This window comes from Triticum aestivum, chromosome 5A (assembly GCF_018294505.1).
Source record: "Triticum aestivum cultivar Chinese Spring chromosome 5A, IWGSC CS RefSeq v2.1, whole genome shotgun sequence".
In the NCBI taxonomy this organism is placed as follows: domain Eukaryota; kingdom Viridiplantae; phylum Streptophyta; class Magnoliopsida; order Poales; family Poaceae; genus Triticum; species Triticum aestivum.
The window spans coordinates 301,116,831-301,261,009 of NC_057806.1; positions in this window are offsets into that span (position 1 = coordinate 301,116,831).

The following is a 144,179-nucleotide window of genomic DNA, read 5'->3' on the forward strand; positions in this document are numbered from 1 at the left end:
AGAGACGCAACACAAGACAAGGGTTTAGACAGCTTCGGGCCCCGGGAAACATCATCCGGTAACAACCCTAAATGTTGTTTGTGGCTAGGTCTCATTATCAACACGAGAGAGTCACCGTAAACCGGCTCTCCTAGTTATGTCTAGCCTTAATATTATTTTTCCTCCCTCTTGGGGTGCCCTGCCCCTCCTTATATATGTTGAAGGGGTGGGTTACATGACTAGTCCTATTAGGATTAGGATTATTCTTATTACATGTGGAGTCCTAGTCTTGCTTCCTTTGTAGGAGAATATTCCTTATGCCTTTCCTCTTAATCCGGTCCATCATAACATGAGCCGGCCTTCTAGGCCTTGGGCCTTGTCATCCATCTGAAACACCCGTCGGGTCACCAATGAGTCTTCATGCTCGTGAGTCATCACACCAGTGAACTGCCAGACATGTGAGTCGCCAATCTTCTGGCGGGTTACCAATGAAACGCCAGGTCCGGCCGGGTCATACCCGGGGTATATCCCCGACATTAGCCCCCAGTTTAATTTGGATTTATCCATGTTTAAACTGATCCTGAACATCCTTAAGTCCTTGTCATTTCCTTCTTCTTGAAAATCCAGGTCAATAGACCAGCTTCATAATCAATTTGCTTGTAGAAGAAATATTGTAAATAAAGAATCTATTTGAGTCGGCCTTCAATGCTCTGACTTGACAAAAATATTGGTCTTCAAATATTCAACCGATATTCAGCCTGCTTTAAAATGTAGAACTTATTTGAGCTATGATCTCCAAAATTGCTGAGTTATAATAACTGATGATTTCGGGTCATGATTGTTGCAAACACCGAGTCAATCTGGTTTGCTTAAAACTGAGAATTTGAAGATATTTCTTCCTTATATCCATATTACCTGTAGCCCCCAAGTCTTGAGCAGAACAAAGTGATGACTTAAAACTTGCTTCAATATAAATACTATCATTTTAAAGAAATCCATGTTGTTCATCTCAGTCACTAGCAAAGACTGAATACTCCATATATATAGCCCCCAAGTGCTAGGTTGTCATGCTTGCAGCAACCTGGGACTTGTAATTATCTTATGCTCATAAAAACTTCAACCAGTGTAGTCCACATCATTGGGGCTTGAACCCACGTCCACAAGGTTAAGAGCCTTGTGCTTTACCAACTGAGTAGTGGACCCTTCAATATAACAGAATAAGGCTTGTGTGCCTTGAATTTTTAATAGGAGCAATTGGTAGCCCCCAAGGGCCGGCTCATTATGATGTGATGAGTCGGGTGTCGGTGTCAAAACTGGCGGATCTCAGGTAGGGGGTCCCGAACTGTGCGTCTAAGGCTAATGGTAACAGGAGGCAGGGGACACAATGTTTACCAAGGTTCAGGCCCTCTCGATGGAGGTAATACCCTACTTCCTGCTTGATTGATCTTGATGATATGAGTATTACAAGAGTTGATCTACCATGATATCGTAGAGGCTAAACCCTATAAGCTAGCCTATGATTATGATTGTTGTTATCCTATGGACCAAGCCCTCCAGTTTATATAGACACCGGAGGGGTCTAGGGTTACACAGAGTCGGTTACAAGGGAGGAGATCTACATATCCGAATTGCCAAGCTTGCCTTCCACGCAAAGGAGAGTCCCACCCGGACACGGGACGAAGTCTTCAATCTTGTATCTTCATAGTCCAACAGTCCGGACAAAGTATATAGTCCGGCTGTCCGAGGACCCCCTAATCCAAGACTCCCCCAGTAGCCCCTGAACCAGGCTTCAATGACGATGTGTCCGGCGCGCAGATTGTCTTCGGCATTGCAAGGCGGGTTCTTCTCCAAATCCCGAGTACCTGTCGTAACGAGTAGTGTCCGACTTCCCATGAATGTTGCACTCCTCGGCTTCTGTGCTTTAATAATGGCTATCTTCCACGTGTCGAGCGAATGGGAGAAGTCGGGGCATTTTTACATTTGCCACCCTAACCATGTAAGTAAATCGTCTATTTAAAGAGTCGGGGATCGTCAGATCCAGATCACACCATCCTCCCACAGCGAGTATCCATTGGAGCGCGCCCAAAAAAGTCCATCCCATCATGGCCGGCCATCGCAGCTCCTCCTCTCGCTCCCGTAGCACTAAGCCAGGCAATTGGGAGAAGTGTTCCGTCCCCCACAGCCAATTAGTAGAGTTGCAGACCCAGGGGTTTCTCCCTCCTGCGTATATGGTCCCCGTCCGAGCCAGACTAGCCACTTATAATGGCGGGGAGCAAGCGGAGAGCTTTCCCAACCCATCCAGGGGAGCGGGTATGCCTTGTCCCTTACTTATTGAGGGGACTCGGATTTCCAATCCATCCGTTCCTCCGCGGGCTCCTGGAGTTCTATGGCCTCCAGCTGCATAACTTTACTCCCGCCTCCATATTACACATCGCCGGCTACGTCGCCTTTTGCGAGCTGTTTCTGGGCTGCGAAGCTCATTTCGAGCTATGGAAGAGGCTATTCTGCCTCGTACCCCGTACACAGGAGGGGTCAATATATCAAGTGGGCGGAGCCGAAATATGGCGCATCGCCGGGACCGGATACCTGTCCGGTACTCCGAAGAAGACATCCGAAGACTGGCCTTCGGAGTGGTTTTATATGGAGGACGTCCCCCTTCCGGACCCTATTCGGATGGGCCTTCCTGAGTTTAATAATGCCCCTTTGAAGAAACGCCACAGCTGGCGCCCTCGGAGCCCCCAGGAGGAAGATAACAGAGAGGTCCTTTACCTGATGGGCAGGATAAAAACGCTGGCCAAATCAGGACTGACAATAGTCGAGGTTATGTCAATATGTATAATGCGGGGGGTGCAGCCACTTCAGTATCGGGGGAAACCCATGTGGCACTTCAATGGAGAAGACGATGCCACCCGCTGCGGTCGTAAAGGTCCGGACTCCGCCGCTGCTCTAGCGAAAATACTGTCCGATTTGTACAAAGGAGAGGAAGAGGAGTTCATCCGCATTAAGCCACGGGATGGATTCTCCATGTACAACCCCCCAAACTGGGTGAGCTGCTACCTTTTACTCCAGACCTTCCCGCATTCTTCATCATAAATATTTACCTTGCTATTTCATAGCAGGAACTGCGAAAAGCTGTGAGGGAGGTCCACAGCCCGTCTCCACAGCCAGAGGACCCTGACCGGGCCCTCGACCCCGGACTCGAAGAAGATCCGGACATATTTGTGGAGCTCGTCGACAGGACGTTCTATCAGTTAAGCTGCGACGTTGACTTGGTGGCCATCATAGGCGATTATCCTGGCCTGCTCCCTGCATCGCATGTAAGTAAAACCGGAGTCCCAACTTCTGAGAAGGATCCCTTCTTTGCACTTCACCCACCGCACACGTATTGCGTCTTACAGGGAAGGCCCTCGGGGCGCCATGCCGAACCCGCGGTGACTCATCAACAAGGGGCACCGAAGCCGGGTAGGCTTAAAAGGAAGGCGGTCAGGACTGAGACGCCGTCGCAGAGGTATGAAAAAAAACCCTGCTCCGTGGTTGTCGTCTTTAAAATATAATAACGTCCATGGTTCCTGGCAGAAAAAACGCTCGCCGGACCGTGTCCGGAGAGCCTGCCGGCCATGCCTCCACCAGCCGGCCTCCAGAGCCGGACTTAGGGGCAGATGCTAACGTGGGGACAACACCGGACGTTCCTCCTACAGAGGATGCAGATAGGTTGTTCGCTACGAATTCCGAAGTGGAGAGTGCCATGAATCACAGGCGTCGCCGGGCCATACTCCGCGACCCTGGTTTCTCTGAAGAGGCGTTCGATGCCTTCAACTCAGGAGACACGTACATCCGAGCTTCTCAAAATGGCCTTGCCAGAGCCACGGACCAGTATGTAAAGGATATACGGGTAAGAAAATCTGATAATTATGTATATCAGTAGCCCCTGAGACTTGAAACAGTTGGCACAACTGATTTAAGGATCATTATATGCGTAGGTTATTTTGGAGAAGAATACCCAGTTGTCCCAAGAGCTGGAGGAGTGCAAAGCCCAGCTACGGGCCGCAGTTGCCGGAATGGAGGAGTCCAAGAAGGCCCCATCTGGTAATACTTGTCCTGATCGAAAAGAATGAAATGACATGTACCAGTTAGTATTCGGCATGCATGCAAATCTAACAATAGATTCTGCAGATAATCCCGGAGTGAATCCGAAGATCGTGCGAGGGGATGAGCAACATGCTCAACGACAGCTAGAGGCTGGCGAGCGCGTGCTTACGCGGGTTAGGCGGGAGAAAAACGATCTCCAAGATGCCAATACCCGGCTGGGCGTTGAACTGAAAGATGTTCGGGCCCAGCTCGCTGACTCCGTAAAGGAGAATAAGAGGCTTCGACGCGGCATTTTTAGTAAGTGCTTGAACGAACTTTTATAGAGTTCGGCGAAGAAACCGGCTAACAGAGTTATATCTGTAGGTATGCTGACGGGTCGTCCCGAAGAGGAGATGCCCGGATCTGCGGGCGATCTTCTGCAAGAGCTCTCACAACTGCACGAACAAGTTCGGCAGGTGATGCAGGGCATTGCCCAGGCCTTGTGGCCATCCGCCTCCCTGCCAGGAGGCATGGGGGAGCTCGTAGAGATGCTCAAGGGAGCGCGGCGGCGCTTCTAATAATGGAAGATATCTGCCTGCCGACAAGGTGCAAGGGAAGCCTGGGCCATGGTGAAGACGCGATATACCAAGGCTGACCCGAACCACATGGCCGAGGTCGGACCTGTAGGGTCTGATGGGAAAGAGATCCCCGTTAGTCTGGTATATGACCAGGTAAAATTAGCCGCAAAGTATTCCCAACAGGATTGTAGGCTAGACAGCCTGTTGGATGGTATAGAAGAAGAATTTAGTCAGTCTAAGTGACTGTGTACTTCAAGTGACATATTTTGTCCCTAGCCGGATTGTAAATCATTTGTCATGGCGGACCTTTTCGCTTCGACCTCCGGACCCGACAGTCCGGAGTGTATCCGAATACCCGCTCAGTTATGTAAAAACCGGGGTACGCGTGGAAACCAGGCGTAGGGGTCATAAGTGCTTGAACAGACAAGTACCCAACTAGCTATGTTATATTACATGGATAGTAAGAAACATCTTCCAGGGAGAATAGTTCCGTTAAGGGTTCCTTTCCCTGGGTACGCATGCATTAATGTGCATGTCCGAACTGCGAAAAGAGACGCAGGATATAAACATCTGGGGGCATGTATTGCAATAAGTAAAAGTCATCTTTTGTTCACCGACCAAATTTTCCCTTAAGAATGCTAGCTTTCGGCTTCACCTAGTCTGGGGTACACATCCGGCTGACCCGACAGTAACAATCGCAGAGGTGCTCCCATTATGCCCTAGCCGAATTAACGGGAACGTAGGGCATAAACACAAGAGCCAGGCAACCCAGCTTGGCCAAAACTTAAGTCATATCGATGCATATAATGGCGAAGAAAAGGTACATGTGGAAAAGTAACACATGTGCAGGGGGCATAGAGCCCGGAACATAATTATATTAAGCTTCTGTATAAGAAGCCCCTAGGTATAATGAGCACGCATGGCGCGTCAAGACTGTGTAGTCAAGACACATTTTAACCTTTTAAGGCCATGAATAAAAATGGAATAAAGAAAGAAAGACAGACATATAGCGGATATATATAAAAAAGGCGGAGGTAGGGAGGCGAACACAGAGTCCGGCACTAGGCGTAGAACCTTCGGAGTCTGGCCGCGTTCCATGGGTTTGGCTCGAGTCGATTGTCCGATGCATCACGCAGACGGTACGCTCCACCGGTTAGAACTTTGTCGATGATGAAGGGACCTTCCCATTTGGGCTTGAGCTTGTCCTTTTTCTTCTCTGGTAGGCGTAGAACGAGTTCGCCAACGTTATAAGTTTTGGCCCATACTTCTCTGCTTTGATACCGTCGAGCCTGTTGCTGATAGAATGCGGAGCGGGCTTTTGCAACGTCACGCTCCTCCTCCAGGGCGTCTAAACTGTCCTGCCGATCAAGCTCGGCTTCTTTCTCTTCGTACATGCGCACTCGAGGTGAGTCATGAATGATGTCGCAGGGCAGTACCGCCTCTGCGCCGTACACCATAAAAAATGGTGTGTATCCGGTAGTGCGATTCGGCGTGGTCCGCAGCCCCCATAGTACGGAGTCGAGCTCCTCAACCCAGTGCGTATCTGATTCCTTCAAGGATCGCACTAATCTGGGTTTAATGCCGCTCATAATAAGACCATTTGCTCGTTCGACTTGACCGTTTGTTTGGGGGTGATAGACGGAGGCATAATCGAGCTTAATGCCCATGTTGCCGCACCAAGTTTTTACCTCGTCAGCTGTGAAGTTCGAGCCGTTATCGGTGATGATGCTGTGGGGGACACCATAACGGTGTACAACCCCGGATATGAAGTCTATCACTGGTCCGGACTCGGCCGTTTTAACTGGTTTGGCTTCTATCCATTTGGTGAATTTATCCACCATGACCAATAGGTACTTTTTCTTATGGCTTCCTCCTTTAAGGGGTCCGACCATATCAAGCCCCCAGACCGCAAAGGGCCAAGTAATGGGGATTGTTTGGAGAGCGGTAGGTGGCATATGGCTTTGGTTTGCAAAAAGCTGGCAACCGACGCAATGTTGGACGAGGTCCTGTGCGTCTGCTCGGGCTGTCGGCCAGTAGAAACCTGTACGGAAGGCCTTGCTTACAAGGGCCCGAGCTGCGGCGTGATGGCCGCCGAGTCCAGCATGAATTTCTGCCAAAAGTTGTCGTCCTTCCTCTTCGGAGATGCACCTTTGAAGTACTCCGGTAGCGCTTTTCTTATAAAGCTCTCCCTCGTGGACCTTGTAGGCTTTAGACCGCCGCACAATGCAACGTGCCTCGTTTGGGTCCTCAGGGAGTTCTTGCCTATTTAGGTAAGCCAAGAAGGGTTCTGTCCACGGGGCGATGACAGCCATAATCACGTGGGCCGAAGGTGTTATTTCGGTGGCGGAGCCTCCGATTACGTCAGAGTGTTCGGGATCTGGTGTTGTGGCCGGATCCGGACTGTTGTTGCCGGTCTCCCCTTCCCACACCACGGATGGCTTAAACAGCCTTTCCAAGAAGATATTAGGTGGGACAGGGTCGCGCTTAGCGCCGATGCGGGCGAGGATATCCGCCGCTTGATTGTTTTCTCGGACCACATGGTGGAATTCGAGCCCCTCGAACCGAGCTGACATTTTGAGGACGGCATTGCGGTAAGCCGCCATTTTTGGGTCCTTGGCGTCAAAGTCTCCATTTATTTGAGATATTGCGAGGTTCGAATCCCCACGCACCTCTAGGCGTTGAATGCCCATGGAGACTGCCATCCGGAGACCATGCAACAAGGCCTCATATTCTACTGCATTGTTGGAGTCTGTGTATAATATTTGGAGTACGTATTGGACTATATCTCCGGTGGGGGATGTCAGGACGACGCCTGCCCCCAGACCAGCTATCATATTAGAGTCATCAAAGTGCATGATCCAATTAGAGTACGCGTCGTACTCTTTAGGGAGTTCGGCTTTTGTCCATTCGGCGACGAAATCAGCCAGTACTTGCAACTTAATGGCTCGTCGTAGCTTGTATGTTATGTTGAATGGGAGGAGCTCAATAGCCCATTTAGCAATCCGTCCCGTGGCATCGCGGTTATTTATTATGTTGTTGAGTGGTACTTCAGAGGCCACCGTAATTGAACATTCTTGAAAGTAGTATCGTAGTTTCCAGGATGCCATGAAGACCGCGTATGCTATCTTTTGATAATGTGGGTACCGTGATTTGCATGGCGTGAGCACAGTGGATACGTAGTATACCGGCTTTTGAAGCGGGAACTTATGTCCGTCCGTCTCTCGTTCGACGATGAGCACTGCACTTACAACCTGGTGTGTTGCCGCTATATATAATAGCATTGGTTCACCGATATTTGGCGCGACCAAGATTGGGATGCTGGCCAAGAGGGCTTTTATTTCTTCCAATCCGGCCGTGGCCGCATCCGTCCACTCGAAGTGTTCTGTGCACCGAAGAAGACGATAAAGAGGTAATGCCTTTTCTCCCAATCGAGAGATAAAAGCGGCTTAAGGCAGCCACGCATCCAGTTAATTTCTGGATTTGCTTGAGGTCTGTTGGGATAGCCAACTGTGACAGAGCTCGGATTTTAGCCGGATTTGCTTCAATTCCTCTATTGGAAACGATGAAGCCCAAGAGATTTCCGACGGGCACACCGAAAACGCATTTTTCTGGATTGAGCTTGATGTCATATGTTCGAAGATTGTCGAACGTAAGCCTCAAGTCATCTATTAAAGATTCGACGTGTCTGGTTTTGATGACCACATCGTCTATGTATGCCTCCACTGTTTTGCCGATTTGTGTTTCCAGGCATGTCTGAATCATGCGTTGATAGGTTGCACCGGCGTTTTTGAGCCCGAAAGGCATGGTGTTAAAACAGAAGGGGCCGTATGGAGTGATGAATGCCGTTGCGGCTTGATCAGACTCCGCCATCTTGATTTGATGGTATCCGGAGTATGTGTCGAGGAAACACAATGAGTCGTGTCCTGCAGTAGCGTCGATAATTTGATCGACGCGGGGGAGGGGGAAGGGATCCTTGGGGCAAGCCTTGTTAAGGTCCTTGAATCGACACATAGGCGCCAGGATTTGTCCTTCTTTGGTACCATCACCAGGTTTGCTAGCCAGTCCGGATGTTTTATTTCTCTAATGAATCCGGCCTCGAGTAACTTGGCTAGCTCTTCTCCCATGGCTTGTCGCTTAGGCTCTGAGAAACGCCGAAGAGTCTGCTTGACCGGCTTGTATCCCTTTAGAATGTTTAGGCTATGCTCGGCCAGCCTGCGTGGGATTCCTGGCATGTCTGAAGGATGCCAGGCGAAGATGTCCCAATTCTCGCGCAAGAACTCCCGCAGTGCAGCGTCTGTTGTGGGGTTCAGCTGTGCCCCAATGGATGCTGTTTTTACAGGGTCCGTTAGGTGGACCTGGAATTTGACTATTTCGTCTGCTGGTTTAAAAGAGGTGGACTTGGGTCTTTTGTCAAGTATCACGTCGTCCATGTCCACTGTGGAGCGCAGCGCAGTTAGTTCTTCGGCTGCGAGGGCTTCGGATAACGCCTCGAGGGCCAGTGCGGCGGTTTTATTTTTGACGCGGAGTGCTATGTTCGGATCACTAGCTAGAGTGATGATTCCATTGGGCCTGGGCATCTTGACCTTCATGTACCCGTAATGGGGTATAGCTTGGAAGATCGTGAATGCCTCCCGCCCTAAAAGGGCGTGGTATCCGCTACTAAACGGGGCCACTTGGAATGTGATTTCTTCGGACCTATAATTCTCCGGCGTGCCGAATACCACATCTACTATGATTTTTCCCGCACATCGTGCCTCCCGACCAGGGATGATTCCTTTGAAGGTCGTGCTGCTTTGCTCAATGCGGCTCTTGTCTATTTCCATTTTGCTAAGAGTCTCCTCATAGATGAGGTTTAATCCACTGCCACCATCCATGAGCACTTTAGTAAGCCGGAAGCCGTCCACAATTGGACTAAGGACCAAAGCGGCTGGTGCTCGGGCTATCCGGAATTGAGGTTTGTCACTGGCATTGAAGGTTATGGCCGTATCGTTCCATGGATTTATTGCTGCAATGTGGTAGACTTCGGTGAGGCTGCGGAGTGCTCGCTTGCGCCTATTATTTGAGGTGAAAGTCTCGAATATTGTCAATACTGTATTGTTATTTTCCATGGGATGGTGCTCTGTGGTATTGTTGATGAGGAGATCCTCGCCGCTCTTGGCCACCTGCCGGAGTATCCAACATGCTCTAAGGTTGTGTGTTCGCATGGTATCCAGTGTACTGTGAATTTTGCATGGCCCATTGAGCCATCCCTCCAATACGGTTCCACGCCCTGTACTGGGCTTTGGTTTCTTTGTAATTGGATCGGGTGACTTACAAGAGTACACCCTTTTAGTTCGGATGGGGGGTTTAGTGAGAGCCGGAGGATTCCAGAATTTTGTTTGGGTTTTCCAGGTGCTTTCCATCGCACAGTAATTCTGTACTATGGCCGCCAAGTCGGCGAAGTGTGCTATGTCATGGCGACTTATGGCGTTGAGGATTCCCTTGTCCGTGCAATTTTTGCAAAAGAATGAAATTGCGTCTTCCTCACGACTGTCCTTGACCTAGCTCATTACAAGGAGGAATCTGGCCCAATAGTGATGTACTGTCTCTTGGGGCTCTTGTCTAATGTGGGAAAGATCACTTATGTCAGGGTGGGTGGGTAGATTTAGGTCCAAACCCTAACCCGATGTGAGACCCAGGGGCAGAGGAGTTTCCGAGCTTGGCAGTTCGGGCTCCGGGACGTTGCCCAATAGTTCTGGCCCGCTGTCCGATTCTAGGTTCGAAGCTTGGGCCATGTCTTCCCATAGACGGGTATCCATCTCGGAGAGCTCGGGAATCCGAACATAGTTTGCTCTCAAAATAGAGGAAGAATCGTTTCATTGCTCCTCCACCACTGCTATTTGATGGGTGACCGGCGGAGAGTTTATCTCCCTTTGGTCGGGTTTAAGCCCGATCCGATCATAGTTCGTAGCGACTCCCAAGGCAGCGATGCGATCCAAGAGCTCGTTCAAGGAAGAGAGCTCCATTGGATCCATCTGCTCGGTGAATCCCGAGCTGACGTGGAGGCTGTTTTTGATGACCCGAGAAGTCATCGTCGGCACGGCGGCCGAACAGGCGGTCATGATGAAGCCGCCTAGTAAGAGAGTTTGGACTACAGCCAGGGCTCCCCTAGAGGTAATGTTGTCCTTGACAACAAGGCGAGCCATCAAGCCTTATCGTGACGGCACAGTGGAACTCTCAATGAAAGCACCAATGTCGGTGTCAAAACCGGCGGATCTCGGGTTGGGGGTCCCGAACTATGCGTCTAAGGCTGATGGTAACAGGAGGCGGGGGACACAATGTTTACCCAGGTTCGGGCCCTCTCGATGGAGGTAATACCCTACTTCCTGCTGGATTGATCTTGATGATATGAGTATTACAAGAGTTGCTCTACCACGAGATCGTAGAGGCTAAACCATAGAAGCTAGCCTATCATTATGATTGTTGTTGTCCTACAGACTAAACCCTCCGGTTTATATAGACACCGGAGGGGTCTAGGGTTACTCAAAGTCGGTTACAAGGGACTAGATCTACATATCCTAATTGCCAAGCTTGCCTTCCACGCAAAGGAGAGTCCCACCCGGACACGGGACAAAGTCTTCAATCTTGTATCTTCATAGTCCAACAGTCCGGCCAAAGTATATAGTCCGGCTGTCCGAGGACCCCCTAATCCAGGACTCCCTCATCGGGCCTTCAATAAGGCCATTAAAAATGACTTTGCATTAGCCCCCAAGTGTCATGGTGCATGCTTGCAGCGACATGAAACTTGCATATTTCATGTAATCTCAACTTCAATAATGTAGCCCCCAAGTGTCGGGCCGTAAGCCTGCAGCGACTCGGGACTACTCATTCCATTGTAGAATAAATTATATCCATTGATAAAATAATAGCTATTGCGCTGAAGCGACTTTGAAAACCTCAATCATAATATTGGTTATTGATAACCGTAAAAATCAAGCCATGTTGGCTGTTAAAGATTTGAATAATATAACCACGTTTCAAAACCGGTTCCTCCACACCCAGAGATCATAAGTGCCCTGGCGGTTTACCGCAGGGAGGGTCATGATGCCCAATATAAGTCCACTAGTGACCATAGAAGTCCAAAACTAGGGTAGGGAGTAATATCCCAAATATGAAACATAATCAAGGCTGTTTGGCCCGGCTTGTTAAAAACCATATTGTAAGAAAAAAGGGATGATATAAAGCCAAAATCAAAAATCAAAAAAAATTGAGGCTTTTACAAGACGCTGTCGGATCATGGGTTCCGGCAAAACCCTCGAGGTTTGAACATCGGGGTGCATGCAAAGGTTTTCTCCCTATCGATCCACACCCTAGCTCGCTAAGATCTCGCGGATGAACCCCACGAACTTGCAACACAAAGACACAAGATTTATACTGGTTCGGGACACCGTTGTGGTGTAATACCCTACTCCAGTGTGGTGGTGGTGGATTGCCTCTTGGGCTGATGATGAACAGTACAAGGGGAAGAACAGCCTCCTGAGGTTGAGGTGTTCTTGTGCTTGGCGAACTTGTGTGGGTGAGATGCCTCTGAATGAGTTCTCCCCTCCTTTCTCTCTTGTTGTCGTCTTCTACTGTGGTGGCTAGTTCTACTTATATAGGCCCTGGTCCTCTCCCCAAATATTGAGCGGGAAGGGAGCCAACAACGGCCAATTTGAAAGGGGACAACTAGTACAACTTATCCTGACAAAAGTAGTCTTCGTCTGCAAAAGGCTCTGGTGGTGACGCCGTCTTGGGCTCCATGGTGACCTCCGTCTAGCCGTCCTGCTGGTCTTGGTCTCGTTGCACCGATATGGAAACCTTTGCGTGATGCCTCGGTACTCCGCGCCTGCGCTTGCCCCCTTAGCACCAAAGAGGAAGCAAGGACACTGTGCGCGCTGGCGCCCGCCTAGCACCCACGTGGTCTCGATCGTCATGGTTCACGTCATGAGGACCTCGCAAGGTTCACCTTGCCTTGATCTCTCCGCCCCTCATGAGCCTGCCTGGCGAGGCCGCTCCTGAGGAGGTCTTGCATCGTCTGCCTTGCGAGGCTTGGCCCCTCGCGAGGGTCTTGAATACCTCGTCAATGAAGATGGGCCGTACAGACCTGCTAGCTCAGCCACGACGTGGGCCGCAGGCAGGCAAGTCTGGGGACCCCCGTTCCCAGAACGCCGACAGTAGCCCCCGGGCCCAAGGCACGCTCGGGCTTGGCTTCGAGGCGAAGCCAAAGGTCAAGTGGGGAGCACCACGGGCCCCAAAAGCCTGCGGCCTCGGTTGATGCGTGGCGGTTGATTGGACGTGGGCATTTCCGCTTCCCCACGCTGCCTTGGAATACGCCTGGCTGTGCAACCCTCGCAACCTACACAGTTATTCTCTCGTCGCGCACGCCTTGCTTCCCCAGTCCCTCTGCTTCCTCGAGACTCTGCTCCTCCTCTCCAATCTGACCTGCACTCCGCATGCTTCACCGCCATGGCACCAAAACAAGCAGACAAGGGGAAGAAGCGTTTGTCTTCGCCAAGTGCGCCCCCAGCCGTCGAGCCTACAGTCGATCGATCCTTGGTGCTCAACGACGAGGTCATGGACAAGGTGCGTCCCATGTTCGCCACCAGTTTCAACGAGTGGGGGAGACGGTGGCTTGGCCTACCCAATCTTCATCGATGCCCTTCGTGCAGGCCTGATTCCCCCTTTCTCCGCCTTCTTTAATGCGGTGCTTGAACATTACCAGATCCATATGTTGCATCTCGACCCCCAATTCGTGACTCTCCTTTCCGTCTCCGCCATTTCTTCTCATTGCATCTGACTGATCCTCGACAAAGATCGGGGTGCGCGAGCTTCTAGGCCGTGGCTGCAACGGTGGGCGCAGGGATCGACTTTGAGCTTCCTCCCTCCACGAGCAAGTTTCGGACACAGTGGGTATTTGTCAACGCCGGTGTGCTCAGCGCTCTGCTCCATGCCCCGTCAGCGTCTGCCGTTTCCCACTCCGGCTGGGGCCACGAGAGGCTCGCGAGCCCCCGTCTTGTCACCGTCTGGCTCAGGCTAAGGGGGCTGAAGGACCGCGGTGTGACCGCGCCGATGGTGGTGAAGGAGTTCATCAAGCGTCGGTTCGCTCCGTTTCAGCGCCATTCTCGCCCGATGTGAACCTTTCTCAGTAGTCAGGACCATATGAGGTTTCAGGAGTCCGGGCTCCCCCTTGGGACGCAGCAAACGGTGCTCAAGGTCCTAACAGGTGTCCTTCGTCGGACGACTTGCCTAGGAAGAACTATCTACTGTACCGCTGCAAGAACAAGGTTGAATTCGGAGGGAGCATGCCTCCCTTTAACGAGTCGGGGCTGCATCCGGACGGCCTGGTGGGGTCCCGTGAGAACCCTCTTAGCGTGGTTCCCTTCTTCGTTGCTGGCGCCGAGCTCGTCCTGAATGTGGGTGCAGGGGGACGAGCGCCGCCAGAGGCTGGCGGCACGAGTGTTGATGTGCGGACGCCGCTTGGGGCTCCTGGGGCGTCGTCCTCAGGATCCCGTGATTCTGGGACGTCGGTCGCTGAGACGATGCAGCACGCGGCTGAAAGGATCGAGAAGAGGTTTCTAGAGGGGGGTGATTAGGCACTAAGTGCCAGAAGTTGCAGTTTTTAATATTCTTAAGTTTAAGTGGAGTTTAAGCACAAGTTTAACAAACACAATACATATTAAGCAAGCATGCAATGAGTATATGAGCAGCGGAAAGTAAAGCATGCAACTTGCAAGAATGTAAGGAGAAGGGTTTGGAGTATTCAAACGCAATTGGAGACACGGATGTTTTTGTCGTGGTTCCAATAGGTGGTGCTATCGTACATCCACGTTGATGGAGACTCCAACCCACGGAGGGTAATGGTTGCGCAAGTCCACGGAGGGCTCCACCCATGAAGGGTCCACGAAGAAGCAACCTTGTCTATTCCATCACGGCCGTCGCCCACGAAGGACTTGCCTCACTAGCGGTAGATCTTCATGAAGTAGGCGATCTCCTTGCCCTTACAAACTCCTTGGTTCAACTCCACAATCTTGTTGGAGGCTCCCAAGTGACACCTAGCCAATCTAGGAGACACCACTCTCCAAGAGGTAACAAATGGTGTGTTGATGATGAACCCCTTGCTCTTGTGCTTCAAATGATAGTCTCCCCAACACTCAACTCTCTCTCACAGGATTTGGATTTGGTGGAAAGAAGATTTGAGTGGAAAGCAACTTGGGAAAGGCTAGAGATCAAGATTCGTATGGTTGGAATGGAATATCTTGACCTCAACACAAGTGTAGGTGGTTCTCTCTCAGAAAATCTGTATTGGAAGTGTAGGTATGTTCTGATGGCTCTCTACGAATGAAGAGTGGGTGGAGGGGTATATATAGCCTCCACACAAAATCTAACCGTTACACACAATTTTCCAAACTCGGTGGGACCGAATGGTTAAACTTGGTCGGACCGATTCAGCAAACTTAGTGACCGTTAGGATTTTCGGTGGGACTCAGATGCAACTCGGTAGGACCGATATGGTTAGGGTTAGGGCATAACGTAATCTCGGTTTGACCGATTACACAAACTCGGTGGGACCGATTTTGGTAATAAGCTAACCAGAACTTGGTCAGGCAAACTCGGTGAGACCGATTACACAAACTCGGTGGGACCGATTTTGGTAATAAGCTAACCAAAGGGTTTGCATTGTAATATCGGTAGTACCGATTGCTCAAACTCGGTGAGACCGATTTTGGTAATGGACATACACAGAGAGATTACAATCCCATCTCGGTGAGACCGAGATCCCTATCGGTGAAACCGATTTGCTAGGGTTTGTGGCAGTGGCTATGACATATGAAACTCGGTGGCGCCGGATAGATAGAATCGGTGGGGCCGAGTTTGACTTTTGGTTTAGGTCATATGTGGATGTGGGAAGGTAGTTGAGGGTTTTGGAGCATATCACTAAGCACTTTGAGCAAGCAAGCCATTAAGCAACACCTCATCCCCTCTTGATAGTATTGGCTTTTCCTATAGACTCAATGTGATCTTGGATCACTAAAATAGAAAATGTAGAGTCTTGATCTTGAAGCTTGAGCCAATCCTTTGTCCTTAGCATCTTGAAGGGGTTCCACATCCTCTAGTCCATGCCACTCCATTGTTGAACTTATCTGAAACATACTAGGTAAAAGTGTTAGTCCAACAAGAGATATGTTGACATTAATTACCAAAACCACCCAGGGAGCACTTGTGCTTTCAATCTCCCCCTTTTTGGTAATTGATGACAACATACATCAAAGCTTTAGATAAAGATATAGAGAATAGCAAGTAAAGCTTTGGAAAGACATGTAACATGCATAGGCTCCCCCTACATGTATGCAATCATGTGAATATTGAATATAGGAGCATGTGAATGCGTAAACATGACAGAGTAAGCAATGTGTTACATGTATCTTGGCTATATGCATCAGAGCAAATGATGTGAATGTGAGAAATGTACCTTCATGCTCATGAGTCCTTCTTGCAAACAGTATGTACATCAGCAAGAACTTCTCATTCACATGACTGTGATGCATATACTTACCTTGTGGTCTTGAGTTGGCTTAGGATGGGATGAACCTGCGCAAACAAGGTTAAATAACACAGATACACCTACTGACCAGAGCAAGCAAGAGAAACCACAAGAGAACCAAGACTGGGATGACATGTAGAGTGAGTACTAAGTACCACATTGGATATAGACATGTCCCCAAAGGTAAAGATATGCAATAAAATCAGAGATTTCCTTCCCTTAGATGTCTTGCTCCCCCTGAATCTGCATGGGATATTGGGAGAAGATAGGGAACAGAAAATCAGAGCAACAAAAAAGGAAACAACAGAGCTTGAGCTAAAGCAAGCAACCAAACATGTCTTTCCCCTCTTAAAGACATGTGACATCTCTCCTCTTGAACACCAAGCATCTGGGGTCTTTGATGATATTACTTTCTCCTAGTTGAGAAACTCTCTCCCCCTGAGTATTCTCTCTTTCTCCCCCTATAGGAAGGATTAAGCTTTGATGTGATCTCTCTCTCCCCCTTTGACATCAATTTCCAAGAAGGGCTCTTCTGGACATGTGATACAAATGGGTTGGTCCTCGAGTCACAGAGCAAAGCAGCATGTCTAATATGATGCTGGTAGAGGACAAGAATCATTGAGTGGAGCTGGAGCAAACAGAAATCAGGAATAAGTGGCAAGTTGGTTTTCCTGTGGTGGAATCGGTGACTCCGAGTTGTGTGCTTCGGTTGCACCGAAAGATTTCGGTTGGGCCGAAGAGAACAAACCGGTGTGACCGAGTTCATTAGAGTGAAACCACTTGTCACCTCAGCTCACTAGACAAGTAAGATCTCACAAGGATATGCAAGGAATTTACTGAAAGATTTGCAATGAATTGGATGCAGAAAATGCAGAACAAAAAGGAAAGAAAAGAAACTAAAAGTTCTAGATGAAGTTTTTTTAAAAGGGGAAACAAATATGCAAGAGACAAAAGCACGAAGACACACACGAGAACTTCATCTAGAGATGGTCGGCGACAAAGTCACCTATGTTAGAGTATATTGACTTAGGAGTCAAGTGAGAGCACTTGATCATAGGTCATACTCATCGTTTAAGCTCAAAATGGGGTTACCATTTTTGTTTAAGCCTTTTGATGTATTCACATCTTGTCGAGTTGCTTTGACTCATGACTTGGAGTAAAGCTTCTCTAAGATGGAATAACATACCTTGGGTGGCGGTGTTGTAGTTGAACGTGTGTGGGTTGCTCAAGGTTGATGTAGTTCATCAAGGGTTGGGAGCACCACTTGGAGTTTGAGTTCATCTACCTACATGGGTTAGCTTTGCAAGGAAGAGCACTTGTGTATCCAAAATGACAATCATGAGACTCAACATAGAATTTGCCAAAGGATATGTTTGAATGGTTTCGTGCTTCCTTGTCTTCAACCACCATTGTGTAGAGACTTGGTGATGTAGAGATTGCTCAAGATGTGAGTGAGTTGCAATCTCATAGATTTAGATTCAACCAAGTACCTACATGGGTTAGATAACATGCAAGGTACAAATATATCCAAGACATATGAATAGCATCATAAGAGAAATATCGAGGATTAGTCATAGGCTCATGCCCCGCATGTATCAAATGGAGTTCCTACTCCAAGTTTGAAGCATCAATGATGTTCAATTCACCTCTCAACCTGCAAAACACTTTCTCATCAAGTGGTTTAGTGAATATATCCGCCAATTGCTTATCGGTGCGAACATGCTTAAGGTTAATGTCCCCTTTTGCAACATGATCTCGAATGAAATGATGACGAACTTCAATATGCTTAGTTCGAGAATGTTGCACGGGATTGTGAGCAATCTTAATAGCACTTTCATTGTCACATAGCAATGGAACATGTTTCACATATATCCCATAATCTTTAAGAGTTTGGGTCATCCAAAGTAATTGAGCACAACATGAACCAGCGGCAATGTATTCCGCTTCGGCGGTGGATAAGGATACCGAGTTTTGTTTCTTGGAAGACCAAGACACAAGAGATCTACCAAGGAATTGACAAGTACCCGAAGTGGATTTTCTATCAACCTTGTCTCCGGCATAGTCCGAATCGGAGTAGCCAACAAGATCAAAAGAGGACCTCTTAGGATACCAAATGCCAAAATTTGGTGTATGGATTAGGTATCTCACTATCCTTTTCACAGCCTTAAGATGACACTCTTTAGGAGCAGCTTGATATCGTGCACACATGCACACACTTAGCATAATATCGGGACGAGAGGCACATAGATATAACAATGAACCAATCATAGAGCGATAAACCTTTTGATCAACCGGTTCACCATCTTTGGTCAAATCAAGATGTCCACTAGTAGGCATGGGTGTAGTCATACCTTTGCATTCTTGCATATTGAACTTCTTGAATAAGTCCTTGGTGTACTTCGTTTGAGAGACAAAGGTACCTTCCTTAGTTTGCTTGATTTGCAAACCGAGAAAGAATTTGAGTTCACTCATCATAGACATCTCAAACTTCTCCGACATTAGCTTTCCAAACTTCTCACTAAAATGAGGGTTAGTTGAACCAAATATGATATCATCAACATAAATTTGGCACACAAATAGTTCTCCATTAACCCTTTTAGTAAAAAGAGTAGAATCAATTTTACCAATTTCAAAGCCTTTTTCAATAAGGAACTTGGTCAAGCATTTATACCATGCTCTAGGAGCTTGTTTAAGACCATAAAGGGCTTTGTGAAGTTTGTAAACATGATTAGGTTTCTTAGGATTGACGAAGCCGGGAGGTTGCTTAACATAAACTTCCTCCTCAATTTTGCCATTTAGAAAAGCACTTTTAATGTCCATTTGGTACAAGGTGATATCATGGTGATTAGCATAAGCAAGTAAGATGCGAATGGACTCAAGTCTAGCAACGGGAGCATATGTCTCACCATAGTCCATACCTTCAACTTGTGTGTAGCCTTGGGCGACGAGACGTGCTTTGTTGCGAACCACTTGTCCATCTTCATCTTGCTTGTTGCGAAACACCCATTTGGTACCAATGATGTTGTGGTTGTTGTCGGGCTTCTCGACCAATGTCCACACTTGATTTCTCTCAAAGTTGTGTAGCTCTTCATGCATAGCGTTTATCCAGTCCGGATCCTCCAATGCTTCTTCAACCTTCATAGGTTCAATGCTAGAGATGAATGAGTAATGTTCACAAAAGTTAGCTAAACGAGTTTTAGAGCGAGTGATTCTCCCGGTTTGGATATCATTGTAGATTTGCTCGACGGGATGATCCTTAGCAATTCTTGCTCGAACTCGTGAAAGCTTTTGCTTGGGTCGGGGTGGAACATCCTCTTCATCTTGTGCTTCTTCTTGGCCTTCTTCATTGTTGACGTTGTCGTTCTCTTGTCGTGGTGGAGAAGGAGGTTGTTGATGTTCATCTTGGTGCGCTTCCTCGTTTTCTTCATCTTGGCGTGTCCCACTTGTGGATGCTTCCGTATCAACTCTTGGTTCACCTTGTCGTGAGGTAGAAGCTTCCACTTGGACGGACGAGGTACTCTCCTTCACTTCCGTTGGACGAATCTTGCCAATGGACAAGTCTTGAATTGCTTCCGAAGGGTCTTTGTCTCCTACATCAATTGGCAATTGCTCTACTTGCGAGCCGTTAGATTCATCAAACTTCACATCTACCGTCTCTTCAACCTTTCGGGTGAAATTGTTGTAGACACGGTAAGTGTGAGAGTTTGAGCCATAACCAAGTAGGAAACCTTCATGAGATTTAGGAGCAAATTTAGAACGACGATGCTTATCAAGAATGTAGCACTTTGAGCCGAATACTCGAAAGTATCCAACTTGGGGTTTGTTACCGGTGAGGAGCTCGTATGCCGTCTTGCCGAGTAGCTTGTGAAGATACAAGCGATTTGTTGCATGACAAGCTGTCTCAACCGCTTCCGCCCAAAAGTGCTTTGGCGTTTTGTACTCATCAAGCATCGTTCTTGCCATCTCGATAAGAGTCCGGTTCTTCCTTTCAACAACTCCATTTTGTTGAGGTGTGTACGTAGCCGAGAACTCGTGTGAAATCCCTTCTTCGTCAAGAAAGGTGTCCACATTTGCGTTCTTGAACTCCGTTCCGTTGTCGCTCCGAACCTTCTTGATCTTCACGTCAAACTGATTTTGGGCCTTCCTAGCGAAGTTTTTGAAGATCTTTTGGACCTGCGATTTGTCATCAAGAAAGAACACCCACGTAAATCTTGAAAAATCATCAACTATGACTAGACCAAATGAGTTACCACCGAGACTCTTGTAGGCATTTGGACCAAAGAGATCCATGTGAAGTAGCTCGAGTGGTCTTCTTGTGGTCATGATGTTCTTCGCGCGGTGACTTCCTCCAACTTGTTTCCCTGCTTGACAAGCACTACAAAGTCTATCCTTGTCAAATATGACATCTTTTATTCCAAGGATATGATCACCTTTAATAAGCTTATCAAGATTTCGCATACCAACATGACCTAGTCTTCTATGCCACAACCAGCCTTTAGAAGATTTGGTAATTAAGCAAGTTCTAGGTTGAGCCTTTTTAGTGAAATCAACAATGTAAAGATCTCCTCTACGTATACCGGTAAAGACCATTTTATGATTGTCTCTACGAAACACTTGGCAATCTACTTCAGTGAATAAGACATTGAAACCGAAATCCGCAAGTCTAGAAACTGAAAGTAAATTGTATCCAAGGGATTCAACGAGCATGACATTTTGTATGGAGCTATCATGTGAGATGGCCACCTTACCAAGGCCAACCACCTTACCCTTTGAATTATCACCAAAAGTGACATATTTTCGAGGGCCGTCGTTTTCAGCAAGCTCACGGAACATATCTTTATCTCCGGTCATATGATCAGTACATCCACTATCAAGGACCCATTCCTTTCCTCCAGCCATGTAGCCGCGAAGATTTGCCATAAGACCAAAATGCCTCATTGCATCATCAAGATCATAGTCACTATCATCATCTTCATCATAGTATCCATGTTCAACATCATCTTGTGATTGATCAATTCCTAGAGAGGGTAATTCATTAGATAAATGATCATCACAATGGTTACCTTTATGAATTCTAATAGCTTCGGATATGATATCGCTAATGATTCCAACATTTCCTTTAGCACGCATGAGATTGGTAAGCTCAAATAGACAATCACCAAAGCTAGGATCACTAGAGTTCATCTTACTCAAGGCAATAGACTTATGGAGAATTTCGTCTAAATTTTTCAAGGAATAATCTGGAAATCGTTCCTCAAGAAATCTCCATATGGTGTAGGCACACTTGAGAGTAGGCAAACATCTAATCAAGTTTCTAGGCAAGCCTCTAATGATGAGCTCAACAGTTCTAAGATTGCGAATCATGTCAATATCTTCATCTAGGGTAGGGTGCAAAGGATCAACATGAGGTGCACAAGGGCTAGTAATGTACTTGTTCAAATGATATTCATTGAAAATCTCAAGCATTTCATTTTTCCACTCATGAAAATACTCTCCATCAAGAATAGGCACTCTATGTCTAAGACTCCCCAAAGTAGACACATCCATCTTCCTCCAATGGTGTTTAAACCAAGGCAATGGAGACCAAAGCTCTGATACCAATTGAAAGGATCGAGAAGAGGTGTCTAGAGGGGGGTGATTAGACACTAAGTGCCAAAAGTTGCAGTTTTTAATATTCTTAAGTTTAAGTGGAGTTTAAGCACAAGTTTAACAAACACAATACATATCAAGCAAGCATGCAATGAGTATATGAGCAGCGGAAAGTAAAGCATGCAACTTGCAAGAATGTAAAGAGAAGGGTTTGGAGTATTCAAACGCAATTGGAGACACGGATGTTTTTGTCGTGGTTCCGATAGGTGGTGCTATCGTACATCCACGTTGATGGAGACTTCAACCCACGGAGGGTAACGGTTGCGCGAGTCCACGGAGGGCTCCACCCACGAAGGGTCCACGAAGAAGCAACCTTGTCTATTCCATCACGGCCGTCGCCCACGAAGGACTTGCCTCACTAGCGGTAGATCTTCACGAAGTAGGCGATCTCCTTGCCCTTACAAACTCCTTGGTTCAACTCCACAATCTTGTTGGAGGCTCCCAAGTGACACCTAGCCAATCTAGGAGACACCACTCTCCAAGAAGTAACAAATGGTGTGTTGATGATGAACCCCTTGCTCTTGTGCTTCAAATGATAGTCTCCCCAACACTCAACTCTCTCTCACAGGATTTGGATTTGGTGGAAAGAAGATTTGAGTGGAAAGCAACTTGGGAAAGGCTAGAGATCAAGATTCATATGGTTGGAATGGAATATCTTGACCTCAACACAAGTGTAGGTGGTTCTCTCTCAGAAAATGTGTATTGGAAGTGTAGGTATGTTCTGATGGCTCTCTCACGAATGAAGAGTGGGTGGAGGGGTATATATAGCCTCCACACAAAATCTAACCGTTACACACAATTTGCCAAACTCGGTGGGACCGAATGGTTAAACTCGGTCGGACCGATTCAGCAAACTTAGTGACCGTTAGGATTTTCGGTGGGACTGAGATGCAACTCGGTAGGACCGATATGGTTAGGGTTAGGGCATAACGTAATCTCGGTGTGACCGATTACACAAACTCGGTGGGACCGATTTTGGTAATAAGCTAACCAGAGAGTTGGTCAGGCAAACTCGGTGAGACCGATTACACAAACTCGGTGGGACCGATTTTGGTAATAAGCTAACCAGAGGGTTTGCATTGTAATCTCGGTAGTACCGATTGCTCAAACTCGGTGAGACCGATTTTGGTAATGGACATACACAGAGAGATTACAATCCCATCTCGGTGAGACCGAGATCCCTATCGGTGAAACCGATTTGCTAGGGTTTGTGGCAGTGGCTATGACATCTGAAACTCGGTGGCGCCGGATAGATAGAATCGGTGGGGCCGAGTTTGACTTTTGGTTTAGGTCATATGTGGATGTGGGAAGGTAGTTGAGGGTTTTGGAGCATATCACTAAGTACTTTGAGCAAGCAAGCCATTAAGCAACACCTCATCCCCTCTTGATAGTATTGGCTTTTCCTATAGACTCAATGTGATCTTGGATCACTAAAATAGAAAATGTAGAGTCTTGATCTTGAAGCTTGAGACAATCCTTTGTCCTTAGCATCTTGAAGGGGTTCCACATCCTCTAGTCCATGCCACTCCATTGTTGAACTTATCTGAAACATACTAGGTAAAAGTGTTAGTCCAACAAGAGATATGTTGACATTAATTACCAAAACCACCCAGGGAGCACTTGTGCTTTCAGCGGCTCCCGAGGCCAAAACTCCGGAGGCCTCGGGAAGTCGCGGTGAGACGGCGCTCGACTGTTCTCCGCAGCCAGGCACCCCTGAAGTTGTTCTCTCGAGCACTTCTTCGGCTGCACCCCGTACTGGCCGCCACGTTCAGCGCTTCGGTCGGCTGTGTGTGGACTTCGAGGAGCTCCGCAAGAGGAAAGGATCTCTGAGCGGAAGCGGTATCTTCGGGCCATTGAAGCGACGAAAGTACATCGTCGTCGACGAGTAAGTACTGCACCTCGTGATTTCTTCATTGTTGCTTTCCTCCCTGACGCTGGCTCTTCAGGACCCCTTCTGCCAAGGCTGTTGAGTCCCCCGAGAAGCAGCCCCTGCCTTCTTCGGCACCCCGTCGGCCTTGAGCATCTCGAGCCTACATGCCACGCCCGGAGCCGACCCGGTTGAGGGGGTGCACTGGCCTTCATGGCGCTTTAAATCTATGGCTCCATTGACCTTCCTCCACGGCCTGGCTTGGAGCTTGGCGGGCGTTCCCCGGACTCCTCCTCCGGTCATGGACAATAGTTGGTTGGCTTCGGTCTTCAGCTCCTCCTCAAGCAGCGGGCCCCGACTGGCCGGGGCCCCTCGTGAGGTTGGGCTGGCACCTGGAGCGGCACCAGCCCCTAGCCCCCTGCTGAGAGGGGGTGCGCTGCTTCACGTCCCGCCTGCAGCCCCCATGGCGGCGGATGAGGTGGGTCATGCGTTTGAGTTCGAGCGCGGGCGGAGCGTCCTTCGTCATGAGCTCTTCCAGGAGGTGATGGGCGCGACGAGCCGACTTGGTGAAGAACTCCAGGGTGTCGACTCGCGCCTTGAGGCTGAGGGACTTCAACTGGTGGAGGAACGGCGTAAGCTGAGGGTGGCCATCAACCTTGGCCGCTACCAACGTGATCTTGTTGATGCGAAGGCCGAGGCGTCCCTCAAGGTTTCCCATGAGGCTTGCTCCCGAGCCTTGGAGGAGGCTCGTGAGGCTGACCGCCATTGCGCGGCTACGGAGAAGCGCACGTGGGAGCTCCACGCATGGAGTGCGTCCCTCAAGCGGCAAGTGGAGGCGCGCAAAGCCTCCCTTGCGTCGCTGAGGGGGACGCCTCCAAGGAAGAGGAGGTCCGGAAGCGCGGGGAGGCATTGGCCCTGGAGGTCGTGGAGCGTAGCCTCGAGCTTGAGCAACTGGAGACGAGGGAGCGTCAAGTTGCCCAAGCGGAAGATGTCGTCGGGGCTCGCGAGGCCAAGGTCCAGGAGGAAGTCGACCGCCGGGTGGCCGAGGTTCGTGCGGACCTTGAAGGTTGGCACGACCTGAAGCTGAAGCTTGCGGGAACTGAGGCAGCGGGCAGGACCGCTGCTCTCAGGCCCAGGTTAGATGAGGCGGAGAGGCGTGAGGAGGCCACGGCTGCCGCCCTGGTCACGGCGCAGGCGGACTTGGCCTTCGCCTGCGCCGAGCTGCTTTCTCTTCGGAAACGGGTTGATGACGCCGAGGCCGTCGCGCGGCAAAATAGGGAGGAAGTGCTTCAACAGCGGACGCTGGAGCGCGAGCACGCCCCCATGCTTCAGTACCTCTAGAACAGGGCTAATACCGCCCTAGGTTACATCTGTGACGAGAATGTACCGCACCCCCACTCGAATGACTACGCGAGTCACCTGAACTTCTTCACCAACGTGGTGACACGCCTGGAAGCCTGGTCTGATAGGGCTCGCCAGCTTGTGGAGAGAGAAGTCGGGGCCTGCTCGGGCGCGCGTCTTGAGCCACCTCCAGAACATTGACCCCAACTTTGATTTTGACGCCGCCATTGCTCTCGTACCAGAAGCCATCCAAGGCGATCTGGCATGATGGGTTGAAGACAATGTGGATGCGTTGGTCAGGGCCTTCACTTCTGACGACGATGGGGTAGTGGTCGTGGCAGACGAAGGCGTCGTGGTTGACGATGGTGACGCCAGCGCCGGTGAAGGTGGAGGCGACACCAACGATGGCGACAGCGACGCCAGTGGTACATCAAAAGATGATATGGGAGATGCGGCGAGCGACATATCCGGCTGATTCTTCGTTCCCCTGCTGTTTACCCTGTAAAAACTTGGGCGTGGCCCCGGAAGATTGTAACAGCATTTTGAGAGGGGGAGCCCCTCATGTAAACAATAGTAGCTTTTATCCTTCTGTGTCAAATTGAGTACGCATCTTCACGAGCTTACGCATGCCGGGGAAAGGTTGTATTTGCGGTTTATCTTAGCTTGGACGAGCCCAAAATCGGCCCGAGAGATTGTGGGTTTTTGAGGAGCTCTTGAGGAGTTCGTCGACACGCCCGAGGGGGGCGCGTGATAAGCAAGCGCCAGCCACGGCTTGGCGCGTGCGCGGCTCGTCTGCTTCATGCCCAGCCCGGCTCACGAGGGGCCCACGAGGGGGGCCGACTGGCGCGAACTCCGAAATAAGGAAAGAACTAGACTATGAGAAACAGCTCGAACGAGAAAGGGCATCCCCCACGCGCATCAAATAAAATCCAACTTCAACTTAAATCCAAATCCAGAAGGCAGGGTTACAGAAAAGAGATCCAAAGCAAATGGCCGCATCCAGCGCCTAGTCTAGTCTTCGACATCTTCTCACCAGCGCGGAGCTAAGTGCTTCCACTGGGCGTGGGAGGGAGCCCCGAGGCCCAAGGGCGGCTCTCCTGAGGCTCCGGGGCGTGTACAGCCCCACTCATTATTACGTGAGAGTGTCACGGGCGGGGTTCTTCATAGGCGTCAGCCTTACTTCGTATCGCCTAACGAGGGCCCCGCCTTGTGCCACCCCCTACCACCGCTGGGACGACCGGAAACCAGGACGGCCCAACGAGGGCAGAAGGGACGCCAGTGGCGCCCTCGGCGACCACGGGTCCTCTACCGGGGGAAAATTCGTTGTCGCCACCCCGGCAGAGGGCCTATCTCAGGGCGTTGCCTTGCTCCGTGCAACGCGGCGAGGGATCTGGCTCCCGGCTTCTCTCCTGCTGCCCCTAGCGCGATCCTCCTGGCGGGAGGGAGGTCGCCGAGCTGGGGTCGCTAGCCGCTGTGGTGACCTGATTCTCCCGCGACCCATGGTTAGCATAAGCTTGCTCCTGAGGGATTAGTGGTACCATGTATCTGTTGTCGACGGCGCGGTTGTCGGGGCTCTCCGGCGGCTCCTGGAAGGCTTCAGCTCCTAATGCCTCCTCCTCCCAACCTGGCCCGAGAAACGAGTCAGGGTCGTCCTCCGGCCTGTACCCCTGGTCCATCATGCGGGGCACATAGGCTTCCGGGGCTGTCACCCCAAACACCTCGCCGTAGTGCTCCGCACTCCATGTCGCCTGGCCCAGCGCGGTGTCCTGAGGATGATAGCGCGACGCCTCGCTGGGTCCATCGGGGGAAACGCTCATGCCCATTCTCATAGGAGGTGGCGTGGGGGCAACGGGGGCCCCGGCACCGCCGGCTGTCCTGGTGTCGATGAAGCCCCTAGGCGCACCTGAGGGCGCGTGGTTGCGGCGAGGCCCGTCGTGAGGTCCAGTAGCGGCCCGGGAAGGGAGCAGATAGCAGAAAGGTGGCGCTCCTGACGCCGCCGCATCCAGCAGCTCAGCGATATGTTCTAGCAGTGCGTCGTGGCCGCTCTCCATCAGTCGGCACCGCAGCAACTCCCGCGCCACCGTGAGCGCGACCTGCATGTTCGCCTGCTCCCGCCGGGTGTGTGGCGCCATTGCTGCGGCGTGGCTTGCGGCCCTTGCAGCGGCTCGCGCTTGTCATGGAGTGAGGGTGGACGATGCCTGGCCTCACCGCCCGTGCCCAGCAGCATTAGGCGGCGCTCATGCCGCCTCGAGCACAGGGTTGAGGTCTTCATGGGTAGGTGGCGCCGCAAGGGCTAGCCAGGCTGCCCAGCGGTCGGAGTCGGCCCTTGGGTCACTGGACATTGGGGCCGCGGAGCGTTGGGGGTCGATTGGCGGGGAAGAGGCTCCGGCGCACCCCTACCTCGCGGACCAAATGTCAGATCACGGGTTCCGGCAAAACCCTTGAGGTTTGAACACTGGGGTGCGCGCGAAGGTTTTCTCCCTATTGATCCACGCCCTAGCTCACTAAGATCTCGCGGATGAACCCCACAAACTTGCAACCCGAAGACACAAGATTTATACTGGTTCGGGCCACCGTTGTGGTGTAATACCCTACTCCAGTGTGGTGGTGGTGGTGGATTGCCTCTTGGGCTGATGATGAACAGTACAAGGGGAAGAACAGCCTCCTGAGGTTGAGGTGTTCTTGTGCTTGGCAAACTTGTGTGGGTGAGATGCCTCTGAATGAGTTCTCCCCTCCTTTCTCTCTCGTTGTAGTCGTCTACTGTGGTGGCTAGTTCTACTTATATAGGCCCTGGTCCTCTCCCCAAATATTGAGCGGGAAGGGAGCCAACAACGGCCAATTTGGAAGGGGACAACTAGTACAGCTTATCCTGACAAAAGTAGTCTTCGCTTGCAAAAGGCTCTGGTGGTGACGCCGTCTTGGGCTCCATGGTGAACTCCGTCTTGCCGTCCTGCTGGTCTTGGTCTCGTTGGACCGATATGGAAACCTTTGCTTGATGCCTCGGTACTCCGCGCCTGCGCTTGCCCCCTTGGCACCAAAGAGGAAGGAAGGACACTACGCGTGCTGGCGCCCGCCTGGTCTCGATCTTCATGGCTCATGTCACGAGGACCTCGCGAGGTTTGCCTTGCCTTGATCTCTCCGCCCCACATGAGCCTGCCTGGCGAGGCCAGTCCTGAGGAGGTCTTGCATCGTCCACCTCGCGAGGCTTGGCCCCTCACAAGGGTCTTGAATACCTCGTCGATGAAGATGGGACGTACAGACCTGCTAGCTCTGCCACGCCGTGGGCCGCAGGCAGGCAAGTCTGGGGACCCCCGTTCCCAGAACACCGACAGCCTCCACGCCAAAGTTTCTTCTTCAATGAAACTAGAATTAGCCACTAGAAGGTACGCGTTTTTTGTGAGCCAGCACTCACATTACCCAATCGACATTTTAACCCAGATAAGTTCAGTTCTTATTTAAAGATAGACTTATTAGGACTACGCGGGGTCAGAGTAGCATCGTGCATCATAGGACGATTTATCCAAGTTTCAAGGAAGGCGGCTTATGAAGCCTGGATCTATCCTGACCATCTGTAATCCGTGCTCTCACATGAAAAACCGGTGTTTTAACCTTAACGAGCTTAGATCTTGGTCGAATATGCCGTAAAGACTGATCCTTAAGAGTTCGGCGGGTCAATCAGGATTACCTAATGGAGTTGAAGCAGCTAGTTATAGGTAGGGTGACCCAGAAAGGTTATGTTCTCTTTGGTCGTATATGCCCATGTTTGAACAAACCTGGTCAGGAGGGTAGTAACGATATGTTCTCTTTGGTCGAATACGCCTATGTTTGAACATGAAGCCTGAAGTGACATACTGAGAAATGTGGCATTGAGCCGATCAAGAGGGATATTCACAGCTATGATCGATGAGCAGGAAGACCCCAAGTGACCAAGATAATCCCATAAGGCAGGATACCCATATTTGAACCATGCATCATAGCAGCAAGTTCTCTTTGGCAACCTTTAATTTTTTCTGAGAACTCAAACTTTGCGAGAGATAAATTCTTCTTGAGACGGAATTTTAAACCAGATATTGAGAGCCTCAGAGCTTTGTGGGAGATAAAATATTTCCCTTGAGCCGGATTTGAACCAGAATCTTCATTTTGAGCCGGATATTTTTTGACGACCATTAAATTCTTATCAATACAGCAGTAGTCTCCGGGGCCGGGTTATTTTTCCTCCAATGACCCAGAGTTCTTGATTATTGATACTTGCCAATTTTGCCGAGTCATGCCATTGTAGTCCCCGAGTCTTAAGATGACTCGAGGAGTTGTCTTGAGATTCTCCATATTTGACCGTGATATAAACTGGCATGAGTCCTTCAACAACTCAGTGATATAACTTGTGATGCATTGGAGAACTTGCAAGCCAGAGTAATTACTCTTTTAAAGAAAGCAATATATAATATAAAAATATACTGGATGGATTTCACCTGATATTTTAGGTCAGAAATAATCGACCGCAGAATTGATGATCACCACGGTGAAGCTGAAATGAATTACGGCCGAGTCGGCTGCAGGAGCACATAGATGAACCGGCCGTGCCGTTGTAAGCCGGCGCGGAAGGGCGAGTCAATTGCAGGCGTGGTCCCGGCAAGTTGATGTACACCGGGTCGCAAGGGTGTCGTCTTGCACATATCCATTCACCATGCAATACGGCCCGGACGAACGCCAGGTAGAACGTTGCCAGCACGTGCTTCGTACCTGTGGTATAAACTACTTTTGTAGTAAATAATTGTCCTGTATACAAAAATATACAAACCAAAATAACTGTTCTTTAATGAAAACAGTATAATAATATAAATAAAAGATAGCACCTGGTATTTTTGTCTGATAAACGCGGATACTGGTGCTGGATAATGCATAGTGTTGCTTAAAAAACTTTATGTTAGGCAGGAAATCTTCCAACACGTCTCCTTTGGTTCCCTTATCGTCCCATGTTTGAGAGGAATAGTAGCACCGGTTCTCCAGTCTTCAAGTGCCTAGGATGATTGAGGTCTCTGTACATAGTTTCTTTTGGCCTGCGACTAGCACCAAACCGTGAAATCTTTGACGTGAGCAGCGGTAGGATTGGCTGATGGAACTCGCTTCTGACCCACTGTTGCTTTTGTCTTCATGTGCATGTGTAACGGATTTTTTTTGTTTTCTTCATCATCAAGACATCCATGCAGATTGATAAACTAGTCTCTCCAGCATGGAATAAAGCGAATCAAGCGGACGGACCGCGCAATAGTGCAAGCCGGCAGAAGGCACAGCTACAACCGGATGTACGACGAGCGGCGGGAGGCACGGTAGCGCCTGGCGATGCGCAAGTGTTGAGGCAGAGGCAGCTCAGAATACCACCGGCAGCTTGAGGGTAGCGATCTCACGAGGCCGCAGTCGTGGCGGACGCCGTGACTCGGAGCAGCGGTTTGCGGCGCGGGAGCAGCGGGTTAAGGCCGAACAGCTCAAGGCCCGCTGTAGAAGAGGCGGCTCAACCGCAGAGATGAACAACCGGCCCCGACGGAGTCCACATGAGAGCGCAGGGTGAAGGCGGCTTGGAACACGACGGCTTGAGCGACAGAGGCAGAGATGAGCTGGGCGGCGCAGGTGAGCCAGCGTCAGAGTGCAGCATCCAGCAAGCACCGGCAGGCCCATGGCAAAGGCGAACCGGGCTGCTTGAGGCCAGGCAAGCTACAACAATGGTGGGCTCAGAGGCAATGGGTCACAGTGGCAAAGAGCAGCGGCAAAGAGTGGATGGAGCCGCGGCGGCTCAGCAAAGGCTGCCCAAGGCGGCGGCTGAAGACGGCGGGTTGGAGCAGCCAAGGCGGCTCAGTGAACCCAGCCAGAACAGAGATGACCGGTGGCGGCGACTGACGGAGGCGCAGAGTCTGAGTCCAACTCCCCGTCCGTGTCCTCTTTTGGGTCGTATAGTGGTTCCAGGCCGAGTGAGGCAAGGTCGTGGCGCTTGAGTTCAATGGTGGAGGCATTGACCGTGACTAAAGGTGATTGCGGCAGAGGCGCAGCCTTGGCCAGCGGGTGCGCCAGCATCAGACGAGGGCGAGGTAGACTCGGCGTGATGCCGCTTGAGACTCGGTCAACAAAACAATCCCCTTCCCTGTAGCTAGCAATCAATTTCCTTATTAATTTTCCCAAACGGTGTCCAATCCATAGTCTGATTATGACTCGATTGGGATTTGGCTTTGTACGTATCTGTTGATCTGCTCCCTTCTGATCTGGTAAACCAGCACCAAACAAAACGGAGCTCCGACCACACGATTTATAGATCAAGATTTACCCAGCCGGCGAAAATAGGTTATAGTGAAAAACGATGGCGTTGGCGACTCTTGATCTGACTGTTTTCTTGGACGAGTGGCGGCTGGTTTTTCTTGAACTCAATTTCATGCTGCTAGCTCCAAAATTGACCAGTGAACTTTAATCATCCAACTAGATCGCGAACTTATTGATTTCTAAAGATTTCCCTCCAAGAACTCAACATCACCGTGCGTGAGCCCCACGATGGGCGCCAACTATTGTGGAATTGTCATAGCAGATGCCCTAGTGTGAGGACTTAGTCGTGAGGCCAAGGCATCTATGTGGTAGCTTGAGAGGGGTTGAGCGGAATCGAGAGACGCAACACAAGATAAGGGTTTAGACAGCTTCGGGCCCCGGGAAACATCATCCGGTAACAACCCTACATGTTGTTTGTGGCCAGGTCTCGTTATCAACACGAGAGAGTCGATGTAAACCGGCTCTCCTAGTTATGTCTAGCCTTAAGATTATTTTTCCTCCCTCTTGGGGTGCCCTGCCCCTCCTTATATATGTTGAAGGGGCGGGTTACATGACTAGTCCTATTAGGATTAGGATTATTCTTATTACAAGTGGAGTCCTAGTCTTGCTTCCTTTGTAGGAGAATATTCCTTATGCCTTTCCTCTTAATCCGGCCCATCATAACATGAGCCGGCCTTCTGCGCTTTGGGCCTTGTCATCCATCTGAAACACCCGCCGGGTCACCAATGAGTCTTCGGGCTCGTGAGTCGTCACACCAGTGAACCGCCAAACACATGAGTCGCCAATCTTTTGGCTGGTTACCAATGAAACGCCAAGTCCGGCCAGATCATATATCCAGCCGGGTCATACCGCGGGGTATATCCCCGACAGAGTTGCTATCCAAGTTCGATGGGAAGAAAACCACATCCTATTGCCGCTTCCTGTCCAGCTCCACCGCTCTTTTCTTCTTCCCCTCTGCTGCCACTTCCCTCGCGGTGGTCACCCGCTTCCCCCTTGCGACGGTGGCCTTCTTCTCCATGTTTTGGGATCAAAGAAGAGTGGAAGATCTAGTGTGCCATTGGAGGCAAATGTGGGCATGGGAGGAGTTTCCTAGCTTGAGGAAGAAGATGATGGAAGAAGGAACAGATGCGAATGAGAAGCACCCCTTCACATTGCCTTTTTTTATTGGGCACGGCCGTGGGGGCTAGCTCTTCGCTGTCTTTTCACAGGAAGTTACCATTTTTCAGGCGCACCTCCCATTAACTGCTACACTCCCATGACCCCATGACATGTGGTAATTACGCAGAGTGGATGTTGGATTGACTGGTCATCGTAACAACCGCTGCATGCACATCACTTCCTCGACGTGTGTCCGTGCACCGTTTGGGGCCTAACCCAACATGCCCGGCATCACGTATGGTTCAGGCCCGGGGCTTCTGTCGGGGTACACAAACATGGGTGTATGTTTCCCCTGACTTGTGCATGGATAGTGGGCCTCCACCCCAGCAGCCAAAGCTCGGCAAGGAAACAACTACACCAACATCCAAAGCAAGGCCAAGCCAGAGAAGCAGCTGTTCGAGAGATCAAAGACCGAACCAAGAAGAGCAAGACAAACCAAGACCACAAGATATCACCTTGGGAAAGCCTCCCTTGCCGGGTAGGAGAGCCTGGCCGGGTCAAGGCCTCCCTAAGGACAAGTCCAAGATTTTCGAGGCAGGCTTGCCAGGCCCGCCAAGGGAAAATCTCCCCGCCAAGGCACCACCGCTCCACCGCACCATGACACAAATCAGTTACCAGTGTGGTGTCGAGCCCTCAACTGATTAAGTGGCTTCCACTGAGCACGTGTAGCCGTTTGGAAGAAATATTACCTTCATATGACACCCGTCCAGAGGCGTGTCGAGCAGATAAGCAGAAGATGACTAAGCGGCATAGCAGGCTTGTCGGGCCGCATCCTCAGCATGACACCTAGTAGTGCATTTAATGCACTTTGTCCTAATTGCCAGAGTTAGGTATGATATCACTGTTAGCTATGCAATCACTAGATAAAGACTGTCTTTCCACTGTGGTCACCCCTTAAGCTACAAAAGGAGGTCCGAGGCAACAAAGCAAAGGATTCGGACCTTTGCAGACTTGTACACGCGTAGCTGCTCTCCCCGAGGCCACCTTGTCGGGCTCGAGCGCTGCATGTTCTTTGGGTTCTTCCATCAAATCCACCAAATCAGGAGTAGGGTATTACGCCTCACGGCGGCCCAAACCTGGGTAAAGACCACCAGCGTCATCGTCGTCGTGTTATTGCATGGCCTCCGCTCTTTGTGCAACGTGATCCTCCTCCTTGTCGAACCACAAGGGGCCGACAGCCCCATAGGTGATGATGTCCACCCACGGCACTTCGGGGCTCTAGAGAGGGGGATTTGTTGCCATCATCATCACCAACCCTTCTTGATCACAAATTTCATGATGCTCACCACCAAGAATGAGTAATTCCTTCGTAGGCTTGTTGGATGGTGATGAAGTTGGATGAGATTTGTCAAGTAATCGAGTCAATTTGTTAGGGCATCATCCCTAGTATCCACTATGTTCTGAGATTCATGTTGATATGACTTTGCTATGCTTAATGCCGTCACTAGGGCCCGAGTGCCATGATTTCATATCTAAACCCTTTATGTTTTCATGAATATATCTGAGTTCTTGATCCTATTTGCTAATTAATGCACTTTAATTGTTAGACCCCAAAGAGATAATAGTTGGGATACTCTCCGGGGATGACTTTAATCGAGGAGTTTATGTATTCACCATGTGTTAATGCTTTGTTCCGGGTATCTATTAAAATTAGGTCTTAATATCCCTTAGTTTCCATATGGACCCCACTGCCACAGAAGAGTAGGACAAAAGTTGTCATGCAAGTTCTTATTATAAGCACGCATGACTATATATGGAATACACGCCTACATTATAGAGCTATTGTGTATCGCTTTAGGTTGTGACCATTATATGATGAATATCATCCAACACAATTATCCATCACTGATCCAATGCCTACGCTATTCGCATGCTGATCTCTGCTAAGTTCCTTTCGTTGTTGCTGTTGTTAAAATCACTACAAAACTGCTACATTTACTGTTACCGCTAGTATTACTACTACTACTACCGCTATCAAAACTATCATATTACTGTGCTACTAAACATCTTTCCTGCAGATATTTAGTTCTCCATGTGTGGTTGAATTGATAACTCAAGTTCTAACACTTGCAAATATTCTTAGGCTCCCCTTGTGTCAAATCAATAAATTTGGGTGAAATACTACCCTCGAAGACTGTCGTGATCTCCTACACTTGTACATTATCAAGAACTTTTTCTCGTGCCTGTTGACCCACAAGTATAGGGGATCAATTGTAGCTCTTTTCGATAAGTAAGAGTGTCGAACCCAACGAGGAGCAAAAGGAAATGACAAGTGTTTTTCAGCAAGTTAATGTCTGCATGTGCTGAAATTTGTTAGTAGTAGAGTAGTTTGATAGCAAGATAATTTGTAACAAGCAAGTAACATAATAGTAGCAAAAGTGCAGCAAGGTCGCCCAATCCTTTTGAGGCAAAGGATAGGCCAAAATAGTTTGTTATGATAAGCAAAGCGTTCTTGAGGGTACACGGGATTTTCCCCTAGTCACTTTCACCATGTTGGTTTGATTCGTGTTCGATACTTTGATAATTTGATATGTGGGTGGACTGTTTCTTAGCTGTTGTTCTTACTTGAACGAACCTCCTACTTATGATTAATCCTCCCGCAAGCATCCGCAACTATGAGAAAATTATTAAGAATAAATTCTAACCATAGCATTAAACTTTTGGATCCAATCAGTCCCTTACGAAATAGCGCATAAGCTGGGGTTTAAGCTTCTGTCACTCTCTCAACCCATCATCTAATTGCTACTCCACAATGCATTCTCTTAGGCCCAAATATGGTGAAGTATCATGTAGTCGACGTTCACATGACACTACCAAGCGAATCACAACATACATACTATCAAAATATCGAACACACATCAAGTTCACATATTTACTTGCAACATGATTTCTCCCGTGACCTCTAGAACAAAAGTAAGTACTCACAAATGATAATCATGCTCAAGATCAGAGGGGTATTAAATAGCATATTGGATCTGAACATATAATCTTCCACCAAATAAACCATATAGTAATCAACTACAAGATGTAATCAACACTACTAGTCACCCACAAGCACCAATCAATAGTTTCGGTAACAAGAATGAACACAAGAGATGAACTAGGGTTTGAGATGAGATGGTGTTGTTGAAGATGTTGATGGAGATTTCCCTCCCCAAGTTAGGAGAGTTGTTGGTGATGATGATGATGACAATGATTTCCCCCTTCGGGAGGGAAGTTCCCCCGGTGGAATCACTCCACCGGAGGGAAAAAGTGCTCCTGCCTAAGTTCCGCCTCGAGGCGGCGGCGCTCCATCTCAAAAGTCCTCCAGTTATTTTTTTTTCTAGCTCAAAATGACTTGTATACCAGAAGATGGGCACCAAAGGTGCGCCTGGGTGAGCACAACCCACCAGGGCACGCCTGGGCTCCCTGGCGCGCCCTGGTGGGTTGTGCCCACCTGGTGGGCCTCCTCTGGTACTTATTTGCTCCAATATTCTTCATATATTCCATAAAAATTCTCGGTGAAGTTTCAGCTTGTTTGGAGTTGTGCAGAATAGGTAGGTTGACGTAGCTTTTCCAGGTCCAGATTTCTAGCTGCCAGAATTCTGCCTCTTTGTGTATACCTTGCATATTATGAGAGAAAAGGCATTAGAATTACTCCAAAAATCATTATTATGGATAAAAGCATCATAAATAACAGTAGGAAAACATGATGCAAAATGGATGTATCAACTCCCCCAAGCTTAGACCTCGCTTGTCCTCAAGCGAAAACCGAAATCGAAAAACATGTCCACATGCTTAAAGAGAGAGGTGTCGATAAAAACAAAATACGGACATAGAAGCATCATGTTCATTATTATAACAACAACAAACTTGAACATAAGACTTTTATCAAAGAACTTTAATCATAGACTTCTCATGAATAAGTGATAATTCATCACACCATTGAAGTATAAAGCAAAAACTCTATTAGAAACCGACAAGCTATGTTTTGAGTCAACTTTGCAAGTACAATTCATCATCTTTTCAGGAAGGGTCACATGTCGGAGCCTTTAGGCAAGTCCACATACTCAACCATCATATAGTCTTCCATGATTGCTAACACTCACCGCGTACACATGAGCAAAACGTTTCAACCGGACACATAGAAAGGTAGGGGCTTGTAGTTTCGTGTCCCAACGTATTCACTTCAAGGGTGATGTCAACAATAATAGCTCATGATATCTATATTCAGCTGGACATATATGCCTAGATCTTTCCTCACCACATGATGCTTGCCAAAGGAGAAAAATAAAAAGGAATAGAGGGAAAAATTTGACTCTTTGCGTAAAAGTAAATACGTAAAAGTAAAAAAATAGGCCCTTCGCAGAGGGAAGCAGAGGTTGCCATGCACTTATTTGTTTGTATGCTCAACCCTTAATGCAAAAGAACGCCACGTTGCATTGCCCCTTGTGATAGCGACCTTTATTATCCAGTCTCTCGCTTTTATTCTTCACCACCACAAGTTCGTGCAACGTTTAATTTTCTTTTACACTAAATGATCTCACACTTTTAGAAGCAATTGTTATTGCCTTTTTGCACCGATGACAACTTACTTGAGAGATCTTTCTCAATCCATAGGTAGGTATGGTGGACTCTTGAAAATAAGATTTGGGTTTAAGGGTTTTTGGATCCACAAGTAGTATCTCTACTTAGTGCAGAATTTTTGGTTAGGAAAGGTAGGGGCAAGCACCACATGTTAAAGGATCTATGACAATATTACTTCTATGTGAATATAAACAAACACGAACCATTAGGTTGTCCTCCTTGTCCAATGTCAACAATTTTGGCATATAATATTTTGATGAGGGCTCACAATCACAAAAGATTTCTAGGATAGTATATTTATATGTGAATCTTCTCTTCCCTTATTAATTCTTTCATGAGTTGCATCATTGACTAATGCTATGTTTGTCAATCTCTAATAAAAGTTTCTACTTATACTTTTCCTTATGTGTTGTCATCACCTACCATAAGATTAGCATATGATCTTTTTCATTTATTTCCTTTATTTCCTTTATTTCCTTTCTTTTCATTGCAACATGAAAATAAAGTAAGCAAAAACTCAAACTAAAATTTATTATATATCTCGCACACGATTACAAGGATAGATCACTAAGCAAACTTTCAAAAAGAAAGGATCGAACTAAATTTTATTCATCTAAAGCAAAAGATCGAAGTAAAATAAGTAAAGGCAAAAGATAGTGGGGATGATTCAATACCGGGGCACCTCCCCCAAGCTTGGTGGAAGCCTAGGGGAGTGCCCATACCTGATACTCAATTCTCTTTTGGTGATGAAGATGGTGGTGGTAATGAAGACATCTTGTCCTCAGATTTCCATGGCAGTGGTCCACCATCATAAGTGGAGTGAGTCTCACGGGTCCTGCAACTAGTAGCCAAACTCATACCTTTAGACCTCGCCTCATATTCAAAGACTTGATTTTGGAGATCGTAGATCTGTCTTTGGAGGAAGTTGATTTGCTCGTTGAGAGTGAAGACGATGTCCTTCATGGGCTTTCCATCCACCTTGAGATTGCGGGAGAGGTTCGTGATCATGTGGTGATTGGCATTGAGTCCACGCTCCACTATCCCCTTGCACCAGAAGACCTCATGCTCCATAGCTTCAAGCCTGGCTTCCACGGTTCCCGCTCCCTTGGGAACTTGCACATCGCGGATGTGAAGCACCCCCTCATGCATCTGGATGACTTGGGGGTGCTGCACCACCTCCCGTAGATATGGGTTGATGACGTTCTTGAAGAACTTGTCCTTGGAGGAGCTTGAAGCAGGCATCGTAGATGGGATCTCGCAGAAAACGGCAAGGAAAAGAAAACAGAAGATTTCTCCGTGATACGGTGGTCAACAGGTTCGAGGGGTATATAAAGATTTTTTTTCTTGTGAAACAAGCAAGTTGTAGAAAAATAGAGTCTGAAAGGTACCCCAGGTGGGCACAACCCACCTGGGTGTGCCCTCGTGTCTTGTGCCCCACCTGGGCACGCTTCCTGGAAGTTTCTTATTTTCCTAATTTTCTAACTATTCCAAAACTGATAAAAAATATTTTTGCGGATTTTTTGGATTATGTTTACTTACCGTATCACGTACCTCCTTATTTTCATTATTTTGGAGTGTTCCGGAAGGACTCTTTTATATGTTCTTCCAGTGTCAAAGTTTGGATAATATTACTTTCAACATTAGTGGGCATACCTGAGATATAATGTTTTATTCATTGCCCATTAACAACCTTCTAGTTAGTACCTTCGGCATTATTTATTTTGATAGCTCCAGAACGATAAAACAAGAGTTGTACAAAAGAACATATTCTCCTACTTTAAACTCACGCTTTTCGATTCTCTTATCATACCATCTTTTGATTTTTTTTTCTTTAAATAACTTGGTATTTTCAATAGCTTGGGTTCTCCATTCTTCTAATGAGTTAATATCAAATAACCTCTTTTCACCGGCAAGTTTGAAATCATAGTTGAGAAGCTTGATTGCCCAATATGCCTTGTCGTCTAACTCAAGAGGTAAATGACAAGCTTTTCCATAAACCATTTTATAAGGAGACATACCCATAGGATTTTTATATGTTGTTTATAAGCCCAAAGTGCATCATATAATTTCTTAGACCAATTCTTCCGGGACCTATTGAAAGTCTTTTGCAGGATTAATTTTATTTCTCTATTGCTAAGTTCCACTTGACCACTAGACTAAGGATGATAATGTGATGCAATTCTATGGTTAACATCATACTTGGCAAGCATTTTACGGAAAGCACCATGAATAAAGTGTGAACCATCATCAGTCATTAACTAACTAGGGACTCCAAACCTTGGGAAAATAACTTCCTTAAGCATTTTAATAGAGTTGTTGTGATCAACACTACTGGTTGGAATAGCTTCTACCCATTTAGTAACATACTCAACAGCAACCAAAATAGGTGTATACCCATTAGAGGAAGGAAAAGGTCCCAAGTAATCAAATCCCCAAACATCAAACGGTTCAACAACAAGTGAATAATTCATAGGCATTTCTTGACGCTTACTGATATTACCTATTCTTTGGCATTCATCACAAGATAAGACGAACTTACGAGCATCCTTGAAGAGAATAGGCCATTAAAATCCAGATTGCAATACCTTGTGAGCAGTCCTATCTCCAGCATGATGCCCTCCATAAGCTTTGGAGTGACATTAACATAAGATTTTATCCCTGTTCATGCTAAGGTACACAATGTATAATAAGATCATCTACTCCTTCTTTATAAAGGTGTGGGTCATCCCAAAAGTAGTGTCTTAAATCATAGAAGAATTTTTTTGTTTTGTTGATATGTAAAACTAGGTGGTAAATATTTAGCAACAATGTAATTAGCATAGTCAGCATACCAATGAGTGATGTGAGCAACATTTATTGCAGCTAACTGCTCATCAAGAAAACTATCATCAATAGGTAGTGGGTCAGCAGGCACATTTTCAAGCCTAGACAAGTTATCAACTACGGGGTTCTCGGCTCCTTTTCTATCAGTGATATGTAAATCAAATTCTTGTAGCAAGAGAACCCATCGAATAAGTCTAGTTTTAGCATCTTTCTTTTCCATAAGATATTTAATAGCAGCATGATCGGTGTGAACAATTACTTTTGAATAAACAATGTAAGGTCTAAATTTATCACAAGCAAACACCACTGCTAAGAATTCTTTTTCAGTAGTAGCATAATTTCGTTGAGCACTGTCTAGAGTTCTACTAGCATAATGAATAACATTCAGTTTCTTATCAACTCTTTGTCCTAGAATAGCACCAACAACATAATCACTAGCATCACACATAATTTCAAAAGGCAAGTTCCAATCAGGTGGTTGAACAATAGGTGTAGAAATTAAGGCTTTCTAGAGTGTTTCAAAGGCTTCTAAACAATCATCATCAAAAACAAAAGGAATGTCCTTTTGCAAAAGATCCGTAACAAGCCTAGAAATTTTAGAGAAGTCTTTGATAAATCTCCTATAGAAACCAGCATGCCCTAGGAAACTCTGAATACCTTTGACATCTTTAGGACATGGCATTTTCTCAATTGCATCAACCTTAGCTTTGTCCACTTCAATACCTCTTTCAGAAATTTTATGACCCAAGACAATGCCTTCATTAACCATAAAGTGGCACTTTTTCCAATTCAAGACAAGATTTGTTTGTTCACATCTCTGCAAAACTCGACCAAGATTGCTTAAACAATCATCAAAAGACTTCTCATAAACAGATAAATCATCCATGAAAACCGCAACAATCTTTTCACAAAAGTCAGAGAATATAACAGTCATACATCTTTGAAAGGTAGCAAGTGCATTGCATAAACCAAAAGGCATACATCTATAAGCATAAGTTACAAAGGGACAAGTAGAAGTGGTCTTTTCTTGATCAGGTTGAGAAACATGTATTTGTGAAAAACTAGAATATCCATCAAGGAAGCAAAAATGTGTGTGCTTAGATAATCATTCTAGCATTTGACCAATAAAAGGAAAAGGGTAATGAGCTTTTCTAGTTGCTTTGTTTAATTTTCTAAAATCAATTAGCGTTCTATAACCTGTAACAATTCTTTGTGGAATAAGTTCATTCTTATCATTAGGAACAATAGTAATACCTCCCTTTTTAGGGACACAATGAACAGGACTTACCCATCTACTATCAGCTATAGGATAGATTATACCTACTTCCAGAAGTTTTAAGATTTCCGTTCTCACCACTTCCTTCCTTTTTGGATTTAACCGACGTTGGTGATCAACAACGGGTTTAGCATCAGGTTCCATATTAATTTTGTGCTGACACAAAGTGGGACTAATGCTCTTTAAATCATCAAGAGTATATCCAATAGCAGCTTGGTGCTTCCTTAGAACTTTCAATAATCTTTCTTCTTCATATTCTGAAAGGTTAGCACTAATAATAATAGGATATGTCTTCTTTTCATCAAGATAAGCATATTTCTAAGTGTCTGGCAATTGTTTTAATTCAAACACAGGATCACCTTTAGGTGGAGGAGGACATCCTAGAGTTTCAATAGGCAAATTGTGTTTTAGCAAAGGACGTTGTTCAAAGGAAATCTTATCTATTTCATTTCTTTCATGCATATATAAATCATTTTCATGGTCTAGCAAATATTGTTCTAGTGGATCAGTAGGAGGCACAACAATAGAAGCAAGACCAATTAATTCATCTTTACTAGGCAATTCTTTTTCATGAAGTTTTCTACTAAACTTGGAAAAATTAAACTCATGAGACTCATCACCAAAACTAACACCGGCAATTTGTTTCTCATAGTCCATTCTAGCATTAACGGTGTTCAAGAAAAGTCTACCAAAGATAATGGGACAGAAGTCATCTTGTGGGCAACCAAGAACAAGAAAATCAGTAGGGTATTTTATTTTCCCACACAAGACTTCAACATCTCTAACAATCCCAATTGGTGATATAGTGTCTCTATTAGCAAGTTTAATAGTAACATCTATTTCTTCTACTTTAATTTGTTCATCGGGTTTAGGTGTTCTAATATAGATTTGGTTAACCATAGTTGAAACTTTAGCATGTTCCTTTATCCTAATAGGGAAAGGTGGTTTCTCAATATAAGCAGTAGGAACAACTAGATCAACATTATAAATTATAGTTTGTTCTTTAAATGGTACCAGTTCTATAATATCTTCTTTAATAGGTGGGTGATATTTAAACCACTTATCTTTAGGGAGATCAACATGAGTAGCAAATGATTCACAAAAGGAAGCTACAATCTCAGAGTCAAGTCCATATTTAGTGCTAAATTTTTTAAAAGCATCGGTATTCATAAAAGATTTAACACAATCATACTTAAGTTTAATACCTGACTCTTTACCTTTGTCGAGTTCCCAATCTTCGGAGTTGCGTTTAATTCTTTCCAAAAGATCCCACTGGAATTCAATAGTCTTCTTCATAAAAGAACCAACACAAGAAGTATCAAGCATGGTTTGATCATTGCGAGAAAGCCGAGCATAAAAATTATGGATAATAATCTCTCTTGAGAGCTCATGATTGGGGCATGAATATAAAATTGACTTAAGCCTCCCCCAAGCTAGAGCGATACTTTCTCCTTCACAAGGCAAAAATTATATATGCAATTCCGATCGCGATGAACTAGATGCATATGATAGATTTTTTGATGGAACTCCAATTCCAATTCCAGGATCCAATATCATTGCATAGCCTATACCATGCCAATGCTTTTCCCTTCAAAGATAAAGTGAAAACCTCCTTCATAACTTCATCTCCGGGTAAACCTGCAATCTTGAACAATCCACAAATTTGTTCCACATATATCGCGTGCATGTCAGGATGTTCGGTTCCATCTCCTACATAAGGATTAACTAGCAGTTGTTCTATCATACCCGAAGGAATTTCATATTCAATACTTTCAGTAGGTGAAGTAGGTTGAGGGGTAGCTAACTGTGGTTCCGGTCGAGGCGAAGATACCCTGAACAAACTCCTCAAAGGATTGTTCTCCATTGTAACAAGTGACAATGAATTTCATCACACCATATAAATGTTTCCTTACCAAAGGCGCTTCACTCCCCGGCAACGGAGGTAGAAAATAGCCTTGATGACCCACAAGTATAGGGGATTAATTGTTGCTCTTTTCAATAAGTAATACTGTTGAACCCAACGAGGAGTAGAAGGCAATGACAAGTGGTTTTCAGCACGGTAATGTCTGCAAGTGTTGAAATTGTAAGTAGCAGAGTAGTTTGATAGCAAGATAATTTGTAACGAGCAAGTAATGATAATAGTAGAAAAAGTGCAGCAAGGTAGCCCAATCCTTTTGAGGCAAAGGACAGGCCAAAAACAGTTTCTTTTGATAAGCAAAGCGTTCTTGAGGTTACACGGGATTTTCATCTAGTCACTTTCACCTTGTTGGTTTGATTCGTGTTCGGTACTTTGATAATTTGATATGTGGGTGGACCGGTACTTAGGTGTTATTCTTACTTGAACAAACCTCCGACTTATGATTAACCCTCCCGCAAGCATCCACAACTACGAGAAAAGTATTAAGAATAAATTCTATCAATGGCATTAAACTTTTGGATCCAATTGGTCCCATACGAAATAGCACATAAACTGGGGTTTAAGCTTCTGTCACTCTCGCAACCCATCGTCCAATTGCTACTCCACAATGCATTCCCTTAGGACCAAATATGGTGAAGTGTCATGTAGTCGACGTTCACATGACATCACTAAGGGAATCACAACATACATACTATCAAAATATCGAACACATATCAAGTTCACATGATTACTTGCAACATGTTTTCTCCCGTGACCTCAAGAACAAAAGTAATTACTCACAAATGATAATCATGCTCAAGATCATAGGGGTATTGAATACCATATTGGATCTGAACATATAATCGTCCACCAAATAAACCATATAGTAATCAACTACAAGATGTAATCAACACTACTAGTCACCCACAAGCACCGATCTATAGTTCCGGTAACAAGATTGAACACAAGAGATGAACTAGGGTTTGAGATGAGATGGTGATGTTGACGGTGTTGATGGAGATTGCCCTCCCCAAGATGGAAGAGTTGTTGGTGATGATGATAACGATGATTTCCCCCTCCGGGAGGGAAGTTCCCCCGGCGGACTTGCTCCGCCGGAGGTAAAAGTGCTTCATCCCAAGTTCCGCCTCGAGATGGCGGTGCTCCGTCCCGAATGTCCTCCACTTATTTTTTCTAGGTCAAAATGACTTATATACCAGAAGATGGGCACCGGAGGCGGGTGTAACGCCCTCGATGCGGCTATATCTCCCACGTGTCGAAGCACGACTTAGAGGCATAACCGCATTGAAAGCAATGTCGCAAGTGAGGTAATCTTCACACAACCCATGTAATACATAGGGGAAAGAGATACATAGTTGGCTTACAATCGCCACTTCACACAAATACATGAATAAGGCATTACATCATCCAAATACAATCAGGGCCCGACTATGGAGCCAAAATAAAAGAAGAACCCCAAAAGCGACAAGGTCCCCGATCGACCCCAACTGGGCTCCACTATTGATCAACTAGAACGAAACAACACAAAGGACAAGATCTTCATCGAGCTCCTCCTTGAGCTTGGTTGCGTCATCTGCATGATTCAACGGCACCTGCAAGCTGGTTTTTAAAGTATCTGTGAGTCACGGGGACTCAGCAATCTCACACCCTCGCGATCAAGACTATTTAAGCATATAGGTAAGGTAAAGGTATGAGGTGGAGCTGCAGCAAGCGACTAGCATATATGGTGGCTAACATACGCAAATGAGAGTGAGAAGAGAAGGCAAAGCACGGTCGATAAAAGTATGATCAAGAAGTGATCCTAGAACAACCTACGTCAAGCATAACTCCAACACCGTGTTCACTTCCCGGACTCCGCCGGAAAGGGACCATCACGGTTACACACGCGGTTGATGCATTTTAATTAAGGTCAACTTCAGGTTTTCTACAACCGAACGTTAACAAATTCCCATCTGCCCATAACCGCGGGCACGGCTTTCGAAAGTTCAAATCCCTACAGGGGTGTCCCAACTTAGCCCATCACAAGCTCTCACGGTCAATGAAGGATATTCCTTCTAGCGGGAAGACCCGATCAGACTCGGAATCCCGGTTACAAGACATTTTGACAGGGTAAAACAAATCCAGCAACACCGCCCGAATGTGCCGACAAATCCCGATAGGAGCTGCACATATCTCTTTCTCAGGGCACACTCAGATTGTCCAAGGTACGGGTAGGCCAGCCTAGAGTTGCCCCTAGTGGCCACCGGCAGCTGACAGGTTGGACCAACACTCAGAGGAGCACTGGCCCGGGGGTTTAAAATAAAGATGACCCTTGAGTCTGCAGAACCCAAGGGAAAGAAAAGGCTAGGTGGCGAATGGTAAAACCAATGTTGGGCCTTGCTGGAAGAGTTTTATTCAAGGCGAACTGTCAAGGGGTTCCCATTATACCCAACCGCGTAAGGAACGCAAAATCCAGGAACATAACACCGATATGACGGAAACTAGGGCGGCAAGAGTGGAACAAAACACCAGGCATAAGGCCGAGCCTTCCACCCTTTACCAAGTATATAGATGCATTAATTAAATAAAAGGTATTGTGATATCCCAACAAGTATTCATGTTCCAACAAGGAACAACATCTCCATGTTCCAACAAGGAACAAACTTCAATCTTCACCTGCAACTAACAACGCTATAAGAGGGGCTGAGCAAAGCGGTAACATAGCCAAACAACGGTTTGCTAGGACAAGGTGGGTTAGAGGCTTGGTTCAAAAATATAGGAGGCATGATAAGCAAGTGGTAGGTATCGCAGCATAGGCATAGCAAAAGAGCGAGCAACTAGCAAGAAAAGATAGAAGTGATTTCGAGGGTATGGTCATCTTGCCTGAAATCCCGCAAGGAAGAAGAACGAGTCCATGAAGAAGACAAACGGACGTAGATGAATGGGTCCTCACAAATGCGATGTAATCGGAACCAACCCGAAGAAGCAACACCGGAAAGAAGCACACAACATAGTAAACAACGAACACATGAACATGGTATGATATGCGGGATGCGGTATGCGATGCATATGCATGATTTGACAAGGAATGATTGAACCTGGCCTCAACTTGGAAATCCAAGAGTGCCACTGGAAAGAGATGATGATTTCGGTTGAAATCAATATAAAGATCGCCGGAATCGGATGCACAGTTTGGAAATGGCAAGCAAAACAAATATGGCATCGGTCTGTGATAAATAGCAAGTAGCCATCTAAATGCAACAAGTTAAACATGCTAAAGCACACAAACATGGCAACAAAATACATGGCAGGGATCCACTCATGATGCTTGACAAAATATGAACACTGAGCTACGGCCAATTCATCCATTAACAGGTTCAAACAAGCATGGCAAAAATGCAAACGATAACAGGTTTCAGACTTAATGAAAATTAACACTAGTCTGGAATTTCAGATCAGGTAGCACACTTTGGAGCAAGAAAACTAGATGTTACAGGAACCTAACATGGCAAAGCAAGGCATGGCATGGAGCTACTCAAAGAGCTTAACAAAAGTCCATAAGTGACCTTGAGCCAAAAGGGACCAGAAAATACAATTGCAAGCATGTGAACATGGCAAAAACATAATCAGATCTCAGACGTAGTGAAAAACTGAAGCATGCAAATATCTTAGCGAGTAGGTATGTTTACGAGCTCGATGCACTCACTAGAGAGCAAGGCATGACAATCTAAGCATACACCCATCAAGAATACACATTGTAAAAGCTAGACATGGCAAGAACAACAACATATCATGCCCGGATCAACTACGACATCCTCGGCAAAATCGCTAACACGTAGACAATCTGCCCAGATTCACGAAATAACAAAAGTAGAGCTCGGTTAACTCAAGCTAGGTTGCTCCGTAATTGAAAACAAAGACATGGATGGATAGAGAACTACAAGATTAACAAATCATCCTTACTGATCATCCTCAAAAGAGGCACGGATCACTAGGAAACAACATGAACATATGGCATATTGATAAAAACAGATCAAGGACTTAGTGGAATACTAAGACCCTGAAATCAGCATTAACGAATGCACTACTTTGCAAGCTTGTGCTAGTCACCACACATGTCACAAAAATACATGGTAAACACCTGTGTAAAGATGGCATGGCATATAACAAAACACATGTAGAGCTCAGGAGCATATCATGCATACATTAATCATGGCAAAAATGACAAAAAGCTATTTGGTGCAGCAGATCTGATAATTAACTCAAATAGCTCTCTTCCAATAGCATTTCGGGCATCAAGATGAGCTCAAATGAAAATGATGCAATGAGATGAAATGATGTACTTTCTGAGACGAACATTTTGATATGCTATACGCGCAAAACGGATCTACGGATGCAATGTTATGGCACGATGAACAAGGGCATTTGAAACATGGAAATCTCGGGGACTTGGGCCAGCCGGAGAGTCGAGGGAGAGGGAGGAGCTCTCCGGGCGTCGGGCGGCTGGCGGCGCCGGAGTTGAGGGCGCGGGCGCCTCGGGCGTCGGCGGCGGTTGGTGCCGGCGGAGAGTGGCGGCGCGCCGACGTCGAGGAGGTACAGGGCGGCGGCACGAAGACGAAGGCGGCGGAGCGAGGGCGGCGCGACCGGGCCTGGAGGGCCCCGCGCGGGCCCTGGCGGGCCGGCGGGTGAGGCGCGATGGTGGGGATGCGGCAGGAGGCCAAGTGGCGCGCACGGGTTGGTGGAGGGAGGCGGCGGCGCTGAGGTGGCACGCTCCCGTTGGACGGGCGATGTGGCCGGCGGCGGTGGACGCGTCCGCCGGCGCTGAGGGAGGAGTTTTAGGGTTTCGGGGAAAAGATCCTAAAACGAAAATGAAGGGGTCTATTTATAGAGGTAGAGGGAGCTAGGAGAGTCCAAATGAGGTGCGGTTTTCGGCCACGCGATCGTGATCGAACGCTCTAGATGATGGAGAGGGTTTTGGTGGGTTTTGGGCCAAAATGGAGGGGTGTTGGGCTGCAACACACACGATGCCTTCTCGGTCCATCGGTTAACCGTTGGAGTATCAAACGAAGTCCAAATGGCACGAAACTTGACAGGCGGTCTACCGGTAGGAAACCAAGGCCGCTTGGCAAGTCTCAGTCCAATCCGGAAATGTTTAATCCCCACACACGAAAGAAGGTAGAAATGACCACCGGAGGAGATAGGAGCGCCGGATTGCAAAACGGACAACGGGAAAAATGCTCCTACATGTATGCAAATGAAATGCACATGATGACATGATATGCAATGCATGACACGCAAGAAATGACAAAGCAACAATAGTGAATAACTGGACGACACCTGGCACATCGGTCACGGGGCGTTACAGCGGGCCTGGGTGAGCACAACCCACCAGGGCGTGCCTGGGCTCCTTAGCGCGCCCAAGTGGGTTGTGCCCACCTGGTGAGCCTCCTCTGGTACTTATTTACTCCAATATTCTTCATATATTCCATAAAATTTCTCCGTGAAGTTTCAGCTTGTTTGGAGTTGTGCAGAATAGGTAGCTTGACATAGCTTTTCTAGGTCCAGATTTCCAGCGGCCGGAATTCTCCCTCTATGTGCATACCTTGCATATTATGATAGAAAAGGCATTAGAATTACTCCAAAAAGCATTATTATGGATATAAACATCATAAATAACATTAGGAAAACATGATGCAAAATGGACGTATCAGCGCCGTTGATTGGGAGCATGGCTGTTGGTGCAATAGTTTGTTGACATAAACAGTATGGGACTTATGTGTTTGCTTGTGCACAAAGAGTAACAGGTCCCTAGAATCAAGGGGAGTTTGGTTCAAACGACGAAGGTAATCACCCATGTGTTATCACCGAAGATTATGTTGACAAGAGTGACCGCTCAAAAATTGCTGACTTGAAGCAATTGGTTCGGTACCTGTCCGAATGAAGTGACTGCATCCGAGAAGAATGAAGGCGAAGTGCGGACGTAGCATTTATTTTGTTGTTTTTCTCCTTATTGAGTCATAGGACAACCTTACTATTAAGAGGGGTGTAGCATTTGAAGCTTTGATTCTCTGATGCTAAAATCAAATCCTATGAAAGTTGCGAGCGAAATCTCTTTGTATTCCGAGCAAATACTTGCCAGCAAGAGACTGTGATCTTCTTCGTTGCGAGAGATTTGTCTCTGACCAAGGATTTAGCATTACTGGTTCCTCAAGTAATGTTACCGTTGATCTTTGAAATCAAACCACTGATAATGTGTCGGTTGGCCATTGGCTGGACCGCGTGTCCAAAATGGTCATTTCCCACCAGGGAAGGTTGTGGCTATAAATAGCCACCCCGCACCGGCTTTGTCCGGTGGCTGCTCCATTTGATTCTAAGAATATTGTTGAGCAACCCCCTCTCTGAGTGATATGAGTTTAAAATCCACCGAGAGAAAACCCGTAGAGCTGAAAAAATACATAGTGGTTCATCATCACTCAAATCTAAGTCCACTATGCTCCCCCTATTACTCTTGAGAGCTACGAACTCTCTAGATGGTTAGGTGTCAATTTCTTCAGAGACCAAGACTGGTTGTGGTTCTTGAAGAAGAAGTTTGTAAAGGTTCAAAGATTACCTCAAGTATCTACCACGAGTGATCAACATTGGTTGACGAAACAATTGTCGAGGAGAATAGGGTGAAGAGATTTTATCTTCCGTGTTAAGTTAAAGCCCTCCAACCAGACATAGTCCTTGTGCGGAAGGATAAACTGGTTTACCAAATACATTGTCGCCATCGAGCATCATAGGTTACCTCTGTTTCTCCCTCGTTACTTTCAAACATTTTCAATTATGTGATTTGTCTTGATGCACCCTCTTAGTTTCATTCGATAGCTTGAATTCGCTCATAGTAGTCTGTTTTCATTTTCTCTTCTGCTGGGTTCCGAGAGTTTTGAGATTTCCGAAAGAAATATTAAAACTCCCATTCACCCCCTCTTGTAGACATACTTCGTTCCTACAATTGGTATCAGAGCGAGGTATTCCTTGACTCTACTCATTTTGGTCTAACAACCTTGGAGTTTAATTATCTCTCAGGTGAGCTGCAAGTCGAATCTCAAGATTCTCATCTTTGATGAGATGGACTATACCTTCTGGAAAGAGAAGATGAAGATCCGTCTCCGAGCTATTAATGATGATATGTGGAATGTGGTGCAAAATGGATTCATGATTGAAGTGCCCCAAGTCCCAACTGACTAGGAGAACAAACTCATTCAGATGGATGCTCAAGCCAAAGATGAAATTGGTGGTCATCTCTCTCATGGTCAATTTCTTTACTATCGTCAGTGTGAAACTATGAAGGAATTGTGGGACATTCTCGAGAAGATAAATGAGGGTGTTTCAACTAAGGAAGAAGCTCGTATTGAACTCTTCAGGCGAAATTCAATCGGTTCAATCATAATGGAAAAGAAAGCTGTCAGCAAACTTTCGATCGTCTGAGTGACATAGCAAATGAGCTTCAAGGTGTCGGCGCCAAAGACATCATTGATCATGAAGTCATGAAGAAACTGCTCCGCTCTCTTGACAGTTCATTCGGCACTCTAGTTCTGATGATCAGGGAATGACCTGATTTCAAGGATCTCGACTCTGTTGATATCATGGAAAGACAAAACACCCACGAAGAACAAGCAGAAGAAAAGAGAGATCTCTATGGCTCATGTCACTGCAAAAGTCTTGCTCTCAAGGTCGTGGCTGACTCTTCCTCTGAAGGAACTGTCAAAGAAGATTCTGATGACCTAGAAAGGCTCAGCAAAGATCTCGCACTTATCACGAAAAGATTTCAGCGCTTTCACAGGAAGGATCAGTTCCACAAGAAAGGATCAAGCAACTCTTGCGGTTCAAAATCCTCATCAAAATCTACAGGAGACTACGCCTATTTCAAATGCAAAAAGCCAGGACAGTTCATTTCGGACTGTCCTCTCTAGGAAGTTGAAATCCATGGTAGTGGAAGATATGATTCAGGAAACTACCATGACAGGGGCAAGAGCAAGAACTACGACTCCGATGATGAGAAGAAAGCAAAGAAGTTCTTCAAGAAGAAGACAACTCCACTTCCATGTCTTCTTCCAACTGCAAGAATACCTCTCGCAAGGCCAAGGTTTAGATCGGCAAGGAGATGGACTCCGGATGAAGAAGAACCATCTGACTCCGAAGAAGCTGATGAATCTGATGAGGATTCTGACTTCGGCATGGCTGGCATAGAGTGCGCCTCCACCCCTGCAGCAAGCTTCTTCGAGAAAAGTGATGATGAATCTCCTGCCTACTGCTTCATGACTAAAGCTATGACAGAAAAGGTATCCTCCAAATATCACAAGGTTCAATCCATTGATCAATATTTTTCTGATGAGGCTGACCATGCTAACTGATTAAAATTGCCAATATTTAACAAACTCTCTTGAGAAAATTGAGAAAACCCTCAGGAAATCTGAAGGGTTGTTGGTCAAGGAGATGGAGAAAAATCAGTCGTTGATCAATGAGTATTCCACTCTCAAGTAACGAATAGAAGAATATCAACTCGTCATGATTTTCTTTCAGCCGACCATGAGAGGTTGACTTATGATTACCTGAAAAGGAAATAGGAACTCGAGTCACTAGCAGAGGCTCATGATGATTTTATCAGAGAAAATTCTCTTCTCACCCAACAACTTAAAGAGAAACCTGAAGTGTTCGTGCCACCTTGCTTAAAATGTATTGAACGTAGAAATGTTGAATCTTCTGTGAATGCTAACCCCTCTGTCGAGGAAAATGGTTTTTTGTCTGATGAGAATGCTAGGTTGAAGGGTCTTCTTCAGACAAGAATGTTCAAATCTCTTAAAGGGCATCAAACCCTTTGTGATGTTCTGAAGAAATCCATTCTTCACAAAAATCTCAAGAAAGAAGGTTTCAGTTTCAAAAGGAAACTGAATATAAACGGTTCTTAATTGGAACCTGATCAATATCCTCGCACTGTGTGGGTGCCTACCAAGAGCAAAACAATCGATCCAGCTTTGCTTTCGGGATATGACTCTACTATCCCTGAATACTCTGACGATGATTCTCTGGACAACTACAGGCTTTTCAAAAACCAACGTGGTGAGGTTGTTGCTCGCTATGTTGGATCAAACAACAGAAATAGCCCCCCAAACAACGCTATTTGGGTGCCCAGGAAACTATCAAAACATTGCCTATCACTACTATACTAACCATGCAGGTAGAAAAAGTTTGACAGAATGAGTACATGCATACCTCATTAAACCACTATACTCATTCGTGTGGGAAAAATTCAATGCTTATTCCTTTGATTATGCTCGCACCTCATCGAGTAACAATTATGGTTACCGAAAGAAATCATATCATGCTCGCTCAATTGTTTCCAAGCCACATACAAAAATGTGGGTGGTTAAGAAAGCCTAATTCCTCTGCAGGACTATGTCTCCGGGAGTACCGAACGGATAATGGATACTAGATGCACTATTCATATGACTGGAGACAAGTCATTGTTTGTCAACCCCAACTTAACTGCTTCATCTCTAAAGTATATCAATTTTGGCAACAACAAGAAAGGAAAGGTAAATGGGTTAGGTAAAGTTGTTATATCCAAAGACAAGAGCATTTATGATGTTGTCAGTTGTCATGCTTTGTGATCTAGGCATGATAGTCTTATTTTCTGTATCCAAATGCATTGTCTTTATGGCCTCTGACAATTCCTTTGTCTTTGAGGGAAATAGAAAAGGAGATTTATAAATTGTGGATTTCTCTAAGGGTCCCTCAGTCCAATCTTGTTTGCTTGCAAAAGCAATCGAAGGTTAGCTGTGGCACCGAAGGCTTGGTCATGCAGGTATGAGAAATTTGCATACTCTAGTGAAGAAAAATCATCTCCGTGGCATTCCTGATGTAAAATTCGACAAGGATCGTCTTTGTGCTACGTGTGAGGATGGTAAATTGGCCAAGAAACATCATTCATCAAAGACTGTCATTACCACGGCAAGACCTCTAGAAATTCTTCATATGGATTTATTCGGACCTCAAAACTATGCAAGTTTTGGTGGCAGTCATTATGGTCTGGTTATGGTGGATGATTTCTCTCGTTATACTTGGGTATTCTTTCTTGAAGACCTGCACCCAAGACATCTTCAAAAGATTCGCCAAGAAGGCCCAGAATGAATATGATGCGCTAATTAAGCATGTCAGAAGCGACAATGGTACTAAGTTCAAAAATACTCATATCAAAGATTTTCTCGATGAGAATGGTATTACTCATGAATTCTCAGTTGCTTACACTCCCCAACATAATGGAGTTGTTGAGCGGAAGAATAGAAATCTTGTCGAAATGGCGAGAACAATGCTCAGTGAGTATAAAACTCCTATCCGCTTCTGGGTTGATGCTATCAACACTGCTTGTCATGTTGTGAATCGTGTTTATCTTCAAAAATTACTTAAGAAAACTTCATATGAGCTTATCACTGGAAAGAAACCAAATCTTTCTAATCTATGTGTTTTTGGTGCACCTTGCTACATTCGTGACATGAATCATAATTCCAACTTTGCACCTAAGGCACATGAAGGTTTTCTTCTTGGTTATGTCTCGAACTCGCATACTTATCAAGTCTATAACTCTCACCACGGGAAAATTATGGAAATTGTAAATGTGTGGTTTGATGAATCTAATGGCGCCCAAAAGGGCACCTACCTAATGTGATAATTGAACCACCAATTTCAGAGGCTATTTGGCAAATGGCCATTGGGAGTGTCAAGCCAGTTGAAGGAAATGCTCCCGACTCTTCCGATGATGATGATGCCCCCATGACTTAAAGCAGAACTCGCCAAGCCACTGCCGAAGAAAATGTCGCTCCGAACACAAATGGCAACCTGATTGCTAATGCCAATCTGAATGGCAATCTCGATGAAAATGGCGATACAAATGCCAATACCGATGCTGATGCTGAGGAAAATGAAAATGATCATCAAGATGGAAATCCTCTCCCTCGAGTGGCAAATGGATTTGACCCTTCATTAATTCTTGAAGATCTCGAGAATCCAGGTTTATCGACCCACGACTCATTCTCGCATTCGTTTGGCTAAGTATTGTGGCAGTTTCTCCTTTGTCTCATTGGCAGAACCTACCAAGTAAGAAGAATCCATGAAAGATCCCGATTGGATGAATGCTATGCAAGAAGAGTTGGTGCAATTCTAATTGAATGATGCGTGGGAGTTGGTTGACAAACATAACCCTAAGAAGCACAATATCATCGACACCAAATGGATATTCCTGAACAAGCAAGATGAAAATGGCATTGTTGTGAGAAAGAAAGCACGCCTTGTTGCTCAAGGGTATGGATAGGCAGAAGGTATTGATTTCGGTGAAACATATGCTCATGTTGCTCGCCTTGAGGCAATTCTTATTCTTCTCGCTTATGCAAATTACAATGATATCCGGCTTTATCAAATAGATGTGAAAAGTGCTTTCCTTAATGGTGAACTTGACGAGGAAGTATATGTTAGGCAACCACCTAGCTTTAAACGCCCTCAGTTTCCTAACAAATTTTTAGGTTGAAGAAGGCTCTATATGGGCTGAAGCAAGCCCCTCGAGCTTGGTATGACACCCTGAAGAAGTTTCTGCTCAAAAAGGGGTTCAAGCTAGGATCCACTAATTCTACTCTTTTCACTCGTGCTGTTAGTGGCGATCTATTCGTGTGTCAAATTTATGTGGATGATATTATTTTCGGCTATACTAACAATACTTGAAGCTTGGAGTTCGGGCGAATGATGTCCGAGAAATATCAAATGTCTATAATGGGTGAACTTAAGTTCTTTCTCGGGCTGCAAATATGTCAACAGGACAATGGAATTTTCATATCTCAAAAGAAATACCTAAGAGACTATCTGAAGAAGTTCGAAATGCAAGATTGCAAATTGAAGGGCTACAAAACTCCAATGCCCACGAATGGTAAGTTGGACATAGATGTGTAGGGTAAGGATTACGATCATAAGGCTTATCGCTCGATGATTGGTTCTTTGCTCTACCTATGTGCATCTAGAACTGACATTATGTTGAGTGTTTGTATGTGTGCCCGCTATCTAGTTGCACCGAAAGAATCGCATCACCAAGCGGTCAAGCATATTCTGAGATATTTGCCTCACACCCCCACCTTAGGTTTATGGTATCCTAAGGGAGGACAGTTTGATCTCGTAGGCTATGCAGACTCAAATTACGCAAGTGACTTGGTTGATAGGAAATCTACTTCGGGGATATACCATTTTCTCGGTAGATCTTTGGTATGTTGGTCACCAAGGAAGTAGAACTATGTCTCTCTCTCTCAACGGCTGAGGCCAAATATATTACTGCTGGCACGTGTCGCTGTCGATGTCAAAACCGACGGATCTCGGGTAGGGGGTCTCGAACTGTGCATCTAAGGCGGATGGTAACAGGAGGCAGGGGACACGATGTTTACCCAGGTTCGGGCCCTCTTTATGGAGGTAATACCCTACGTCCTGCTTGATTGTTCTTGATGATATGAGTATTACAAGAGTTGATCTACCATGAGATCGTAGAGGCTAAACCCTAGAAGCTAGCCTATGGTATGATTGTATGTTGTCCTACGGACTAAACCCTCCGGTTTATATAGACACGGGAGGGGGCTAGGGTTACACAGAGTCGGTTACAAGGGAGGAGATCTACATATCCGTATTGCCTAGCTTGCCTTCCACTCCAAGGAGAGTCCCATCCGGACACGGGTCGAAGTCTTCAATCTTGTATCTTCATAGTCTAACAGTCCGACCAAAGGATATAGTCCGGCTGTCCGGAGACCCCCTAATCCAGGACTCCCTTAGTAGCCCCTGAACCAGGCTTCAATGACGATGAGTCCGGTGCGCAGTATTGTCTTCAGCATTACAAGGCAGGTTCTTCTCCAAATCCTGAATATCTGCTAAGTAGTGTCCGGCTCCCATAAATGTTGGACTTCTCGGCTTCTGCGCAAAATAAGGGCTATCTTCCACACGTCGAGCGAATGCGAGGAGCAAAGGCATTTTTACATTCACCCCCTATCTAGGTAAATAAATTGTCTATTAAAGGGACGGGGATTCTTGGATCCAATCCACACCATCCTCCCACGGCGAGAGTCCATCAGAGCGCGTTCGGAAAAATCCCTTCCATCATGGCCGGCCATCGTAGCTCCTCCTCTCACTCCCGTAGCCCTAAGCCCGGTGATTGGGAGAAGTGTCCCGTCCCGCGCAGCCGACTAGTAGAGCTGCAGACCCACGGATTTTGTCCCTCCAGCGTATATGATCCCCATTCGAGTCGGGCTCGCCACCTATAATGGCGGGGAGCAAGCGGAGAGCTTCCCCAATCCCTCCAAGGGGGAGCGAGTATGCCTTGTCCCTTACCTACTAAGGGGACTCGGGTTTCCAATTCATCCATTCCTCCGCGGGGTCCTGGAGTTTTACGGCCTCCAGTTGCATAATTTCACCCCTGCTTCCATATTACACATCGCCGGTTATGTTGCCCTTTGTGAGCTGTTTCTGGGCTGCGAGGCTCATTTCGAGCTTGGAAAAGGCTATTCTGCCTTGTGCCCCACACACAGAAGGGGTCACTTTATCAAGTGGGCGGAGCCGAAATATGGCGCATCGCCGAGACCGAATACCTGTCCGGTACTCCGAAGAAGACGTCTGAAGACTGGCCTTCAGAGTGGTTTTACATGGAGGACGTCCCCCTTCCAGACCCTGTTCGGCGGGGTCTTCCTGAGTTCAACAACGCTCCTCTGAAGAAACGCTGAAGCTGGCGCCCACGGAGCCCCCAGGAGGAAGACAACGGAGAAGTCCTTTACCTGATGAACCGGATTAAAGCGCTGGCTCAATCAGGATTGACAATAATCGAGGTTATGTCAATATGCATAATGCGGGGGGTGCAGCCGCTTCAATATCGAGGGCACCCCCTGTGGTGTTTTAACGGGGAAGATGATGCCACCCATTGTGGGCGTAAGGGACCGGACTCCGCTGCTGCTTTAGCAAAAATTCTGTCCGAGTTGTTCAAGGGAGAGGAAGAGGAGTTCATCTGTATCAAGCCACGGGATGGATTCTCCATGTACAACCCCCCAAGCTGGGTGAGTTGTACCTCTTTACCCCCGACCTTCCCGCATTCTTCGTCGTAGTTACTCACCTTGCCATTTCACGGCAGGAACTGCGAAAAGCTGTAAGGGAGGTCAACAGCCCACCTCGACAACTGGAGGACCCTGGCCGGGCCCTCGATCCCGGACTCGAAGGGGATCCGGACATATTCGTGGAGCTGATAGACAGTCAATTCTATCAATTGAGCTGAGATGACGCCATGGTGGCCATAACGGCCGACTATCCTGGACTACTCCCTGCATCGCACGTAAGAAAAACCAAAGTCACAACTCCCAAGAAGGATTCATTTTTATGCACTTCACCTACCGAACACATATGGTGTTTTACTGGGAAGGCATTCGGGACGCCGTGCCGAATCCGTAGCAACTCACCAACAAGGGGCACCGAAGCCGGTAGGCCAAAAAGGAAGGCGGTCAGGACGGAGACGCCGGCGTAGAGTTATGACACAAAACCTCGCTCCGTGGTTGTCGTCTTTCTTAAAATATAATGACGTCCATGTTTCCTAGCAGAAAAAACACTCGCCCGACTATATCCGGAGAGGCTGCCGATCACGCCTCGACCAGTCGGGCTCCAGGGCCAGACATAGAGGCGGAAGCTAACGCGGGGCAGACGCAGGATGTTCCTCCTACAGAGGATGCAGATAGACTATCCGCTACAAATTCCAAAGTGGAGAGCGCCATCAATCACAGGCGTCGCCGGGCCATACTCCGTGACGCTTGTTTCTCACCAGAGGCATTTGATGCCTTCAATTCCAGAGACGCGTACATCCGTGCTGCTCAAAATGGTCTAGCCAGAGCCACGGACCAGTATGTAAGGGATATATGGATAAGCAAATCTGACGATTATATGTATCAGTAGCCCCTGAGACTTGAAACAGTTGACGCAACTGATTTAAGGATCATTATTTGTGCAGGTTCTTACAGAGAAGAATTCCCAATTGTCTCAAGAGCTGGAAGAGTGCAAGGCCCATCTAGGGGCCGCTGTTGCCGCGTTGTAGGAGTCCGAGAAGAGTCCCTCTGCTAACGCTTATTTCCATTGCAAAGAATATGGGTACCAGGTAGTATGCGGCATGTATGCAAATCTAACAATAGATGTTGCAGGTGACCCCGGAGTGAATCCGAGGCCGTGGCGGTGAATGCGGCACGTGCTGATCGACAGCTAAATGCTGGCGAGCGTGTGCTTACGCGAGTCAGGCAGGAGAAAAATAATCTCCAAGACGCCAATATCCGGCTGGGCGTGGAACTGAAAGATGTCCGAGCCCAGCTTGCGGACTCCGTGAAGGAGAATAAGCGGCTTCGGCGCGGCATTTTTAGTAAGTGCTTGAACGAACTTTTAAAGGAGTTCAGCGAAGAAGCCGGCTAATAGAGTTATGTCTGCAGGTATGCTGACGGGTCGTCCCGCGGAGGAGATGCCCGGGTCTTCGGGTGATCTTCTACCAGAGCTCTCACAACTGCACGAGCAAGTTCGGCAGGTGATGCAGGGTATTGCCCAAGCCTTGTGGCCATCCGCGTCCCCGCCAGGAGGCATGGGGGAGCTTATAGAGAAGCTCAAGGGAGCGCGGCGGCGCTTCCGATTATGGAAGATATCAGCCTGCCGACAAGGTGCAAGGGAAGCCTGGGCTATGGTGAAGACGCGATATACCAAAGCGGACGCAAACCACATGGCTAAGGTCGGACCTGTGGGGCCCGATGGGAAAGAGATCCCCGTCAGTTTAGTGTATGATCAAGTAGAATTAGCCGCAAAGTATTCCCAACAGGATTGTAGGCTAGACAGCCTGTTGGATGGTATAGAAGAAGAATTTAATCAGTCTTAGTGACTGTGTACTTCAAGTGACATATGTAATGTCCCTAGATGGATTGTAAATCATTTGTCATGGCGGACCTTTTCGCTTCAACCTCTAGACCCGATAGTCCGGAGTGTATCCGAATACCCGCTCGGTTATGTAAAAACCGGGGTATGCATGGAAACCAGGCGTAGGGGTCATAAGTGCTTGAACAGACAAGTACCCAACTAGCTATGTTATATTACATGGGTAGTAAGAAACATCTTCCAGGGAGAATAGTTCCGTTAAGGGTTCCTTTCCCTGGGTACGCATGCCCTAATGTGCTTGTCCGAACTGCGAGAAGAGACGCATGCTATAAACATCTGGGGGCATGTGTCAAATTTAAATAAAAGTCATCTTTTATTCACCGACCGAATATTCTCTTAAGAACGCTAGCTTTCAGCTTCACCCAGTCTGAGGTACACATATGGCTGACCCGGTAGTAACAATCGCAGAGGTGCTCCCCTTATGCCCTAGCCGAATTAACTGGAACGTAGGGCATAAATACAAGAGCCAGGCAACCCAGCTTCGCCAGAACTTAAGTCATATCGATGCATATAATGGCGAAAAAAGGTACATGCGGAAGAATAACACATGTGCTTGGCATAAAGCCCGGAAAAATGATTAGATTAAGCTTCTGTATAAGAAGCCCCCAGGTATAATGAGCGCGGCTACGCGTCAAGATTGTGTAACCAAGACACAAGTTTAGCCCTTTAGGGCTTTGAAGAGAATAATAAAAAAAAGGAGAGAAAGTGAGAAAAGACAGATATGCAAAAAATTGACGGAGGTGAGGAGGCGAACATAGAGTCCGGCGCTAGGCATAGAATCTTTGGAGTCTGGCTGCGTTCCATGGGTTTGGCTCGAGTCGATTATCCGATGCATCCCGTAGATGGTACGCTCCGCCGGTCAGAACCTGGTCAATAATGTAGGGACCTTCCCATTTGGGCTTGAGCTTGTTCTTTTTCTTCTCCGGCAGGCGTAGAACTAGTTCGCCAATGTTATAGGTTTTGGCCCATACTTCTCTGCTTTGATACCTACGAGCATGTTGCTGATAGAATGCGGAACGGGCTTTTGCCACGTCGCGCTCCTCCTCCAGGGCGTCCAAACTGTCCTGCCGATCGAGCTCGGCCTCTTTTTCTTCGTACATGTGCACTCGAGGTGAGTCATGAATTATATCGCAAGGCAGAACCGCCTCTGCACCGTACACCATGAAAAACGGTGTGTATCCGGTAGTGCGATTCGGCGTGGTCCGCAGCCCCCATAGTACGGAGTCGAGCTCCTCTACCCAGTGCGTGTTTGATTCCTTTAAGGACCGCAGTAATCTAGGCTTAATGCCGCTCATGATAAGACCATTCGCTCGCTCGACTTGACCGTTAGTTTGCTAGTGATAGACAGAAGCATAATCGAGCTTGATGCCCATGTTGTTGCAGCAAAGTTTCACTTTGTCGGCTGTAAAGTTCGTGCCATTGTCAGTGATGATGCTGTGGGGGACGCCATAACGATGTACGACCCCGGATATGAAGTCTATCACTAGTCCGGATTCAGCCGTTTTGACAGGTTTGGCTTCTATCCATTTGGTGAATTTATCCACCATGACCAGTAAGTATTTTTTCTTATGGGTTCCCCCTTTAAGGGGTCCGACCATATCAAGCCCCCAGACCGCAAAGGGCCAAGTAATGGGGATTGTTTTGAGAGCGGTAGGCGGCATATGGATTTGCTTTGCAAAGAGCTGGCAATCGACGCAATGCTGGACCAGATGTTGCGCATCTGCCCGGGCTGTCGGCCAATAGAAACCTGTACGGAAGGCCTTGCTTACAAGGGCCCGGGCTGCGGCATGGTGGCCGCCGAGTCCGGCATGGATTTCTACCAAAAGCTTCCGCCCTTCCTCTTCGGAGATGCACCTTTGAAGGACTCTGGTAGTGCTTTTCTTATAAAGCTCTCCCTCGTGGACCTTGTAGGCTTTAGATCGCCGCACTATGCAGTGTGCCTCATTTTGGTCCTCGGGTAATTCCTGCCTGGTTAGGTAGGCCAGGAATGGTCCTGTCCACGGGGCGATGACGGCCATTATTACGTGGGCTAAAGGTGTAATTTCAATGGCAGAGCCTCTGATTGTGTCAGAGTGTTCGGTATCTGGGGTTGTGGTCGGGTCCGGACTATTGTTGCCGGTGTCCCCTTCCCATACCACGAATGGTTTAAACAGTTTTTCCAGGAAGCTGTTAGGTGGGACAGGGTCGCGTTTAGCACCGATACGGGCGAGGATGTCCGCCGCCTGGTTGTTTTCCCGAGCCACATGGTGAAATTCAAGCCCCTCGAACCGAGCTGACATTTTGAGGACGCGTTGCGATATGCCGCCATTTTCGGATCCTTGGCATCGAAGTCTCCATTTATTTGGGATATTGCGAGGTTCGAGTCCCCACACACCTCTAGGCATTGAATGCCCATGGAAACTGCCATCCGGAGACCGTGTAACAAGGCCTGGTATTCGGCTGCGTTGTTGGAGTCTATATATAGTATTTGGAGTATGTATTGCACTGTATCTCCGGTGGGGGACGTCAGGACGACACCAGCCCCAGACCAGCCAGAATTTTAGAGTCGTCGAAGTGCATGATCCAATTGGAGTATGCGCCGTACTCTTTAGGGAGTTCGGCTTCTGTCCATTCAGCTACGAAATCGGCCAGTACTTGTGACTTAATGGCTCGCCGTGGTTTATATGTTATGTCGAACGGGAGGAGCTCGATAGCCCATTTGGCAATCCGGCCCGTGGCATCGCGGTTGTTTATTATGTCGTTGAGTGGTACTTCGGAGGCCACCGTAATTGAACACTCTTGAAAGTAGTGTCGTAATTTCCGGGATGCCATGAATACCGCGTATGCTATCTTTTGATAATGTGGGTACAATGATTTGCATGGAGTGAGGACAGTGGATACATAATATACCGGCTTTTGAAGTGAGAATTTATGTCCGTCCATCTCTCGTTCGACGACGAGCACTGCGCTTACAACTTGGTGAGTTGCCGCTATATATAATAGCATTGGTTCGCCAACATTTGGCGCGGCCAATTTTGGGTTGGTGGCCAGGATGGCTTTTATTTCTTCCAGTCCAGCTGTGGCTGCGTCCGCCCACTCGAAGTGTTCGGTGCGTCGAAGAACGCGATAAAGGGGGAGTGCCTTTTCTCCTAGTCGGGAGATAAAACGGCTTAAAGCCGCCCCACATCTAGTTAACTTCTGGATTTGCTTGAGGTCAGTTGGGATAACCAACTGTGACAGAGCCCGGATTTTGGCCGGATTTGCTTCAATTCCTCTGCTGGAGATGATAAAGCCCATGAGCTTTCCGGGGGTACGCCGAAAACGCATTTTTACTGATTGAGCTTAATGTCGTATGTTCGGAGATTGTCGAATGTGAGCCTCAAGTCGTTTATTAAGGAGTCGACGTGTCTGGTTTTAATGACCACATCGTCGATGTATGCCTCCACTGTTTTGCCGATCTTCTTTTCATGACATGTCTGAATCATGCGCTGATACATCATGCCGGCGTTTTTGAGCCCGAAGGGCATTGTGTTAAAACAGAAGGGGCCGTATGGAGTGATAAATGCCATTGCGGCTTGGTCGGACTCCGCTATCTTAATTTGGTGGTAACTGGAGTATGCGTCGAGGAAGCACAATGAGTCATGTCCTGCGGTAGCGTCGATAATTTGATCGATGTGAGGGAGGGGGAAGGGATCCTTTGGGCAAGCCTTATTAAGGTCCTTGAAATTCACGCATAGGCGCCAGGATTTGTTCTTCTTTGGCACCATCACCAGGTTTGCTAGCCAGTCCGGATGCTTTATCTCACTAATGAATCCGGCCTCCAGTAATTTGGCTAGCTCCTCTCCCATGGCTTGTCACTTAGGTTCGGAGAAACGCCGGAGAGTCTACTTGACCAGCTTGAATCCTTTTAGAATGTTAAGGCTATGCTCGGCCAGCCTGTGTGGGATTCCTGGCATGTCTGAAGGATGCCAGGCGAATATGTCCCAATTCTCGCGCAGGAACTCCCGTAGTGCGGCGTCTACGGCGGGGTTTAGTTGTGCCCCAATGGATGCTGTTTTTGTGGGGTCCGTTGGATGGACTTGGAATTTGACTATTTCATCCGCTGGTTTAAAGGAGGTGGACTTGGATCTTTTGTCTAGTATCATGTCGTCCCTGTCCACTGTGGAGCGCAGCGCGGTTAATTCCTCCGCCACAAGGGCTTCGGATAATGCCTCAAGGGCCAGTGCGGCTGTTTTGTTCTCGGCGCGGAGTGTTATGTCCGGATCACTAGCTAGAGTGATGATTCCATTGGGTCTGGGCATTTTGAGCTTCATGTACCCGTAATGGGGTATGGCTTGAAAAATCGTGAATGCCTCCCGCCCTAGAAGGGCATGGTATCCGCTACTAAATGGGGCCACTTCGAATGTGATTTCCTCGGACATGTAATTCTCCAGAGTGCTGAATACCACATCTAGTGTGATTTTCCCGGCGCAACGTGCCTCCCGACTGGGGATGATTCCTCGGAAGGTCATGTTGCTTTGCTCAATACAGTTGCTGTCTATTTCCATTTTTTGAAGAGTCTCCTCATAATTGAGGTTTAATCCGCTGCCGCCATCCATGAGTACTTTAGTGAGCCGAAAGCCGTCCACAATTGGACTGAGGACCAAAGCGGCTGGTGCTCGGGCTGTTTGGAATTTAGGTTCGTCATTGGCATTGAAAGTGATAGCCGTGTCGCTCCATGGATTTATTGCTGCCACGTGGCAGACTTCGGAAAGGCTGTGGAGTGTTTGCTTACGCCTATTATTTGAGGCGAAGGTCTTGAAGACTGTCAATACTGTATTGTTATCCACGGGAAGGTGCTCTGGGGTGTTTTGGATGAGGAGATCCTCACCGCTCTTGGCCACCTGCCGGAGTACCCAACATGCTCTAAGGCTATGTGTTGGTATGGTATCCGTTGTACCATGAATTTTGCAGGGCCCGTTAAGCCATCCCTCCAATAAGGTTCCACGCCCTGTAGTGGGCTTTTGCTTCTTTGTAATTGAGTCGGGTGACTTATGAGAGTGCACCCTTTTAGTTTGGACTGGGGGGTTTTGTCAGAGTCGGATTGTCCCAAAATTGTGTTTGGATTTTCCAGGTGCTTTCCGTCGCACAGTATTTCCGTACTATGGCCGCCAAGTCAGCGAAATGTGCTATGTCACGGTGACTTATGGCGTTGAGGATTCCCTTGTCCATGCAATTGTTGCAAAAGAACGAAATTGTGTCTTCCTCGCGACAGTCCTTGACCTTGTTCATTACAAGGAGGAATCTGGCCCAATAGTGATGTACTGTCTCTTGGGGCGCTTGCCTAATGTGGGAAAGATCGCTTGTATCTGGGTGGGTGGGTGGATTTAAGTCCAGACCTTGACCCAATCAGAGATCCCGGGGCAGGGGAGTTTCCGATCTTAGGAGTTCGGGCTCCGGGATGTTGCCCCGCGGGTTCAGTATGCGACCTGATTCTAGGTTCAGGGTTAGGGCGATGTCCTCCCGTGAGCAGGTATCCGGCTCGGAGAGCTCGGAAATCCGGACATAGTTCGTCCTCAGGATAGAGGAAGAATCGCCGCGTTGTTCCTCCACCACTGCTATGTGATGGGTGACCGGCGGAGAGTTAATCTCCCTTTGGTCGGGTTTAAGCCCGATCCGATCATAGTCCGTAGTGACTCCCAGAGCGGCGATGCGATCCAAGAGCTCGTTCAAAGAGGAGAGCTCCATTGGATCCATCTGATCGGTGAATTTCGAGCCGATGTGGAGGCTATTTTCGATGACCCGAGAAGTCATCGTTGGCCCAGCGGCCGAGCGGGCGGTCATGGCGAAGCCGCCTAGTTGGAGAGTTTGTCCTATAGCCAGGGCTCCCCCAGAGGTGATGTTGTCCTTGACAACGAGACGAGTCATCCCCCCTTATGATGACGACACAATGGAACTCTCAATGAAAGCACCAATGTCGGTGTCAAAACCGGCGGATCTCGGGTAGGGGGTCCCGAACTGTGCATCTAAGGCGGATGGTAACATGAGGCAGGGGACACGATGTTTACCTAGGTTCGGGCCCTCTTGATGGAGGTAATACCCTACGTCCTGCTTGATTGTTCTTGATGATATGATTATTACAAGAGTTGATCTACCACGAGATCGTAGAGGCTGAACCCTAGAAGCTAGCCTATGGTATGATTGTATGTTGTCCTACTTACTAAACCCTTCGGTATATATAGACACGGGAGGGGGCTAGGGTTACACAGAGTCGGTTACAAGGGAGGAGATCTACATATCTATATTTCCAAGCTTGCATTCCACGCCAAGGAAAGTCCCATCTGGACATGGGACGAAGTCTTCAATCTTGTATCTTCATAGTCCAACAGTCTGGCCAGAGGATATAGTCTGGCTGTCCGGAGACCCCCTTCCAGGACTCCCTCAGTCGCACTTAGTTATTGTGGATGAAGCAGACTCTGAAGGACTATATCATCAAGGTCAAGAATAGTCTGCTATATTGCGACAATGAGAGTGCAATCAAATTTGCACAAAATCTTGTGCAGTACCCTCGCACCAAGCATATTGCCATCAAACATCCTTTCATTTGTGATCATGTTGCTTGAGGAGATATTATTATTAATCACGTCAGTACTGGGGATAATTTTGCTGACATATTCACCAAGCCTCTAAATGAGAAAAGATTTTGTGTGTTACGGTGCGAGCTAAATATCCTAGATTCCGCAAACATGCAATAAGCCGGAATCAGCACCCGTACTAAATATCACTTCCCCATCTTAGAAGGAATGGGTGCATAACACTCGAAGAGTTTGAAAATTAAATTTTCTTCCGAAGAGTGAATACATTAACGAACAACTAGACTAACCGGGTGCCACGATAATTGTGCGATGCTCAGGGTCATACAATTCTTATATGGTGGGTCACGCCACCACATTTTCCCCTTGTTGATTTCCATTTCGGTTGAAGAATTTTTTGTTTGTCCGAATGTATTTCACTCATAGTTTTCGTTCGAGTGTTTGCGTTTCTTTGTCCGAGTGAAATGCCTAGTACCCTATTTTCCATCTATTCTATCTCGTCTAGTCTGTGTTGTTCCGTTATGAATACTCAATTTCATCTGGTAACAAAACTTTATCTAGTGTCCTTGACCATGTTAAAAGTTCATTCTGAACATAAATCATTTTGGCGAAGGCCGTCTGAAATTGGGGGTTTCCGGCCCAAGTTAGGACCACGATCTTTATGATGGTTGCCACGTGCTCTTCACTAAGTGCAGTCTATCTGGTCCAATGAATTGCAAAAGTCCTTCAACTGTGGCTGTCAGATTTGATTCACCCAGTGCAGTTATTTCCCCTCGCATATATACATATCGCATCACCACCGTTCCTTCATTCACTTCTCTCCCTTGCCTCCGTCACTTTTCGAAGCCCTACCGCATGGCTCCGCCTCGTGCACGATGACGATGATCTTCTTCGCCGCTTTTCTGCCGGAAAGTGGTCGCTGGAGTCACTCCATGCTGTCGTGGATCATCCTCCTCTCCACGCTGCCATATTTTCTGCACATCACCAAGTTAGGGTATGTGTAGTGCGAACTCGTTCTTCCGTCCATCTCATTTGAGTTCGTCCACAGTTGAAATTACCCTATTTTTACCGCAATTCTCAGATCTTTACCTTTAGGTAACTTGTGCGGATGTGGTTTGTAGTAGTATCCCACATCCGAATAATTTCAAATCAAGGGTTTGTTTTGTGTCTCGTACGAATGGAAAGCCTAGCACGTTAACTAGTATATTTCTTAGAACCTACTAGTTCGTTCTACTCATTTCTTTCATCTGAAACATTTCTCAAAGTCTGCATCTAATTCTTCTTCAAAATGTTTTCTTTCACAAAATCTTTGCTTTGAGCATTCGTAACCCTATCCCCTTTTCCCTCGCATCCATCCTATTCACAGGTTTATGCAGTTAGTTGAGGATTCTGCTCGACCAGTAAGCATAGCTAATAGAGAAGATGTTATTTTGGGCACGGGAGATGAGTCCAAAGCTCCGAGTGCAAAGGGCCCAACAGTAGGCCCATCAACCAGCAAGAAAAAAAAGGGAGCAAAATGCCGACAAGCAAGAAGAAGATGCTCCAAAGAAGAACAAAGTGGTAGACAACCGTATACAACCATAGCTGAATACATCTCTCATGATCGATATAACATTGTTCCAGGAGAAACAAGGCATTATAGATATAAGCGTCTACAATGGATTCGACGTCACTGGGTGCGCAAATGGTTCAATTATGAAATGGTGCATCCTTGGTTTGCACAGAACTTTGCATTTCATGCTCCTTGGGGTGACTGTCATGAAATTTGCCTCATCAAGCGAAATGATCCCCAGGGGAGACCACCACCACCTCCAGATGCTCATGAGTCTTCCCTTCGCACTCCCACATCCTATCCCGATGAGCAATATAAGCGCTAACGCAATGCCATCAAGCTAGCAAAGAAGGCTGAAAAGGAAAGGGCTCGTGAAGAAGAAAATTGTCGCCTTCTCGAAGATGATGTGGAGAAGAAAAAGGCCGAAGGCAAATCCGAAGGTCTCTCTAAACACAAGCATGATGCCAGTACTGCTGCTCCTAAGTGAAAGAGTGCACCGAAGAAGAATCAACCGATAAATTCGCCGAAAGTGATTCTTCTGATAAAGATGATCCTCCCCTCACTAAGGAAGAAATTGAAGCTACTCTCAGCGAGTAAGTGAATATCACTACTTCAACGGTGATGCCTGATCTTCTGGTCCCTATTTGTTCCAAAAGCACCACCAAAGAAGATCATTCTTAGGAAAACTCCACCTACCATTGTCACTATGAAACATCATGTGGATACAACTCCTCATCCAGATGATATCAATCTGAAGGATTTGGTTGTTGATGCTCTTATGAGTACTGCCAAGCCAGGCAATAGGATTCCCAAGCCTGTTTTGTAGAAAATCAAGGCCCCTACTAGTGAGCCAAGCGCTCCTCAAGATACATCTCTGAAGGAAAAGGCTGGTAGGTTTGCCCCTACATTGATGCAACCGTTGGCTTCTGTGCCTCCATCCGAGCAAGTTTTTGTGCAACCTGCTCCAACTGATGCCCCTCACTACTACAATCATGTGTTCATCACAAAGAAGCTTGATAAGTTTGTGGGCAATCCATTCGATGGTGAAGTGGCCTCCTTGCCAATCCCTCCTAAAGTTATTTCACAGGACACGGACGTTGTTCAAGAAATGAGAGAAGATTCAGTTGAAATCAACACCCTCACTCCCGAACTTAATGACCTGGATGGTCGGATGAAACTACAACTTCCAAGTTTGTCATTAGACAACTTGAAGACTCCTACAGGGATATCAATCGAGCTTTGACTCTTACTCACAACAGAAGGTTGCACTTTCACTCGGATATGGATGATTTTGTTCACAAGATCTGCAATGAACATCAAGCACAAGTCACTATTGGGGATCATAGTAATAATTCAAAAAATCCCTACATGTCACCAATATCAATCTAGGATATGCTAGCAATGAGAGAGAGGGAGTGCATCTTCATACCCTTGAAGATCACGAAGCGGAAGCGTTACAAGAATGCGGTTGATGGAGTCGTACTTGCGGCGATCCAAATCATGGAAGATCCGATCCAAGCTCCAAACAGACGGCGCCTCCGCGTTCAACACACGTACATCCCGAGGACGTCTCCTCCTTCTTGATCCAGCAAGGAGAGAGGAGAAATTGAGGGAGAGCTCCAGCAGCACGATGGCATGGTGGTGGTGGTGCTCGTGGTTCTCCGGCAGATCTTCGCCAAGCACTACGGAGGAGGAGGGGGTATCGGAGGAGGGAGGGGCTGAGCCAGGGGAAGGGGTGCGGCTGCCCTCTCTCTACCTCACTATATATAGGGGGAAGGGGGGAGGAGGAGGCGCCCTAGGGTTTCCCTAGGGGAGGGGCGGCGGCCACGGGGGAAACCCTAGATGGGTTTGGGCGCCCCCACCCCTAGAAAACTTGCCCCCAAGCCAGGAGGGGCGGCTGCCCTAGGGGAGGCTCCCCCACCTCTCCAGGTTACATGTTCCCCCTCCCCTTGGCCCATAAGGCCCCCCAACGCTTGTCGGGGCCTCCGAAACTCCTTTCGGCCACGCTGGTCGTCACCTAGTACTCCTAGAACAATTCCGGACTCCAATACCCTTCGTCTAATATATCAATCTTCACCTCTGGACCATTCCGGACTTCCTTGTCACGTCCAAGATCGCATCTGGGCTCCAAACAACCTTCGGTAACCACATACTATTCCCATTACAACTGTAGCATCACCTAACCCTAAGTGTGTAGACCCTATGGGTTTGGGAAACATGCAGACATGACCGAGACACCTCTCCAGCCAATAAACAATAGCGGAATCTGGATACCCATATTGGCTCCTACATGCTTCATGATGATACCATCAAATGAACCATGATGTCGGGGATTCAATCAATCCCCTATACAATTCCCTTTGTCCATCGGTATGTTACTTGCCCGAGATTCGATCATCGGTATCCCCATACCTCATTCAATCTCGTTACCGGCAAGTCTCTTTACTCGTTCTGTAACACATGATCCCGTGGCTAACTCCTTAGTCACATTGAGATCATTATGATGATGCATTGCCGAGTGGGCCCAGAGATACCTCTCCGTCATACGGAGCGACAAATCCCAGTGTCGATTCGTGCCAACTCAACAGACACTTTCGGAGATACCTGTAGTGCACCTTTATAGCCACCCAGTTACGTTGTGATGTCTGATACACCCAAAGCACTCCTACAGTATCCGAGAGTTGTACAATCTCATGGTCTAAGGAAATGATACTTGACATTAGAAAAGCTCTAGCAAACGAACTACACGATCTTGTGCTATGATTAGGATTGGGTCTTGTCCATCACATCATTCTCCTAATGATGTGATCCCGTTATCAATGACATCCAATGCACATGGATAGGAAACCACAACTCTATTGATCAACAAACTAGTCAACTAGAGGCTCACTAGGGGCATGTTGTGGTCTATGTATTCACACATGTATTACGGTTTTTGGTTAATACAATTATAGCATGAACAATAGACAATTATCAGGAACAAGGAAATATAATAATAACTATTATATTTTTGCCTCTCGGGCATATTTCCAACAGTCTGCCACTTACACTAGAGTCAATAATCTAGTTACATTGTGATGAATCAAACACCCATAGAGTTCTGGTGCTGATCATGTGTTGCTCGTGCAAGAGTTTTAGTCAATAGGTCTGCAACATTCAGATCCGTATGTACTTCGCAAATCTCTATGTCATATTGTAGATGCTGCTTCCACGCTCCACTTGGAGCTATTCCAAATGGTTGCTCCACTATACGTATCTGGTTTGCTACTTAGAGTCATCCGGATAGGTGTTAAAGCTTGCACCGACGTAACCCTTTACACCCAACTCTTTATCACCTCCAAAACTGAGAAACATTTCCTTATTCCTCAAAGGACAATTTTGACCGCTATCCAATGATCCATTCCAGGATTACCCTTGTACCCCTTGCCAGACACGTGGCAAGGCACATATTAGGTGTGGTACACATTGTGGCATATCGTATAGAGCCTATGGCTAAGGCATAGGGGACGGCCTTTGTCCTTTCTCTTTCTTCTATCGTGGTCGAGCATCAAGTCTTAACTTCACGCCTTACAACTCAGGCAAGAAATCCTTCTTTGACTGATCCATCTTGAACTCCTTCAAGATCATGTCAAGGTATGTTCTCTATGAAAGTCTTATCAGGTGTCTTGATCTATCTCTATAGATATTGATACCCAATATGGAAGTAGTTTTACCCAGGTCTTCATTTGAAAGACTCCATTCAAACAACCCTTTATGCTTTCCAAAAATTCTACATCATTTCCGATCAATAATATGTCATCCACATATACTTATCAGAAATGCTGCAGTGCTCCCACTCACTTTCTTGTAAATACAAGTTTCTTGCAAACTTTGTATAAACCCAAAAGCTTTGATCACCTTATCAAAGTGTATGTTCCAACTCCGAGATGCTTGCTCCAGTCCATAGAAGGATCGATGGAGCTTGCATACCTTTTAGCATCCTTAGGATCGGCAAAACCTTCTGGTTGTATCACATACAGCTTTTCCTCACGGAAACCGTCAAGGAAACTTTGTTTTGACATCCATCTGCCAGATTTCGTAAATGAAAATGCAGCAACTGCTAACATAATTCTAACAGACTTTAGCATCGCTATGATTGAGAGAGTCTCATCACAGTCAACTCCTTGAACTTGTCGGGAACTTCTTTGAGACAAGTCGAGCTTCATAAATGGTGATATTACCATCAGTGTATGTCTTCTTCTTAAAGATCCATTTATTCTCAATGGCTTGCCAATCTTCGAGCAAGTCCACCAAAGTCCATACTTTGTTCTCATACATGGATTCTATCTCAGATTTCATAGCTCCTAGCCATTTGTTGGAATCCGGGCCCACCATCACTTCTCCATAGCTCGTAGGTTCACTGTTGTCCAACAACATGACCTTTAAGACAAGGTTATTACTCATAAGTTGTACGCACCCTTGTCGACCTACGAGGTTCAATAGTAACTTGATCTGAAGCTCCATGATCATCATCATCAGTTTTCTCTGCAATTGACGTAGGTACCACAGAAACATCTTTCTGTGTTGCGCTACTCTCTGGTTGAAGTGAAGGTTCAACAACCTCATCAAGTTCTATCTTCTTCCCACTCAATTCTTTCGAGAGAAACTATTTCTAAAGAAAGGACTTGTTCTTAGCGACAAACACTTTTCCCTTAGATCTGAGATAGAAGGTATACCTGAGGGAGTCCTGGATTAGGGGGTCTCCGGACAGCCGGACTATATCCTCTTGCCGGACTGTTGGACTATGAAGATACAAGATTGAAGACTTCGTCCCGTGTCCGGATGGGACTTTCCTTGGTGTGGAAGGCAAGCTTGGCAATACGGATATGTAGATCTCCTCCCTTGTAACCGACTCTGTGTAACCCTAGCCCCCTCTGGTGTCTATATAAACCGGAGGGTTTAGTCCGTAGGACAACATACAATCATACCATAGGCTAGCTTCTAGGGTTTAGCCTCTATGATCTCGTGGTAGATCAACTCTTGTAATACTCATATCATCAAGAACAATCAAGCAGGACGTAGGGTATTACCTCCATCAAGAGGGCCCGAACCTGGGTAAACATCGTGTCCCCTGCCTCCTGTTACCATCTGCCTTAGACGCACAGTTCGGGACCCCCTACCCGAGATCCGCCGGTTTTGACACCGACATTGGTGCTTTCATTGAGAGTTCCACTGTGCCGTCGCCATAAGGCTCGATGGCTCATTCGATCATCGGTAAGAATGCGGTCCAGGGTGAGGTTTTCCTCCCCGGACAGATCTTCGTATTCGACGGCTTCACACTGCGGGCCAATTCGTTTGGCCATCTGGAGCAGATCGAGAGCTACGCTCCTGGCCATCAGGTTAGGTTCGGAAACTTAAACTACACTACCGACATCCGCGGAGACTTGATCTTCGACGAATTCGAGCCCATGTCAGGTGCGCTGCACAATCACGACGAGCACGACGTAACTCTACCGTCAGACAGTGTTCGGGAGATCGCATCTGCAACTACCCCGGCCTTCAATCCGGAGAAAATTGCGCCATCCGAGGACGGATGGATAGACCCCGCCATGGAGGCCGCACTCTCAGTGGCGATGGAGCCGGATACTGACTTCACCCCTTACGAGAGCCATGTCGCCGAACCACTGGATTCGTCTCCGGCCATGGACTCCGAGCTGCCTGCATCCGCACCTATCGAATCCGACTGCGCGCCGATCATGGATTTCACCTCCGCGGATATCTTTCAGCACTCGCCTTTCGGTGATGTGCTAAATTCATTAAGCTCTCTCTCCTTGTCAGGAGAACCTCGGCTGAACTATGTCCGACTAGAATGGGATGCGGACGACGAAGAAATTCGCTGCCCACCCACCACCCACTTAGTAGCCACTTTCGACGATTTTACCGACATGCTCGACTTCGACTCCGAAGACATCGACGGTATGGACGACGATGCAGGAGGCGAATAGGAACCGCCGCCCACAGGGCGCTGGACCGCCACCTCATCATATGATATATACATGGTGGACACCCCCAAAGAAGGCAATGGCGACGAGACAGTGGAGGATGACCCCTCCAAGAAGCAAGCCAAGCGCCGACGTCAGCGGCGCCGCTCTAAGTCCTGCCACAGCAAAAGTAGTGATACCGGCACAAGAGACAATAACACTCCGGATAGTGCCGAAGGCAACCACAATCCCCTCCAGCACGATGTAGAGCGGGAGGGTGAACAACCTAGCCCTCCAGAGCATGCAGTAGATGGAGAATCAGAGGAGGACAATTACATGTCTCTCTCTAAAGACGAGGTGAGCCTCGGCGACGAAGAATTTATCGTGCCTGAGGATCCCGTCGAGCAGGAGCGCTTCAAGCGCCGGATTATGGCCACAGCAAATAGCCTGAAGAAAAAGCAACAATGGCTTCAAGCTGATCAAGACTTGCTAGCAGACAGATGGACCGAAGTCCTTGCAGCCGAGGAATACGAACTCGAGCGCCCCTCCAAGAGTTACCCAAAGCGCAGGTTGCTACCTCACCTCGAGGAGGAAGCATTGAAACCTCCATCACCAGTGTATGATGCGGCTGACCGGCCATCGTGTGGACGAGCCAGAGAGGCGTTTCAGCCTGAAGTTCAGCCTGCACCCCGCCGCCACTCAATCAAAAATACCAAGGCCTGGGGCAACAAACGGGACCTGCGAGACGTGTTGGACAGCAGGGCAAAACATGCAAGGTCAATATACGGGTCATGGGGGCGCGCGCCAACGCGGGACGATGACCGTCGTGCCAGACACACTAAACTAAATCCGGCCGGGCCGAATACAGCACACAAGACTCATATGAACTGCGTTGTGATATAGCCCGGCACAGAGGCGCCGCACACCCCCTATGCGTCACTGATGAAGTTATGGATCACGAATTCCCGGAGGGTTTTAAACCCGTAAATATCGAACCGTATGATGGTACAACAGATCCTGATGTATGGATTGAGGATTTTCTCCTTCACATCCACATGGCTCGCGGTGATGATCTGCATGCCATCAAGTACCTCCCACTAAAACTCAAAGGACCAGCTCGGCATTGGCTTAATAACTTGCCAGCAGACTCCGTCGGCAGTTGGGAGGATTTGGAAGACGCATTCCTTGACAACTTCCAGGGCACTTATGTGCGACCACCGGATGCTGATGACTTGAGCCATATAACTCAGTAACCAAGGGAATCGGCCAGGCAATTCTAGACACGGTTCCTAAGTAAGAAAAACCAAATTGTCGACTGTCCGGATGCAGAGGCCTTAGCGGCATTCAAGCATAACATCCGTGACGAATGGCTCGCCCGACACCTCGGCCAGGAGAAGCTGAAATCTATGGCAGCCCTCACGACACTCATGACCCGCTTTTGCGCGGGCGAGGATAGCTGGCTGGCTCACAGCAACAGCACATCAAGGAATCCGGGCACTTCGGATACCAAAGATGCCAACGGCAGACCACGTCGTAACAGACAAAAGCGCCGCAACAACAGCGATAACACTAATGATACGGCAGTCAGTGCCGGATTCAGAGGCTCCAGATCTGGTTAGCGGAAAAAGCCATTCAAAAGAAGTGCTCTAGGCCCGTCCAGTTTGGACCGCATACTCGATCGCTCATGTCAAATCCACGACACCCCCGATAAGCCAGCCAATCACACCAACAGAGAATGATGGGTGTTCAAGCAGGCCGGCAAGTTGAATGCCGAAAACAAGGACAAGGGGCTGCATAGTGATGATGAGGAGGATCCCTGCCCGCCGAACACTGGAGGACAGAGGAGGTTCCCCCCACAAGCGAAGACGGTGAACATGATATACGCAACCCACATTCCTAAGAGTGAACGGAAGCATGCACTAAGGCACATCTATGCGATAGAGCCCGTCGCCCCAAAGTTCAACCCATGGTCCTCTTGTCCGATCACTTTCGATCGCAGGGACCACCCCACTAGTATCCGTCATGGCGGATCCGCCGCTTTGGTCCTAGACCCCATCATCGACGGATTTCACCTCACTCGAGTCCTTATGGACGGCGGCAGCAGCCTGAACCTGCTCTATCAGGATATAGTGCGCATAATGGGTATAGATCCCTCAAGGATCAAACCCACCAAAACCACCTTTAAGGGCGTCATCCCAGGTGTAGAGGCCCGTTGCATGGGCTCAATCATACTGGCAGTAATCTTCGCATCTCCGGACAACTTCCGAAGCAAGGAGTTAATCTTCGATATCGTCCCGTTCCGCAGTGGCTATCACGCACTGCTCGGGCGAACCGCATTTGCAAAATTCAATGCGGTACCGCATGACGCATACCTGAAGCTCAAGATGCCAGGACCTAGGGGGGTCATAAGAGTCAATGGAAATACAGAACGCTCGCTCCGCACGGAAGAGCACACTACGGCCCTCGCAGCAGAAGCACAAAGTAGCCTTTTAAGGCAAACCGTCAATTCGACGGTATAGCCCCCAGACACCGTCAAGTGAGTCCGGAGTAACCTGCAACAGGATCGCCTAGCACGTTCAGAGCTCACCTAGCTATTCGGACCCCGTCCTAGTCCCATTCAAGCGACCAAATCCGTGCCGCGCGTACATAATTACGCACTGAAAATACCATGGGCATAGGCGGAGGCACGATCAAGGCACATCCCGCAATGCGGCTTAACCGCCCTAGGGGTTGTATACCTTTATCATTTTTTTCTCTTTCAGGACCTAACTCTCTGGAAGCCCTTTCTAGTAGTACGTTTGCCAGACACATTATAGGAAGGAACAACCAAGGAGGCAAGAAGCTCAGTGTAACACCCACAATGCGGCTATATCTCCCACGTGTCAGGGCACGACTTAGAGGCATAGCCGCATGGTAGGTTTGTCGCAAGAGGGGTAATCTTCACACAATCCCATGTACTAAATAAGAAAGGGATAAAGAGTTGGCTTACAATCGCCACTTCACACAAATACAAGTAAACATACATCATCCAGAATACAATCAAGGTCCGACCTCGGAACCAAAATAAAAGAAGACAACCCAAATGCTAGATCCCCGATCGCCACAACTAGGCTCCACTACTGATCAAAACGAAACGAAACACAACAACGAAAAGGTCTTCATCGAGCTCCCACTTGAGCTGGGTTGCGTCATCTGCACTGGTATCATCGGCACCTGCATCTGTTTGGAAGTATCTGTGAGCCATGAGGACTCAGCAATCTCACACCCGCGAGATCAACACTATTTAAGCTTAAGGGGTAGGAAAAGGTAGTGAGGTGGAGCTGCAGCAAGCACTAGCATATATGGTGGCTAACTTACGCAAATGAGAGCAAGAAGATAAGCAAAGCACGGTCGTAAACTAGAAGTGATCAAGAAGTGATCCTAAAACTAGTTACGTTCAAGCATAACACAAGAACCGTGTTCACTTCCCGGACTCCGCCGAGAAGAGACCATCATCGCTACACACGCGGTTCATGCATTTTAATTAAATTAAGTGTCAAGTTCTCTACAACCGGACATTAACAAATTCCCATCTACCCATAACCACGGGCATGGCTTTTGAAAGTTCAAACCTTGCAGGGGTGTCCCAACTTAGCCCATCACAAGCTCTCACGGTCAACGAAGGATATTCCTTCTCCCAGGAAGACCCGATCAGGCTCGGAATCCAGGTTACAAGACATTTCGGCAATGGTAAAACAAGACCAGCAAGACCGCCCGATGCGCCGACATTCGGATAGGAGCTGCACATATCTCGTTCTCAGGGCAACATCTGATGAACACTACGTACAACTAAAACCAACCCTCAAGTTTCCCCGAGGTGGCGCTACAAGTGGCTCTATTTCGGACCAACACTTAGACAAGCACTGGCCGGGGGGGGTTAAAATAAAGATGACCCTCGGGAGTGCGACTCCCAAGGGAAAAGTAGGTGGTGGTGAGGCAAATGGTAAAACCAAGGTTGGGCCTTGCTGGAGGAGCTTTATTCAAAGCAAACTGTCAAGGGGTCCCCATAACACCCAACCGTGTAAGGAACGCAAAATCAAGGACCATAACACCGGTATGACGGAAACTAGGGCGGCAAGAGTGGAACAAAACACCAGGCATAATGCTGAGCCTTCCACCCTTTGCCAAGTATATAGATGCATTAATTAAATAAGAGATATTGTGATATCCCAACATAACCGTGTTCCAACATGGAACAAACTTAAACTTCACCTGCAACTAGCAACGCTATAAGAGGGGCTGAGCCAAGCGGTAACATAGCCAAACAACGGTTTGCTAGGAAAGGAGGGTTAGAGGCTTGACATGGCAGTATGGGAGGCATGATATAGCAAGTGGTAGGTATCCCGCCAAACAACGGTTTGCTAGGAAAGGAGGGTTAGAGGCTTGACATGGCAATATGGGAGGCATGATATAGCAAGTGGTAGGTATCGCGGCATAGCAATAGAGCGAGCAACTAGCAAGCAAAGATAGAAGTGATTTCGAGGGTATGGTCATCTTGCCTGAGATCCCGCAAGGAAGAAGAACGAGTCCATGTGTTGGTGTCAAAACCGGCGGATCTCGGGTAGGGGGTCCCGACCTGTGCGTCTATGCGGATGGTAACAGGAGACAAGGGACACGATGTTTTTTCCCAGGTTCGGGACCCCCTACCCGGGATCCGCCGGTTTTGACATCGACATTGGTGCTTTCATTGAGAGTTCCACTGTGCCGTCGCCAGAAGGAGGGATGTCTCATCTCGTCTTTAAAGACGGTACTACTGTTGGGGGAGCTTTGGCTGTCGGCCAAACTCTCCGGCTAGGCGGTTTCGTCATGACCGCTTGTTCAGCCGTCGCGCCGACGATGACTTCTCGGGTCATCGAAAACAGCCTCCACGTCAAATCGGCACTCGCCGAATAGGTGGATCCAATGGAGCTCGCTTCCCTAAACGAGCTCTTGGATCGCATCGCCGCCATGGGAGTCACTACAGACTATGATCGGATTGGGCGTAAACCCGATCAAAGGGAGATTAACTCTCCGGCGGTCACCCATCATATTGCAGTGGTGGAGGAACAATGCGGTGACCTCTCCTCCATCTTGAGGACAAACTATGTGCAGATTCCTGAGATCTCCGAGCCGGATACCCGTTCGCGGGAGGACAACATCCAATCCCTGAACTTAGAGTCAGGCAGCGGGCCAGGATTATCGGGCAACACCCCGGAACCAGAATTTCCAAAATTAGAAACTCCTCGGCCCCTGGATCCCAGATCGGGTAAGGGTTTGGATTCAATTCCACCCACCCACCCAAACATATGTGATCTTTCCCACATCAGGCAAGAGCCCCAGGAAACAGTACATCACTATTGGGCCAGATTCCTGCTTGCGATGAACAAGGTTAAGGACTGTCGCGAGGAAGACGCAATCTTATTTTTCTGCAATAATTGCACGGACAAGGGAATCCTTAACGCCATAAATCGTCGTGAGATATCACACTTCGCTGACTTGGCGTCTATAGTACGAAAGTACTGTGCGATGGAAAGTGCCCGGAAAACCGAAACAAACTTTTGGGATAATTCGGCCCTAAATACGAACCTAGTCCGAAATAAAGGGGTGCACTATCAAAAGACACCCGGGTCAACTACCAAAAAGAAAAAAACCCTCTATAGGGCATGGAACCATACTGGAGGGATGGCTCAATGGACCCTGTAAAATTCACAGTACAGAGGGCGCCATACCAACACATAGCCTTAGAGCATGTTGGATACTCCGGCAGGTAGCCAAAAGTGGCGAGGATCTCCTAATTCCAGAAGCCACGGAGCACCATCCCAGAAATATCAGTACGGTATTAACAGTCTTCGAGACCTTCGCATCAAATAATAGGCGAAAGAGAACACTCCGCAGCCTTGCCGAAATCTACCACGTGGCAACAATAAACCCATGGAGTGACACGGCTATTACTTTCAATGCCAATGACGAACCTAAATTCCGAACAGCCCGAGCACCAGCCGCATTGGTCCTCAGTCCAATTGTGGACGGCTTTCGACTCACCAAGGTACTCATGGACGGCGGCAGCGGATTAAACCTCATCTATGAGGAAACCCTTCAAAAAATGGAAATAGACTGGTACCGCATCGAGTGAAGCAGCACAACCTTTAGAGGAATAATCCCAGTCGGGAAGCATGTTGTATAGGCAAAATCACACTAGATGTGGTGTTCGGCACGCCGGAGAATTACAGGTCCGAAGAGATTATGTTCCAAGTGGCCCCGTTCAGTAGCGGTTACCATGCCTTGTTAGGGCGGGAGGCGTTCACAATCTTCCAAGCCATACCCCACTACGGGTACATGAAGCTCAAAATGCCCAGGCCCAATGGAATTATCAGGCTTGCTAGTGATCCGGACATAGCACTCCGCGCCGAAAACAAGACAGCCGCACTAGCCCTCGAGGCATTATCCGAAGCCCTAGCGGCTGAGGAACTGACTGCGCTGTGCTCCACGGTGAACAGGGACGATGTGATACTCGATAAGAAATCCAAGTCCACCTCCTTTAAACCGGCGGATGAAATAGTCAAAATCCAAGTCCATCCAACGGACCCTACAAAAACAGCTTCCATCGAGGCACAATTAAACCCTGACGTAGATGCCACACTACAAGAGTTCCTACGCGGGAACTGGGACATTTTTCCCTGGCACCTTCAGACATGCCAGGAATCCCACGCAGGCTAGCCGAGCATAGCCTCAATATTGTAAAGGGATTAAGGCCGGTCAAGCAGGCTCTTCGGCGTTTCTCTGAACCTAAGAGACAAGCCATGGGAGAGGAACTAGCCAAGTTATTGGAGGCCGGATTCATTAGAGAAATAAAACATCCGGACTAGCTAGCAAACCTGGTGATGGTACCAAAGAAGGACAAATCCTGGCGCCTGTGCGTCGATTTTAAGGACCTCAACAAGGCTTGCCCAAAGGATCCCTTCCCCCTCCCCCGCATCGATCAAATTATCGACGCTACCGCAGGACACGATTCATTGTGTTTCCTCGACGCATACTCCGGCTACCACCAAATTAAGATGGCGGAGCCCTACCAAGCCGCAACGACATTCATCACACCATACGGCCCCTTCTGCTTCAACACAATGCCCTTTGGGCTCAAAAATGCCGGCGCAACATATCAGCGCATGATTCAGACATGTCTGGCAAACCAGATCGCAAAACAGTGGAGGCATACATAGATGACGTGGTCGTCAAAACCAAACATGTCGAATCTCTAGTAGACAACTTGAGGCTCACATTCGATAACCTCCGAACATATGACATCAAGCTCAACCCGGAAAAATGCGTTTTCGGTGTGCCAGCCGGAAAGCTCTTGGGCTTCATTGTATCCGGCAGAGGAATTGAAGCAAATCCGGCCAAGATCCAAGCTCTGTCACAATTGGATATCCCTACGGACCTCAAACAAATCCAGAAATTAACTGGATGCGTGGCGGCTCTAAGCCGCTTTATCTCCCGACTAGGAGAAAAGGCATTACCCCTTTATCGCCTCCTTTGGTGCACTGAACACTTTGAGTGGACGGATGCCGCCACAGCCGGATTGGAAGAAATAAAAGCCATATTGGCAACCAACCCAGTCCTGGCCGCGCCAAACATTGGCGAACCAATGCTGTTATACATTGCGGCAACTCATCAAGTTGTGAGCGCAGTGCTCGTCGTCGAACGAGAAACGGACGAACATAAATTCCCCCTTCAAAAGCCGGTCTACTATGTATCCACTGTCCTTACTCCATGCAAGTCACAGTACCCGCATTATCAAAAGATAGCATACGCGGTATTCATGGCATCCCGGAAGCTGTGACACTACTTTCAAGAGTGTTCGATAACAGTAGCCTCAGAAGTGCCACTTAATGATATTATAAACAATCGCGACGCCACGGGCCGGATTGCCAAATGGGACATCGAGCTCCTCCCGTTCGACATAACTTACAAGCCACGGCGAGCCATTAAGTCGCAAGTATTGGCCGACGTTGTCGCCAAACGGACGGAAGCCGAACTCCCTAAAGAGTACGTCGCATATTCCAACTGGATCATGCACTTCGATGACTCCAAAATGCTGGCTGGTCTGGGGCTGGTGTTGTTCTGACGTCCACAACCGGAGATACAGTCCAATACATACTCCAGATAATGTATACAGACTCCAACAACGCAGCCGAATACGAGGCCCTTCTACATGGTCTCCGGATGGCAGTATCCATGGGCATTCAACGCCTAGAGGTGCGGGGGGGATTCAAACCTCGCAATATCCCAAATAAATGGAGACTTTGATGCCAAGGATCCGAAAATGGCGGCTTATTGCAACGCCGTCCTAAAAATGTTAGCTCGGTTCGAGGGGCTCAAATTTCACCATATAGCCCGCAAAAACAATCAGGCGGCAGACGTCCTCGCACGCATCGGCGCAAAACGCGATGCGGTCCCCCCTAACATCTTTTTGGAGAGGCTTTTCAAGACATCCGTGGTATGGGAAGGGGACACTAGTAACAACAAATTGGACCCAACCGCAATGCCCGATACCGAACACTCTGACATAATCGGAGGCTCTGCCACCGAAATAACATCTTTAGCCCACGTTATAATGGCTGTCATCGCCCCATGGACAGAACCATTCCTGGCCTACTTAACTAGGCAGGAACTCCTTGAGGACCAAAACGAGGCACGCTGCATAGTGCGGCGATCTAAAGCCTACAGGGTCCATGAGGGAGAGCTTTATAAGAAAAGCACCACCGAAGTCCTTCAAAGGTGCATCTCCGAAGAGGAAGGGCGGAAGCTTCTAGCAAAAATTCATGCCGGACTCGGCGGCCACCACGCCGCAGCCCGGGCCCTTGTAAGCAAGGCCTTTCATACAGGTTTTTACTGGCCTACGGCCTGGGCAGACGCACTGGACCTGGTCCAAGGCTGCGTGGGTTGCCAGCTTTTTGCAAATCAAAGCCATATGCCGCCCACCGCCCTCCACACAATCCCCATTACCTGGCCCTTCGCGGTCTAGGGACTTGACATGGTTGGACCCCTTAAAGGAGGAACCCACAAGAAAAAATACTTGCTGGTCATCGTGGATAAATTCACCAAATGGATAGAAGCCAAGCCTGTTAAGACGGCTGAATCCAGACCGGTGATAGACTTCATATCCGGGGTCGTACACCATTATGGCGTCCCCCATAGCATCATCACTAATAACGGCACAAACTTCACGGCCGACGAGGTAAAACTCTGGTGCAAAAACATGGGCATCAAGCTCGATTATGCTTCCATCTATCACCCACAAACTAACGGTCAAGTCGATTGAGAAAATGCTCTTATCATGAGCGGCATCAAACCCAGATTAGTGCGGTCCCTAAATCAATCTAACACGCACTGGGTAGAGGAGCTCGACTCCGTACTCTAGGGGCTGCGGACCATGCCGAATCGCACTACCGGATACACACCATTCTTTATGGTATACGACACAGAGGCGGTTCTTCCCTACGACATAATTCATGACTCACCTCGAGTGCGCATGTATGAAGAAAGAGAAGCCGAGCTCGATCAGCAGGACAGTCTGGACGCCCTGGAGGAGGAGCAAGACGTGGCAAAAGCCCGTTCCACATTCTATCAACAGCAGGCTCGAAGATAACAAAGCAGAGAAATACGGTCCAAAACTTATAATGTTGGTGAATTAGTTCTACGCCTACCAGAGAAGAAAAAGGACAAACTCAAGCCCAAATGGGAGGGTCCCTTCATTATTGACCAAGTTCTGACTGGTGGGGCGTACCATCTGCGGGATGCATCGGATAACCGACTCGAGCCGAACCCATGGAACGCAGCCAGACTCCGAAGATTCTACGCCTAGTGCCGGACTCTGTGTTCGTCTCCTTCCTCTGTCCATTTTTATACACTATCTGTGTTTTATTTCTCTCCTCCTCCCCTTATTTTCTCTCACAGCCTTTAGGGGCCAATTTGTGCTTTGTTTGCACACAGCTGACGCGCTATCCGCGCTCATTATACCCGGGGGCTTCTTTCACAGAAGCTTATTTATTTATACGGGCTTCATGCCCAGCACATGTGTCATCCTTCCGCATGTACCTTCTATTCACCGTTATATGCATCGATATGACTTAAGTTCTGGCCAAGTTGGGTTGCCTGGCTCTTGTATTTATGCCCTACGTTCCCGTTAATTCAGCTAGGGCATAAGGGGAGCACCTCTGCGATTGTTACTGCCGGGTCAGCCGGATGTGTACCTCAGACTGGGTGAAGCCGAAAGCTAGCGTTCTTAAGGGAATATTCGGTCGGTGAACAAAAGACGATTTTTTACCTATTTTCTATATATGCCCCCAGATGTTTTTTGCTGCGATTCTTTTCGCAGTCCAGACATGCACTTTAGGGCATGCATACCCAGGGAAAGGAACCCCTAACGGAACTATTCTCCCTGGAAGATGTTTCTTACTAACCATGTAATATAACATAACTAGTTGGGCACTTGTCTGTTCAAGCACTAATGACCCCTACGCCTGGTTTCCAAGCATGCCCCGGTTCTTATATAACCGAGAGGGTATTCGGATACACTCCGGACTATCGGGTCCTGAGGTTGAAGCGAAAAGGTCCGCCATGACAAATGATCTACAATCCGACTAGAAGGCATTATACATGTCATTTTAATTACATAGTCAACTGGACTAGCTAAATTCCCCTTCTATACCATCGAACAGGCTGTCTAGTCTACAATCCTGTTGGGAATACTTTGCGGCCAATTCTACTTGCCCATACACTAGGCTAACAGGGATCTCTTTCCCATCGGGCCCCACAGGTCCAACCTCGGCCATGTGGTTTGGGTCAGCCTTGGTATACCACATCTTCACCATGGCCCAGGCTTCCCTGGCACCTTGACGGCAGGCTGATATCTTCCACAATCGGAAGCACCACCGTGCTCCCTTCAGCTTCTCTGCAAGCTCTCCAAGGCCTTTGGGCACGGAGACGGATGGCCACAAGGCCTGGGCAATGCCTTGCATCGCCTGCTGAACTCGCTCGTGCAGCTATAAAAGCTCGGGCAGAAGATCACCCGCAGACCCGGGCATTTCTTCCGCGGAGCGACCTGTTAGCATACCTACAGACGTAGCTCGGTTAGTCAACTTCTTCGCCAAACTCTTCTTAAAAGTTCGTTCAAGCACTTACTGAAAATGCCGCATCGAAGCCACTGATTCTCCTTCATGGAGTCTGACAGTTGGGAACGGACATCCTTTAGTTCCACGCCCAGTTGGGTGTTGGCATCCTGGGGATTATTCTTCTCCTTCCTAACCATCGTAAGCACGCTCTCGCCAGCCTTTAGCCGGCGTAGGAGATGTTGCTCATCCGGATTTCCTCCAGCGTCATCTACAACTTCATTATCAGATTTGCACATATGACGCACTTTATATGATATCTATCATTTTAAATATGTGTTACCAGAGGGGGTCTTCTTGGACTTCTCTTCTGCGGACAGTGCGGCCTGAAGTTGGGCTTTGCACTCTTCAAGCTCATGGGACAGTTGGGTATTCTTTTCTGTAAGAACCTGCATAACAAATGATCCTTAAATCAATTATTCTAACTGTTTCATGTCTCAGGGGCTACTGATATATATAATCATCAAATTTTCTCATCCGTATGTCCTTTACATACTGATCCGTGGCTCTGGCTAGACCATTTTGAGCAGCATGGAGGTACGCGTCTCCCAAGTTGAAGGCATCAAATGCCTCTTGGGAGAAACAAGCGTCACGGAGAACGGCTCAGCGACGCCTGTGGTTCATGGCGCTCTCCACCTCGGAATTTGTGGCGGACAGTCTCTCCGCATCCTCTGTCGGAGGAGCATCCGGCGTGCGCCTCGTATTCGCTTCCGCTTCCGGGTCCGGCCTTGGAGCCTGACTAGTGGAGGCATGATTGGCGACCTCTCCGGATATAGTCCGGTGAGCGTTCTTCTTCCTAAGAAAGCGCGGGCGTTAATATGCCTTTAAAGAATGATATCATGGAGTAAGGCGGTGCGCCATACCGCTGCGCCGGTGTCTCAGTCCGGACTGCATTTCTTTTCAGCCTGCCCGGCCTCGCAACCCCTTGTTGGCTAGTCACCGCGGGCTCGGCATGACGTCCCAAGGGCCTCCCCTGCAAAACACCATTGGTATACGGTAAGCAAAGTACACAAGGACGGATCCTTTTCAAAATGTCGGGACTTCGGTCTCAATTACCTGTGAAGCCGGGAGCAGCCCAGGGTAATCGGCCGTAATGGCTACCAAGGCATTATCGCTGCTTAATTGGTAAAATACCTTATCAATTAGCTCCACAGATATGTCCGGATCCTCTTGGGAGGCCGGGCCGAGGGACCGCTCCGGATCCTCTGGTTGTGAAAGCAGGTTGTTGATCTCCCTTACAGCCTTACGCAGCTCCTGCGTTGGAATCGCAAGGTAAGATACTTAACTGTGGGAGTATGGAACGAATGGGCATGAAAAGTGTCGACTTACCCAGCTCGGAGGATTGTACATGGAAAATCCGCCCTGTGGATTGACACGGAGGAATTCCTCCTCTTCTCCCTTGTACAAATCAGACAAGATTTTTGCTAGAGCAGCGGTCGAGTCCGGCCCTTGCGGCCGCAGCAGGTGGCGTCATCCTCCCCGTTGAAATCCCACATGGGGTGGCCTTGATATTGAAGCGGTTGCACCCCCCGCATAACGCATATCGCCATGACTTCGATCATGGTCAGTCCTGATTGAGCCAATAACTTTATCCGGCTCATCAGGTAAAGAATGTCGCTGTCATCTTCCTCCCGGGGGCTCCAGGGACGCCAGCTCAGGCGCTTCTTCAAAGGAGCATTATCGAACTCAGGAAGGCCGATCCGAATAGGATGCGGAAGGGGGACGTCTTCTATATAAAACCACTCTGAAGGCCAGTCTTCGAACGCCTTCTGCGGGGTTCCGGATAGATATCCGGTCCCGGCGATGCGCCATACTTCGGCTCCGCCAAATTGATATATTGACCCCCTCTGAGAACGGGGCACAAGGCAGAACAGCTTCTTCCACAGTGCAAAATGAGCCTCGCAACCCAAAAATAGCTCGTAGAGGGCTACGTAGCCCGTGATATGTAGTATGGATGCAGGGGTAAGGCAGTGCAACTGGAGGCCATAGAACTCTAGGAGCCCCCGAAGAAGCAGATGAATTGGAAATCTGAGTCCTCTTGTCAAATAAGGGACAAGGCATACCCGCTCTCCTTTGGAGGGATTGGGAAAGCTCTTCGCTTGCTCTCCGTCATTGTAGGTGGCGAGCCCGGCTCGAACCGGGACCATATACGCTGGGGGGAGAAATCCCTGGGTCCGAAGCTTCACTAGTTGGATGTGCGGGACGGAACACCTCTCCCAATCTCCATGCTCGGGGCTGGGGGAGCGAGAGGAGGAGCTGCGTCGACCGGCCATGATGGAATGGATCTCTTTCGGGTGCGCTCCGATGAATGCTCGCTAAGGGAGGGTGGTGTGGTTTGGATCTGAATCCTCGTCTCTTTAATAGACAACCCATTTACATAGCTAGGGGGTAAATGTAAAAACACCCTGGCTCTTCACATTCGCTTGACACGTGGAAGGTGGCCATTATTGGGCGTGGAAGCCAAGGAACACATCATTCACAAGAAGCCGAACACTATTTAACAGGAATTCAGAATTTGGAGAAGAACCCGCCTTGCAATGTCGAAGACAATCTGCGCGCCGGACTCATCGTCATTGAAGCCTGGTTCGGGGGCTACTCAGGGAGTCCTGGATTAGGGGGTATCCGGACAGCCGGACTATAACCTTTGGCCTGACTGTTGGACTATGAAGATACAAGATTGAAGACTTCGTCCCGTGTCCGGATGGGACTTTCCTTGGCATGGAAGGCAAGCTTGGCAATACGGATATGTAGATCTCCTTCCTTGTAACCGACTCTGTGTAACCCTAGCCCCCTCCGATGTCTATATAAACCGGAGGGATTAGTCCGTAGGACACAACAACAATCATACCATAGGCTAGCTTCTAGGGTTTAGCCTCTCTGATCTCGTGGTAGATCTACTCTTGTACTACCCATATCATCAATATTAATCAAGCAGGAGTAGCGTTTTACCTCCATCGAGAGGGCCCGAACCTGGGTGAAAACATCGTTTCCCTTGTCTCCTGTTACCATCCGCCTAGACGCACAGTTCGGGACCCCCAACCCGAGATCCGCCGGTTTTGACACCGACACCATGAAGAAGACAAACAGACGTAGTCGAACGGATCCTCACAAACGCGATCGGAACCAACCCGAAGAAGCAACACCGAAAAGAAACAAACAACATAGTAAACAACCACCACAAGCATGGCATGATGCACAACCAAGTATGATGCATGTTCGGTTTAATGAAGCATGACATGGCAAAGTGCACAAACAACACTACAAATTAAGTGGAGCTCGCATATTGACGAAACACCACATGACTTATTTAGTTCTCTCTTGTTTATGTACTCAACAATATTAAATGTTGATTAACATGACAAGGGGTGAAGCACAACAAAACTACCTATCTAGGCAAGTTTAAATGAGGCCGGAAACAACGAACAACAATTCCGAAAAAAACCTCATGTGCAAAATATGGATTTGGTACTGTTCTTCCCTATACACAATTTTAGAGTTGTTTAACATGCAAAGTAGGGCTACCATGTTAGACTAGGCATTTTTCCACCCCATATACATATAAAGTTTGTTAGGTTTGGAGCTACGGTTATTTAGTTATGAAATAAAGAATTTTAACATGGCAATAGGCAAATTAATACAAACAGCAAGTTTAAACATTTTTAACATGGATGAAAGTTGCAAATTATGAAACTAGACAAAATTCTAAGAATTTTCCATATAAAGTTTGTTTTAATCCGATGCACGGTTAATTAGTTAGGATATGTATGAAGTTTAGGGGCTATTCTGCAAAACTGCTCTCTCTCGAAAAAATAGACAAATCGCAGATGATGAAAAAACAGAGACTGGCCGAATCGGAGTGGGCTAAAAGTGCATAGGGGGATTTGCTCACATCGCTCGAGGGAGCTGGGCCTTGGCGCCTTGGCACTGGGCCAGCCTTGCTGGAGGAAGCTCTGGGCCGGGGCGAGGCAAGAGGAGGCCCACGCGCAGTCAACGCTCGGGACGAACGAGACGTTGCTGCTCTCGTTTCTGAAGGACAGGAACAGTAGCAGAGGATGCAACGGCAGCTTGGAGCGGCGCAGGACTTGTCAAGGACGTAGGCAGCGGTGGAGCTGGAGTGAGGGGAGGTGACGGAGCTTGTCGGGGTGGTCGCTGGTCTCCTGCTGGTCTCCTGCCGCCGGAAGCCGATGCACGGAGCTTGGTGGCGAGGACGTTGCGCGGGTGTGCACGAGGTGCTCCTCGTCCTGCTCGATCAGGAGCGAAACAGGGAGGTGGCGCGGGACTCTGGCGGCGCTCGAGGTGGCCGGCGGAAGCGGATCCAGGCAGCTAGGTCGGGCTGGGACGGATCTGGCCGCTGGAGGTCCATTCCGGCAGGATCCGGGTGAGTCCTGCAGGCAACACACCCTGTTGCGGAGAGAGAGAGAGAGAGAGAGAGAGAGAGAAGGTTTAGGGAGGGAGAGACACGGAGAAGAAGAAGAGGGGCGGCACGACTGGCCTGGTTCGGGCGCAGATGCGCTGCGTTGGCAGCGGTTGGGCCCGGGGCGGGCCCGATCTAGGTTCTGCGGGCCGCGGGAGGTGGATGGAGGCAAAGGCTGAGGTGGCGCGCGGCGGTTGGCTGCACCCAGCGCAGATGGCGGCGGGGGCGAATGACAGCGCGCTAAGTGGTGCTGGCGGGTTAGGCCGGCGCGGAATGTGAGGTGGAGGTGGGAGGAGGCTGGCGGCGCGCTGATTTTGAGGAGGGAGCTATCTGCTACCAAAAATGAAATTTGAGGCTCCCTTTTATAGGCAGGGTTAGGGTTTGAGGGGTTACGAGGGGGTTTCGGACCGTGCGATTGTCATCGAACGGCTCCGGATGCGAGAAGGGGTAGGTGGGCTGCCGACGGGGATAGTGGGTTGTGTAGAGAGGAGGTGGTCTGCGAGGAAAGAGGAGGAATGCAGCCCGGCGGCTGTTTCTGGAGACCGAAAACGTCCGACGTAAGACCGACTATATTGTCGCTATAGTTATTCGTTGGGGCATCAGATGGACTCCGAACGCGATGAAATTTGACAGACGGTCTACCTACACTAAAATAAGACCACACGCCAACTTTCAATCGATTCCGAGAACATTTTCCGGCCACTTATAAAATAATAGTTTGGACATGCCGCGGGTGCGTGCAAGTGTGTCTGGGCTCAGAATGGGCAACGGAAAGAACTGGGAAACCCGGATGAATGCACATTTTGAAAAAAATATGCAAATGCAATGCGGATGATGACATGGCAAGATGCAACACACAAGCAAAAGGTGGCAACAACAGCGAATAACTGGAAGACACCTGGCGCATCGGTCTCGAGGCGTCACAACACTCCACCACTATGAGAGGATCTCGTCCCGAGATCTAGGATGGCACCGGGGAAAATGGAAGAGGAAGGGGAAGAGGTAAAACTAAGTTGCTTCTTTCACAAATAAGTGAAACCAAAGAACCTTGCGAGGTTGAACAAATTGAAAGAAAGAATACAACGAAGATGAACGAAGTTGAAAACACTCCGTTAGAAAAGAGGAACAAGGAACATCACTAGAACATTGTAGGTTGAAAGACATAAGAAAAGGGTTGCAATGGACAAGAAGTACATGCAAGCACTTTGGTAGAAAAGAGATGTACAAGGAACGGTAAGGATCAATTATGACAACACTACGGTTAAAACAAAATAGAGAAGGAAAAATAATGATATAATTTGGACAGCACTCTGACTGAAAATGGGAGGAATTGAACATGAACTTGACAAGATGAGAAGATACTTGATGAAATCAACAACACACTACCTCCGGAACTATTGAAAGGAAGGCACAAGGGGTGAGAAAGATTTTAGACAACACTCCGGTTGAGAAGGGAGGTATAACTTGATAAGATGAGAGAACTTGAATGAAGGACACGACACTCCGGTTGAATGGAGTAGCAAAGGAAAGAACATGATCTTTGACAAAAATGGAATGATGGGTCGAAGAGTGAAACATCACAATGCCTCCGGAAGAAATAATAGAAGATAGATCATTGGAATAAAAGAATGCAGAAGAAAATGCCAACTTCTGCCACAAATGAGCTTGGAGAGCACCCTTCGAAGAAGGTTAAAACAGAGTTGTTGGGAAAACCAACAACGAAAGCATAATCTTGATGTGGGCTAATGGAAAACATCTAAAAATGAAGTGAAATTCTGCCACTAACAGAATCAATTGCTTGCTTGAGAGCAATGAAGAGATGAAAACCTCTTCATCGAGATAGGAAGGAGAAGATTGGATCATTGATAAGCACCACAATCGCAACCATCCTTAAGATAGGCTTTAGGTGAAATATAACCCAAGATAACTCCAACGAAGTGATAGATGGATTGAGAAGAGCTCATGCTCGAAGAAATTGATGGGTTTAACTATCTCATTCTTGACAACTGTTGAATCATGGAACATGAATGGAAATTGTCAAGAAGGACATAACACCACCTCAAAAGATATTGTAGAAAGAATTGCACTTCGGAATGCAAGATGGAGAATACTTGAACTCCTCAAAAGAAGACATGTGTTGAACACCATGTTTATTTGAGAGTATAGCTTGGCGGATCTTAACTTCGAGAGAAATCTTGAGGGAAATTGAAGAATGAAAGGAATCCTTGACGAACCATCATGTAGAACCTCCATGAAGAACTCCAGTAATAAAAGGATGATCAAACGAAAGAGAAGTTGGAAAGAACTCCGGGAGAAGCCTTGCAATGATTAGGTGAAGCTTTGAAATGATATAACCGAGAAAACTTGGAACTTGGGATAGAAAGAAGAACAACCGAAATCAAGAATTTTGATGAACCTTCGGAATAAGGAATTAATCAGTTGTATAAAAAACAAGAATAAGAATCACATTATGCTTATCCTTCACCAATTTAGATTGATGACAAGCAACGGATTTGGCATACTACTTATTCTCGTAGAAAGGATTAAGATAGATATGGCGCAAACTTGAGAAGGTCTTCAACGAACCACTGGTAGGATTGAAACAACGAATGAATTGATATGATAATGAAGGAGGAGAAATCTTGAACGAACCACCATAAGAATTGAAAATGAAATAAGATACTTGAGTGAATCAAGATGCAAGAGAACGAAGAGATCTCGAACTTATTAGAGAATACTTGAATGATGCACCGGTAAGATTTGGAGCACAATAGCTGAAAGCTGAGAATGAATAATTATGAGATGATGGGCTCCGGATGACCGAGAAAGGAACGCAACTCCTGAAATGTGTCGGATGGGTGAAAAGAATATCTCACAATCGAAAAAATTATGAGAGGAAGGCATAAAGCTAGCACCATGGATCTTGAAGAGAACGGATATGATTGCAGATAAACTCTTCTTCGGTCTTCAAATGTTGAGAATGACGATGAGAAACACCACCATGAATTGTTGAGGCACTCCGAAATGGAAATTAGAAAGGTTGAACCAATGATGAAAAGAATTTGGAAGCGATCATGGGAAAGGAAATTTGGCTGCTGATAACTCATTCTTACGTCAAACTTTGAAATGAATTGAGGATAGCTCTGGGAAAATTAGAAGAGTCAGGTAAGATCCTAGCAAAAGACCTGTGGGTTAGGGCCCACTCGAGAGAAACACCATTGAATGATTTAAAAGATAGATTGCTCTGGTTGAATTAAATGGCTTGAATGAGATAACATCCTCGAAATAGGTTGAACGAATGTAGAGTGGAAACACGAATCTTCGAGATATCTTCAGCACTCCGAAACAAATGAATAGTGAGAAGTTTATGAATAAGAGGTGCACCTACAAGAGAAGACATTTGAAACAAGGAATGGATATGATCAAAAAAGCTTGATTTGAATCCACCGGAGAAGAAAAAGAATGAAGAATGATAAACTTGAAGCCCCGTTAGTATCTTTGTGAGAATCACCGGATAAGAACATTGACAGAAAAGAATGGGGAGACTTCACATCCATAAAAGGATACTTGATTAAGAAATCCGAGCCCTTGAAGAAACAAGGGTGGGAGGGAGGGACAACAAAGACAACTTGGGATGGATGAAACGAACACCGTTGAGAAAACTGAGATTGGATCTTGCGGATGTTGAAAATGATCGGATCCCCTTGAAGAGGAACACGCCGGTTGAAAAGGATTGACATGCAATCTTGATTATAATGAAGGATTGGTATTCACATAGGAGTATGAGAACACCACTTAGGGAAGGTATGGAATCAACATTTGACATTGAAGCAACTCAAATGCCACAATCAAAACAAAAAACAAAAGGATTGGCTTGCAGAATAAGCCGGAACAAACATATGATCGAGATTTCGTCCGAAGTTTTCGTTGTGGGGCCCACACGAGCACGATCGTACATCACCATCATGCACAAGGTAGTGCACATGACATACGAAGTGTCCCCGAGTCAGCATAGCCAAGGACTCTTTAAGACACAACGAGACCACTGTAAAACCAACCATGGATGGGCAGACCACTAGACATCGAACCCCAATCTCATATCATGCATCTGTCGGAAAGATATTCTAGGAGCTACTTGAATTTCCACTTATAAACTCCCAAAACTTTCTGGTTATGCAATTAGGTGTTGGGAATACAGGGGAAGCATAATATCTCACCCAAAACTAGCAAATCCTACATCCAGCTGTATCCATCCTTCAACACATAACCAGGAAACCTTCAGAAATCATTTACCTCAACCTTCGAAAAGCATCTGTTATACAAGTTATGGCAATACTCATGAACTCCCGCCCCAGTACTGGGTGGCGTCGAGGTTTTCTCACCAACAACTGCATAAAAGAGATTTTCGATGTCGGCAAACTCAGGTATTCCAGAACTGCAACGATAAAATTGTGACGATAACACCTCGGAGCTCAACTCCCCGGGACACTGCCACAACCCCTAAATATCAGGAGGCAGCAAGAACAATGTTCTCGTCACAAAACCATCTAAACGATTCCAAGTTACCCGCGTGATCCTAAAAAAATAGTGAAATTTGAGAAGAGAATAGTCAAAACTCTACGTCAGGAGGCCTCACCAGAGCGACGAAGGGACTGAGGAGTAAAAAGAATCCTACTCTCCAATATATATATATATATATATATAATCCTATAAGACTCAAAACATTTTTTTTCTAGACTCAACAACGCCAGCGATTCGATCAAGCAGGGGGCTCCTAAGTCGGGGAATGCTCTGATACCAACTTGTAACACCCACAATGCGGCTATATCTCCCACGTGTCGGGGCGCGACTTAGAGGCATAGCCGCATGGTAGGTTTGTCGCAAGAGGGGTAATCTTCACACAATCCCATGTACTGAATAAGAAAGGGATAAAGAGTTGGCTTACAATCGCCACTTCACACAAATACATGTAAACATACATCATCCAGAATACAATCAAGGTCCGACTATGGAACCAAAATAAAAGAAGACAACTCCAAATGCTAGATCCTCGATCGCCCCAACTGGGCTCCACTACTGATCAGAAGGAAACGAAACACAACAATGAAAAGGTCTTCATCGAGCTCCCACTTGAGGTGGGTTGCGTCATCTGCACTGGTATCATCGGCACCTGCAACTGTTTGGAAGTATCTGTGAGCCACGAGGACTCAGCAATCTCACACCCATGAGATCAACACTATTTAAGCTTAAGGGGTAGGAAAAGGTAGTGAGGTGGAGCTGCAGCAAGCACTAGCATATATGGTGGCTAACTTACACAAATGAGAGCAAGAAGAGAAGCAAAGCACGGTCGTAAACTAGAAGTGATCAAGAAGTGATCCTGAAACTACTTACGTTCAAGCATAACACAAGAACCATGTTCACTTCTCGGACACCGCCGAGAAGAGACCATCACGGCTACTGTAACACCCCGGATATGACTTTCCCAATATGTATTCCAACTCTTGCCGTTTCCGGCGTTAAGTTATTTTATTTTTCTCGGGTTCGGGTTTTGTCTCCTTGTGTTGTTATCGTTGTCATGCATCTCATATCATGTCATCATGTGCATTGCATTTGCATACATGTTCATCTCATGCATCCGAGCATTTTCCTCGTTGTCCATTTTGCATTCCGACGCTTCGTTCTCCTCCGGTGGTCATTTCTACCTTTCTTTCGTGTGTGGGGATTAAAAAATTTATGGATTGGACCGAGACTTGCCAAGCGGCCTTGGTTTACTACCGGTAGACCGCCTGTCAAGTTTCATATCATTTGGACTTGGTTTGATACTCCAACGGTTAACCGAGGGACCGAAAAGGCCTCGTGTGTGTTGCAGCCCAACACCCCTCCAATTTGGCCCAAAACCCACCAAAACCCTCTCCATCATCTATAGCGTTCGATCACGACCGCGTGGCCGAAAACCGCACCTCATTTGGACTCTCCTAGCTCCCTCTACCTATAAATATGTGCTCCCCTCCCGAAATTCGCGGTTGAACCCTAACCATCTTCCTCCTCGCGCCGCCGGACAACGTCCGCGCCGAGTCGGACATGTCCGGCTAGCCGCCGCCACCATGTGTCACGCTCCCGTTGGCCCGGCCACAACCCCCGCCGTAGGCCCGCCGAAGCCCGGGGCGGGCCCTCGTCGCCGCCTCCCGGGCCGCGTCCCCGCGCCCGCGCCGCCCGAGGAGCTGCCGCGCGCCGCCCGCGCCGGCCGGTCGCTCCGCCACGCCGCCGTCGGCGAACCTCGTCGCTGTCGACATGCCGAGCCCGCCTCCGTCCATCTCCCACCGCCCAACCTCGCCGCGGTCGCCGCCCCTCGCCGGCCCGCTGCTCCTCCGGCCCCGCCGCGTCCGGATCCGGCGGGATCCGGCCGGATCCGCCTCCTTCAACCTCCCCGGCGCCGCCCCGCGCCCTCCTCCGGTGAAGCTTCGGCGAGTGCCTCGGTTTCCATGCCAAACCCTAGATCTGTTTTCAGAGGGTATATTTTTCCTAAGTCCCTGAAATTCTTAGATCCATATGCTCATGTTCATCGTGTCGTAACTTTGCATCCGTAGCTCCGATTTGTGCATATAGCATATCAAAATGTTCGTCTCAGAGAGTACATCATTTCATATCATTGCATAATTTTCATTTGAGTTCATCTTGATTCCCAAAATGCTGTTAGAAGAGGGCTACTTGAGATAATTGTCAGATCTGCTGCTCCAATTAGATATTTGCATTTTTGCCATGCTTGTTTGAACCTGTTAATGGATGAATTGGCCGTAGCTCAGTGCTAGACTTTTGTTAAGCATCTTGAATGCATCCCTGCCATGTATTTTGTTGTCATGTTTGGGTGCTGTAGCTTGTTCATCTCATTGCATTTAGATGGCTACTTGCTGTAAATCACAGACCGGTGTCATATTTGAATCGCTTGCCATTTCCAAACCGTAACTCCGATTCCGGCGTTCTTTATATCATTTCCAAGAGATTTCATATCATCTTTCCAGTGGCACACTTGGTTTTCCAAGTTGAGGCCAGGTTCATGCACTCCTTGTCAAATCTTGCATATGCATCACATATTGCATCCCGCATAGCATACCATCTTTGCATCATATTGTTTGATCCTTGCACGTGGTTGATTGTGTCCTTGTTACTTGTTTGTCTTGTTTGGGTAGAGCCGGGAGACGAGTTCTCTAATGAGGAGCCCGTTGAGTTTGCTTTCGAGGATCCAGTCAAGTCTAACAACTTTGCAGGCAAGATGATCATACCCTCGAAATCACTACTATCTTTGCTATGCTAGATGCTCGCTCTTTTGCTATGCCAATGCTACGATGCCTACCACTTGATTCCAAGCCTCCCAAATTGCCATGTCAAACCTCTAACCCACCATGTCCTAGCAAACCATTGATTGGCTATGTTACCGTTTTGCCCAGCCCCTCTTATAGCATTGCTAGTTGCAGGTGAAGATTGGAGACCGTTCCTTGTTGGAACATTATTTTACTTGTTGGGATATCATTATATTGCCATGTTATCTTAATGCATCTATATACTTGGTAAAGGGTGGAAGGCTCAGCCTCTCGCCTAGTGTTTTGTTCCACTCTTGCCGCCCTAGTTTCCGTCATATCGGTGTTATGTTCCCGGATTTTACGTTCCTTACGCGGTTGGGTTATAATGGGAACCCCTTGATAGTTCGCCTTGATTAAAGCTTTTCCAGCAATGCCCAACCTTGGTTTTACCATTTTCCACCTAGCCTCTTTTTCCCTTGGGTTTCCGGAGCCCGAGGGTCATCTTATTTTAAACCCCCCCCCCCCCGGGCCAGTGCTCCTCTGAGTGTTGGTCCGAACCAGGCAGCCTGCGGGGCCACCTCGGGGAAACTCGAGGGTTGGTTTTACTCGTAGCTTGACCTATCTGAGTGTGCCCTGAGAACGAGATATGTGCAGCTCCTATCGGGATTTGTCGGCACATTCGGGCAGTGTTGCTGGATTTGTTTTAACCTGTCAAAGTGTCTTGAAGAACCGAGATATCGAGTCTGATCGGAACGTCTCAGGAGGAGGGTTATTCCTTCGTTGACCGTGAGAGCTTGTCATGGGCTAAGTTGGGACTCCCCTGCAGGGATTTGAACTTTCGAAAGCCATGCCCGCGGTTATGGGCAGATGGGAATTTGTTAATGTCCGGTTGTAGATAACTTGAACCTTAACTTAATTAAAAATGAATCAACCGTGTGAGTTACCGTGATGGCCTCTTCTCGACGGAGTCCGGGAAGTGGACACGGTGTTGGAGTAATGCTTGCCGCAGGTTTTCCCTCTTTAGTTATGCGTTCGTGCTTTGCCTTCTCTTCTCGCTCTCTTTTGCAAACAGGATAGCCACTATATATGCTAGTCGCTTGCTGCAGCTCCACCATATTTACCTTGCCTTACCTATAAGCTTAAATAGTCTTGATCGCGAGGGTGCGAGATTGCTGAGTCCCTGTGGCTCACAGATTACTATTACACCAGATGCAGGGCCTGACGATTCCGCTCCAGGTGACGCGCTCGAGCTCAAGTGGGAGTTCGACGAGGACTCTCAACGATACTATGTTTCCTTTCCTGATGATCAGTAGTGGTGCCCAGTTGGGGGTGATTGGGACCATGTCGCATGTTGGGTTATCTTTTATTTTGGCGCCGTAGTCGGGCAATGAGTGTTTGAATGATGTAATGTTATTTATGTACCTTGATTGACGTGGCGAGTGTAAGCCAACTATGTTATCTCCCCTTTATTATTTATATTACATGGGATGTTGTGAAGATTGCCTAACTTGCGACATATGCCTTCAATGCGATTATGTCTCTAAGTCATGCCTCGACACGTGGGAGCTATAGTCGCATCGAGGGTGTTACAGCTACACACGCGGTTGATGCATTTTAATTAAATTAAGTGTCAAGTTCTCTACAACCGGACATTAACAAATTCCCATCTGCCCATAACCGCGGGCACGGCTTTCGAAAGTTCAAACCCTGCAGGGGTGTCCCAACTTAGCCCGTCACAAGCTCTCATGGTCAATGAAGGATATTCCTTCTCCCAGGAAGACCTGATCAGGCTTGGAATCCCGGTTACAAGACATTTCGACAATGGTAAAACAAGACCAGCAAGACCGCCCGATGCGCCGACATCCCGATAGGAGCTGCACATATCTCATTCTCAGGGCAACATCGGATGAACACTACGTACAACTAAAACCAACCCTCAAGTTTCCCTGAGGTGGCGCTTCAAGTGGCTCTGTTTCGGACCAACACTTAGACAAGCACTGGCTCGGGGGGGTTAAAATAAAGATGACCCTCGGGAGCGCGACTCCCAAGGGAAAAGTAGGTGTTGGTGAGGCAAATGGTAAAACCAAGGTTGGGCCTTGCTGGAGGAGTTTTATTCAAAGCGAACTGTCAAGGGGTCCCCATAACACCCAACCATGTAAGGAACACAAAATCAAGGACCATAACACCGGTATGACGGAAACTAGGGCGGCAAGAGTGGAACAAAACACCAGGCATAAGGCTGAGCCTTCCACCCTTTGCCAAGTATATAGATGCATTAATTAAATAAGAGATATTGTGATATCCCAACATAACCATGTTCCAACATGGAACAAACTTAAACTTCACCTGCAACTAGCAACGCTATAAGAGGGGCTGAGCCAGGCGGTAACATAGCCAAACAACGGTTTGCTAGGAAAGGAGGGTTAGAGGCTTGACATGGCAATATGGGAGGCATGATATAGCAAGTGGTAGGTATCACGGCATAGCAATAGAGCGAGCAACTAGCAAGCAAAGGTAGAAGTTATTTCGAGGGTATGGTCATCTTGCCTGAGATCCCACAAGGAAGAAGAACGAGTCCATGAAGAAGACAAACGGACGTAGTCGAACGGATCCTCACAAACGCGACGTTATCGGAACCAACCCGAAGAAGCAACACCGGAAAGAAAGAAACAACATAGTAAACAACCACCACAAGCATGGCATGATGCACAACCAAGTATGATACATGTCCGGTTTAATGAAGCATGACATGGCAAAGTGCACAAACAACACTACAAATTGAGTGGAGCTCAATATGCAACTCTGTTGCATATTGACGAAACACCACGTGACTTATTTAGTTCTCTCTCGTTTATGTACTCAACAATATTAAATGTTGATTAACATGACAAGGGGTGAAGCACAACAAAACTACCTATCTAGGCAAGTTTAAATGAGGTCGGAAACAACGAACAACAATTCCGGAAAAACCCTCATGTGCAAAATATGGATTTGGTACTATTCTGCCCTATACACAATTTTAGAGCTGTTTAACATGCAAAGTAGGGCTACCATGTTAAACTAGGCATTTTTCCACCCCATATACATATAAAGTTTGTTAGGTTTGGAGCTACAGTTATTTAGTTATGAAATAAAGCATTTTAACATGGCAATAGGAAAATTAATGCAAACAGCAAGTTTAAACATTTTTAACATGGATGAAAGTTGCAAATTATGAAACTAGACAAAATTCTAAGCATTTTTCATATAAAGTTTAATTTAATCCGATGCACGGTTAATTAGTTAGGATATGCATGAAGTTTAGGGGCTATTCTGCAAAACCGCTCTCTCTGGAAAAAATAGACAAATCGCAGATGAAAAAAAACAGAGTCGGGCCGAATCGGACTGGGCTAAAAGTTTACAGGGGGGTTTTCTCACATCACTCCAGGGAGTTGGGCCTTGGCGCCTTGGTGCTGGGCTGGCCTTGCTGGAGGAAGCTCTGGGTCGGGGCGAGGCAGGAGGAGGCCCACGCGCGGTCAACGCTCGGGACGAACGAGACGTTGTTGCTCTCATTTCTGAAGGACAGGAAGAGCAGCAGGGGATGCAGCGGCGGCTTGGAGCGGCGCAGGACTTGTCAAGGACGTAGGCAGCGGCGGAGCTAGAGCGAGGGGAGGCGACGGAGCTTGCCGGGTGGTTGCTGGTCTCCTACTGGTCTCCTGCCGCCGGAAGCCGATGCACGGAGCTTGGTGGCGAGGATGATGCAGGGGTGCGCGCGAGGTGCTCGTCGTCTTGCTTGATCAGGAGCGAAACAGGGAGGTGGCACGGGACTCTAGCGGCGCTCGAGGTGGGCGGAGGAAGCGGATCCGGGCAGCGAGGTCGGGCTGGGACGGATCTGGCCTCCGGAGGTCCATTCCGGCAGGACCCGGGTGAGTCCTGCAGGCAACACACCCTGTTGCAGAGAGAGAGAGAGAGAAAAGATTCAGGGAGGGAGAGACACGGAGAAGAAGAAAAGGGGCGACGTGACTGGCCAGGTTCGGGCGCGGATGCACTGCGTCGGCGGCGGTTGGGCCCAGGGCGGGCCTGATCTGGGTTCTGTGGGCCACGGGAGGTGGACGGAGGCAAAGGCTGAGGTGGCGTGCGGCGGTTGGCTGCACCCAGCGCAGATGGCGGCGGGGGCGAATGGCGGCGCGCCAAGTGGCGGCGGCGGGTTAGGCCGGCGCGGAATGCGAGGTGGAGGTGGGAGGAGGCTGGCGGCGCGCTGATTTTGAGGAGGGAGCTGTCTGCTGCCAAAAATGAAAGGGGAGGCTTCCTTTTATAGGGAGGGTTAGGGTTTGAGGGGTTAGGAGGGGTTTTCGGACCGTGCGGTCGTCATCGGATGGCTCCGGACGCGAGAAGGGGTAGGTGGGCTGCCGACGGGGATAGTAGGTTGTGTAGAGAGGAGGTGGTCTGCGAGGAAAGAGGAGGAATGCAACCCGGCAGCTGTTCTTGGAGACCGAAAACGTCCGACGTAAGACCGACTATATTGTCGCTATAGTTATCCGTTGGGGCATCAAATGGACTCCGAACGCGATGAAATTTGACAGGCGGTCTACCTACACTAAAATAAGACCGCACGCCAACTTTCAACCAATTCCGAGAACATTTTCCGGCCACTTATAAAATAATATTTCGGACATGCCGCGGGCGCGTGCAAGTGTGTATGGGCTCAGAACGGGCAATGGAAAGAACTGGGAAACCCAGATGAATGCACGTTTTGAAAATATGCAGATGCAATGCGGATGATGACATGGCAAGATACAACACGCAAGCAAAAGACATGGCAACAACAGCGAATAACTGGAAGACACCTGGTGCATCGGTCTCGTGGCGTCACACTAAGACGTACACGGGAATCCCCAGGTGGTCTCTAATAATAATCAATATACCCACTTTCTACTATCCATACGCAGCTTGCCGTTGGATAGGACATGTCAAATAGTCCTATTTTCTGCTTATTGCACTACTTGTATGACTACGCTTTGACGTATTATTTAAATAACAATGCATAACATTAGTCTATTATTGCATTACCCATCCCTTTTTTCTTATATGTTCATTTACGACAACTTCCACCCATACATTCTGGTACGGTCAGTACGCCAGGGGCTTTCGTTTACCCCATAATACGACATGAGAAGTTCGAACACTTTCGACAGTGTGGCACCCCGAACTTATAGCATTATATCCATCAGCTCTGAATCATGTCTTGGGTCTATAGTTGGGTTTGCCCTGCTCCCATGCTTTGGTACCTTACGTTCCGCTATATCGGCTAAGGTAGCGCTGGGAGAACTACTGCCCCGATTCTTCCGGACGAGCACCTCAGTAGAGAAAGCCGAAAACTGACTGTCATGATAAGGCGAGAGCTGGTCGCTGTTCGAGAGGTCTCAAGTCCTTAAAGACTTTTTCTGCTTCAGGCGAGGAGTCGGCCTTGCTCGACTTAGGCGTATATAGCGCCCCAAATTCGGCCTTCCGAATACTAGGGGCTTCGCCAAAATTTAAAATTGTAGACTTCTATGGCTAAGTGAGAGTGATAAAGCCTTATAGTCCGATTGCCTGGTTCGTTGTGCTGAACACCTCCCTCGAAGGACCCAAAATTGGGATAAAGAGTGCTCAGGTTTATCCCGAACACCCCAGTACTAGTTACATTGGGGCAGAAACCGACGATTGGCCAACTCTCAGATTTTATAAACGGCCGCACAGAAGGTAATATTTTAAATTCACAAAAGCGTTGCATAGCGCAAATGAACTCGTTTCATATTACAGGATCACATGAGCATGTTCATTCAAAAATTACATCTCTGGCACATTCCTCCGCCACAAGGCGGGAACCTATCAGGACACTTTCATAATACATTTTGGGGGCACCGATGCTCCTTGCCCTCCGGCGGCCCCTCCTTCACCAGCTTCACGGCGTCCAGCTTCGCCCAGTGCACCTTTGCCCGGGCAAATGCCCTGCGCGCACCCTCGATGCAGACGGACCGCTTTATGACTTCAAGCCGTGGGCAGGCATCCACAAGCCGCCTCACCAGACCAAAGTAGCTGCCGGGCAGGGGCTCGCCAGGCCACATCCGGACTATAAGACCCTTCATGGCCTGTTCGGACACCTTGTGAAGCTCGACCAATTGCTTCAGCTGGTCACTCAAGGGCATTGGGTGTTCAGTCCCAGTATACTAAGACCAGAACAACTTTTCCGTCGAGCTCCCCTCCTCAGCTCGGTAAAACTCCACGGCATCCAGTACACTGCGGGGAAGATCTGCGAACACTCCTGGAGAGCTCCGAACTCGGGTAAGTAAAAGGAAAGTTTCCTTCACATGCTTGCTTTGCATAAATGAATGCCTTACCCACTGCTATCTTCTTCACCGCATCAATCTCCTGGAGGGCCTTGTGGGCTTCAGCCTTGGCGCTCCGGGCGCTTTCGAGTGCCTTCGCAAGCTTGGAGTCTCGCGTCTTAGAGTCAAACTCCAAGGACTCATGTTTCTTGGCGAGAGCCACGAGCTCTTGCTGCACCTCACCTACTCGGGCTTCTTGCTTTGCCCGCTCAAGGCGCTCCTTGGCCGCTTTGTCTTCGGCCTCGGACAACGCCTTCTTCAGGGACGCCACCTCGGTTGTGGCCCCTGGCAAATTCATGATGATCCTATTACTTTACAACCGAACTTCTTTTTAAAGCGTAGACAAGGTATTGCTACCTTTGCTCTCCTCGAGCTGCCTCTTGGTAAGGCCGAGCTCTTTCTCGGACCGCTCCAGGTCCTGCTTCAGTGTAGAGACCTCCGCAGTACGTGCGGCAACAGCTAGCAATGAAGCCTGCACATACACATAGACATATTCTGATTAGACTCCTGAGTCATCATTTGATCCTCTATTCAGCCTTTCTTCTTGAACGCTGAACAGAGCATCAGGGGCTACTGTCTATGCGGTAATATTTTCTTATATTTTCATTGCTTACCTCAAAGCCTGTTAGGAGGCTGGCGCAAGCTTCGGTCAGTCCGTTTTTGGCGGACTGAACTTTCTCGATCACCGCACTCATGATAGTGCGGTGCTCTTCGTCGATGGAAGCACCGTGAAGCTCTTCCAGCAAGTTGTCCAGTGCCTCTGGATGGACAGAGGACACCGGCACAGGCGGCTTGCCCCCCTTAATGGGGGATCGCCTGCTGGAGTCCGGAACCATCGAAGGTTCCGGTGCAGTGTTCGGCTGGGGGCCGAACTCGGAGCCCGTGGGAGTCTTGCTCCCTTTGCGCCCAGGGTCCGGAAGGTCGCCTCGAGGCACCCCCAGGAGCACCTCCCCTCGGCTCGGCGCCTTTCGAGACAACACCTCGACATTGTCTGTAGGGCAAGGGGTGGAGGTGGTCAGAAGAGAACTACTATTCATATCCGACGAGTCCAAAGAGCCGCCCAACGAAGCTTAGATCCCGCACATCATTTAATAGGGCAAATAAATACCCTGTGAGATATAAAAACATACCGGATTGGCATGGCGCTTTGTGCTGAGTCCGCGGTCCTCGGTGAGGGAAGGAGGTACCTCGGCGCCTTTGAACAGCACCCTCCAAACGTCCTTGTGTGTCGTGTAGAAGAGCTCTCGCAGCGTCTAGTGCTTGGCCGGGTCGAACTCCCACAAATTGAATGCCCGTCGTTGACACGGGAGAATCTGGCGGAAGAGCATGACATGGACCACGTTGACGAGCTTGATTTTCTTGCTCATCATGTTCCTGATGCAGGTCTGGAGTCTGGTCAGCTCTACCAGAGAACCCCAGGACAGGCCCTTCTCTTTCCAAGAGGTGAGCCACGTGGGGATTCCGGATCGAAATTTGGGAGCCGCCACCCAGTTGGTGTCGCGCGGCTCGGTGATGTAGAACCACCCCGATTGCCACCCCTTTATGGTCTCCACATAGGAGCCTTCGAGCCAGGTGATGTTAGGCATTTTGCCCGCCATGGCGCCTCCGCACTATGCTTGCTGGCCGACCACCACCTTCGGCTTAACATTGAAGGTCTTCAGCCACAGGCCGAACTGGGGCCTGATGTGGAGGAAGGCCTCGCACACGACGATAAACGCCGAGATGTTGAGGATGAAATTGGGGGCCAGATCATGAAAATCCAGCCCGTAGTAGAACATGAGCCCACGGACAAATGGGTGGAGGGGAAATCCCAGTCCGCGGACGAAGTGGGTAAGAAAAACTACCCTCTCATGGGGTTCGGGCATAGGGATGATCTGCCCCGCATCTGGCAGCCGGTGCGCGATATCCGCGGCCAGATATCCGGCTTCCCGTAACTTTGTGATGTACTCCGTGACGGAGGACACCATCCACTTGCCTCCTGCTACAGACATGCTTGGAGTGGTTTGAGAAGAAAGACGCGAACTTGGGCGCTGGAGCTCAAGTGCGTGAGAATGGATAAGCGAGGAGGAAGAAGGCGTGGGTAAAAAGGGTGAATCCTTGTGCTTTTATAAGGGCGGAAGAGGCGATGCGCCTCCCCACTTGCCTGGTAAAATCGCTTATTCCCCAAGCGCCGTAATTGATGGCGCGGTTGGGTTGCCCACGTCCGTATTGATGAGAATCCCGTAATAAGGGGGACACAATCTCTGCCTTGGCAAGACGTATCAACAAAACCGCCTCGCGATATGTGCGGTGCTGGTTGAGAAAAACGGTTCGAATAATGACCAGGCCATGACATGATGTCATGCTGTCAAAACGTGTCAGCAGATTAGATTTGTGGAAATATTATTCTCTCTATGTTGGTATGTGGAACTTGTTTTGCAGAGCCAGACACTATCCTTGTGTTCAAAATCTTCTGTGGAGTATTCGGAGGAGGAACCCGCCTTGCAATGCTGAAGACAAATCTGCATGCCGGACTCATCATCATTCAAGCCTGGTTCAGGGGCTACTGAGGGAGTCCTGGATTAGGGGGTCTCCGGACAGCCAGACTATATCCTCTGGCCGGACTGTTGGACTGTGAAGATACAAGATTGAAGACTTCGTCCCGTGTCCGGATGGGACTTTCCTTTGCGTGGAAGCCAAGCTTGGCAATACGGATATGTAGATCTCCTCCCTTGTAACCGACTCTGTGTAACCCTAGCCCCCTCCGATGTCTATATAAACCGGAGGGTTTAGTCCGTAGGACAACATACAATCATACCATAGGCTAGCTTCTAGGGTTTAGCCTCTACGATCTCGTGGTAGATCAACTCTTGTAATACTCATATCATCAAGAACAATCAAGCAGGACGTAGGGTATTACCTCCATCAAGAGGGCCCGAACCTGGGTAAACATCATCTCCCCTGCCTCCTGTTACCATCCGCCTTAGACGCATAGTTCGGGGCCCCCTACCCGAGATCCGCCGGTTTTGACACTGAAAATACCCAATCTTCTTCTTTGGGTATTCCATGAAGACACAATTGTCCGCTTTGGGTTCAAGCTTTTCTGGCAAAGCATATCGACACAGGCATCGCAGCCCCAAACCTTAAGAAACAACAACTTAGGTTTCTTGCCAAACTATAGTTCATACAGTGTCGTCTCCACGGACTTAGATGGTGCCCTATTTCAAGTGAATGTAGTTGTCTCTAATGCATAACCCCAAAAATGATAGTGGTAGATCGGTAAGAGACATCATAGATTGCACCATATCCAACAGAGTGCGATTACGACGTTCGGACACACCATTACACTATGGTGTTCCAGGTGGCGTCAACTATGAAACGATTCCACCTTGTCTTAAGCGATTGTCAAACTCATAACTCAGGTACTCTCCCCTTAATCATATCGTAGGAACTTGATCTTCTTGTTACGATGGTTCTCAACTTCACTCTGAAATTGCTTGAACTTTTCAAACGTTTTAGACTTATGCTTCCTTGAGTAAATATACCCATATCTATTCAATTCATTGGTGGAGGTGAGAAAATAACGATATCCACCGCATGCATCAACACTCATCGGACCGCAGACATCAGCATGTATGATTTCCAACAAGTCAGTTGCCCATTCCATTGTTACAAAGAACGGGGTTTTAGTCATCTTGCCAACGAGGCATGGTTCGCACATGTCAAGTGATTCAAAATCAACTGACTTCAAAAGTCCATTAGCATGGAGGTTCTTCATGCGCTTTACACCAATATGACCTAAGCGGCAGTGCCACATGAAAGTGGTACTATCATTATCAACTCTACATCTTTTGGCATCAATGTTATGGACATGTGTATAACTACGACCGAGATTCAATACACCATTCACATTGGGTGCATGACCATACAAGGTGTTATTCATGCAAACAGAATAACCATTATTCTATGACTTAAATGAATAATCGTATTGCAATAAACATGATCTAATGTTCATGCTCAATGTAGACACCAATGCAAACAACATTTATCTAGGTTCAACACTAATCCCAAAGGTAGAGGGAGCGTGCGATGGTGATCACATCAACCTTGGAAACACTTCCAACACACATCATCACCTCGACCTTAGCTAGTCTTTGTTTATTCCGTAGCTTTTGTTTCGAGTTACCAATATTAGCAACTGAACCGGTATCTAATACCCAGTTGCTACTAGGAGTACTAGTAAGGTACACATCAATAACACATATATCAAATATACTTTTGTTGAAGTTGCCAAGCTTCTTATCTACCAAGTATTTGAGGCAGTTCCACTACCAGTGACCGTTCCCCTAATAGAAGCACTTCGTCTCGGGTTTGAGTTCTTGGGATTCTTCACTGGAGCGGCAACTGGCTTGTCATTCATGAAGTTTCCCTTCTTGCCCTTCTGATACGTCTCCAACGTATCTATAATTTTTGATTGTTCCATGCTATTATATTATCTGTTTTGGATGTTTAATGGGCTTTAATATGCACTTTTATATTATTTTTGGGACTAACCTATTAACTGAAGGCCCAGTGCAAATTGTTGTTTTTTTGCCTATTTCAGTGTTTCGCAGAAAAGGAATATCAAACAGAATCCGAACGGAATGAAACCTTCACGAGGATCTTTTTTTGGAACAAACGCAATCCAGGAGACTTGGAGGGGAGGTCAAGGAAGCAACGAGGAGGCCACGAGGTAGGGCGGTGCTCCCAGGGGGGCAGGCGCGCCCCCCACCCTCGTGGGCCCCTCGTAGCTCCACCGACCTACTTCTTTCGCCTATATATACTCTTATACACTGAAAACATCCACGGGAGCCACGAAACTACTTTTCCATTGCTGCAACCTTCTGTACCCTTGATATCCCATCCGGGGACCTTTTTCGGTGATCTGCCGAAGGGGGATTCGATCATGGAGGGCTTCTACGTCAACACCATAGCCTCTCCAATGATTTGTGAGTAGTTTACCACAGACCTTCGGGTCCATAGTTATTAGCTAGATGGCTTCTTCTCTCTCTTTGGTTCTCAATGCAAAGTTCTCCTTGATGTTCTAGGAGATCTATTCGATGTAATACTTTTTGCGATGTGTTTGCCGAGATCCGATGAATTGTGGGTTTATGATCAAGATTATCTATGAACAATATTTGATTCTTCTCTGAATTCTTATATGCATGATTTGATATCTTTGTAAGTCTCTTCGAATTATCAGTTTGATTTGGCCTACTAGATTGATCTTTCTTGCAATGGGAGAAGTGCTTAGCTTTGGGTTCAATCTTGAAGTGTCCTTTCCCGGTGATAGTAGGGGCAGCAAGGCACGTATTGTATTATTGCCATCAAGGATAAAAAGATGGGGTTTATATCATATTGCTTGAGTTTATCCCTCTACATCATGTCATCTTACCTAATGTGTTACTCTGTTCTTATGAACTTAGGGTATGTTTGGTTCTTGCCTATAGATGCCCTGCCAATATTGGCTTGCCAATTATTTGGCATGGGATTCCACCGCCCAGGGTTGGCCAAAATTTTGGCAAGAATCTGTGAAGGAAAGAACAAGGGACTCATTGGCAGCCAAATATTTGGCAGCAAAGCAAACAACATACAAAGAATTTGACGTGACCAATATTTTGGTAGGGCGAGTTGGGGGCATAAACGAAACAGCCCCTTAATACTCTAGATGCATGCTAGATAGCGGTCGATGTGTGGAGTAATAGTACTAGATGCAGAATCGTTTCGGTCTACTTAACACGGACGTGATGCCTATATTTCATAATCATTGCCTAGATATTCTCATAACTATGCGCTTTTCTATCAATTTCTCGACAGTAATTTGTTCACCCACCGTAATATATGCTATCTTGAGAAAAACCACTAGTGAAACCTATGGCCCCCAAGTCCACTTTACATCATATAAGTTTCCGATCTATAATTCTAGTTTACTATTTATTTTATTTTGCAACCTTTACTTTCCAATCTATACAAAAATACCAAAAATATTTATCTTATTATCTTTATCAGATCTCACTTTTGCAAGTGGTTGTGAAGGGATGGACAACCCCTTTATCGCGTTGGTTGCAAGGTTCTTATTTGTTTGTGCGGGTACTAGGCGATTTGCGTGTAGTCTCCTACTGGATTGATACCATGGTTCACAAAAACTGAGGGAAATACTTATGCTACTTTGTTGCATCACCCTTTCCTCTTCAAGGGAAAACCAACGCATGCTCAAGAGGTAGCAAGAAGGATTTCTGGCGCCATTGCCGGGGAGATTTGCACCAAGTCAAGTCAAGATTTGATCTCCCATCAACTAGTCATTTCTGGCGCCGTTACTGAGGAGATCTACGCTCAAGTCAAGACACACCAAGTACCCATCACAAACTCTTATCCCTCGTATTACATTCTTTGCCATTTGCCTCTCGTTTTCCTCTCCCCCACTTCACCTTTGCCATTTTATTAGCCCTTTTTCATTCGCTTCTTTTCGCTTGCCTTTTGTGTATTCATTCTTAGTACGTTTTTTTGCCATCATGTCTGAAACTGAGGAGGTTATCATTGAAAAGAATAGTAGTAACAATGGGGAAAACGTTGTTGCTTTTGATTATCCTCATGAAGAACCTACTGTTTTACACACGAAAAAGTTTCGGATTGGTAGTGGTAATATTATTAGAAAAGGAGTTATTCAAAATTTCTTTACTTGCGCTGGTGCTTTTCCCACCATGAGAGGGTCTATTCTTCGTAAAACTAGTAGTCTTGCTGATGCTATATCTTTGCTCGTGGTTGAACTTGAAAGACAATTTATCCACATGCATCCTTGCATACAGAGGATTTTCTAGAATTTTTTAATATTGAGCATTCTTCTGTTAAGCGAGTAGCTACCATCTTTTTAGCTCATGAGTTCATATTTATAATAAAAGAGGCCAATGAAATTTTTGCGCATTATAGGGTGGATGCCGGCCGTCCTCCCATAGAAGCAATTTTGTTTTATCAAGAAGACATAATGTGCTTAAGATCTTTAGATCATGTTGCTTTTAATGAAAACCTTAGAAAAAAGGTTCTTACCGATGTTCTAGTTGACAGGATTTCTGAACTCAATGATAATTTTGCTATCCAGAACAATGGGTTAGGTTTTTCCCTTGAACAAAGGCTCATGACTTTTTTCCAAAAGAATGCTTATAATGATGATTTGGTTGTGCAATATGAGGGGCCAAAGGAGGAACCAATACCTTCCGAGCTTGATCTTGGGGACTTTTGTCCCATTAAATTTAGCCCTTTTGATTACTTTTGCTTGCCACGAAGAAAATTTGCTGCTGAACGTAGGCAGTATGAGATGAGTTTTCGCGATTTGCCTTATCATTATCATGGCAATACCTAGATCTATTCTTGTTTTTATGCCTAGTTAGGGGCGTTAAACGATAGCGCTTGTTGGGAGGCAACCAATTTTTTTTCCTGTTTAGTAATAAATAATTCATCTATCCTTTGTTATGATTGTGTATTTTATGTTTTATTAGTGTTTGTGACAAGTAAATCCTTTAGGATCTTCTTGGATGATTGTTGTTTGATCTTGCTGAAAAAAACAGAAAGTATGCGCTTAGGAGAGTAATTTTGTTTTTTTTACCATAGAGCGATAAAATACCAATTCCAACTGCAGTAGATCAATATACAAATTATTTAGTATGTCTTAATTTCTTTGGATTTTAATAGTTACATAAGTACTCGAAACCTACAAATTACTACAGACTGTTCTGTTTTTGACAGATTCTGTTTTTACGTGTGTTGTTTGCTTATTTTGATGAATCTATGGCTAGTATCGGGGGGTATGAACCATAGAGAAGTTGGAATACAGTAGATTTAACACCAATATAAATAAATAATGAGTTCATTACAGTACCTTAAAGTGGTGGTTTGTTTTCTTATACTAACGGAGCTCATGAGATTTTCTGTTGAGTTTTGTGTTGTGAAGTTTTCAAGTTTTTGGGCAAAGATTTGATGGATTTTTAAACAAGGAGTGGCAAGAGCCTAAGCTTGGGGATTCCCAAGGAACCCCAAGGTAAAATTCAAGGACAACCAAAAGCCTAAACTTGGGGATGCCCCGGAAGGCATCCCCTCTTTCGTCTTCGTCTATCGGTAACATTACTTGAGGCTATATTTTTATTCACCACATGATATGTGTTTTGCTTGGAGCGTCTTGTATGCTTTTAGTCTTTTCTTTTTAGTTTACCACAATCATCCTTGCTGTACACACCTTTTGGAGAGACACACATGAATTGGAATTTATTAGAATACTCTATGTGCTTCACTTATATCTTTTGAGCAAGATAAATTTTGCTCTAGTGCTTCACTTATATCGTTTTAGAGCACGGTGGTGGTTTTATTTTATAGAAATTATTGATCTCTCATGCTTAACTTATATTATTTTGAGAGTCCTTTAGAAAAGCATGGTAATTTGCTTTGGCTATAAAATTAGTCCTAATATGATAGGCATCCAAGATAGGTATAATAAAAACTTTCATATAAAGTGCATTGAATACTATGAGAAGTTTGATACTTGATGATAGTTTTGAGATATGAAGATTGTGATATTAGAGTCATGCTAGTTGAGTAGTTGTGAATTTGAGAGATACTTGTGTTAAAGTTTGTGATTCTCGTAGCATGCACGTATGGTGAACCGTTATGTGATGAAGTCGGAGCATGATTTATTTTTTGATTGTCTTCCTTATGAGTGGCGGTTGGGGACGAGCGATGGTATTTTCCTACCAATCTATCCCCCTAGGAGCATGCGCATAATACTTTGTTTCAATAACTAATATATTTTTGCAATAAATATGTGAGTTCTTTATGACCAATGTTGAGTCCATGGATTATACGCACTCTCACCCTTCCACCATTGCTAGCCTCTCTAGTACCGCGCAACTTTTGCCGGTACCATAAACCCACCATTTACCTTCCTAAAAACAGCCACCATACCTACCTATTATGGCATTTCCATAGCCATTCCGAGATATATTGCCATGCAACTTTCCACCGTTTCGTTTATTATGACACGCTCCATCATTGTCTTATTGCTTTGCATAATCATGTAGTTGACATCGTATTTGTGGCAAAGCCACCATTCATAATTTTTCATACATGTCACTCTTGATTCATTGCATATCCTGGTACACCGTCGGAGGCATTCACATAGAGTCATATTTTGTTCTAAGTATCGAGTTGTAATTCTTCAGTTGTAAGTAAATAGAAGTGTGATGATCATCATTATTAGAGCACTGTATCAGTGGGGAAAGGATGATGGAGACTATGATTCCCACACAAGTCGGGATGAGATCCCGAACGAAAAAAAAGAAAAAAAAGGCCATAAAAAATAAAAAAAATAAAAGCCCAAATAAAAAAATTAGAGAAAACGAGAGAAGGGGCAATGCTACTATCCTTTTTCACCCCTTGTGCTTCAAAGTAGCACCAGGATCTTCATGATAGAGAGACTCTTATGTTGTCACTTTCATATACTAGTGGGAATTTTTTATTATAGAACTTGGCTTGTATATTCCAATGATGGGCTTCCTCAAAATGCCCTAGGTCTTCGTGAGCAAGCAAGTTGGATGCACACCCACTTAGTTTCTTTTGTTGAGCTTTCATACAGTTAGAGATGCACTGCATCCGTTGCATGGCAATCCCTACTCGCTCACATTAATATCTATTGATGGGCATCTCCATAGCCCGTTGATACGCCTAGTTGATGTGAGACTATCTTCTCCTTTTTGTCTTCTCCACAACCACTATTCTATTCCACCTATAGTGTTATATCCATGGCTCATGCTCATGTATTGCGTGAAGATTGAAAAAGTTTGATAACATGAAAAGTATAAAACAATTGCTTGGCTTGTCATCGGGGTTGTGCATGATTTAAATACTTTGTGTGACGAAGATAGAGCATAGCCAGACTATATGATTTTGTAGGGATAGCTTTCTTTGGCCATGTTATTTTGAGAAGAAATAATTGCTCGGTTAGTATGCTTGAAGTATTATTGTTTTTATTCAATATTAAACTTTTGTCTTGAATCTTTCGGATCTGAATATTCACGCCAGAATAAAGAAAATCACATTGAAATTTATGTTAGGTAGCATTCCACATAAAAATCTGTTTTTATAATTTACCTACTCGAGGACGAGCAGGAATTAAGCATGGGGATGCTTGATACGTCTCCAATGTATCTATAATTTTTCATTGTTACATGCTATTATATTATCTGTTTTGGATGTTTAATTGGCTTTAATATGCACTTTTATATTATTTTTGGGACTAACCTATTAACCGAAGGCCCAGTGCAAATTGATGTCTTTTGCCTATTTTAGTGTAATTCAAACGGAATCCAAACGAAAAAAGGCCCAGTGAATATCAAACGGAATCCAAATGGAATGAAACCTTTGCGAGGATCTTTTTTTGGAACAAAAGAAATCGAGGAGACTTGGAGTGGAGGTCAAGGAAGCAACAAGGCGGCCATGAAGTAGGGTCGCGCGCCCAGGGGGCAGGCACGCCCCCACCCTCGTGGGCCCCTCGTAGCTCCACCGACCTACTTCTTTCACCTATATATACTCTTATACCATGAAAACATCCAGGCGAGCCACGAAACCACTTTTCCATCGTCGTACCCTTCTGTACCCTTGAGATCTCATCTGGGGACCTTTTTCGGTGATCTGCCGGAGGGGGATTTGATCATGGAGGGCTTCTACATCAACACCATAGCCTCTCCGATGATGTGTGAGTAGTTTACCACAGACCTTCGGGTCCATAGTTATTAGCTAGATGGCTTCTTCTCTCTCTTTGGTTCTCAATACAAAGTTCTCCTCGATATTCTTGGAGATCTATTCGATGTAATACTTTTTGCGGTGTGTTTGCCGAGATCCGATGAATTGTTGGTTTATGATAAAGATTATCTATGAACAATATTTGATTCTTCTCCGAATTCTTATATGCATGATTTGATATGTTTGCAAGTGTCTTCGAATTATTACTTTGGTTTGGCCTACTAGATTGATCTTTCTTGCAATGGGAGAAGTGCTTAGCTTTGGGTTCAATCTTGTCGTGTCCTTTCCTAGTGACAGTAGGGGCAGCAAGGCACGTATTGTATTGTTGCCATCGAGGATAAAAAGATGGGATTTATATCATATTGCTTGAGTTTATCCATCTACATCATGTCATCTTGCCTAATGCGTTACTCTGTTCTTATGAACTTACTACTCTAGATGCATGCTGGATAGCGGTCGATGTGTGGAGTAATAGTAGTAGATGTAGAATTGTTTTGGTCTACTTAACACGGACGTGATGCTATATTTCATAATCATTGCCTAGATATTCTCATAACTATGCGCTTTTGTATCAATTGCTCGGCAGTAATTTTGTATCAATTACTTTCCAATCTATACAAAAATACCAAAAATATTTATCTTATTATCTTTATCAGATCTCACTTTTGCAAGTGGTCGTGAAGGGATTGACAACCCCTTTATCGTGTTGGTTGCAAGGTTCTTATTTGTTTGTGCAGGTACTAGGCGATTTGCGTGTAGTCTCCTACTGGATTGTTACCTTGGTTCTCAAAAGCCGAGGGAAATACTTACTTTACTTTGCTGCATCACCCTTTCCTCTTCAAGGGAAAACCAACGCATGCTCAAGAGGTAGCAAGAAGGATTTCTGGTGCCGTTGCCGGGAGATGTGCACCAAGTCAAGTCAAGATTTGATCTCCACTAGCCATTTCTAGCGTCGTTGCCAGGTAGATCTACGCTCAAGTCAAGACACACCAAGTACCCATCACAAACTCTTATTCCTCGCATTACATTATTTGCCATTTGCCTCTCGTTTTCCTCTCCCCCCCCTTCACCTTTGCCATTTTATTCGCCCTTTTTCGTTCCTTCTTTTCGCTTGCCTTTTGTGTGTTCGTTCTTAGTACGTTTTGTTGCCATCATGTCTGAAACTGGGGAGGTTTTCATTGAAAAGAATAGTAGTAACGATGGGGGAAACGTTGATGCATTTGATTATCCTCAGGATGTAACATCCCGATTTCCAATTTGGATGTTATACATAGGTCATTATATGCATATCATATTTTATTTGCATTTTGGTTGTGATCCTAGAAATCTTAAGAAACTGAGGACCCGAGGAGAGAGTTGGAGGTTTCATTTATTTTCTTATTTGAATTTTCTCAAATTTGAAAAGAGGATCATTTTGATTTTTAATAGTTTTTCTCTCCGAAATATTTCCGATATTAAAATAAATGAGTGGAAATAAAATGACTTCTCCAAATAAGAGGGGAATATTGGAGGAAAACATTAAAATCACATAAGTATTTTATTTGGTATTTTATTGCTATTTTTATTTGAATTGGGAAAAGATATGCATTTTTAGGCCAGAAAAATGTTCACTTTGTTCTAAATATTACGGTGAAAATTGTTTTCGGCATTTTTGAAATTTTTTATATTTCATTAGGATTTTTTGTTTACGATGGAGTTTATTTAAAAAAACGTTTCGCCCAACTGGGCCAACGGCCCAGCCGAGCCGGGCCGTCGCCGTCCTTCCCGCGTGGGGAGCGCCCCGTCGCCGCCAGCCGTGTCCGGCTCGGGCACGCCTTCCGAGGCCGGTGCCCCCTTGCCTAAGCCACCCCATCGCCGCCTCGCCCCTTTTTTATGAGGCCTCGCCCCGGCCCCCTCTCCTCCCCACATCGCCAGCCGCCGCTCGAAGCAGCAGCAGCAGCCAGCGCTACCGCCGCCCGCGCTCCCTGACGCCTGCCGCACCGCGCCGACGCCGCCGTCCGCTGACCCCGCCCGACGCCCCGCCTCGAAGTTGCCGCACCGGAGCCACCGCCCGTCGCCGTTGACCTACCGTCATTGACCGGTATAAAAACCGCCCATTTCACCGGTTCGTTCGGTTTTTTTCCGGTTTTGTTTCTAGATCGGTTTAATTTTAGGGTTAGGTTTTCTCGGTTTTATTCGGTCTAGGTATGTAGCGGACGTTCGCCCGAACGCCTCTATTCGCGAACGCATTCGTTTGTTTGTCCATGTTAACGAATGTTCGTTCGTTAGTCTTTTTTTATTTTCGGCCAGGGACCTATCCGCGATTATTTTTATTGCAGATTAGCCCCTAATCTTCGAATTCTCGCAACTTTTTAACCGTTTGTCCAAATCCAGTGAAACCAATGCCAAAATCTTCGTCTCGAACCCCTTTTCCCTGTTAAGCAAGTTGAACATGGTTTTCCCAATTTAAAATTTGATTGCAAGCAGATTTGAATTCGAACTTCTTTTGATCATAGTTTGAGTTTCGTAGCTTCGATTTGATTGATTCTTTTTGCAAATCGAAGCTCTTCTCTTGTTATTTCGATTTGCATTGTTTCTCTTCATTTTTACCCTTGCATTTATTGCTTGAATGCTTATGTATGTTATTGTTTGTTTGCGATAGAGTTTCCGGAGCGCGAAGCGTGCTACTATGAGTCACTAGGGTTTTCAAATCGTCAACAAGGCAAGTAACACTTTGATCATATCCCTTTTATTACCCAGTTTTTATGCATTAGTTTAAACCCTCAAACATCGCATGGTTAGGACTTGTTAACATGTGGGTATTGGGAAGTAGTAGTTGAGGTAGTACCTATTCTCCTTTTATATCAAACCCTGGGAGTTACTTCTACGTTATGCTTATACTACTATGCTATGCTCGTAGACGTGGTTTGGTTTGAGCGATTCATGACAACTGTGAGTATTATTATGAACTAAGGGTTTACTTAAGGTGGCTACTTTAACACATATCTGGGTGGATTGTTTGTGGGCACCTGGGGCAATCTAGCGTTGTCCAAGGAGATCCCGCGGAATCCATGTGATCATCCTATGGTCCGCCACATAGTCTCAAAGGGATCATATTGTTATTCATGCTGGAAACTTTCGTGTGCAACCACAAGCCATTATGGGCTCTGGCATAGTTAGTATGTTGCGTGACCTCTTTCAGTGGTAAACTAGCAGATGTAGGGGATGTAGGTGGTATGGTTTACCCGTCGAAAGGGCTAATGTTTTTGAAAGACTGTGTCTTGGTCATCCGTTTCTCAAACATCATGTAGTGCGAGAAATCAACGAAGGAGATCGAGTCTTGTGGGGAAAAGTGCGCAAACCTCTACAAAGTGTACAAACTAATCATGATTAGCCGTGTTCCCAGGTTATGGACATCTTGAGTATCTGGTGCCTGAATTATTATGTTGATCTCATCACTTTATTTAATTAACTTGCGGGCTTAATGATTACTTTAATTGGGATTGAGATGGGGTTACCATTCGCAATGTTTTCAACAAATTTTGATAGTTAAATAAAATATATTCCTTTGTTGTAGGGAAAAACTAGCTTTCTGCAAAAATAACAATAGAGCCTCCACCAGCCAAATATGCATATAGTTATAGCTGCTACTTGTTCATTGCTCAACAGTGTTATTTTGCCAGCATATTCCATGTGCTGACCCGTTTCAGGCTGCAACGTATTACATTGCAGACTTTTCAGACAAAGAGTAAGGTGCGCTACATCGTTTTCATGCACTCAGCTATGCCGTTGCAGTTGATGGACCCGCTTTACCTTCGAAGCCTTTCGTTGTTATCTTATTTAGATGGCCTTAAGCCATATTATTGTAATAAGTTCTCTTTTGAGACTATCGATGTATTAAGTGTGTGATTGAAAGACTATTATAAATCCTTCAAGTACTATGTGTGTCAACATTACCGATCCAGGGATGACACTTATGCACAGAGATTTGACCATTTGAGGTCAGATCGCTACAAGATGGTATCAGAGAACATGCTGATTGTAGGACACGACCACTAAGATAAGCCATAGGTCACTCTTCTCTACTCATTTCTGACTCTTCTCCATTTTCCACTCTATAGATGGCAGACCCAAGGAACAAGTTTGCTCAACCAGATGAAGACACCCCTTTTGGACGACACTTGAAGGAAGGCACTAGGTACCTGAACATCGGAATACCAAGCTTCACCGGGACCTACACCGCCACTTTACCAGAAGAGGAGCGTTGGATGATTCGAGTTCATGTTCCAGGAAGAACATTCAGGCCAGTTACTGAGCCCATAGAGTTTTCCTTTGATGCACCAACCTGGAGTCTAGGAAAGAGCATGGCAGCTCATATCGCCATGCGATGCATCGACGAAGTTTATCACAAGGATCTTAAGGACATCATCTACCAGATATGTGGGCGCCGAGATGAGCAATGGGATATGATTAGCACCAGGAGGGACAAGTCCATTGCAGCCTTTATCCAGGAGTTAAACCAACACATTCGCTACCAGGAGAACCAAATGTGCGCCAGCATGATAGATCTGAAGAAGGTGATGACTAGGAACATGGAGCTTGAAGAGGAACTCATGTCTACACGCGACGGATACGAGGAGGAAATCGCAGTGCTAGTAGAAAAGAATGACGACCTGACGAGGAAGCTAGGAGTATTCATAGGAGACCCCACGCCAGGAGGAGATGACGACCATCCCGAAGACTACATCATCATCGACAACACATATTCCGACCCCGATAGTAGTGATGATGATTACGAAGATGAAGCTGGAGCAGATACATGGAGTCTTCCACCGATCAAAATTTCTAGATGACCACCATATTATCAGTAGTATTCCGCCATGTATATAGTAGTAGTCTAAGTTTTTGTAACAGTAGCTAGATCGATTGTATGCCCTTGTTTGAATTGAGTGGTGTGATATGAATGTGTTTGTCTCATGTGCATATGTGTAGTGTTTTCTCCTTAGACCTCATTCTATTCTAATCTCTCCCCTCTAAACCCATCAGATGCCTCCAAGACGTGACCCCGGATTTGTCTTCCCACCGGAGCTCACTCAGTTGATCCAACATCAGAATTCCTTGATGCAACTACTAGTCCAAAACCAAGTCAACAACAACAACAACAACAATCCACCGCCGCCACCTCCAGTTGACAACTTAGCATGTTTTCCGACGTTGAATCCGCCAGTGTTTTCGAGTAGCACCGAGCTGATTGTTGCTGATGACTGGCTACGCAGGATTGGAAGGGAGTTGACCACCACAGGTTGCATAGATGCGGAGAAGGTGCGCTTTGCTGCACATCAATTGGATGGATCGGCAGCCTCATGGTGGGAGAATTGCACAACCACTTTTCCCATAGCCAATGTCACATGGGATCAGTTTCAGCAAGCTTTCCGCACAACCCATGTCTCAACTAGAGCTATGAATATGAAGAAGCGTGAGTTCCGCAACTTACGCTAGGGAAATCGTACTGTGGGGCAGTACGTGGATGAGTTTAGCAAGTTAGCCCGCTATGTTCTAGATGATGTGGCCACAGATGTCGCGAAGCAGGAGAAGTTTATGGAAGGGCTGAATGATGAGATGAGTATGCAGTTGATGGTGGCAACATTCACTAACTATCAAGAGTTGGTAGACCGGGCCCTTATGATTGAAAGCAAACAGCAGCAGATAGAGAGCCGCAAACGGAAGTATGGACATGGGAAGTACAATTCTGGAGCGCAGCAGAAGCCTCGCTTTACCCCTAACCCCGGAGGTTACACCCATAACCATGGAGGCCATACTCACAATGGGGGAGGTTCCCATAACCATAGTGGACCTAAGAATGGAAACGGGAATGGAGCAAGCAGTAGACAGAAACGCCCCAACCCAGCAACGCCCGCCAAGAAGGTCCTGAGCCATGTTACCTGTTACAAGTGCGGGAAGACTGGGCACTACGCCAACGACTGTTTTGAGTTGAAGAATGGCAATGGAAATGGAAACTCTGGGAAGAAGCCTAATCCCTTCACCAGAGGTCAGGTGAACCACATCAACGCGGAGGAGGTCGAAGATCAGCCTGACACAGTGATCGGTAAGTTTTTGATTAAGTCATTTACCGCACTCATCCTTTTCGATACTGGTGCATCGCATTCATACATATCAAGGGGATTTGTGGACAAGTTTAAGTTACCAACCTTAGCCCTTAGTTCACACATGTTCGTAAGCTTGCCAGGAGCGGAGTATATGGCCAGCCGATGGTGTGACCGGTTACCCTTAACCATTGGTAGCTATGTTTTCCCCTCAGACCTAATAATTTTGGAGCCTCAAGGATTGTATATAATATTAGGCATGGATTGGTTATCAAAGTATGGAGGAAACATCGATTGTGCTAGTAAGTCCATTTTACTCACCACCCCGGAAGGAAAAAGGATCAAGTATGTATCTAGACATGCGTCAAGGAGGACCCAAGTGAATTCTCTTTCGGGGGTTGTTCAGGAAGAAGTGCCTGTTGTGAAGGATTACCCAGATGTATTTCCAGAGGAACTACCAGGGATGCCACCAGATCGAGACATAGAATTTTTTATAGAGTTGTTGCCAGGCACTGGACCAATATCAAAGAGGCCATACTGGATGCCCGCAAATGACCTAGAGGAAATTATGAATCAGATTAAGGAGTTATTGGAGAAAGGTTACATTCGGCGAAGTTCATCCCCATGGGGAGCCCCAGTGCTCTTGGTTGAGAAGAAGGATGGATCTTTGAGAATGGTTGTTGATTATCGAGCATTGCATGAAGTGACGATCAAGAACAAGTACCCACTACCGATGATCAACGATTTATTTGACCAGCTGCAAGGAGCTAAAGTATTTTCCCAGATCAATCTGCGATCAGGATACCACCAGTTGAAAATCCAAGAAAAGGATATACCTAAGACAGCTTTCACCACCAGGTATGGGCTTTATGAGTACACGGTCATGTCATTTGGATTGACCAACGCCCCTGCCTACTTCATGAGTATGATGAATAAGGTGTTCATGGAGTTTTTGGATAAGTTTGTAGTGGTGTTCATTGATGATATTTTGGTATACTCAAAGAATGAAGAGGAACACAAGGAACACTTGCGCTTAGTTCTCGAGAAGCTCAGGGAACATCAGTTGTATGCCAAGTTTAGCAAGTGTGAGTTTTGGTTGAAGGAAGTAGGGTTTCTTGGACATATTATATCAGGAGAAGGTATAGCAGTAGACCCCCACCAAGTTTCAGTCTGTAACTAAGTGGTTGGCACCCACCTTAGTTGGGGAGATCCACGGTTTTCTAGGACTCGTGGGATATTACCGAAGATTCATTGAGAATTTTTCCAAGATTGCGAAGCCTATGACGGAGTTGTTGAAGAAGGACACCAAGTTCAAATGGACTGAAGATTGGCCAGTTTTCAAGAGTTGAAGAAACATTTGGTTACAGCCCCAGTGCTGATTCTTCCGGATATACGCAAGGATTTCCAAGTGTATTGCGATGCTTCTCGCTTAGGACTTGGAGGGGTACTTATGCATGATAGAAGAGTTGTTTCGTATGCCTCACAACAGCTTCGACCTCATGAGTTGAATTATGCCACCCATGATTTGGAGTTAGCAGCCTTAGTGCATGCACTCAAGACTTGGAGACATTTTCTGATTGGAAACAGATATGATGTGTACACGGATCACAAGAGTTTGAAGTACATTTTCATGCAGAAGGAGTTAAATATCAGGAAAAGGAGATGGTTGGAGCTTATAAAGGATTATGATATTAAATTGCATTATCACCCAGGAAAGGCCAATGTCGTAGCAGATGCTTTGAGCCAGAAGTGTGATGTAGGGTAGAACCCCAATCAACCGATCTTTCACGAAAGGAGCGGATCCCGCGATGAACATGAAGAACACAAGGAGGGAAACGAGGGAAAACATGGGAGAAACATGAGAGAAACACTAAACCAACAAGAAATAGTCACACATGTGCTAGATCCTCAAGTACATAAGAAATCACACGATGCACAACTAAGGACGATACAAAGGTAACGGTCTTCTCCGTGAGGAGGTCTTGAATTCACAAGGGGATCTTCCCGTAACGAGGTCTTGAATCCAAAGGGATCTTCTCCGAAGAGGGGCCGAGGTCTCTCCCGTAACGAGCTAAACCAATGCTAACCCTAGCTAGAAGGAATAGGAGGTCTATTTATAGTCGTAGTGCAAAAGGGGGCGAAGTGGGGTTACATGGGCTGTGGCCAAAACTCATGGCGCACATAGGCGTAGCACGTCCGGGAGTTACCGGTCGTCCGGAGGCTCGCCAGGGTCCGGACGTCCGGTGCCTGTCGGACGTCAGTAGATTCGGTTCGGGTGGTCTTCGGTCGGACGTTCGGCCAGGGTCGGACGTCCGGGGCATCGGTCATCTGTGGGGCATCGGAAGTCTGTAGTTTCGGCTCGGGCGTGGAAGTGTCATTCATCCGAAGAGGGCCGAACGTCCGGAGCCTGGAGGTTGTCGGCCGTCCAGGGTTCGTCGGTCGTCCGGAGCCTGCGGACTTCGAGCAGTTCTTCTTCTTGTCCCATGAACTTGGCGTCCTCGCCGTCTTGTCCGTTGAATGTAGTTGGTCCGTGGCCTTCCTCCAAGCACCTGATCACACATAGGGTTTCCACTTGAGGTAGTAGCCAATTCTCATGCATGGAGAGTGGTAGTTCGGAGAGGAGTGAGTTCACCTTATCTTCGATAGCCTTCGCTTGGGCTCTTGTCATTGGTCCAAGTGGTGTCGTAGGGGATGTAGGTAGGTCCATGGGGATGACCTTGGGATGTTCTGAATCATCTCCCCTCCCTTAGGGAAGATCCAACCTCGGATCAAAATCTTCATAACCATGGTAGGGCAAGAGATCCAGGACATTGAAGATGACTGTAACGCCCCCGATTCAATCGTACACTAATCATACACGCAAACGTGTACGATCAAGGTCAGGAACTCACGGGAAGATATCACAACACAACTCTACAAATAAAAATAAGTCATACAAGCATCATATTATAAGCCAGGGGCCTCGAGGGCTCGAATACAAGAGCTCGATCATAGACGAGTCGGCGGAAGCAACAATATCTGAGTACAGACATAAGTTAAACAAGTTTTCCTTAAGAAGGCTAGAACAAACTGGGATACAGATCGAAAGAGGCGCAGGCCTCCTGCCTGGGATCCTCCTAAACTACTCCTGGTCGTCGTCAGCGGGCTGCACGTAGTAGTAGGCACCTCCCGAGTAGTAGTAGTCGTCATCGACAGTGGCGTCTGGCTCCTGGGCTCCATCGTCTGGTCGCAACAATCAAGTATAGGGAGGGGAAAAGGGGGAGCAAAGCAACCGTGAGTACTCATCCAAAGTACTCGCAAGCAAGGAGCTACACTACATATGTATGCATTGGTATGAAAAGGAATAAGGGTATCATATGGGTACTGAAGAATGCCGGAATAAGAGGGGGGTAGCTAATCCTATCGATGACTACACTTCTGGTAACCTCCATCTTGCAGCAGGAGAAGAGAGTAGATGGTAAGTTCACCAAGTAGCATCGTGTAGCATAATCCTAACCGATGATCCTCCCCTCGTCGCCCTGTGAGAGAGCGACCACCGGTTGTATCTGGCACTTGGAAGGGTGTGTTTTATTAAGTATCCGGTTCTAGTTGTCATAAGGTCAAGGTACAACTCCAAGTCGTCCTATTACCGAGGGACACGGCTATTCAAATAGATTAACTTCCCTGCAGGGGTGCACCACATAACCCAACATGCTCGATCCCATTTGGCCGGACACACTTTCCTGGGTCATGCCCGGCCTCGGAAGATCAACACGTCGCAGCCCTACCTAGGCACAACAGAGAGGTCAGCACGTCGGTCTAAATCCTATGGCGCAGGGGTCTGGGCCCATTGCCCATTGCATACCTGCATGTTGCATACGCGGCCAGTGAGCAGACCTAGCCTCCCTTATACAACAGTAGGCATTCCAGTCCAACCCGGTGCGTGCCGTTCAGTCGCTGACGTCACGAAGGCTTCGGCTGATACCACGACATCGAGTGCCCATAACTGTCCCCACGTAGATGGTTAGTGCGTATAGGCCAGTAGCCAGACTCAGATCAAATACCCAGATCTCGTTAAGCGTGTTATTTTGAAGTAACCGCGAACGTCGACCAGGGCCAGGCCCACCTCTCTCCTAGGTGGTCTCAACCTGCCCTGTCGCTTCGCCACAAAGATCCACAGAGAGGGCCGTCGGGAAAGTATGTCCTTCCAGCCCCCAATTCGTGAATCAACCGCGGGTACTCCTCAAGCCAACCCGACTTTAGTCATCACATGTATCATGTATAAAGTATTTAGTATATACCCGTGATCACCTCCTGAGTGATCACGGCCCGATAGTATAGCACGGGAGACGGACAAGAATGTAGGGCCACTGATGATAAACTAGCATCCTTTACTAAGCATTAGGATTGCAGGTAAAGGTAACACCAGTAGTATCAAGGACAGGCTATGCATCAGGATAGGATTAACGTAAAGCAGTAACATGCTACACTACTCTAATGCAAGAAGTAGAGAGAAGAGTAGGCGATATCTGGTGATCAAAGGGGGGGCTTGCCTGGTTGCTCTGGCAAGAGAGAGGGGTCATCAACACCATAGTCTAGCTGGGGTCTCCGGCAGCGGCGTCGGTCTCGGTGTCTAGCGAGAGAATAGGGGGAACAAACAATAAATATAATGCAAACAAATGCATGATGATGCAGGACATGAAAACTAGCGGTGCTAGGGGTGCCCTAACGCGGTATGAGGTGGTACCGGTGAAGGGGGAAAACATCCGGGAAAATATCCCCGGTGTTTCACGTTTTCGGACAGATGAACCGAAGGGGGAAAGTTGCGTGTTCGCTATGCTAGGGATGCATGGTGGAAGAACGCGCTACGTATCCGGATTCGTCTCGTCGTTCTGAGCAACTTTCATGTACAAAGTTTTTCCATCCGAGCTACGGTTTATTTTATATTACTTTTTAAAAGATTTAAATCATTTTTAGGATTTATTTAATTATTTAAATCAACGTTATCCAGAATAGTGTTTGCTGACGTCAGCATGACGTCGGCAGTTGACCTGGTCAACCTGACAGGTGGGGCCCGTTCGTCATTGACTGTTTAGTCTAATTAGGTTTTAATTAACTTAACTAGTTAATTAGATTAATTAAACATGGTTAATTAATTTAATTAATTCACTAATTAATTAATTAATTTAATTATTTCTTATTTATATATCTATTTATTTTATTTTATTTTTAATTCCCTTTTTTCGTTCTGGGCTAGGCCCACTGGTCAGTGGCTCTGGGGAGCCTAGCGGGCACGGGGCTAAGAAGAGACGGGCACGCGCCCGTCAGGGCGAACCCGGGTGAGAGGGCGATGGCCGTCGAGGCGCAGTGAGGCACCGGAGTTGGCCGCGGGGGCAGCGATGGTCGGCGCGAGCTAGGATGGCGCAGGCTCGCGTGAGGGGGGAACAAAGCGGCGGGCGCGCGCTGCAGGTGGCTGGGCGCGGCGTTGCGGTAGACGGAGCAGGCGGCGGCGACTTGGAGGGCAGCAACAGCAGTGGCGCAAAGGCGCGGGGTGCGGCCGTCGCGGGCGGCGCTTGCGTTGGCCGCCGGGAAGAAGCAGCACGGCGGGCGGGGGTGGTGGTAGGGGGCAGCGGGAGCGGCGGCAGTGGGCGGAGGGACGAGCGCGGCCACAGCAAGGTCATGCGGGCGCAGGCCTCGGCGGCCTACGGCGAGCAGCAAGGCGTGGCCTGGGGCGAGCACCTGGTACGGTGGTCGAAGGCGGCGGGGCAGGGCGGGGAGCGCACGGGGGGAGGAGGTCGATGCGGTGGCGGTGGGGGACGACGGTCTACCACGCTTGGACATGGAGGGAGAGGGAGGGGTGGGATTGCGATGCCTGCTCACATTGTTGAATGGAAGCATGCTCGGGGAGGCGCGGGGCGCGGTGATGGCGTTGGAGTCGCCGGTGAAGTGGCGGCGGCCGATGGAGAGGAGGACGGCGGATCCGGCGACGTCAGGGGCGGCTTCGAGATGGGGTAGCGACGGGCGGCGAGGTGGCTCTAGCGACGGTGGTTGGCGAGGTGTCGGGGACGAGCGACAGCGTCGCGGCCTTGTCTGGGTCATGCCCCCGATTCAGATCGGGGGGAGAGGGAGGAGAGAGTGGGGTGGGGATCGTGGGAAGTGGGGACTGGGGTGGTTAGGGTTACGGGGTGTGGGAGGGTTAAGTGGCGGGGGTGGGTCGGCCCGTTCGAGCGGCTAAGGCCAGCTGGGCCACTTGGCCCGGGGGTTCCTTCTCCTTTTTCTTTATTTTTGTTTTGCCTTTTTTTGCTTTATTTTAGTTTCCTTTTATTTTAGTTTTAGTAAATTTCCAAAGTGGCACCTAAATAGGATTTTACAAATTATGCCACTGCCACAATAGTTTAATACTTATAACAATTTAGTTTTGAAAATGTTTATTACTCCCTCCGGTCCTTTTAGTTCGCATATAAGATTTGACTAAAGTCAAGCCTCGTAAAGTTTGACCAACTTTATAGAAAAAAGTACCAACATTCACAATCTGAAATCAATATCAATAGATGTGTCATGACTTAAAGTTTCATATTGTATAACTTTAGCATGGCAGATGTTGATATTTTTTCATATAAATACGGTCAAACTTTGTGAAGTTTGACTTTAGAGAATTCTAATATGCAGAGTAAAAAGGACCGGAGGGAGTATTTTTAAAGCATTAAAATAATTGTTTTTGCTACTCTTTTATCCATTTAAGAGTATTTAAACATTTTATAAAAGTGTGGTTTCTCCACCATAATTACCTATGCATTATTTGGCTCACTCCGAACATTTTAGTTTTAATATTTGAAAACTTTTATTGTTTGCTTGATTTTGAATTTGAATTTGAACCGGTTTCGACCTAACGCGAGATTAGCAACAGTAATCGAGGCGACGTGGCATCATTAGCGGAGGGTTACTGTAGTGTAACTATCGGGGCGTCACAATTCTCCTCCACTACAAGAAATCTCGTCCCGAGATTTAAGAGGGGATTTAAGGGGGAAAGTTCTAGTTATGATATTCTAACGGATCTTCTCGAAGAAGTTAATCCCTTTCGTTGATGTCTTCAATTCTTTATTCCAATGCATCATGATGAAGTTTTCGTCCTTTCTTTGGGGAACTCCATCGTACTTACGAATAGGTAAGGGCAGCTCTACAACGATAGGATGTTATAAGGGAAAATCATCTGGGGGTATCTCAAGAATGAACATATGAGTATCTCTCGAGTTGAACAAATGAAACACATCGAGAGCAAAGTAAGACGGTGCAATAAGAAGTTTCAAGTGGATAGGCAATCGTTTATTGCCTGAAACAGAGTGTGAGAGGGGTTCAGAGCAACGGGAATAAGTATTGTGTCCGATACCAGAATTGATCACCAGGAAGGTGGCTCACAAATTACATATGAAACGAAGCGCAAGGGATAACTTCGAAATAGGGATGTACAGGAGAGTCAGGTTTCGATCCTGTGGAACTGTGGGTTATGGGCCCACCATGTGGGTGAAAAGTAGAAGGAGCGGTGACATCTTGCTCGGTCATGACAGCAAGGCATGTCAAAGGGTAGCCTGTCAATGATGTCAGCAACAACGTCGGTACCAAGGGCGAGGGGCGAAGAAAACTATCTTCCTGCTCGTTGAACGAGGCAGACCAATAGGCAAAGTTCTCGTCCATCGGTGGTTACTAGAATGTCAACAACAATAGTAACAGGGTCTTACTGACAGAGTTGTACACTGAGGTGCTTATAAAAGCAGTGGCGTGTTACTGCTTAGACCATATAAACCTCAAGAAGGTTAAACAGAACAATGGAAAGGAAAATGTGATTATTAGATTAAATAGAACAATGGAAAGGAAAATGTGTTTAAACACATATTTCAGGGGTATATCCTTCCCAAGAACAAGCAGAGTATGATATCCAAGACCAGATAGAAGGTAGAAAAACACTTAAGTAAGGGGGAGGAAGCTCATGATATTACCCATACAATAGTGTTTGGATAATTGAGCAGGAGCATTTAGCATTAGCTTCAATGTTCTAGTTGAAAATCAGAATACCATAGACATGCTTCGAGATAGCATTGACATGGTCAACAGGTGAAGATCAGACTCTGGAGACACAAAGGATCCATCAGGAATAACTTGTAGAATAGGCCTTACAATTCCCTCATGGAAGAAGGGATAACCTTGCTGAAAAGGAATCTATAACAACAAGTCCTCCAGCCAGGTGTGATAGGCATGACGTCACCTTACCGATATATAAGGAACAATGTAATAACTCTTGGAAATATATTCCAACCATCATATCTGACCGAGATTCAGATCTGACTGGTGCCAGGATGCCTCAGACTCAGGACGCCTGAGAAGAAAAGCTGCAACACAATTGATGAGACGACATTGTAAGATTCTCGGGAAATGTACTATGGAAGCGAGTTCCGAAACAAGAGTTCATCATTAAAACCAAGGAGAGGATGAAGAGGTGGCTGATGAACTCAGCGACAATTCATTGAGATTTTCAAAAGATGGATTTCCACACTTATGTGAACAAGGAGAAAACATTTGTTGGATCAAATGATATAAGGATGTATGCTGGAGGAAAACATGCACAATTAAGCATTGGTTGAAAAGTGGACCCAAAATATGGTCTTAGGTAGCATGATCAATGTTAGAAAGGTGATTCAACAAGCAATAGTCTAAGAATGAAATATCGACCATTAACTTGAAACCAATAGGGTTGCTAGAAACACGAACAAGTTTGTGTTGAACGGAAGGCAATAAAGTGGTCGATGATAACACAAATCATCGAGGGCAAGGAGGGTACTTCTCATCATGAATTCAATTGATATCTTGGAAGGGGTCAAAATGTTGATGATGATCACAACACATTTGTCGAGAGGTTTCAAGAAGATGTAACCGATCAGCGATGACATCAAGTTAACAGAATGATGAAGCGAGAAGTTATTGAATCCATAGGTACGACACAAACTTGAAATCAAGCTTGTCATTCAAGGACAATTGTTATGACGAGGAAGATCGATGTAAGGTTAGCTCACTATCGAAATTTGTGCTCCATGAAGGACCAGGTAGCACAGTTAAAAATTAGCCCAATAATGGTATAACCGATCAGGCTAGGAATGACGTAAAGGATTATTAAACTCGTAAGCAACGAAAATTACTTGGGGTTATCATACCGGAATGCAGAATCGGTTCACATATCGGTGTTCTCGGTTGATGTCAACCCAGAACCCGGGGGAAATCTGAAATCGGTAAGAAGCAATACTAGATGAAGACTCTTAGGGAGCAACACAGTTCTTTGATATTCTCGAGATACCGTGGGTAATACTTGATGACAGATTAAAGTAGAGGTTGGACTAGGGTATTGCTCTGCAGAAGACAAGTGCTTAAACTTGCATGAGAAATGGTATTTAAAGGAGAGCATGGTCGGAACCATGATTGCAAAAGACCAGATCCTAGATATAAGATGAACTTATACCAAAGGAATAATTAATTTAAGAGAAGCTTTAATGATAAGATCTACATCGTATCCATGGGCATGAACACAAAGTTCAAGGTCGACTCCCACTTCTTCAATGTATAACCTTCCATTCACCTCTCGCCTTTCGAAAATGACATTAGTTGTGGAAAGTTTTACTTGGTGCAATACCCGATAAGTATGTTCTGTGAAATCTTTCGGGTTCACACAGATTAGGGAAGGTGTAGGTTCAACCCATCGGGGCATCGTGGAAACATATACCACAAGCTTCAATAGTAAATATCACCAGCTCGAAAGTAGAGCATGGTTGGCCAATCACAGAATAGGATTTACCAATGGCATTATGTATCAGGGAAAGAACTTCTCGAGGTGTTTGTATACAAGGGACACTGTCGGATGAAAATTCAACACAGGATCCGACGATCCATAACGGAGTTGATGTGAGCATTTGCACGCCACCAATAGAAGAAACAATGCAAAGGCATTTTATTATAGAAACAACTGACTAAATCAAAGCTCAAAGGCAAAGGAATTAAGATTTCCGAATCAAGGGATCAGAAGCAATCGTTCTGATTGAAAATGAATAAGTTCAATAGACTTAGAAGCACAACCGATCAAGGCATTAATTGGTCATGAACCAGCTCATGTTCAAAATGATGTCTGAGCCGGAAAGATAATTTAGAAGGGTTGATAGATGATTGTGTGCATTCGCACACATGTTGAATCAATAGGATCAAAATGACGGTGTCAAAAAATATTAGTGAATATTGCTAGTGATATGGGAGCATCCATAATGTAAGCATACAAGTATTTGCAGAGCAATGGTTTAAAGAGGATGCTCAGAAGGTCGGATAGTATTTCAGAGTATCTTATGAGGCATACGAACAATTGGGGATGAACAGATACTCAATAAGTGCGAGGAATTTTCAATAGGGGTATTCATGTGGTAAAGAACTACAAGGCAGTAAGCTTAAAGGATTTTCGGAACAACGGAGAGCAATTTAGGGCATCTTGTAATAACAAGAACAACTGAGGATGAAGGTATGAACGACCATTGTAGGTAGTTATCCATAAGGGTATATCGATGGAAGGGAATTGCAAAAGTGATGCCATAAAGTCTTAAGAGAACATCAGAGAGTATCTTCGAATTCTTCTGGTGCAGCAGACGATCATCTGTAACAAGGGGCTCTCCGGGAGAAAGTATTATCGAGAACCTAGAGTCAGAGTTAGTAAAATCATTTAACCCGAATAGAAGATATGTCAGAGTCCCAGACTATAGGTCGAGGAATAAAAGATCCTACTACCACTCAGATGGCGACGTGGGCCCGTAAGGCACACAGCCATGTTAGTAAAAGTTTTGTAATGTCTAGACTCAACTTCGGCCAAGGAGTGTGGAAGGGGGATTCCTACAGGCAGTCGGCTCTGATACCAACTTGTAACACCCCCGATTCAATCGTATACTAATCATACACGCAAACGTGTACGATCAAGATCAGGAATTCACGGGAAGATATCACAACACAACTCTACAAATAAAAATAAGTCATACAAGCATCATATTACAAGCCAGGGGCCTCGAGGGCTCGAATACAAGAGCTCGATCAAAGATGAGTCAGTGGAAGCAACAATATCTGAGTACAGACATAGGTTAAACAAGTTTGCCTTAAGAAGGCTAGCACAAACTGGGATACATATCAAAAGAGGCGCAGGTCTCCTGCCTGGGATCCTCCTAAACTACTCCTGGTCGTCGTCAGCGGGCTGCACGTAGTAGTAGGCACCTCCCGAGTAATAGTAGTCGTCATCAACAGTGGCGTCTGGCTCCTAGGCTCCATCGTCTGGTCACAACAATCGAGTATAGGAAGGGGAAAAGGGGGAGCAAAGCAACCGTGAGTACTCATCCAAAGTACTCGCAAGCAAGGAGCTACACTACATATGTATGCATTAGTTTCAAAAGGAATAAGGGTATCATATGGGGACTGAATTGCAGAATGCCAGAATAAGAGGGGGATAGCTAATCCTATCGATGACTACGCTTCTGGTAACCTCCATCTTGCAGCAGGAGAAGAGAGTAGATGGTAAGTTCACCAAGTAGCATCGTGTAGCATAATCCTAACCGATGATCCTCCCCTCGTCGCCCTGTGAGAGAGCGACCACCGGTTGTATCTGGCACTTGGAAGGGTGTGTTTTATTAAGTATCCGGTTCTAGTTGTCATAAGGTAAAGGTACAATTCCAAGTCGTCCTATTACCGAGGGACACAGCTATTCGAATAGATTAACTTCCCTGCACGGGTGCACCACATAACCCAACACGCTCGATCCCATTTGGCCGGACACACTTGCCTGGGTCATGCCCGGCCTCGGAAGATCAACACGTCGCAGCCCTACCTAGGCACAACAGAGAGGTCAGCACGCCGGTCTAAATCCTATGGCGCAGGGGTCTGGGCCCATTGCCCATTGCACATCTGCATGTTGCGTACGCGGCCGGTGAGCAGACCTAGCCTCCCTTATACAAGAGTAGGCGTTCCAGTCCAACCCGGTGCGCGCTGCTCAGTCGCTGACGTCACGAAGGCTTCGGCTGATACCACAACGTCGAGTGCCCATAACTGTCCCCACGTAGATGGTTAGTGCGTATAGGCCAGTAGCCAGACTCAGATCAAATACCCAGATCTCGTTAAGCGTGTTATTTTGAAGTAACCATGAATGCCGACCAGGGCCAGGCCCACCTCTCTCCTAGGTGGTCTCAACCTGCCCTATCACTTCGCCACAAAGATCCACAGAGAGGGCCGTCGGGAAAGTATGCCCTTCCAGCCCCCAATTCGTGAATCAACCGCGGGTACTCCTCGAGCCAACCCGACTTTAGTCATCACATGTATCATGTATAAAGTATTTAGTATATACCCGTGATCACGTCCCGAGTGATCACGGCCCTATAGTATAGTATGGGAGACGGACAAGAATGTAGGGCCACTGATGATAAACTAGCATCCTATACTAAGCATTAGGATTGCAGGTAAAGGTAACACCAATAGTATCAAGGACAGGCTATGCATCAAGATAGGATTAACGGAAAGCAGTACCATGCTACACTACTCTAATGCAAGAAGTAGAGAGAAGAGTAGGCGATATCTGGTGATCAAAGGGGGGCTTGCCTGGTTGCTCTGGCAAGAGAGAGGGGTCGTCAACACCATAGTTGAACTGGGGTCTCCGGCAGCGGCGTCGATCTCGGTGTCTAGCGAGAGAAGAGGGGGAAGAAACAATAAATATAATGCAAACAAATGCATGACGATGTAGGACATGACAAGTAGCGGTGCTAGGGGTGCCCTAACGCGGTATGAGGTGGTACCGGTGAAGGGGGGAAACATCCGGGAAAATATCCCCGGTGTTTCACGTTTTCGAACAGATGAACTGGAGGGGGAAAGTTGCGTGTTCACTATGCTAGGGATGCGTGGTGGACGGACGGGCCGTGTATCCTGATTCGTCTCGTCGTTCTGAGCAACTTTCACGTACAAAGTTTTTCCATCCGAGCTACGGTTTATTTTATATTAATTTTAAAAGATTTAAATCATTTTTAGGATTTATTTAATTATTTAAATCGACATTATCCAGAATAGTGTTTGCTGACGTCATCATGACGTCAGCAGTTGACCTGGTCAACCTGACAGGTGGTGCCCGTTCGTCATTGACTGTTTATTCTAATTAGGTTTTAATTAACTTAACTAGTTAATTAGATTAATTAAACATGGTTAATTAATTTAATTAATTCACTAATTAATTAATTAACTAATTTAATTATTTTTATTTATGTATTTATTTATTTTATTTTATTTTTAATTCCCTTTTTTCGTTGTGGGGCTAGGCCCACTGGTCAGTGGCTCTGGGGAGCCTAGCGGGCACGGGGCTAAGCAGAGGCGGGCACGCGCCCGTCAGGGCGATCCCGGGTGAGAGGGCGACGACCGTCGAGGCGCAGTGAGGCACCGGAGTTGGCCGTGGGGGCAGCGACGGTCGGCGCGAGCTGGGATGGCGCAGGCTCGTGTGAGGGGGGGGAGCGGAGCGGCGGGCGCGCGCTGCAGGTGGCTGGGCGCGGCGTTGCGGTAGACGGAGCAGGCGGCGGCGACTTGGAGGGCAGCAACAACAGTGGGGCAAAGGCACGGGGCGCGGCCGTCGCGGGCGGCGCTTACGTTGGCCGCCGGGAAGAAGCAGCACGGCGGGCGTGGGCGGTGGTAGGGGGCAGCGGGAGCGGCGGCAGTGGGCGGAGGGACGAGCGCGGCCACTACGAGGTCATGGCGGGCGCAGGCCTCGGCGGCCTGCCGCGAGCAGCAAGGCGTGGCCGGGGGCGGGCACCTGGTACGATGGCCGAAGGCGGCGGGATGGGGAGCGCACGCGGGAAGGAGGTCGATGTGGTGGCGGTGGGGGACGACGGTCTACCATGCTTGGACATGAAGGGAGACAGGGAGGGGTGGGATTGCAATGCCCGCTCACAGCGTTGAAGGGAAGCACGCTCGGGAGGCGTGGGGCGCGGTGATGGCGTTGGAGTTGCCGGTGAAGTGGCGGCGGCCGATGGAGAGGAGGATGGCAGATCCGGCGACGTCGGGGGCGGCTTTGAGACGGGGTAGCGACGGGCGGCGAGGTGGCTCTAGCGACAGCGGTTGGCAAGGTGTCGGGGACGAGCGGCAGCGTCGCGGCCTCATCTAGGTCATGCCCCCGATTGAGATCGGGGGGAGAGGGAGGAGAGAGTGGGGTGGGGATCATGGGAAGTGGGGACTGGGGTGGTTAGGGTTATGGGGTGTGGGAGGGTTAAGTGGCGGGGGTGGGCCGGCCCGTTCGAGCGGCTGAGGCCAGCTGGGCCACTTGGCCCGGGGGTTCCTTCTCCTTTTTCTTTATTTTTGTTTTGCCTTTTTTGCTTTCTTTTAGTTTCCTTTTATTTTAGTTTTAGTAAATTACCAAAGTGGCACCTAAATAGGATTTTACAACTTATGCCACTGCCACAATAGTTTAATACTTATAACAATTTAGTTTTGAAAATGTTTATTATTTTTAAAGCATTAAAATAATTGTTTTTGCTACTCTTTTATCCATTTAAGAGTATTTAAACATTTTATAAAAGTGTGGTTTCTCCACCATAATTACCTATGCATTATTTGGCTCACTCCGAACATTTTAGTTTTAATATTTGAAAACTTTTATTGTTTGCTTGATTTTGAATTTGAATTCGAACCGGTTTCGACCTAACACGAGATTAGCAACAGTAACCGTGGTGACGTGGCATCATTAGCGGAGGGTTACTATAGCGTAACTATCGGGGCATCACAATGTCGCTCACATTGTACTTGTCACGCGGGAGGTCGATCTTGTAAGCGTTGTTGTTGTAGCACGCAAGCACCTTGAAGGGTCCATCCGCGCGAGGTGGAAGCTTGGACTTGCGTTTGTTGGGGAAGAGGTCTATGCGAAGGTGTAGCCACACAAGATCACCAATGTTGAATACCATGGGTTGCTTGTTGATGTTGAGCTTGGTCACAAGTCGTTGTACTTGGCGCTTGATTGTGTGCCTTGTATCTTCATGCACCTTCTTGAGATGGGTCACACGTGCGCTTGCGTCCATATTGATGCCCTCTTGTAGTGGTAGAGGAAGAATGTCCAATGGGGACAATGGGTTGAATCTGTAGATGACCTCGAAGGGGGACTTGCCGGTTGTTGAGTGTCTTGCGCGGTTGTAGGCGAACTCGGCAATAGGTAGACACTCCTGCCACTCCTTGATGTTCTTCTTGATGAGTACTCGAAGTAGATCGGAGAGTGTGCGGTTGGTCACCTTCGTTTGGCCGTCGGTTTGTGGATGATACGCCATGGAGAAGAGTAGCTTGATTCCGAGCTTGGCGCATAGGGTCTTCCAAAAGTAGCTAAGGAACTTGACGTCACGGTCCAAGACAATCGTCTTTGGCACTCCATGTAGACGCTATATTTCCCTACAAAAGAGATTGGCAACATGTGAAGCATCGTCTATCTTGTTGCAAGGAATGAAATGTGCCATCTTAGAGAATCGGTCCACAACGACAAATACCGAATCCTTCCCATTTCTAGTCCTAGGCAATCCAAGTACAAAATCCATGCTAATGTCTTCCCATGGTTGATATGGAATTGGGAGAAGCATGTAAAGGCCATGGGATTGAGCTTTAGACTTAGCTTTGCGACATGTAGAGCATCGGTTGGTGAAGCGGTTGACGTCGCGAAACATCTTGGGCCAAAAATAGTTCTTGGAGAGCGTAGCAAATGTCTTGTTGCGTCCAAAGTTTCCCATTAGGCCTCCTCCATGAGATTCCTGCAAAAGCAACAAACGAAGAGAAGACTCGGGGATGCAAAGCTTGTTATCTCTCATAAGATATCCATTTTGATGTAATAGCGTTCCCAAGATGTATGCGTCAAACATTTGGCATAAGGAATACAAAAGTAGGATCATGCTCATACAAGTCTTTTATATGCTCAAAGCCAATGACATCCAATTCAAGTTGAGTAACAAGCATGCATATGCAGGAAAGAGCGTCTGCCACAATATTTTCCTTAAATTTAATGTACTTGATGACATAAGGAAAAGACTCAATAAATTCACTCCATTTAGCATGACGCTTGTTCAACTTGGTTTGTCCCTTAAGATACTTAAGCGTTTCATGATTGGTATGAATGATATATTCATGAGGGCGAAGATAGTGTTCCCATTCATGCAAAACACGCACTAAAGCATACAACTCTTTGTCATAGATGGGGTAATTGAGTTGCGCTCCGGAAAGTTTCTCACTAAAGTAAGCTATGGGGCGCTTCTCTTGCGTTAACACGCCTCCTATCCCATTACCACTAGCATCGCAATTAATCTCAAAGGGTTTGTAAAAGTTGGGTAATGCAAGCACGGGAGCATGAGTAAGCAAATTCTTAAGCTCATTGAAAGCGGTATATTGGGATTGTCCCCAAACAAAAGGCGCATTTTTCTTGCTCAAAGCATGCAAAGGCGACACAATGGTGCTAAAATCTTTCACAAAGCGACGATAGAAACCGGCAAGGCCAAGAAAGCTACGCACTTGTTGCAAGTTGGTTGGTTGAGGCCAAGTCTTAATAGCATTGATCTTGGACTCATCTACATGAACACCCTTAGAAGATACAACAAAACCCAAGAAAACAAGCTTATCCACGCCGAAAAGGCACTTTTCCATGTTAGCAAAGAGATGCTCGCTACGAAGAGTTAGCAAAACGGTTCGAACATGGGTGACATGATCTTTGAGAGACTTGCTAAAAACAAGGATATCATCAAAGTAGACCACAACAAACACACCAATGTAAGGGCGAAAGACATGATTAATAAGACGCATAAAAGTGCCCGGTGCTTCCAATAGACCCATAGGCATGACTAACCACTCATATAACCCAAACTTGGTTTCGAAAGCGGTTTTCCATTCATCACCCTCTTGTATGCGGATTTCATAGTAACCACTCTTAAGATCAATCTTGGAGAATATAGTGGAACCACTAAGTCCATCAAGCATATCATCAAGGCGTGGAATGGGATACCTATAGCGAACGGTGATAGCGTTGATAGGTCTACAATCGGAGCACATGCGAAATCTACTGTCTCTTTTTGGCACAAGAATGACCGGGACGGCACAAGGGCTCAAACTTTCACGCACATGTCCATGGTCTATGAGATGTTTTACTTGCCTTTGTATTTCTTTGTTTTCTTCGGGGTTGACGCGGTAGGGAGCTTTGTTCGGAAGAGGTGCTCCGGGGATGAGGTTGATGCAGTGCTCGATGCCTCGTAGTGGAGGTAGTCCCGGAGATAGCTCATCGAGGAAAACATCTTGGAATTCCTGCAAAAGAGAAGACAACACTAAAGGTAGAGCGTGAGAGTTGTTAGCTTGTGTTGCATTGTCCTTGCACAAAAGGACACAGTGTAGGACACTAGATGGGTTCTCACACACTCCTCTTATATCACTTTTGGTGGCAAATAGGACTTAGTTCTTGTCACTCATCGTGGAAGCACTCGATTTGGGCTTGTCGCGCTCACTCTCTTTTTGGTGGCTCGCTCTCTCACTATTCTCACCATGATGGTTGGCTTGCTTGTCCGCGATCACTTGGCTTGGAGACATGGGGCGAAGTACGTACTCCTTTCCTTTCATCTTGAAGATGTAGTGGTTCGTTTGGCCATTGTGGATGACTCCTCTATCAAATTGCCATGGGCGTCCAATGAGAAGGTGGCAAACGGTCATTGGAACGATGTCGCACTCCAAAGTGTCTTCATAGGCGCCAATTTTGAAGGAGACTTGTACTCGATGCTCGACTTGGATAGTGCCGGAGTCGCTAAGCCATTGAACTTTGTATGGATGTGGGTGCTTATTCTTGGGCAATTGCAGATTGGAGCAAAGTTCTTCACTTGCGAGGTTATGGAAACTCCCTCCATCGATGATGACCTTGACGGATCGTCCATTGATGTCGGCCTTGGTATGAAAGATGTGGCATCGTTGGTCTTCTTCTTGGTGATGTTGGAGAGTCAAGACCTTGGAGACAACGAGAGCGGGACTTGAATCTTCATCGCAAAAGACTTGTTCTTCTTCATCGTTCACTTGCCGGTGCATGGCGACTTGCTCAAGAGCGTCCATTTCTCCTTCACTCATTGAGTCATAAGTACCATCGTCGTTGAGGATCATGGTTCGCTTGTTGGTGCACTCAAAGGACTTGTGGCCTCGGCCTCCACATGTGAAGCATTTGAAGGAACTTGTCTTGACGGTCTCAGCAGTTGGGGTTGATGATGATGAGGCTCTCGGCTTGAAGTTGCTTGTTGTAGTAGGATGACTTGGGGTTGATGAAGCTTTCTTGTAACTCGACTTGTTGACGTTGCTTGGACAAGGCTTTGTTGATGTAGAAGGTGTTGGAGTCATTGAAGCTTGGGTGTTGGAGAAACCATATGACTTGGATGAGAACTTGGCATACTTGAAATCATCTTGCACTTGGCATTGCGCTTTGGTAGCTTGATGCACTAGCTCGATGAGGTTCGAGTATGGTTGGAAATTGGCAATATTCTTGATAGGGTGATTTAGTCCATTCAAGAAACGTGCCATAGTTTGCTCATAATCTTCTTTGACATTGGCTCTTATCATGGCAATCTCCATCTCCTTGTAGTACTCTTCAATGCTCTTGGTTCCTTGCTTGAGTAGTTGAAGTTTCTTGAAGAGGTCGCGGTTGTAGTAGGTAGGCACAAAGTGCGCTCTCATGACATCCTTCATGTCGCCCAAGTAGTGATGGCTGGTTCACCTCTTGCCTCTCGGTGCTCGATAACTTGTTCCCACCAAATGAGGACATAGTCTTGGAAATCAAGGGATGCCACCGCGATCTTCTTCTCTTCGTCATAGTTGTGCAAATGGAAGATTTTGTTGACCTTTAATGCCCATGAAAGATACTCTTCGGGGTCGTTGCTTCCATTGAACTTTGGCATGGTGAATTTTAGCTTGTCGTAGCGTTGCTCTTCAGTGTGTTGGGGTCAGGGATGATAACACCCATGTTGTTGATAATTGTCAAGCTTGTGTTGCTCTTGGTGAGGTGGGTTGTCAACCTTGTGTTCCTCTTGTCGTGGACGATTTCCATTGTCTTCATGCTCTTGGTGAACTTGGTGTTCTTAGCGAGCTTGTGGAGGATCTTGTCGAGCTCGAGGAGGAACTTGAGGAACTTGACAATGCACATGAGCTTGAAATCTTCGTTCGTGAGCTTCTTTGCAAAGGGCTTCTTCATGTTCACGAGCTTGTCGGCCTCAGTTGGCTACGTCTCGACTTGAATCTTGGAGGGCTTGTTGCGCCACAAGTGCTTGAGCATCTCGCAATCGTTGCGCTTGATGTTGTGCCTCGGCATCTTGTGCTTCTTGGTGTAGACGCGCTCGCTCTTCCGCTTCATGTTGGCGTTGTCATTGCCTTTCTCGTGCTAGTGCAAAAGCCGCCTGGGTTTGCCGTTGACGGTGCTCTTGTGAGTCGGTGTCGCGTAGAGGATTGAGGCTTGCTTGACAATCGTTGCACGTGGCACGTCGAAGAGTTTTCAATGTCGGTGTACTTGAGCCGGAGAGGGTGAAGTCGGAATGTTGACATAAGCCGCTCCATCTTGATGAGGACGAAGTGGAAGAAGAGCGGTTGAGCAACAAAGTACGAATCTCGTCCATTCTGGCATCGTTCTCTTGCTTGTGATCGTCGAGCTTGTGGTCGAAGTAGTCCCTTGTACGTTGCTCGGAGAGTCGCAAGTTGGCGGCTAGGTTTTCGATGTGTTCACTCATTTCTTGTTGCTCTTGATGCAAAGCACGTTGTGCACCAAAGAGGTGCCTCTTGGTGACGTAGGAGTTCATGTCGTCGTCGTGCTCAATGAAGAGTGGGTTGGTAGAAGTACTTGGCCTATCCATCATTCCAAGAGAAAAATGTGAGTGGTAGAAAGAGAAGAACGAATACCAAATGTACCTTAACCAAAGTTGAAAGTAGATCAATGGTCACTCCAATGTGGACAAGGAAATAGCACAATTGGTACCAATTCTTGTCGGTTTCTCACACCTACACAAGTAAAAGCTTATGGTGGAGCTTGGTTAGGATGGTGGCACAAAATTTGATGCAATTGTAAGTGAGCTTCAATAATGTTGGAAAAAATTCACAAGATTGCAATGCAACAAGTAGACCAAGCAATATACAGTACACGGAAACACACACGCAAAAAGATAAGTGGGGTCGTGCAACCAAGGGTGAGCCAAAATGTGGAATCCACAAAACTGCTCTTGTTGCACAACACTAGAGAGACGCTAGCACAATTGCACAATAGGCGGATACAACACTTGTGCACAACCTACTTAGCAAAAATGCAACGACTTCTATCCCAAGTATTCTCTATGCAAGGTGTTTCTATGATATGATCCAAGATGATCTAGTATGACAATCTTAATGTTGTATGATGCTACAGTTCTTGCTTAAAAGCTCTTTGCTTATCTTACCCTTTTTCTTAAAAGCTTGTTTGGCTCTTTATTGTTTGAGCTCTTTTCTCATGCAATGCTTCATGAACCAAGATAGCAATTGTGTATGCAATGACAACCTTGTGACACAAGAGATGATACCAAGATATGAAACAATGATGTATGTATGCTATGGGAAGTATGATCACTAATGTGCACAAGTCTCTTTGCCGGCAATACTCAAAAACTAGTCTCGATGGGTAAGCGACGCAAAGGAGTAAGGCTATGATGTCTATCAATGTAGAGGCAAGAATGATGTATCACGATACCAAGACGAGGTTACCTTTCTCGCTTACGGTATGGTGTCAAAATGGTGGCACGAATACCAAGATGTAGTCGATGTGGTCGTTGTTGATGACGCGTCCGTGGCGATGGTGAGTGGCGGTGATGTTGATGTCGAACCGTACCTAGATAGCCGAAACACAAAAGGACACGGAATCACAACTCAAATTCTCAAAGCTTGAAGTGGCAAAACGTGCCAGAGTGCGAGATGGGTAAGCAAAGGTGGTGGTATGCGGAAGTGGTGATGGTGTATAGGTGGTGGGATGACGTATGCGGAAATGTGGGGCGGTGGTGGTGACTAAACTGAAAAAAAAATCAGTTTCGTCACGGATCGTCGGACGTCAGGGCTGGGCCGGTCGTCGACGTCTGGAGGAGGTCAGACGTCCGCTGCCTGGGCAAAAAATCGGGCACGGGAAGAACATCTAGGGTTCATGATGGGGATGGCGAAAATGCTCAAATCCGGAGGATTTGTGGACGGAAAGGGTGGAGACAAGGGGGAAAAGGTAGATCCACTCAAGGCAAAGCAAATCCACGGATCAAATCCAACAAAATCTCAACAAACCAACAAATCACAAAAAAAAGTTGGGGCTATTTTTGTGGGGAATTTTTTAATTAGGGAAAAAATCAACATAAACTAGGCTAGAAACACAATGGGGAGGCTCCGAAATCGTGATCAATGTGGCTCTAGATACCAAGATGATGTAGGGTAGAACCCCAATTGGCTGATCTTTCACGAAAGGAGTGGATCCCGCGATGAACACGAAGAACACGAGGAGGGAAACAAGGGAAAACACGGGAGAAACATGAGAGAAACACTAAACCAACAAGAAATAGTCACACATGTGCTAGTTCCTCGAGTACATAACAAATCACACGATCCACGGACAACTAAGGACGATACAAAGGTAACGGTCTTCTCCGAAGGGGATCTTCTCATAACGGGGTCTTGAATCCAAAGGGATCTTCTCCGAAGAGGGTCCGCGGTCTCTCTTGTGGAGTAGATCCGATGTGGATGAGCAATGCTCTATCTCTAAATATGAGCTAAACCAATGCTAACCCTAGCTAGAAGGAATAGGAGGTCTATTTATAGTCTTAGTGCAAAAGGGGGTGAAGTGGGGGTACATGGGCTGCGGCCCAACTCATGGCAGCACACAGGCGTCGGACGTCCGGAGTCACCGGTCGTCCGGAGGCTCGCGAGGGTACAAACGTCCGATGCCTGTCAGACGTCCGTAGATTCGGCTCGGGTGGTATTTGGTCGGACGTCAGATCCGGGTCGGACGTCCGGGGCGTTGGTCGTCCGTGGGGCGTCGGAAGTCCATAGTTTTGGCTCGGTGTGGAATTGTCGGTCGTCCGGAGAGGGCCGGACGTCCGGAGAGGGCCGGACATCCGGAGCCTGGAGGTTGTCAGATGTCCGGGGTTCGCCGGTCGTCCGGAGCCTAGGGACTTCGAGCAGTTCTTCTTCTTGTCCCATGAACTTGGCGTCCTCACCGTCTTGTCTGTTGAATGTAGTTGGTCCGTGGCCTTCCTCCAAGCACCTGATCACACATAGGGTTTCCACTTGAGGTAGTAGCCAATTCTCATGCATGAAAGTGGTAGTTCGGAGAGGAGTGAGTTCACCTTATCTTCGATAGCCTTCGCACGGGCTCTTGTCATTGGTCCAAGTGGTGTCATAGGGGACGTAGGTAGGTCCATGGGGATGACCTTGGGATGCTCCACATCAAAGAGTTATGCCAATACCCTTGTAAGCGGAGGATTACTGCAGGAGTTAGTCAAGAATCATAAGGAGCTTCGTTTAGAGATAGATCCAAGAGGTTTTGTGGCAACAATAGAGGTTCAGTCTACATTATTTGGAAAGATTCAAGAAGCTCAAAAGGAAGATAAGCAAATCGTTGTGATAAAGCAGAAAATGAGCAAAGGAAAAGCCAAGGGTTTTCGTGAGGATAAGCACGAGACCTTATGGTTTCAGGATCATATTTATGTGCCCAATAATGCTGAGATTAGGAAGTTAATACTTCAGGAAGCTAATGACTCGCCATACTCGATTCACCCCAGAAACACCAAGATGTATTTTGATTTGAAGGAGCGTTTCTAGTGGATGGGTATGAAGAAGGATATTGCCGGGTATGTAGCAGTGTGTGATGTATGTCAGAGAGTGAAGGCAGAACATCAGAAACCAGCAGGATTACTGCAGCCTATGCCGATACCCGAATGGAAGTGGGACAAGCTTGGCATGGATTTCATCACCGGATTACCCAGGACCCGATCGGGATACGATTCAATCTGGGTAGTAGTTGATCGTTTGACAAAGGTAGCACACTTTATCCCAGTGAAAACCACCTATACAAGCGCGAAGTTGGCCAAGATATATATGACCGAGATCGTATGTCTGCATGGAGTTCCGAGGACCATCGTATCTGATAGAGGGACACAGTTTACCTTAGAGTTTTGGAATCAATTGCACCAGACTTTGGGTACTAGACTAGAGTTCAGTACAACCTTTCATCCGCAGATAGATGGACAGAGAGAGTCAATCAGATTCTGGAGGACATGTTGAGAGCTTGTGCGCTAGATTATGGATCTAGTTGGGATGAAAATTTGCCTTACGCAGAGTTCTCATACAACAACAGTTATGAGGCTAGTTTGAAGATGGCTCCTTTCGAAGCTTTGTATGGAAGGAGATGTAGGACACCGTTAATGTGGGATGAAGTTGGAGACCGTCAGTTATTTGGACCGGATTTAATCAAAGAGTCTAAAGAGAAGGTTAAGTCCAGAAAGAAGAGTTATGCAGATACTAAGTGCAAGGAGGTAGTCTATGAGATTGGAGATGGAGCATATCTTCGTGTGTCACCACTGCGGGTAGTAAAACGTTTTGGAGTTAAGGGAAAGTTAGCCCCGAGATTTGTAGGACCATATCGAGTTTTGGAACGTATGGGAGAGGTTGCCTACAAGTTGGAATTACCCGAAGGATTGTCAGGAGTTCATGATGTGTTTCACGTTTCCCAGTTGGAGAAGTGCCATGCAGAGATGGCCGATATTCCACTAAGAGATACAGTACCCCTGGAAGCAATTCAGTTGGAGAGTGATTTGACCTACGAGGAGAAGCCCTTCGAGATTCTTGAGTTTGCCAGCCGAGTTACACGCAGCAAGGTTATCAAGTTTTGCAAAGTTCAGTGGAGCCACCATACCGAGGATGAAGCCACCTGGGAACAAGAAGAAGACCTACGTAAAGACCACCCACACCTATTTTCTAGCCAACCCAAATCTCGAGGGCGAGATTCACCTTAAGGGGGGTAGGTTTGTAACATCCCAATTTTCAATTTGGATGTTATACATAGGTCATTATATGCATATCATATTTTTTTTGCATTTTGGTTGTGATCCTAGAAATCTTAAGCAACTCAAGGACCCGAGGAGAGAGTTGGAGGTTTCATTTATTTTCTTATTTGAATTTTCTCAAATTTGAAAAGAGGATCATTTTGATTTTTAATAGTTTTTCTCTCTGAAATATTTCTGATATTAAAATAAATGAGTGGAGATAAAATGACTTCTCCAAATAAGAGGGGAATATTGGAGAAAAACACTAAAATCACACAAATATTTTATTTGGTATTTTATTGCTATTTTTATTTGAATTAGAAAAAATATGCATTTTTAGGCCAGAAAAATGTTCACTTTGTTCTAAATATTTTATTTAAATGGTGAAAATTGTTTTTGACATTTTTAGATTTTTTTTATATTTTATTAGGATTTTTGTTTACGGTGGAATTTATTTTTAAAAAAAAATCTTTCGCCCGACTAGGCCAAAGGCCCAGCCGAGCCGGGCCGCCGCCGTCCATCCCGAGCGGGAACCGCCCCGCCGCCGCCAGCCGTGTCAGGCTCGGCCACACCTCCCGAGGCCGGTGCCCCCTCGCCCAAGCCACCCCGCCGCCGCCTCGCCCCCTCTTTATAAGGCCTCGCCCCGACCCCCTAACCTCCCCACATTGCCAGCCGCCCGAAGCAGCAGCAGCAGCCAGCGCCGCTGCCACCCGCGCTCGCCGTCGCCTGTCGCGCCACGCCGCCGCCCCGCGCCGACGCCGCCGTCCTCTGACCCCGCCCGACGCCCCGCCTCGCCGTTGCCGCGCCAGAGCCGCGGTCTATCGCCATT